Here is a 144,179-nt window from a genome sequence, read left to right on the forward strand (position 1 = left end):
TCAAAATCATCTAGTTTACGCAAATCTCGGGAATTCATGGATTTTTTTGGCATAAAAAGTAGCCTATATGTTAATCCAGAGAAAAATCTATTTACATTCCAAATTTCAGCCAAATCGCTTCAGCAGTAGCGGCGTTAAAGAGTAACAAACATCCAAACATACATCCATACAACCTTTCCTGTTTATAATATTAATAGGATACTTAAATAACCAATTAAAACAACAATGAAGCAGTTAACATTAAAGTGCAAATTAATACGAACGAATACAAGCAGTTATGTTACACATTAATTATTTTATTAAATTCATTAAGGAAGATATTTTTAACTAAGTACGAGTAATTACAAAAAATATATAAGTAAACTTAACAAAATATTTAAAACTAAACGTATAACTATTTCGGCTTATTCAAGTGGTGCAAATTCCAAAAATCTGGTTCCAAAAATTGTATGGTGTTCCAGCACACAATCCACTCATCCAGTTAGGTAGGTCCAATTTTGAGAAGGAGGTAAACCGCCGATTCTAATCGGTTGGGCAGCGTTCGGGAAACTCCGCGACATTTTTTCGTCCCAAATTCTTCAATGCCTGAAGACGAAAGTCTTCAGTGCATGTTGCCACTGATAAAAAGTCTCAAAGTCACTCAGCGAGCGATGGAGCGAGCTATGCTTGGGGTTTCTCTGCGTGATCGAATCCGATCCGATCCGATATGTGGATAATAAAAACTTAATGTTATAAAGAAGTAATTTTTGTGAGATTATCAGTTGTAGGTAATCTCTGGATCTACTAAGCCAATTTAAATAATGCTTTTATCTATATAAAACTATGTTATTTGTGAATTTCATATTTATTATCCGCAGACAAATTTGGCTCAGCGAGTCGTGAAGCTGAAGTGGCAATGGGCAGGCTACATAGTTCGAAGAGCCGATGGACGTTGGGGTCCCAAGGTGCTGACATGGCGACTCCACAACGGAAAGCGCAGAGTTGGTCGACCCCTCACTAGGTGGACCAAGGATATCAAGTGGGTTGCAGCTGGATGTTGGCGGCTCGAGATCGTTGTGCTTGGATGTCCATGCAAGAGGCCTATGTCCAGCAGTGGACGTCTATCGGCTGATAAGGATGCACTATTAACATGTACTGTACTGTTAATATGCACATTGAATTTGCTAGTTTAATATATAAATATTGTTAAATTCTACATGTATGGTATAGATTTATTATTCATACAAGTATAATCCATACAAGGTTAAAAATTTTATTTAGTTTTTTTTTTAATCTCCGTAGCTCGGATATTATGGTACGTTACCTGTTTTTTTGCTGCTATAAAATAGTTTTTACTGATTTATATTATGTACTACTGTAAAGATGAAGTTTTTTTTGGTAAAATTAGCATTTTAGGTAAGTACCTAAAGTGCTTCAAAATTATCATTTTAATTTTCTTAACATCAATGCATCATGTATTATGTATAATTATATCAATTATAACTTACTAGCGAACAAACGACTTAGTCCGCGTAGAATTCAGTTTTTCATAAATCCCGCGGGAAACATAAATATTTCCAGGATAAAAGTAACTTATGTGTTAAACCAGGGTATTATAATTTGTTTTAAATTTCAGCAAAAATCGGTTCAGTAGTTAAAGAGTAACAAACATTTATACAAACTTTCGCGTATATAATATTCGTAGTATGAATAGGTATTTGAAGTAACTTATGGCAATCAAGACACTCATAACATATCTATGCGGATGCCTGCGACTTTATCCGAAAGAAAAATCAGTGAAAGTATTTTAAATTTCCGTTTAAATATTACAAACACGACTCATAAAAGCTGAAACCAATAATATTTTAATAATATGAAACATACCAAGGTGTTAAAGTTGTACATTATATGGTTTTATGGTATGTAACAAAATAAATTAGCAAATATCCGCGTAGTATTTTTTTTCTTTTATTCTTTATAAGTTAGCCCTTGATTAAAATCTCACCTGATGGTAAGTGATAATGCAATCTAAGATGTAAGCGGGCTAACTTATTAGGAGTAGGATGAAATCCACACTCCTTTCGGTTTCTACACGACATCGTACTGGAACGCTAAATCGCTTGGCGGTACGTCTTTGGCGGTAGGGTAGTAACTAGCCAACCAACCATTTCTTACACGAGACAGTTGTGAGACCTTTCTTTTACAGTACCTACATAGTACTTGCATCTTTATATATAGTTTTTAGTTATTTATACCCAGCGATACGAGTAGGTGGACAATTTTGAAGTTCTATGAGTATTTGACCCATTCCTTTCCCGTTGACTAGGCAAACGAAATGTCAAGCATTGCTTGAATACAAGCTTCAGATGTATGTATATTAGAAGCGGACCTGTTGGACTCAGAGCCTGCCATAGTCAGACTTACTTCATTTAATGAAGGCTTCCATCTTAAATTGCATCATCACTTACCACCAGGTGCGATCAAGTGCTAACTTCTTTAGAATAAAAAAGCAAACGTTTCCGCTTAATAGATGCAAAAAATCCACTGCATACCCTGAGGGCTAAACAAACCTGCATTAGAGCAGAAATTCACTATGAATAATTTGCACATTTAGTACCTACCCTTATTAAAAACATTTTGCACGCCACTGGTACTTGTAAATGCTATAGTCATTACTATGGCTCTGAAAAGTAGCAAGTTTTTAGGGTCCTGACCATCAAGAATCCAGGTTTAGACCGCATATTTAAAAATATTTTCGCATAATATCAGAAATTTTGACCTTAGTCAGTGGCAACCCTTCGAAAAATACTTTTAGAGCCTTTGTTAGAGAATTTATAAATCTTTAGCGAAGTCGTGATATGAAGCTAAATGCCTTGTAAGTTACTTATGATATTCCATAAAAATATAACGTATCGTATATACATATCACTATGTCGTATCACAAAAATTTACGCTTTCAATTCATTTATTTGCAGATTGTATTATATACAAATTCCGTTTTATACTTGTACAAATGAGGATCTGGACCTTTGAAACATGCCATATTTCAAATTGGTGGCTTTGACTTCATAGTCACCTTACGTACCTATTGGTAAGAGTATGAGTTGACAAACACTAATTAAATATTTTATTATTTTTAATTTTCATTACTTTAGAATCTCAGTATTGATATAGGCATGGTAATTTTATTTTTAATCAGATTAACATGCAATATATATTATTAATTTGTGCATTTATATTTTATTATTTTTTAACTTTAAAAATATTTGCACGTCTAATTCGTTATTATAATTGTAATAATGTATTTGTTTGTTACCCATGTTTTAGCAAATAAATTATTATTATAATAAACTTTCCAAAATGAGGTACATCTGGTTATTGCAGGCGCTCATTTTACAATAGACGATGTCCTGTCTGGAATGTTCATTTGATGCTACCTACCTACGCAGCGAAAGTTCTCGAGATGATATCGCTAACAAATGCGTTCCAAGCAAAACATAAGAGAAAATTATTGTTCTTTATAATTTATTTTCTTCTAGAATTTTTGTACGCTTCAATAGTTGTACTGCTGTATACGAATATATTTCTGTTTTTATACAAATCGAGAAAATCAAAGATCATAAAAAGATCGATCCAAATGTAACTAATCCTTTGATTTTATATAGGTACCGGCTATAAGCTATCACGTATCTATACTAATATAATAAAGCTGAGGAGTTTGTTTGTTTGTTTGTTTGTTTGATTGAACGCGCTAATCTCAGGAACTACTGATCCGATTTGAAAAATTCTTTCAGTGTTAGACAGTCCATTTATCGAGGAAGGCTATAGGCTAGATATTATCCACGTATTCCTACGGAAACGGGAACCACGCGGGTGAAACCGCGCTGCGTCAGCTAGCTATGTATGAAATACTTTATTCTCGTAGATACCTCAACTTCTCAGATTTACTTTGTACGGCTTATCCGTGGTTTCTAAAAAAATACCTCGAGTAGGAAATGGTTTGCAATCAAGCTAGTCAGTTGATAAGGCAAGTATATTTAGGTGAGTATTAGAAAACTTTGGCTGGTGGCAGGCTTCGGCCGTGGCTAGTTACCACCCTACTGACAAAGACGTACCGCCAATCGATTTAGGATATCGTGTGTGTTCCGGTACGATTTCGTGTAGAAACCGAAAGAGGTGTGGATTTTCATCCTCCTCCTAACAAGTTAGTCCACTTCCATCTTAGATTGCATCATCACTTCATCAGGTGAGATTGTAGTCAAGAGCTAACTTTTAAAAATAAAAAAAACCTTTTTTCAATACTGGTTACTTAAAAAAGTCTTCCAGGTAAGCAGTACTTTTATGCTTCTATAAAGAGCCACTGTGAATACAAAGGAAAATAAAATGTTGCAACAATAGGTAAATTAATTATTATTATTGACCTACAAGATTATTGTTACTCGTAGATAGCATGATGAAAAAACCACGTCATCTATCATTAATCTAATTGACCTATTACTATACAAAGTAGCTTATAATCCAGTGTTCTTAGAAATAAAGTCACGTATCGTCGGCGAAGCGATGTTCGCAAAGACACTAGGCGCGAAGGCACTACCACATCCTCTTCCGTATGAAACTATACCGACTGCTAAATTATCTTGAACTGCAGTACCGCCGGAATCACCCTGAAAAAACAATAACGATACATATTTTAAGTACTAGTAGACTAGATAATAGTAATATAGCCTATAGCCTTCCTCGATAAATGGGCTATCTAACACTGAAAGAATTTTTGAAATCGGACCAGTAGTTCCTGAGATTAGCGCGTTCAATCAAACAAACAAACAAACTCTTCAGCTTTATAATATTAGTATATAGTTTCGTTATTATCAACCCATATTCGGCTCACTGCTGAGCTCGAATCTCCTCTTAGAATTAGAGGGGACTCTTGTGGACTCCAACTTTTCAGTTGTGTGCATTTTAAGAAATTAAATATCACGTGTCTCAAACGGTGAAGGAAAATATCGTGAGGAAACCTGCATACCAGAGATTTTTTCTAATTCTCAGCGTGTGTGAAGTCTGCCAATCCGCATTGGGCCAGCGTGGTGGACTAAATTGACCTAACCCTTCTCATTCAAAGAGGAGTCTCGAACACTGTTTACCAACAAACAATTTATTTGTCGGAGGATTAGATAGTAGCCATCTTACGTAACGTTTATCTGTCAGTTGTTTGTCTGTGGACATCTGCCAGTTGACGATTTCGGGAAAAGCTCGCGGTAGCTCTCAAGTTTATTTAGATGAACTTGGTTTAATGCTTATGCTGGATCTAGTCAGTTTAGCAGTGAGTAAGAGAATTGGGTGAGTCAGTTATCCGTATAGTGAGGCCTATAATAATAACATTGCATTGTTAGTAACTTGGCTGGGATGCAACACGAGTGGAGAAGGAGAGTATTAGTATACTGTAAAAGGACCCTTTAACCCTGCTACTAGCGGTTGCCAGTCCGTGATTTCACTCGTGGCTGCCTTACTGCCATACGCTAGTTAATTCTGGTTTACGCTTCTGGGGTCTGCCAACTCTCCTTTTACTTAGTGGACCCCGCCATTCAGTGACGGTGTCTACCTGTTTTGAGTTATATAGAGGGAAAAATAGTATTCAAGTTTCGTTGAATAGTTACATACCCTCAGTAATATCACATCTGAATAAATAGATCACCAGAAGCTATAATGCATTGTGAAGGTAGAGTCAGCAAAATACAGACCTGGCAAGTCCCTTTTCCTCCAAAGTAGAAGTTCCCCGCACACAGCTGATTCCTGGTCAGCGTAGTTGGATACACCAAGAAACACTGCCAATAGTTCACTACTGGCAAACTTACTGCCATCAGTCTATTCGGTATGGAACTGGCGCCTTGCTGCAAAAGATTCACCTCCAGTAAAGTTGGCTATCATTCAGCTACAGTTGAATACGTTCAAAGTTAAAATCTAATAACCGGCCAAGTTCGGCCACGCGCAGTGTAGGGTTAGCACTTTAAGCCCTTATAAAGCACAAGCATACCTATAGCGATATCCTACACAGTGGTATAGAAAAGAAAAAAGTCATTCTCATTTCCCAAAAAACCTACACTATAAAATAAACGAATAAGAAAAGTTCACTTTACATGTAAGGGAGGTAGGTACGCTAAAAAAAACTTTTTTCCAAGATTTTATTATACGACTTTGTCTACATTTTTTGACACCGCATTCATTTAAATTGGTTCAGTAGTTTTGTCGTTACGCTTACGGTGGAACATACATACATACATCAGATGAGATTGCAGTCAAGTCCAAGAGGACTACGTCCAGCAGTTGATGTCCATCGGCTGTTAATAATGATGATGATCTTCACCAAGTAACTTAGCCTGCATTATTATTTTATCCAGAGAACAGGACCTACACGTATGAAACCGCGAGACGTAAGCTAATAATGTACCTGTAATCTGCCCCAACCAGATACATTAATTTGGCCCGATACTGGTCTATTTCTGGGCGCTATAGCAACAGGCTGCATCGTCTCACTGAACTGGATGGGTTCTGCGGTCTTGATGTAAGCGACGTCCTTGTCAAAGGGTGGGTCGTCATATTCAGGATGTGGTACTATTTCTATGATCGGAATCACTGTGCCGTTCTTGCGGAATGAACTACCAGCTCTCAGGACCACGGTTGAAGGGTCTACACTGGAAATAAGTAGATAAAAATCAATTATTATTGCATTGTAATAGAGGCAGGTTTCCTTTCTCATGGAATTATGACGATTTCGAGCATACTCGTGCCTAATGCTCCGATGTAATTTGGCAAGCGGTGGTAATGTTAAATTCTTTGACGATCACTATGACCAAGGCCTATAGCCATGTAGCACGTCGATTCTCTTTCTACAAACACTAACGTTTCGAAAATTAAAAAATGTGTGGGAATGACATTCACTATCTACAGGTCACTCGATCAACTTGTACATCGGATATGTCATTCCCATGCATTTTGTTACTTTTCGAAGCGTTAGTGTTCGTAGAAAAGAATAGACATGCCACGTGGCTACAGGTCCTGGACCGACGCGACGGCTTGATGTGTAGTCAGAGAGCGGTGTAACACCACTAAAATTCTTAATTCTGAGCTGAGAAATTCAACTGATTTTTCCGGGATGAAAAGTAGCCTATGTGTTAATCCAGGCTATAATCTATCTCTATTTCAAAATTCAGGTGATTCAGTTCAGTAGCCGAGGGTTGAAAGAGTAACAAACATTCACACAATCAAAATTATCAGGTTTTCGCAAATCTCGAAAAACCATGGATTTTTTCGAGATAAAAAGTAGCCTATGTGTCAACCCAGAGTAAAATCTATTTTCATTCCAAATTTCAGCCAAATCGCTTCATTAGTAGCGGCGTTAAAGAGTAACAAACATCCAAATATCCATACAAACTTTCGCGTTTATAATATTAGTAGGACAGTTGGAAGTAGGATATTAAAAAAAAATTACGTCAGTGAAATAAACATGCTACAACTACAGTGCTTAAACTGCAGCTACTTTGTAGTAGAGAAAAATAAAGTGGAATTTAGTTCCCTAGTGTACAAACAAGCATTTTATCTAAGAAGCCCACTTACTTCTGCGCGCAGTGTGCCGCCGTCAATATATACCGCTCACTAACAATGAACCCCCCACAGAAGTACGAATTGTTCACAATGAAGGAAACTTGGTGGGGGTAGTCCTCTATGTTCGCCTCCTCACCTCCCACGATCCTCTCGTCGACTCTCGTAACTACTCGATTAGTTTCGAACAATGGATACTTTTCTGATAGAATTATTTCTGTAATACAAAATAATTTTGATAAATTAATGTCGTTATCCAAAGGTTGTCTAGAACAAAGAGAGTAAATAAATATCGAGTATCTGTAACATTGTATTGTGTGAATAGACTAATAAAATAGGCAGACGATATCTCGTCATCAAACAATAATTAAAAGAGTTTAAAGATTGGTGGTTCGATCCCCGCCCCGTTGGTCTATTATCGGACCTACACCTAATACAGTCTGGGGCATGGGAATATTGGTAATATTAAAAAAAATTAGCAATTATTCTTTAAAAAAAATGAAGCACTATAATAGCACCGAGTATCTATGTGTGAGTGTAAAGTGTATTTACGATTAGTGGCGGTATGTCTTCATAATATGTGCATCTGTGTGCGTGTCGGCGTATACGTATTTATGCGAACTGGCAGAATTGTGATGCGTCAATTTTTAGTTCAGGAGACGGTATCTGGACTTTAATTACGTGTATGGTTGGGACGATCAGACTCATAACAGACAGATAAGGAACTCAACATACAAAAATATCTTTTTGATTTTTTTTTCTGTCTGTATGTTCATACTGTTATAGACTAATGATGTGAAAGTGTTATAAATGTTCAAGTGTACCACATAGGTGTGATAACAGACATAACAACTACGCTTCAGGTTGGAGAATACACTTGCACTTTGCAAGCACTTTGTAAATCACTTTGCAGGACGAATGTTACCGTATGTTGCTCTATTTGTAGGCGACTTTTGTACATAGTATTGTTATGGTACCTATTAAGTATATAGAGGGTCAACCGAACGTCAAAAAGGGATACTACTTAACATGGGCCTAAAGCCAAGTTACAGATTAATAGGCTAGACTATGACAATAAATTGAAAAAATATCATATTTTTGAGACGTAAAAAGGTACTAAAAATTTAAATATTTAAATTTTTTTTCGACAATACGAGAAAATGCTGTCGGTGTCGGTCATAATGGTCTATATTTTATCGTTTCTATGACGTCACGTAAACAGTAAAAGTTATTAATTAGTTTGACGTTTATTCCTTTAGTACATCAATATGGAAATAACATATCAGATTGATAGGTTAAACACGTAGCCTATGAATAACAAAAGTCCATCCTAACAGGGCAAGTTAAATACAGGACTAGGAAAAGCAATATACACTTCAGACTAGGGGTTCAATAAATTCAGATTCAAAATTCATTTATTTCAATTAGGTGTACAAGTACTATTGAAACGTCATGACATGTCATGGTGATAATTACAGTTTAAAACTTAAAATTGAAGTTACGAGGGTTCCAAACGCGTTATGGTCCGAGAAGTGGAAATAGAACACAAGTGACAAATTTATTTTATCTAGATACATTAAAGCTAAGTCAAATGCAATTTGCAAACTGATTTAATCAGCTTTACTATCTGAAAAGAATCTCTGAGATAAATACACAGATCTCTTTACGATAAATCACTACTAACGAGCTTCTCGATTTGTTTGAATACATAAAGCTTCAGGATAATTTGAAAGCTTACAGCCTACTTCTCTATGGTCTATGGAACATAAAGCACTTAAGCTACGCTTAAGCGAGTCCAGATGGTTTAGATCTACGTTAGCTTGCGAACTCTCTTAACAATGGAAGCAGTTAGTCTCAAAATAACGAAGCCATTGTTATTCATAAACTACAGACACGAGGAAAGGCAGGCTTTGGAATGAAAATCTGAATATACAATTAACAACAAGCTTTATTCTGGTATTCTGATATAAGTAGTTGTGATTTTGATATTATGAACGCTTAGTTGTAGTGGATTGTTACCCGTCTAAGCTAAACCAAAAGGAAGGGTAATTATGTTGGCACTCTATGTATGTATGTATGTTCTACCGCAGCGCCTAAGCCACTGAACTCCACGGCTCTACCGTGACAATTTTTATTCTTATGCATTTCTCTATTTCGATCTGAAATATTTTCTTGTTTCGTTCTTTTTAGACTCATTTTTACATAGTTTTTTTTATAATTTATATGTATAATTGTTTTAATGCTTTATCGCTCAAAGAAAGTAGTATGATGGCGAAAACAATGTCTTCAATGTCGTCGTCTTGAGGTATTTTCTACTATCTTTAAAAGGTTAACTTTAGAGTTTTCTTTGTTCTGTGTTACTTGCCACAAGCTCGCGTTTTCTATGTTCTGTTATCTTTAGAATATCTGCCTTTAGGTACAGCGCCGCAAAAAATTATTTAATTCTAGACCAAAAAAGAATGCTCTATTTGATCCCATAACAAATAGAGCATTTTATTGGTCTTGTTCCGTCTTGCGTCTTGGTCTTTGAAGAGCATGGGCTCTTCTCGGACCAAGACGCATTTGGCACCGCTAAAGCTAAAGCTTTAAATTTAAGTTCAAAGTGAACTTCATAAATGAATTTGGAGTTACGACTTTTAGCCCAGTCAATTAAGCAAAATAAATAGGTCAACCTCGGAATAATAAACTACACACTCTTAACATCCTTACTAACAACCCCAATTTGGCTCACTATTGAGCACGACTCTCCTCTCAGAATGAGGGATATGAAGCAAATAATTCTCCACGCTGGATCAATACGGCTTGACAAACATCATACAAGTAGGGAATTTGGAAAATTCTCAGATATGCAGGTTTCTTCACGATGTTTTTCCTTCACCGTTTTGAGACACGTGATATTTAATTTCTTGCTCAATGTTACCATCATTGGAGTTAGAAAAACTGAGGTAATCGAGATAAAATGTTTAACGTGACAGTATAGTCTTTAACAATTTATGATGCAGAGCTGAGATTTTATGAAACTTATGAAATAACTTTCAAAACACCAAAATGAAGGTGCATACGAGTTTTCAGCCTATTTATCTATCACTAGCCGAATCACCGTGGTTCCCGTTCCCGTAAGAATACGGGGATAATATAAAGCCTGTGACACTTATAAATAACGTAGCTTTCTAATGGTAAAAAAAAATAAAACCAGCTTGGTAAATTCAAATATTACCCCCTACAATACTGTAAACCTTACCTCTTTATAATATTAGTAATTATATTGTTTTAATAGTATTTATATTATTTAATTTAGTAACTATATTATTAGTTATATTAGTATTTATAATATATATTTCGAGGTGTAATCCTTACTTGACTGGCATATTATTTCTTCACTCTGACTAGACAATATTCAATTTCAAAGTATAATGCAAAGTTATTACTACATTAAGAACTTTCACAAAGTTGCGATTCTTATTAAAATAAGCGCCGAAGCGGATTATAGGATAAAAGCGCAGAAACTTAACTAATAACCTTAGGACATATTTTTAAAAGTCTTACCTGTAGACTTTTTGAAAAGTCTTTTGGTAGAATAATTAGATAAAAAAGAGATGGTCCATTACAGGTCCACTTTTGTACCCCGTTTCATATAAATTTTAAAAATACAAGGATTTTATTAAAATCTAAATAAGTGAATAAATCTAACTAAATAATCTTTTTATTTAGTTAAAATTATAGAATAAATAAAATGAAAACCCAAGTTTTATAATAATAACATGGCGCCCATAAAGCAACTATGACATGACAATTGACAGCAAACGTCAAATCGACTACTGCGTTGAAAACGTCATTATTACGTGTTGCATTTTTTGGAAGCAAATGAATAATATTTCGAAAGACTTAAAATACATTGGTAGAATTGTATAATCAAAAATAGTTAAAAAAATATATTTTCTTTTATTTCCGCCAGGGTACAATGACTGATCCTGGGCTCCATACAATTTTGGACCATCTTCTTTGTTTTGATCTTATATTATTTCTATGAAAGTCTAATACAATTTAAGCTTCGCTAGTGTTCGGACTCAAACTGAGAGGTCATGTGTTCTAACCCCGCCCGGTATACTGTTTTTGTAACGACTACTACCTAATCATTCATGGAATATTGGTCATATTAAAAATAAAAAAATTATTTTATGAAAGCTAAACCTATATCGGACGTCTGTCGTCCGGGCAAAACTCTGTTTATTTTTTAATATTTCATTCCTTATCAAACAAAGTAGGTACCAGAATCTATACTAATATTATAAAGCTGAAGAGTTTGTTTGTTTGATTGAACGCGCTAATCTCAGGAACTACTGGGCCGATATGAAAAATTCTTTCAGTGTTAGATAGCCCATTTATCGAGGAAGGTTATATATTAGTCCCATATTCCTACGGGAACGGGAACCATGCGGGTGAAACCGCGCGGCGTCAGATATTTGTTTATATTGGGAGATACGGCATGAAAGTCTATTGAATGGTTTTGAATAGTGCAAACACAGACAGATACGAATTTCGAGAATATATATTTTTTTTTTATTTTGTTACTCTTCTTGTATAGCTTTAGATATTTTTTTTATAATTTTATTTAACGTTCCGAAACTTCATTTCTGTTTTCTTACTATAATTTTTAATAGTCGACGCCTCGCAGTTTCACTCTCGTAGTTCCCGTTTCAGTGAGAATATGCGGATATCTTTGATCGGTTCAGCCCCTGTAGCAAAGTGGCACATCCATTCTCTTTCTACGATCGCAAACGCTTTGAAACTAGAAAAATGTATAGGAATGATTTGCTATCATTTGCTATGGACAGGTCACGTGATCAAGATCTGTCATTCCCATACATTTTTCTAGTTTTTGATCGAGCGTTTGCGATCGTAGAAAGAGAATCGACGTGCCACTTGGCTACAGGGGCAGTAGATCCAGCGATTGCTATAATACCACAAACTTTACCTCTTCACAATATTACTATTGAATATGTTAAAATAACCGTCATCCTAATATTCATTCCACGCACGGTCAAAGGAAAGTTGTTACACGTTCCGAGACATTAGTCATTACTTGGTACAATCAGCAAAACAAATCAAGTCGAAAGTTTAACTCTTTAATGATTTATGTATGACCGGATAACAGTTCACTCTTACCAAATGATCCGTGATTAAATTGGCTAGTAAAATGAGTTAACCTATTTACTAACTTGACCACTTACTGATATGAGAGCCATAGAACCCATTTGATATTTCGTTATAAAGGGGAATGTCCACCAGCCCATACAACTTTGGCCCAAGAAACCCAGTTACGCCCCCCCATAAAAGTATATGGAGATGATAATATGATGTATAAATAAGAATTTGGTTAAATAATTTTTTTAATAAAAGTTTGCTAGACATAAAAAAAAAATATTTTATTTTATCACTCTCACTGCTCAAAAAGTACACCGGAGATGAAGTAACATTAAAGCTGTACATGAATAGATTTATTGTTTTATGTAACCAACAAGCTTAACAAATAAATCAATAAATGAAACAACCAACCAACCAGGCAGTGGCGTGCATATGGTTGTCGGTCAGGGTATGCACTAGTAATAAAATTAAGCTAAGTGGAAAAATCTGTATTTACTAATGAAGACAACTCTTAGGATATGCAGTACTTTAATGCATGTATGAAGTGCACACCACTACTTGGAGGCCATTAGATCAGCTTCTACTAGAAGAAATTATTGTAATGATGTTAACAATTGTAAATTATAATATTGTATTACTTTTCTAAAAAAGAGTGACTGTTGAGTTTCTTGCTGACACTCCTCAGCAGAACTTGTCTTCCTATCTGGTGATGAGGTCTGTCTGTCTGTCTGGAGATGGACAAATAGTCAACCTTATTATTTCAAAAGTGCTTGTTTGCAAAACCAAGGCTTAGTTTACAAGCACTGTAAATAAATGAATTTACAAATGTATTACAGCGAGGAAAACAACATTGATTTGGAGTGTTTGTCGCTATTACATAATTATTTTCCGTTCTTCAGTTGAGCAAGATGCTGCTTTATCAGTCGTTTTCCAGCAATTTTGACAAACTTGGGATGACTCTGGATAACTGAAATAGTAATAAAATATGAAAATCCAGCAAATAATTTAATCAGAGTTTTAAAATTGGTTTACTTAGTGGATTTAATAATGTTATGTTATTCCACAATTTATTCGTCGTCATCATCAACCTATATTCGGCTCACTACTGAGCTCGAGTCTCCTCTCAGAATGATAGGGGTTAGGCCAATAGTCCACCACACTGGCCCAATGCGGATTGGCAGACTTCACACACACTGAGAATTAAGATAATTCTCTAGTATGCACAATTTATTACTGTTTTAAAATTGGTTTAGGGTGTGAAAATGTAGCAAACTGACATACAAACTCACAGTTCACATTTAATATTAATCAGGAAAGTAGGATAAATATACTATAATACTTCTATGCACTAAATATTGCTTGAACAAACCATCAACAATGCAAGAAAACCTATGTGCTGTCCTACATCTGACTAGATGTTATGCCTTCTACGCCAGTAATTACACAGTAAATGTACTTTTTAATACAGCAATATTGGTTAGTCATAAAAATACACTGAGCGACACTTCAACACTTATATGGGAAACTACACTCTGTTGTGACTTGACACAATAACATGACAAAAATTATTAAAGTTATACATATTATTTCTTATGAATAATAATCGTTTTTCACATTAAAAATGGATCAAACATTATTTATGCTGCCTGCACCTGCTGTGTACTTGTTTACGAGCATGTTTCAAACAGAATGTATTCGTATTTTCCTGACATTTTATTGACAATTGATGCCAACTATAATAATTTTAATATTGATATTAACATTGATTAATGCAGCGTAAATGTCCTCTTGTATTTACATCTGAGAGCTGAAATAAACTTGTAATTTTTCCGGTTCAGGGTCAACATTATTCGAATTTCGAATTTAACTTCGTGCAAGTTTTATTTATATTATAGCTGTGGTTTGAAAAATTATAATTCGGTTCAAAAAATACTGAAGGTAAACAGAAAACAGACAAAATCAGTAAATCAATTCAATGACATTATCTAATTAATAAAATGAGAATGACATTGACAATTATTGACATCAACAGATTATCTGTCCAAAAGTCAAATCGATGTTGCCATACGAAACACGAAAAATCGAATAACTTCGTATCGATTTCTAATTGAATAATTTTATTACTAGAATAACACGTCATTGTTTTCACCATCTTTTACACGACGCAATGGTTTTTATTGGTTTTCAATAATAAATAAAGTGATTCAAGAAGAAGGTTTATACAAGTAGTTTGTCATGATATTGCGTTTTCACCCGGACAAAATTGCGGACGCCTGCAATTTTATGTCAATGTATTATGTAAACATAATATATTATCTACAATATGTATACTATTTATACATACATAGAAATATATAGAATTTGATTTAGTTAGATCGGATGAAAGGAAAAAGTTATCGGAAGAAAGGGATTGAATATCAACTATTAAGACCACTTTGACCACTTATTTATATCAGCTTAGTATAGCTGTAGCTTGCGCGTTGGCCGATCGTGTAGCTAGCTTATATAGAGTATGGAAAAATTGTATAAAAAAACCGCATTGCACGCGCCGAAGTTACGGGCTTGCGCTACTACTCATATTATATATTAGCTACTTATTATTACTAGCTGACGCCGTGCGGTTTACCCGCGTGGTTCCCGTTCCCGTATGAATGCGGATATAATATATAGCTAATAGCCTTCCTCGATTAATGAGTTATCTAACACTGAAAGAATTTTTCAAATCGGACCAGTAGTGCCTGAGATTAAAAAACAAACAAACAAACTCTCCAGCTTTATAATATTAGTATAGATAGTATTTAAATGGCGTAGTTGGTAATGTTTCTACGCAGTGATCCTATGTTCTTAATGTTATGGCCGATTATTATTATTATCCATTTAAATATCGATTAAACTAAAAAAATCAGTTGAGTTCTTAGTGGTTGGTTATAGCGAAAAATATAATAGGTACTTTGATATCAAGAAACGTTTTATAATGTCGACTATGCAATGGTTTTTAAAGAGTGAGGCAGATATTATAATCAAAAACATTATAATCTATTACAACTTTTGCTTTTCCAGGTGATTTTGTTGTAGAAAAAGATCGATTATTATTATTCGGTTAAAATATTGATTAAACCAAATAAATCACTTAGCTGGCAACACTGTTCATGTTCGTGTCTTCAAAAATGTCATACAACAACTATAATATTGTCAAATATCGTTGTGAAACTTATTTTTTGGGGAAAGTTATAGCAAACCGCTATGGATAAAGTAATTTATTCATTATTAAACAAAAATTATCAAGTATTTTTTAGTTTTATGTAAAGTGGGGGGCGGGGACGAAAGGTCTGGGCCGGGAATGGACATTCCCCTTTCCACAGTATACACAATATAATTGTAATATATATTATAATTTATTTTCAGTTCATATTTCATAATATGTGCTCTGATTATATCATTAAATGTGATAGTTTTCTATTTACCAAGAGATGGGTTATCTGCTTGGTCTGTCAACTACCTACTATTAGAAAAATTAAAAAAAAGGTATGGCACTGAAACAACTACCCTAATAAAGCTAGTAGGCCTTAAAAAAAAAGTGACTAAATATAAATAGGTTAGTCGATATTTATTTTTTAAATGTTTCGAAAACCCGTTTTAAAAAAATATCTCACCAGAAGCACACAACCCGACCACAAACACAGAACACCATATATAACACCACATGACTGTAGCAGGAAAGTAACTGACCAAATTAAACGTCGATGCATACCAACATGAAAGTTATATACTCCTACCTGAGCGGCTCATTAGAATACCGTATATAAAGCACCCACATCACGTAGCTACGTCTGTCATATCACATTATTAATAGGTTAGTAAAGTGACTTTGCTGGTACATCAGCTATCATCACTTGTTACATGATAAGTCCTGCCGGTTCTGAGGGCTGGTTTACATTGTTCCAGTCACTGCTAATACGACTTTTTTCTATATAAGTATGACAATGTATAGCAAAAGCTTAAATCTCTTTTCCTAAAAGTAACGGCTTCTTAGAATAATACTATTTTCTAATATTCATTTATATACGTATAAAGCACCCACATCACGTAGCTACGTGTAATGTGATATGACGCATTTTTCATAGTTTAGTGAAGCTGGTGTACCAGTAAAGTGCTGGTACACCAGCATACCAATAACCACATAACATGAGCGTAAAATTCTTTTTAAAATAAAGATAAATCCACACCCAGAAGCTGCTTCTAAATTACTTACATAGTTATTCTTCAAAGATATCACTGTCGGTCGATTGACGCTGCTTGTAACTTAGCGACATACGATTCAATCACGTAGATCTTATAATTACATATATCACATGATCAAGATAAATATCTCGCTGAAATGGTTTAGTTTAGTAGGCTATACTATTTCAGTCAGTTTACTTTTTTCAGTTATTTTACACAGTTTATTTTAGTATGTTTTTAAAGCAAGCTTAACTCTCACAAAAGAGAGACAGTTCCTGCAATGAACTGTTTTCTATCGATCTTTTATGTATATAATGTACAAAACAATTTGCAACAATTGTATCAATATCACATTTCAAAGTATTCTCTACTATAAACTACTAAACAAAAGCTGGTTAAACAACAAGTTTAGGGTTTCAAAACAAAGCTTTAACGTGAATACAGCAATCGAGCCACACACTTTAAAGTATGTCTAGATTTCAGTGGCACTAGATTATACCGTAAACACTAGATACTTTAGCTCAGTACATCTATTGAACACAGCAGCTTTAGTTCACGCCACTTAGAGTCAGAAATGCTATTGTGTAGCTGCAATAGAGTGAATTAGATCGCTAGACTGGAATGGCATGAGAGCAATGTGAATTGGCCGTAAACCGATTTTACGAGTGTAAAGGCGAACACAAATTAGTACAGCTTTTAGCTAACAAACATTGCAAACATTTTGACATTTATTTGCAGACTTGACTTTTTTTTATAATTATATACTCGTACATCCGTAATATATATTTTTTTCTGATTGTGTAAGTGCCGTTTTAAATTGGAATCGGCCGAAAGAAGCCGTGATAGCCCAGTGGATATGACCTCGGCCTCCGTTTCTGAAGGGTGTGGGTTCGAATCTGGTTCGGAGCATGCAGGCGTTTCAGTTATGTGCATTTTAAGAATTGAAGTAACCCCTCTCATTCTGAGAGAAGACTCGTGCTCAGCAGTGATCTGAATGTTGGTTGATAATGATGAAGTGCCATAGCTTCTAAATTGTACCTCAGTGACGTCACTGTACTATATTAATATTACGTGTATGTACATAATATGTATGTCTGTGATTTTCTCAAAAACTATTTACCAGAGCGGGATAGGGTGTTTTTTTTAAATCGCCTATATACAGCGATACTTCGCAGGATAAACAAGGGACACATCCAACAGAGTGCCGTTGTGTGTGCATTAACCCGAGGCGTGGATGTTATACAGGTTGTAGCAATCCCAAATGCACACAGGACAGTGATAAAAATAATTTGATTACGAAATTCAGAAAAGACAGCCTGATATGTGATCAGCTTTATTTATTGTCCGTACCGCGGTTCACTTATTATCTCTTATGCTAAATTTGAAGTAGCACTAATGCTATGTACAATAGAGCTACCTACATCTAAATGTAGCTGTACAATAGAGCTACATCTAAATGTAACTCTATACAATAGAGCTACATCTAAATGTAACTCTATACAATAGAGCTACATCTAAATGTAACTCTATACAATAGAGCTACATCTAAATGTAACTCTATACAACAGAGCTACATCTAAATGTAACTCTATACAATAGAGCTACATCTAAATGTAACTCTATACAATAGAGCTACATCTAAATGTAACTCTATACAACAGAGCTACATCTAAATGTAGCTCTATACAATAGAGCTACATATAAATGTAGCTCTATACAACAGAGCTACATCTAAATGTAGCTCTATACAATAGAGCTACATCTAAATGTAGCTCTATACAATAGAGCTACATCTAAATGTAACTCTATACAATAGAGCTACATCTAAATGTAACTCTATACAATAGAGCTACATCTAAATGTAACTCTATACAACAGAGCTACATCTAAATGTAGCTCTATACAATAGAGCTACATCTAAATGTAGCTCTATACAATAGAGCTACATCTAAATGTAGCTCTATACAATAGAGCTACATCTAAATGTAGCTCTATTGTGAATGAGTGTTTGCAATCACATAAGAGTAATATTTAGATAAATCTATCTATAGCTAATAAAAAATAATGGTATAAATCGCTAGTCATTTATCACCTAATAATTATTAATTAACTTCTTCTTAGATTAATGTAAATAATTTGGATCAATAAGTATAGAACAATTAGGCAAAGTTAATATGTTTTGAATAACATTTGAATAAAAACAATACATAATTATAAATTAAATTATTTTTCTATCTTTGTATTTCAAGTATTTTTGTATCTTTGCATATTTGAATGTAACGAATAAACTCATAATTTACTGGAATTATTTGAAAAATTCTTTCAGCAATAAAAAGTTACGTTATCAGGGAGTAACATAGGCTATATTTTATCCCGATATTCCTACCGGAACAAATACTGCTCGGGTGAAACCGATGAGCGTCTGCTAGTTAGTGTATGTCAGGAAAATAATAACTATCGAACTGACTGAATTAATATCAAAGTACAACCACTACTCAATGAGTTAGCTAGCTATCTACTATTTCGACAACATTTCCTTTTGTGACATGCACTGTTAAACTTGAGCATTCACTTGTAAAAGACATCGAACTATCGCCGTTTTTATATTTGTCGAACTAAATGAGCCGAGCCAAGCATAGAGCCAATCATTGCTACGAACATCGTAAGAATTCTAGCGAACACTGGATTCGATCAAGCAAATCTGCTCGCTAGACTGCTCGCTAAAATGTTCTCGTATATTTCTGTGATGTAACATTCGCACGAATGCTCATTACAAGTGAATGATCAAGTCTATCAGCACTTTTAAGAAACGATTTTGGGAAAATATAATCTCAAGAAGAGAAAATAGAAGGGAGTAGTCGCAGGCTACTGATAATATGAAATGATACAACAAGCTACCGGTATGTATTCATTTTAATACACTTAATACATGCATATTCAAGAGTACATTTATACATATATATTTACTAACATATAATATCATATTTGAAGTACATTTATTTTATTTAAGAACACAAAAAAAATGTTAGAATAAGAAATAGTAAGGTACAAATGAAATACTATAATTCAAAAGTCTGTTTACGAAATTATTCTTTGTGAAAATGCGAATTAAGAGGCTAAACACCGTCATATTTGGCATAAATCCATAAACGGTATAAAATGCTCTAGCTTGAATAACTATAATCAGTTAACTAATAACTATAATAGTTATTAAAAACTAACAACTATAATAGTTATTCAATTATACATACGTCATTCAAACGAAAAATTAAATATCGATTCGTTGTGGTTGTCAGTTGATGGTTAACTGACAACCACAACGTTTGAACGTTTGAAATTCTACCAACAGATATAGATTTTACACATTTTACATTGAAAATAACAATTACAATTTAGACATGTTATAATATTTAGTTATGTTATTATTAACCGATTACACACCAAGGTTATCGTGTAAAAAGTCACGTATTTCTGGCGCGGCGAGATCTGCGAAGAGACTTGGTGACGATTCGTGCCCACAAACCCCTGTGAATGTTACTAGAGCCACCACCATGCCGTCTTGGATGGCTGCTCCATCAGTTTCACGCTGTAATTGAAATATAGTAATCAAAACTTGAAACAAAAAACTCGTGATAGCCCAATGGATATGACCTCTGCCGCCGATTCCGGAGGGTGTAATCAAAAAAAAAAACAAAATTCCTTTATTTCTAGTAGGCTCAGTATACAAGCACTTTTGATACGTCAGTTAACTATTTGTAAAGATTCTACCACCGGTTCGGAAGGCAGATTCTGCTGAGAAGAAACTGGCAAGAAACTCAACAGTTGCTCTTTTTTAAAAAAAAAAAAATCATACAATAATATAATATTGTATGTGTTTTCAAATCCGCTCCGGGGCATGCACCTTCAGCTTTCCAGTTGTGTGTATTTTAAGAAATTAAATATATCGTGTCTCAAACGGTGAAGGAAAACATCGTGAGGAAACCTGCATACCAGAGAATTGTCTTGATTCTCTGCGTGTGTGAAGTCTGCCAATCCGCATTGTGCCAGCGTGGTGGACTATTGGCCTAACTCCTCTCATTCACAGAGGAGACTCGAGCTCAGTAGTGAGCCGAATATGGATTGATGACGAGTAATCAAAACATAAAGAAGAATGACACTGGTCATGGAAACAGTAGGCTCGATTCGTGGGTCCAATTACTACAAGTGGAAAATATTAATTCGGTGAGCATGGGTGATTTATATTATAACTAGCGGACGCCCGCAACTTCGTCCGACCTTACACCTCCTTAATCCGGCACTGTCGCAAACTCCATTCTTAGCAAACCTCTACTTACTATAAGCTACTCCGCCAAATTTCATCTTTGTAAGACAAGCGGTTTGGAGACTTCGTGATGAATGACCTCTCGCATTTATATATTAAGATTCTCTCCCCGGAAATTTGGTGGTGCTACATCCCTGTGCCTCAGAGAGAATATGACATTCATAAATAACATGGCTTTCTAGTGGTAAAAGAACTTTTAAAATTGGTTCAGTAGATACAATGTTTACCCTCATACAACATCACAAACTTGACATCTTTATAATATTAGTATAAATAGGTACTCGTGAAATTCGGCGTAAAACGAATTTTAATAAAAATATTTTCACTCTTGTTTTCCATTAAGAGAAGAAAAGGAAAATGTCCAAATATTGCGTAACAGTCTGCGTCACGATAAATTGATAGCTTCGGACAAAAATTTAACACCGAAATAAAAGTTGTAAATGAAAATAAATGGGCCATACCTCAGGCTTGGTTTGTTTCACAACACGTTTCTACACTTTTTTGTGTGAAAAAACCTTTTAATTGTATTAATTTTACACTTGAATGTGGTATAATCTGCCTTGTTAGCCTAGTGGTCGGAAAAATCATAATCACATTATAAATGTCAATGTCATAGCTTTAATGCCAATAGATTATGCGGGTCTAGGTGATGGGTACATAATAATTACATGTTGATACATTATAACTAGTAAAGTCGATTGTAGACGGCCTTAATGTACTAGTAGTATCTATAATAAATATCATTATGAGATGATTATAATTTTTTTCTTATTTTAAATCTTTGTTATAGGATTAATTGTTTAATAATGAATCATCATCATTCATCATTATCAAACCATATTCTTCTCACTGCAGAATGAGAGGTTTGAGACTTACAGACATATATTTAATTTCTACGCACACAACTGAAAAGTTAAGGACCGGATTCTAATTCACACCCTCTGGAATTGGAGGCAGAGTATACATGTAATTTTTAATATATATTTTTGGAAATATTTATAAACTATTTTATAACTTAAATAATAATTTTTTTTTTTCATATGCAGAAGTAGAAATCCTCGAATACCTAGCTTAGTTGGTTGCCGAACTTTGACCGTGTCACCATGAGTATTTCAGAAGGTTCTTTACATTTTTACTTCTAATAAGTAATAAATAGTAAGTAAATCAAACCTGACAATCTTCGAGCTCCTCTCCTCCTAAGTGGAAATTGGACGAGCACGCCTTATTCCTCGTCATTAGCGTGGGGTACGCGATTTGGCACTTCATAGAGTCGTACATGTGGGCCAATGTCTTCATCACTCTACTAGGAGCATCGACCGCCTCTCCCTGGAAATAAAAAATCAAAGAACTGAAACTATCGGATAGACAACTAGCGGAAGCCCGCAACTTTGTTCACCCTTAGACCTCCTTAATTCGGCCTTGTCGCAAAATCCGTTCTTTTAGTGAACGTGTACAAACTGTAAACTACATCCCTGTGTAATTTATTAATTGTGGTTTTCGATTTTTAGTAATGAGTGATCTTTCGCGTTAATGATATTATGCGAGCCGATGTCTAGCGGTTTCCCTTGAGAACATAAGGATAAATTATAGCATAAGACACTCACAAAGAACGTGGCTTTCTAATGGTAAAAGAATTTTTTAAATCGGTTCAGTAGATCCAAAGACTACCTCTTAGAACACCACAAACTTTACCTCTTTACAATATTAGTATAGATTTAAATATCCGCCGTCCCTGCCAAATTTCATCCTTATATGCAATAAAAAAATAGTTTGAAATATATTTACCCGTCTGCCCCATCCAACTATAACCACATCACCAGCCAAGGCTCTAGATCTCGGGGGCAGAGCTATCGGCTGTATAGTCTTGGTGAACACGATGGGCTCAGCGGTGATCATGTACCCAACATCTTTGTCGAAGGCGGGCTCGTTGTAGTCCGGATGGGTCACCACTTCAGCGATGGGTATGATGAGACCGTTGTGACGGAAAGTGCTACCAGCTCGGAGGACAACTTGTTCCGGACTGACACTGAAAGAAAAACAACCTTTGTCATCTCTCCAAAGTGCTTTATGAAGGCTCCTATAAGCGGAATCGTCAACACCTTGAAGTTATGGGAAATACTTCCGAGCATCCTGTATTTTAACTGTATCACATGAAGCATTTGAGCTGCCTCGTTAGCCCAGTGCTAAGCCTATGGGGTTTCGATTCACAATCCTGAATAAGATAGGCCAGATACGAGTAAAGATAGTTAGGATAATGATTATTTGAACTCACTTCATTTTTTGGGTTCCGAACGTACATAGTCCAAAAACGGAACCCTTATAATCCGCCTCGCGCACAATTTAAGGTCTGTCTGTTTTTAAAACTACATCCAAAACGTTTTCGCAACTTTTACTCACTCAATCACACTCAGACGTACAGACATTTACACATCAAAAAATCTATAAACTTGGTAATAACATTTAAAATATACATGGTGTTACATATTCTCGGGTAACAAAAGCCCAAATGTAACAATCAATATCGTTAATTTATGAAATGTCGGAATGTCATCTCTATTTCACGCTCTTCAATTTTTTTCTGTCTGCAGTAATAAATCTTATCTCTGTACCAAAAATCAGCACCATTCCCCATAGATAGAATGACAGAAAATAGATTAAGCGCTAGGTAGAATAACTCTAGCGGGGATAGAATCCTTGCATGCTCTGTGAGGTGTTACTCTGTTTAAAGACAATGGTTTTCCTCTTACCATGAGGTTGGACCATCTGAATGGACCGTCAATTAATACTATAAAATACTCGTATCGCGGTGTTTGTTAATACATTTTCTTTTATTTATAAGCCAAAACAACGTTTGCCAGGTCAGCTAGTAGCAGTAGCGTGCATATGGTTTTTAACTAGGGTATGCACTATAAGTAAAAATTGGAAAATTCCTTGTCCAAATATGTATTCTGTGGTCCAACTTAGCTTTGTATTGTGACTGTTGAGTCCTTAGGGTAGGCAGTGCTTTTTTCATCTATGAAGTGCACGCCACTGGCTAGTAGATACTATAAAGAAACTAACCCATAGGTACAGTGCGCGGGAGCGACGATGTCTTTCTCGCCAATAATAATACCGCCGCAGTAATACGTGTTGTCAATTTTGAAGGACACTTGGTAGGGTTGATCCTCTATGGTACCCTCCACTCCAGTTGATGATCTCGAGTCTATCAACTTCACTCCCTTTCGACCTTCTGCGGCTGAATGCTGGGAGGATATAGCCTCTGAAATCAAATAAGAATAATATAAACTCGCAAATTTTTACGCGGCGTAAATCACTTGGTGATCAAGTTTCATCACAAAATGACTTTGCTACTCATATCCTCAAAAGGTTGTTTGGCAGTCAGTATTCGATTTTTTGTTTCTTCCGCATGGTATATTAGGCCTAATCTCGTCAGCTCTATTGTGTCATCTAACAATTTACAATATGGAGGATTTAATTGTACTATTGTATTTTCTTCTGAGAAGGTGCATGGTACCAGATTAATGTATTCCCATCTTAGCAGATGTACTTTGGTACAGATTAAATAATATACGTAAATTATAATACGTCTAAACGAACGTCAGGAAGTCCATCGATGTACTCAACACACTTAATTATAACTTAACTATCAAATTTTATCACACACATAAAATTAACTGGGCAAACCACGTAAAAACTTGTAAATGAGTTACATAAAAACTCGTAAATAGGTTACATAAAAAGTTGTAATTACTTACCCGAATCAGCCCACCCCACCGCACTCAGCACACAAACAGAAAGCCAAAACCACATGTTTACAGAAAGTACTTCACAAAATTAAATGACATCTGCCCAGATGAAAGTTACCAGATATATACTCTCACCATGGTGACCAATTAGCATACTGCTTACAAATCACCCACATAATTAGCGTGATCGGTGATTGATATGTTTCTAAATTACCCTCAGATCAATAATCGTTTGTAATTACAATTGATATTGTTACACATCTCATTCAAGTATGGACGAGATTCTAAATTTAGATGTCCGATTTTTTGCTCGTTATGTGGGTAGTTTTGCAAAGTTATGCAAACTTGCTGTCAACAGATGTTTTCAATAGTTAGCGGTGTAGCATATTGTTTCGTAGTTTAGCGTGCGGTGCAGAACTTAATTGAGCTTCCCGTATTTTACTTGGGAAAAGTTTTCTCATAAAGTACAATGCAATTTTCATTAAAAAAATTCTGTAGGAAGTTGTAAAGTTGGTGGAGCTACACCCTCGTGCTTTGGATAGCCGTCGGTCCGACGATTAAATTTTGAATAACATCTGATAGTATTAAATAATTTAGCTTTTTTAGCATAATCACTAAGCCCGCATTTGAGCTTCGTGGTGGTTCTAACCCTGATTCTGTGACGGGGAGGTTCCTATGATGACCATAGTTCAAACAACTGGGTCGAAATATCGACATAGCCTCGCCGTTTCGAGGTACTTACCGTTATAGTATGCGCATTATCATCTGAGTCGTCCGGTCATAAAAGTCAAAAAAGATAGGAATGTGCAGCGCGCCTACCTGCGCACCCTAATTATCGATAAACGGCTACCTGCGCACGTGCTAATGATGAGTCAATAATGATTTGGACGATTCTGATTGGTCGGTTTCTAATGTAATTGCATTGCGTATTTTTTTTGCTATAAATGTGTTTACTGCAATTAAATAAATACATTCATGTGTTACTCGTTGCGCACTATGGATACTAATATATAATAAATTTGGCAGAAGACGAAGATTCTGATGATGAAGACTCAGATGAAGATTAATTTTATTTAGTTAATAATTATATAATATGAAATATGTATTATATTAAATCAAATATTGTTAATTTTTTTAATTTTGTGAACAAGATACGATAATAAACTTTACTTATCGATAATATGTCTTTCATTGTTACACCCTTCACTAGACGGCTCCATAAGACCCATAAGTGCAAGCGAGATAGATATAGAGAAATGATTTATGGCCCTAAGACTCAGTTGTTAATGCTATTAGTATAGTTTAATTATATGTACTAACAGATGCCTGCCTGCCACTGCCAGCGCGGAAATGCAGCCAGTATTCTTGCCACCATTCCACGTGGGCATGATTTGTATAGTTATTAGGATAAGTTAGCTTAAGTTCCTTCCTGCCACTTGAAATTCAGTGATATTTCGGCAACCATTGATATTTATATGCTGCTCAATAGCTTCTTCCAGTGACAGTGACAAGACTAGCACGGAGAAACAGGAAGACATAAGTACAGACAGTAAAAAAAAGAACTTCTTTGTGTTTTGGTATCATGATTATCTTGAAATCTCACACACACAATTATATTTAATTTATATGTATTGATTAGTAGCGGCCGCGTGAAATTCTGTTTTATACAAATCCTCAGAAACCATGAATTATCCGGAATTTTCTGCTCCTATTTATCTCTATCACCACTATCATCATTATCAACCGATGGACATCCACTGTTGGACATAGGTCTCTTGCATGGATTTACGCAATGGTTAAATACACACGGTCTCAAGCCGCCAGCATCCAGCAGGTCGACCTTCGATCACAACATCCAACGGCTCTTCGAACTTTGGCTGCTGGGAGGCTTCGGCCGTGGCTAGTTACCACCCTACCGGCAAAGACGTATCGCCAAGCGATTAAGCGTTCCGGTACGATGCCGTGTAGAAACCGAAAGGGGTGTGGATTTTCATCCTCCTCCTAACAAGTTAGCCCGCTTCCATCTGCATCATCACTTAGGTGAGATTGTAGTCAAGGGCTAACTTGTAAAGAATAAAAAAAAAAAAGAACTATGTGACATTGTCACTTCAGTTTCGCGATTCGTTCAGCTATGTCTATGAGCCAATTCATCTATATACCAAATTTTATTAAGACAGACAGACATATCGTACTTATTTTCGCATTTAAGATAAAACTTGTACTATTATTTATTTTGTGAAATTAGTATGGATCAACATAATAAGCCGATTTTCACCCTCATTCATCCCATAGCAACGAAAAAGAAAACGATATTATCGAGATCGACTATTGATCGACAATATGTCATTCTCTCTTCAATACTACGAGTAGATATAGGCGTGATGTTATGTACTGTCAAACGCCATGGTCTAGACCCACATTTTTTTTTATTCTTTACAAGTTAGCCCTTGACTACAATCTCACCTGATGGTAAGTGATGAGATGTAGGCCAAGATGGAAGAGGGCTAACTCGTTAGGAGGAGGATGAAAATCCACACCCCATTCGGTTTCTACACGCCATCGTACCGGAACTCTAAATCGCTTGGCGGTACGTCTTTGCCGGTAGGGTGGTAACTAGCCACGGTCGAAGCGTCCCACCAGCCAAACCAACAGCGTCCTGCAATTTTGTCCCCGTTCCACATAGTGCGGCTTTTTTTGCAAAACCATCATGGTAAATTATGTCTACTGAGGTAACATTACTTACACCCTTAAATTAGATTGAGATGTAAGAGCTTGTGGTATGGCATCTGGCTAAACCTCGAGCTTACAGCTGATTGGATCATCAGTAGCTGACGTCAAGTGAAGACTGAACCTAAATGACGTCACATTTGACACGTACATGATGTCAGTGACCATTGAAACTATTTGGTAAGGAAAGAATTAAATGTAAGAACTTTTATGAGGGTAAGAAAAGTATGGAACGGACTTCAATTACCTTTATTTTATGACTAAAGGTTTATGTCAGCTATTCTAAGGATCTAACTAAAAGTAAACTTAACCAGAATTATATCTACTATATACTGTGTTTTTGCCGACCAAGATTCGCACCAAGTTATCACTCGGTTTATCTAAAGAAGATAATGATCGTATGATAAATAGACAAAACTATCTTGTAATCTCTTAGCGTGTTCCTTAGGCTTACAACAGAAGATTTTGGTGCTTCTTTCTTTATCCAATTGAACTTCTTTTTACCCCAAATGAGTATGGGTGCTGAAGAAAATACTTAAGATTTACAACTGCCTCCTATCTCCAGTGGTTAGCCAATATAGCTTCTGAGCCTACGGCCTTAGATCACGAGGTACTGGGTACAAATCCTTATAGTAAAATGTAAAATTGAGCTTTTATTTTATTTAATATCTTCTCAGAAATAGAAAGTTGGCGGGGTTACCTGAGCCTCAGAGAGCGCGTAAATCTTTGGACCGCTATCTATCATCATCATCCCTAATAAACCGATGGACGTCCATTGCATAGGCCTAACATAGGCCTCCCATAAGGACTTCCAAACAATGTTCTGGACCGCCAACATTCAGCGGCTACCTGCAACCCGTTTGATATCTTCCGTCGACCTAGTGAGCGATCGACCAACACTGCGCTTCCCAGTATACCGGCCCGGTATACCTACTCCTTCGACTCCAACCATACTACATTATCCTATTGGCACAATAGTTAGCCTTAATGATGAGGTCCTTAGTGGAGTTATGAAATAATTTCAGAATCAGAATCATTTGTTTGCAAGAAACAATAAGTTTTAGATATTTGTTCTTATGTAATAATTTTTTCTTCGTCCAAAAAATTCTCGGTAAAAATTTATAGTATGGAAAATTAGTGATGTTACATCCCTGCGCCTCGGAGAAACAACTTAAACCATCAGTCCCGGCCATTATCATTTATATTATCACTATCATAACCATCGTTAAGAAATCATAGATTATCAAACTCACAGTGAAACGTCGGCCTTGTGGGTCCACCTCTACGTATTCCTTTAAGCAGGGCATGCCCTGTAGTAGGTTAAACGATGTTGATAGTGATGAGATGCCGTTCCCATTAAATATTTTCATCTCGACTTGGATGACAAACTTGTCGTGAACAGTAATAGACAAATTTGCAACCGGAAATACCGCTGTGCATTGGGATGAAAGATATAGGACTGGGACAAATCCGTCAATATTGAACGACATTTTGTCTATTTCTCTTTATTGTAGTCGCATATTAACACTACAGATTGTCAAAAAAGGAACTCTATTAAATAATACACTGGTACAATGCCAACTTAATTTATTTGTTTATTATCAATTTATTGAGTCTTTTTGTATATGAAGTAGCTTGAATAGCTATTTCATATACAAAAAGCCTATAAGAATTGCTCTTGTATTCCGGTAAAGATTTTCAGGCGAATGAAGGCGCAGAATAATATTCCTATAATTCCTGTTGTATTAATGAATAAGTTAGGTAATTTAGGTGTCACGATTATATTAATTAAATTGATGATGGTAAAATGATTTTCATCTTCTTCATTCAAGCGTAGATTCTCGGATCGACCCCAGTCCCATTAGAGATGAACTCGCGTATCTCCCGCGCCCGCAGGTTGGTGAAGACACTGGGCCCCATGCTGGCCCCACATCCGCGGGTAAAGGAACTGATTCCAACAAGAACGTCCAAACCACGTCGATTTTTCCTTGTCGCCGGGCCACCTCCATCACCCTAAAAAGTGTTATCATTAGATATAAAAATTATCAATTGAGGTGAACTATCTCTGACTCCGAAAAAAAGTGAAAATACGACACTAAAACACAATCAAACTATTTTTGAGTTTTGTCTCTCTGTCTGTTTGTCTGGGTTGATCTTTCCGTTTCCGTTTGTATAATTTACAAGCTTCTTTATATAATAAAAATATTCAACATCCCTCCTCGTAAAAACAATCTTTTTGCGCGTGTTTAAAAAAAACATAATAATAATCCAGTTCCACACAAATACACGGATAGACAATAAATCCTAATAAATCCAAAGTTAGGTATACGGTATACACTTTATAAACAAGATTTTGAAAGTAATCTATACTAATATTATAAAGCTGAAGAGTTTGTTTGTTTGATTGAACGCGCTAATCTCAGGAACTACTGGTCCGATTTAAAAAATTCTTTCAGTGTTAGATAGCCCATTTATCAAGGAAGGCTATAGGCTATATTATCCCCGTATCCTACGGGAACGGGAACCACGCGGGTGAAACCGCGTGGCGTCAGCTAGTGTATACCATAAGTTTAAACGTGTAACAGCAAACATACTACAAGTTGCTTGCAAACTATCAGCGACTCTGTTATAAACGAAAAATGAATTCAAACGTTTTCCAAAATAGAATCCCTACAAAGTAAAAACTTGACTTTTCAATCTAAGTTTAGTTTAACATTTCACCCGCATAGTTCTCTGTTCCCGTGGGAATACAGTAATATATCTATTATTAGCTATGAATGGAGATTTCCATTGAAATATCTTCTAAAAACAATCCGATTTCAGAGAATACAAACCTAATAACATAAAATTCATTCTTTTCTAAGATAATATTTAATGTGATATGCGATAAATAGACGACAAAATTTAGTAACGAACGATGGAAAAGAGTTTAAAAATATAAAAGTTATTAATACGAGTCAAGTAAGTAATAGTTTCAAATATCTATACCTTGCAAGCCCCCTGCCCACCGTCCCGAGTGTTTTCTGCACAAAACATATTTTTGGTGATGCCCACCTCGGGGTATATCACTTGACACCGCATGTTATGAATCACTGTCAAGTTAACCGACCTTAGTTCTTCACTGAAGGCCTCGCCGTTCTGAAATAATAGTATAAAAATATAATTTACAAGTATCTGTATTGTGTATTGATTGCTATTTAGGAATTGTTTAAGAGCCCATAAATTTTATAATTACAATTTTAGGTATTTAATATCATTTGGAACCCTCTTCACGCGAATTGGTAGGTTATTCCTACAAAATTGATCCGAATTTAGCGACGCTACTGAGCGCACACTTGCACAATTTTGTCTTTAATTCCATTATATATTTATGTAAGTATATATAGTTTTTACAGTTTCTGAACACACAACTCGACATTGTAGACGATTATTAGGTATTATTTGTTTTTTAAATAATGTTCGTTGTTTAATAAGCGACTAAATGAAATTAAGTCAATTTTCCACATTTGTCAGACTCAGTTTTGTAGCGCCATGTTTTGTATAAAATATAATTGGGTTTTTCTATTAACTTAGGCTAAAAATAGGAAGAAAGCATTTGGAAAATTTTTTAATTTTATTTATTACCTCTTGTCTTCCATAACCAAATACAGTAATAACATCCGGAAATTCAGTGTCAGGGGTATCAAATCGAGCCGGAACAAATAGTAAATCAAACCGTATAGGTTCAGCAGTTTTCATGTACGCGATATCATTGTTGTTCTGAGGGTAGTCGTATTCTGGATGAATCACTATTTCATCAATTTCTATAATGAATCCTCCTTCGTTGAGTCTGCGAGTTTTAGCTCTGACGAAGACGTCATCTGGCTTAGTGCTGGAATATAAACATTTATTGAAAACTAGCGGGTGCTCGCGACTTCGTCCGCGTGGAAATCAATATAAACCTTCAACCCCTACTTCACCACTTTAAAGGGTGGGTTTTCAAATATTCTTGAATCACATTATATTTCGTATTTTTTTCATGATTTATAAACAAATTTTTAAAACTGTTACTCTAGAAGGACTATCCATACAAACGTTCAACCCCTATTTCTTACCCTTTTATTTTTATTTTAGGGCCCTATGTTTTGCTCCAAACAGCCGTTTAGCCGTGAAAAGGTAAGACGGACAGAAATACTTTCTTTTGCATCTATAATATTAGTATAGAAGTAATGATGTATAAATGAGCCCGAACTAAAAGCTATCAGCATTTTTGTCTCTTTTTCACACATTTATATACTTATCAGTGAAACACAGGCGGTGAAGGCGCCGCCTGTGTTTCACTGATAAGTATAATTATTCTTATCCTTTAAAATATACCTAGATAGGTGTAGTTCGTTTTTAAAAAGCCATATTCGGCTCACTGTTGATCACGAGTCTCCTCTCAGAATGAGAGGGGTAAGGCTAATAGTCACTTCTTCTAGAGAATAAAGAAAATTCTCAGGTATGCAGGTTTCCTCACGATGTTTTTCCTTCACCGTTTGAAACACGTGATATTTAGTTCCTGAAAATGCACACAACTGAAAAGTTGAGCAAACCCCGGACCGGATTCGAACCTACGCTCACTGAATCGAAGGCAGAGGTCATATCCACTGAGGTATGACGGCTCTTAGGTATAGTTACTTATAGTAGATTCCATCAGGTCTAATACTTGGGCGCTGATAGAAGAGTTCTAATTCCCTAATTCTAATAAAATATTCTAGTTTCTCTCTTGCGTGGAACTTACTTTTCGACACAATGCGCTGCCGTCAGTATGTAGTCTTGGCTTATAATGGCACCAGAACAGAATTGATCGCCGTTCGATACAATTTGTACTTGGAACATATTGGAAAAATCATTAGTTATCTTGCCTCCGGAAATTCTTTCCTCCTGTTTTTCATTTGCAACATAATTATCGGCGTTGTGTAAATTTTCTAAAAGAAAAATATAAACGGTTAGTGTATGGATACCAAGAGTGTATGGCAGACAATTAATTTACGAGATAGTACCTCAATAACAATGTAAGAGATTATAATACGGCGTCAAAATGGATGCAACTTGTTAAATGTTTCTTTATATTATGAAGAAACTAGCGGATGCCCGTAACTTCTTTCACGTAAAATATGTTTTTTTAGTCTGTGGATTATTCTGCGAAAAAGTAGCCTATGAGTTTCGTTGAAATTTCGTTCAAATCGGTTCAGCGGTTTACCCATGTAAAGGTAAGAGACAGACAGGCAGATAGACTTACTTTCGCATTTAGAATATATATAGTATAGATAACATTTCTTTATAAGCTAAAATGCCACAGACAGACACAAACATACACACGCACACGTCAAAATTACAACACTTTTCAAAAAAGAAGTGTGTGAATGAAAGAATGAACTTTGAGTCCAACTTTTGTCGTTTTACGTCCAAGTCGGCTTTTATCCAAATCTTTTAAGGGAATATTTCTTTAAACTAATTTAACGATTCGAATCAAACTTTGTATTTAAAAAATGTTTTGTCTTTCAAATAAAATTGCGACAAATAACAAAAGCAATTTTTCAAACAAGATAATTTAATAAATTGTCGTGAAACAAAGAAAAACCACATACAGGTAAATACTCTACTACGATTTAGTAACCATATTTTCATAACTCGACAGTGTAGTAACATCTTTACAAATATTAATTTCATAAGCCTCAAACAGTCAACAGTTTTACAGAAAAGGGGCCGGACTAAACGTCTGTTTGACGTCGGTGGACTATTTGAAAATTACAGCCGAGGCGATATTGATAGCCTGAACCGTAGACGAGGGTTACAAGTAAGCAAAGGCTGTAATTATCAAAGCGCAACGTCAAACGACGTTGTATGACATATTTGCGAGGAAACACACTTTGAACACACTTTTTGAAAATGTATTTGTATATTTGTTTGTTTTCCATATGATAAAATTTTGATACGCTTGTAAAGTATCTATCGGTAAATTTTTCGGGCACGACGCTTATAGAGTAGCCTTTTTACGCTGCCTTTGGCATAAGTGCGTGAAGAAATACATTACGATAATTATAGAAATTGGTGAAATAAGATACACTTTACGAGCAATTGTGTTATAAAATAAAATACGTTTAGATATTTACCGACAGATGTCGCCACTATCACGCACACCAAGCAAAGAAGGTAGAAAATCATTGCTTCAGAAGTATCCAACCCAAACAAATGACATCCCCTCAACACAAGAACATAATTATATACTTCCAATAGGACGTCTCATTTGCATTATGTTAATGAATCACCCACATCAGACAATTATTTCACTAATTAAATTATCAACCCATTATTGATGATTTGCCCTGAGATTATTAATCAATATACAAAAAAGTGCAGTAATGGAATTGCGACCCCGTACTAGTAAGCGCAGTGTTGGTCGACCCCCCCAGTCGCAGAGATTCGCTGGATGCAGGTGACTCAGTATCGTGATGTTTGGAAGTCCTTACAAAAGGCTTATGTCCGGCAGTGGACGTCCATCGGCTGATATGATGATGATGATGATACAAAAAAATTAGACTGAAGCGTGATAGCCTTGTGGATATAACCTCTGCCTTCGATTCGGAGGGCGTAGGTTCGAATATGGTCCGGGGCATGCTCCTCCGACTTTTCAGTTACGAGTATATGTGCATTTTAAGAAATTAAATATCACTTTTATTTTTCTTTTTTTTTATATTGCTCTTTTTTTATTGAGAAAGAATACAATAAGGGACTTAATATCACTTGGATATTCAATTTCTTAAAATGCACATAACATCGAAACCTGCATACCTACTTGAAAATTTTCTTAATACTCTACGTGTGTGAAGTCTGCCAATTCGCATTGGGCCAGTGTGGTGGTGGTGTGGACTTAAGGCCTAACTCCTATTGAGCACGAGTCTCCCCTTAGTCTGAAAGGAGACTCAAGATGTTAGATGTATTGAGATACAAAAAAAAATATATAACTCGGTAGTCCAGTGATTATCCAATGTGGCTTTTGATCGTGAGGTCTTGGATTCGACTCCTGAGTTGAGCTTTGAAATGCTAAGCTTTTTTTTTCTTCTATACTGTACAATGTGCATGCTCATCACACGAATATTTTCCAGTTGTGGGAATCGAACCCACGGTCGTATATGCAAAAAGCAGGGTCACTACCCTCTGAGCCACACATTACATTGCTCGGCATTAAAAATATTAGTAAGGATGTATGTAGGTAGGTACGTATGTATGTATGTAAATAAGGAAAACTGGTTTCTAAACGTGCCCAGATTATAAGCAAACCATCGGCAAACCCAAAAATAAAACAAAAATAATTGATTCGATCCATTGACTCCTATATTTTTTTATTAATTGCTGTGAAAATTTATTAGCAATAACATACACAATTTATTAACTGGTACAAAATGGAAAATTCATTCTCCAGTACATGTTTGTAATTGGTCGTCAGAGAAGTATGTAAAATACACCCCTGATGAACATTAGTTTATTAGAATATTAATCGTTTAATAATAGCGAAAGGGCATTTCAAAATTTCGAAAACCGCTTAAGGTAGAAAAACGAAATTAGGCAGAGAGGTAGTTTATGATAATTAGTAGACATCCGCTAAGAAGGGACTGCTACAGGGCTGGATCTAGGAGGTCTAAGAGCGGACGAAGTCCCAGTCGTCCGTTAGTTAAATTATAAATTTAGAAAATATATATGAATTTTGTAAATCACTAGCCTGATATTCAGTTTTTTACAAAATCCCGCGGGAACCATGGATTTTTCCGGGATAAAAGTAGCATATGTGTTAATTCAGAGTGAAAGGAAAATGAAAATGAATTGGAACAAACATACACCTCACAAACACACACACACACAAACTTGCGCCTTTATAATATTAGTGTGATCTACCGATCGAAAATTCCTTTTTAGAATTTTCCATTATTCTAATTGTCCTCTTGGGTAACATTATACTGTTACAGATAAGGTCGTGGTGTTATCTGATCATTTTTGATGACAAAACAAATTTCTGAATAATACCATTGACCAGAATTACGTTCATTTATTGTTATGAACCTATTACATTTAATAACCAATTATGGTAAATCATATCTACAATGTGTATGAATAATTAAAGATGCTTGTATGTTTTCCAAAGTGGTCTGCCTTGGTTCAGTGGTTACTGTATATGGCTTTGGATCACGAAGTCCTGGATTCGAGTCCTGGGTCGTCACTAATAATTCTCAGCCCGCATTTGGGAATTTGGTCTGTCAGCAGGCCTGTGGGTCTGGCCTGGGGGTTGCTGGGCAATTGCCGAGCAAAATTTATTTAATTGGTCTAGAAAATTTACCGTGACAGAAAGACATTCGAGAGATTTAAAAGGGTTCCGTTTTTATACTTACGTTCGGAACCCTAAAAATAAAAAAAGGATTTTTTTAGTTACCACCTGATGATAAGTGATGATGCAGTCTAAGATGGAAGCGGGCTAACTTGTTAGGAGGAGGATGATAACCCACACTCCTTTCGGTTTTTACACGACATCGTTCTGGAACGCTAAATCGCTTGGCGGTATGTCTTTACCTGTATGTAACTGGCCACGGCCGAAGCCCCCCACCAGCCAGACCTGGACCAATTAAAAAAAATCTCAATCGGCCCAGCCGGGAATCGAACCCAGGACCTCTTAAATCAACCGCACATACACCAGGCGGTCAACAGATCTGGCTCTGGATCTGGTGTTACCGTTAGAATAGGCTGATATCTAATGATGATGATGATTGAGGCTTTCGTTTGTCATTTTGTTTTCGTTCGGTTTTGTAATTCGAATTTATAAAGGAAAGAAATTAAAGGGATTATTGGAATGAACAAAAAGTTGGGAGAAGCAAATCAATGAACCATTTATCTTGATTAGGGTTGACAGTTTACGGTCGAGCCAGCCTTAAAATTACCATGGCATTGCTATGTACTTTTTATTTACTCGTAAATGAGATGTACCTACTTATCTTTAGCTTTTTTATTGTAATTACATATTTGCCCTTGATTGCAATCTCATCTAATATTAAATTGCAATCTAAGATAGAAGATTACTTACATGGTAGGTACATATTTATTCTACCCATCATCGCACTGGAACGCTAAATCGCTTGGCGGTACGTCTTTGCCGGTCGGGTGATAACTAGCCACGGCTGATGCCTACCAGAGCAGACCTGAGCCAATTTAACCGCAGCTGGGAATAGAACCTAGGGTCTCTCTCTTGAGAACCACAGCACTAGCAACTGCGCCAGAGAGGTCGTCAAATGCTTTGCTTACTGAAATGTTTAGTCGTTTTGTTTATATATACTTTTTTAACGATAAGTTATTCTTTTACTGTGTATGTTAAGTTAGAGATATTCAAGACGTCACCACCATGACGTGTAGACAGACAGAAAAGCAGAAACAAGTTTATAAATTGTCATATGCTATCAGTGAGTGTTTGATAAACAACGGTTTTTGGTAAACTGGTTTGAATGTGATCTGTTAGAATGCGGTCCAAAAATATCTAATCGATCACCTAATCGTCGTCATCAACCCATTTATACGGCTCACTGCTGAGCTCGAGTCTCCTCTCAGAATGAGCGGGGTTAGGCCAATAGTCCACCACGCTGGCCCAATGCGGATTGGCAGACTTCACACACGCAGAGAATCAAGAAAATTCTCTGGTATGCAGGTTTCCTCACGATGTTTTCCTTCACCTGAGACACGTGATATTTAATTTCTTAAAATGCACACAACTGAAAAGTTGGAGGTGCATGCCCCGGACCGGATTCGAACCCACACCGGAATTGGAAGCAGAGGTCATATCCACTGGGCTATCACGGCTCTCATCACCTAATGATTTAAAACAAACTATTCACATCATAATCGGTCCACTTGGCAGCTTCGTGGCGCAGTGGATAGTGACCTTGCTTTCTTCTTCCACTATCTTGGGCTCGATTCCCATAACTGCAAAATATTTGTGTGATAATCATGAGTGTTGCCTGTGTCTGGGTGAATTTATACATTATATACGTATGTATAGGTATTTACTTTATAAATATACATTTGATAAAATCCGCTATCTTAGTACCCTTGGGGCTAAGTAGAGATTATTGTGTATTTATTATTAATTTGTTTTAAAAGTTAGGAGATACTGATGTAAAAATTACTACACAGACATACTCATAATATTATTTTTAGATGTAAGTAAATAAAGAGACAAATACCTACGTCAAACTTATAACCTCTCCTTTTTACCTCGGAGGTTAATGATCTACATAATACATTACGACTCGTTGACCTACGGAGGCAATATTTGAGAATTTATGGAGGACAGGCAATGTCGTATGCCTCTGTTGTGATGTCGGTTTTAAAATTATTAAACCATGTATGGGGGGGGGGGCATTGGGCATCGAAGCGGTTAATTTTGCGTGCTGTCATTATATGTCATTAAATATGTGGCGTTTAATACGAGCGTGACTATCTAAATTAAGCACAGCGGAGCTTACACTAGCGTCATGTCGCTCGAAAAGTTTTGGCCCCTGATACTTTATTTTTTAATTTATTTTTCTATATTTTTGAATTGAAGAGGGGTTAGGCTAATAGTCCAGCAGGCTGGCCCAATACAGCTTAGCAGACTTTACACACGTAGAGAAATAAGAAAATTCTCAAGTATGCAAGTTTCCTCACGATATCTTACCTTCACCGTTTGAGATACGTGATTTTTAATTTGCATGTTCCGGACCGGATTCGAACCGACGCCCTCCTAATTGAAGGCAGAAGTTGTATCCAGTGGGCTATCTCGACATCAAATTAAATTCGACATGAAAAAAACTAATAAAAACTTCAGCTTTAATTTAGTTTTCCTTGCCGTTTTTCGTAATTTATTTAAATATATTTTTCTTGAATATTTGGATAGATACAAGATAAAAATAAATTTTAATGATCATATTTTATTAAATAACTAATGTTTTTTTGTAATTTACAGTTTGTAAGTACAAAATTTAAAACCGTAGCAAATGCTGCTTCTCGATAATCTGCAACATTTATCTCTCCAGATTGTCGGTCAGAATTGACGATTCTCAGTTCATAAATTTACAAATTTACTTTAATTCTTTCGAAATAATATTAATTCTCTCCCAAGAAATGCAACACTAATATGGGTAATAATGGCGGATTGATGGCGTTTTCCACGCAGTAGTCGTTTTGACGTTTGCTGTCAATTGTCATGTCATAGTTGCTATATGAGCGCCATCTAGATATAACTCAAAAACTTGGATTTAATTTTATTTATTTCTTTTTATTTAGTTAGATTTATTCACTTATTTAGATTTTAATAAAATCCTTGGATTTTTTAAATTTTAATGATATGGGGTACAAGAGTGGACCATCTCCTTTCACTTCTATTTCTTCTCTTGTCTACATGACGTAAAAGCAATAAATGCGACACGATATGAAACAAAAAGTCGTCAGTATGCTCTAATACTATTACCGTATTGAAGTCCTTGATGTTCATTACAGGGCGGTTAGTATCAAAACCATTTCCATGTTTAGTGAGTTTTTATATTTCATATCCTACACAAATACCAAAGTTATCGGCTTTGTTTCATTATTTTGTAAGAGTATTTTTAAATAATAATTAACTGATTTAAAATAAGCGCTGTTTATTTTGTTCATTGCTTATATTTTCTAGTGATTTCAAATGAAATAAAATAGGTTCGCTATTAAAAAAATAATCTGACAATTTCGTTCTCTTGATTTTCTGCCACGAATAGCCTGCGGTCGGACGGGTAGTTTTATATAAAAAGTTGTTTAAATACTATCGCTGTTTAATTTAAGTTCGTTTTGATAACGTTATATATTTTTTTCACAATTCTATTGTTCCATTTCCAAAAAACGTCAAAAGTAGTTTTACTTTTTCTGTTTTATGGTTTGTTCATTATTTTGGGAAGGAAAATATTGTGTTAAGTATCGACAGAAATGACAAATAACGGCCTCGATTAGTTGAAAAGGCCTTCGTAATATTATCAGTATTTATATGCGTGGCGCAGTGACCCTGTTTTCTGCATCCAGGGCCGATTCCCACAACTGGAAAGTATTTGTGTGATGAGCGTTGCCTTTTTCTAGTATCTGGATGTATTTATAAATATACTACGCTCGCGACTTCGGCCGCGTGAAATTTAACTCTCTCTCGCGTGAAACTCGGGAACCATGGACTCGGGATGAAAAGTAGCCTTTGTGTTAATCCAGATAAAAATCTATTTCCATTCCAAATTTCATCCAAATCGCTTTGGCGTTAAAGAGTAACAAACATTCAAAAAAACATCCATACAAGCTTTTGCGTTTATAATATTAGTAGGATTTTAAGTATTTTCAAACATATTTTTTATGCAATATAAGCTAAGGGATAATAAATTATATGTAGGTACCTAAGGAATCTGTGTGATGGTCTTTGAATTTTAACAATAATAAAATTAGATATTTTTTTTATAATTCCATAGGTTCACCGTACTTGGTCTGTGGTATGTCAAAGGTAGAGTTAAAGGGGCCATAATGAAAACACGTGTCAACACTCACCTTCGCCGCTGGTATAGTTCTCCCAACCCAGCCTTTAGTAGGATTCTACTAGAGCAAATTTGGATACCTGTTCTAATAAAGAACTTGAGTTCTATAACTAGAACTGCAGTTCTAATCTTAAAGCAGGTTAAAGAGATTTTGCTGGTTTGCCTCTCTCATCCATACTGCATATAGACTAACTACATAACTGTACTATACTTTTCCATGTTATTATTTGTTTTTTCATATGTTGTGGTGTACAAATAAAGTTTAAATAATAACTACATAGCCATTTTAGTCAGTTAATTCTTAGGTCGTAATGTTTATTCACTTTTAATTTGTGTATTTTCCTTCCCACGGCACAGTAAACTCTTTAAATACTAATTAAATGAGAAAAAACACATTAACACAAGAATTTATATATACGAAAATGGCCAACTTATAACAGTTTGATGAATATTTAATTTTATATTTAAAAACTTACTTAACAATGCAAACCGTTGTTAACAAATTAAAAATTCAACTTATTTATTTACTTGATGAGTAAGTCACATAGCGAAGTGCCAGTCTTGATACATCTATCAAGCATGTAACAGGTTTACAAGACCGTTATTCGTTCTGTGAATATTTAAATAGTTGTCATTCATTGGGATACTTCGTGATAACATACATTTTTTACAAATGTAACCGATATGTTATATTACAATATTATATGTTGCAATTATTATTTACAACAAGACTGAGCCGAGTCGAGTTAAGTCGGCCATTTTAATTTGATTTAAATATTTAAAAAAGGAACGAAGGATCAAACGCTCGCAAAGAATCTCTGCAGATTACATTTACGATACGACACAGGCCAAGCCAGACGCAGTTTAACCTTTTTCAAATAAAGAATACAGTAACCGCGAATATTATTTCTTAATTTTTTCACTCAGTATTATTTGGACATTATTTATATTCGTGATTATTCTCACATTTTTATATTGTTTAATAAAAGTGTTGATTGAGTCGTAAATATCTATAGAACATTGGTTATTTGGTAGATTTTGGTTTTGTGGTGTATAAAGTGAATTGAAAACATGCTGGGGAAAAACGCGAAACTATTTTTCTGTGGGTCCATGGGTGTGCTGGTTGCGGCTATAGCGATGGCGGCATGGGGATTTCCGAAAATTGTCCAGAGTCAAATTAACAAGGTAATATTTTTTTTTAAGTTAATTATAATTTATATTTATTTTTATTTTCATTATTATTGTAATAACAATTTGTTTGTTTGTTTGTTGCATTTGCATCAAACGTTGAACCAATTTTTATTGATACATTTGAAGAAAACAGATCATCACACTAATACAAAGGCCCAAGTTTGTGTGTAAGTGTGTGTGTATATTTGTTCCTCCTTTGCGCTGCGGCTACTGAAGCGATTTGGCTGGGAATGACAGGTGATCAAAGATCAAAAGATGATGATCAAAGATGTTTTTTAATTTTTTCGCGAAGAATAACTAAAAAACCAAGACGAGAATATTTTTATCAATTAAAATTTTGATAAAAATAAATAGACAAATTATCAAAATTTTCAGAATCTCTTTTAATTATCCATAAAATGAAATTTGTTCGTTCGCAGACTGTCTTTACAGTAATAACTCGTGTATATACTTTACCGCAGTACACGTTAATAGTTAGTTACACGAGTAGGTATATAATGTTGAGAAAACGGTTCACTATTTCAAACAACATGTGAATTTTTTACAGGAAAATATTCTCATGTGTAATTTCACATGAGATAAGACGATATGAGATAATTGCAATTTTACATTTAAAAAACAATAGTGAACGAAAAAAATTTAAAATGCTAAGATGTCAATTAGTAAATACAAGTTCAAATTCGCATCCTATTTTTTCACAATTAATGGACTATCCAACTGAAGAATTATTCAGTTCGAACCAATAATTCCTGAAATTATCGCGTTCAACCAAACAAACTAAACTCTCTACCGTTAAAATATTACTCGTAGTATAGATGATAAAAACCTATACTATTTACTACATCACAATCACGCACAATCAAGATATTATAATTATAAAATCGTGCCAATATGGAATGAGGCCAAAATATCGGTTCAACAACCGGGATATTAGATATTTTGTGCAAAAAGTGCCTTAATATCTTGTTTCACAAGATGTCGTTGTATTACTACGAGCTAGTCACTATTTTGGTTTTCTTTATCAACCAATTAAAATAAACATCAAATTAATAAACAAAATGTCATTTACCTACTGTGTAATATCCACCAGTAAGCACCAGATGATATATTTACACATATAAGCTCAATTTTGTATATGTCAACTAAAAACTAAAAACTATGTAAAAGATAGTGAATAGGCCTGCTGAGACTTGGTGGCATTGGGCTATGTAGCTATGGTCCTCATAATGTCAGCCACTGACGATCAAGTAATCTCACATGCTTGCAGTGCTAACGGTCTTGATGTGACATCATGCCGATCGTGACCAACACACGATCAGTTTTATCGGTAATCAAGCCGTTAGCGCTACAGGCATGTGAGATTATTTGATCGTCAGTGGCAGCCATAAGAAGGATCAGTGTCACTCAACAGGCAATGGCGCGAACTACGCCGACTGTTTAATACACTCATCATTTTCCATTGTTATATTTTGAGCAAAATATTCTGACACACATTAATTGTTACATACAGTAATCGTGCCATGTCAACACAAGTGTTTCAGCTTATCGTGTTTACATAGCGATCATAAAAGAGAGTTATTGTATCATGTTACGCCTACATCTAGCTATCCATTGTTTTCTATGATCTTCACCATCATCATCATTGATGGTGCAGTGATATGCGCGGTGGAGGTCCTGGGTTCGATCCCCGGCTGGGCCAATTGTGATATTCTTAGTTACCATACCGCATACCTTCTACCGGCAAAGACGTACCGCCAAGCGATTTAGCGTCCCGTTACGGTTCGTGTAGGTATTGAAAGGGATCTGGATTTTCATCCTCCTAACAAGTTAGCCCGCTTTTTATCTTAGATTGCATCATCACTTACCATCAGGTAAGATTGTAGTCAAGGGCTAACTTGTAAAGAATAAAAAAAACATCATGATCAGCCTCCTTTAACTACTACCTACTACACATTCGGAAGATGTAGTTTTGAATGCGCTCAGGGGTATGTGCCTCAAACTTTTCAGCTATGTGCATTTTAAGATGCTTCAAACGGTGAAGGAAAAACATCGTGAAAAAACCTACTACCTGAAAATTTCCCTAATTCTCTACATGTGTGAGGTCTGCCAATCCACATTGGTCCAGCGTGGTGGACTTTTAGCCTAACCAGCCTTACTCCCATCTGATTCTGAGAGGAGATTCGTGCTCAACACTGAGCCTAGAGAGAACTAGTGTATCAGATTAGATTGGCAACATATAAAATTAAATAAAAAGGAAAAACCTGAACAATTGCATCGATTCAACAATTGTTTTACCATTTAAAGATACATTATGGTTTTACGTATACGGTATAATAATCTAAACATATACCATGTATTTCAAACTGGGCATATAAATAGCTCATATGATGCGCTCAAAGTATATACTTTTCCACAGTGATTATAGAAAATTTCCATATTATTCAACTAGAAACCAAAGGCTATTTCCATTACTACGAGTTAACATTGTAAGTACAGTTTTTCCATCTATAAGGTGCTTCCTCTGAACAAAAATTGTCAGCTTAGGCATGAATACTAATTACCTAACTTCATTTAATACGTAACTTCATTTATCAATACATAAAACTTACCACGTAGCAGCGGCGAAGAGCCCATTCAGGCCGATTTCAGCCGGGTTAAGAATCCATACATTTTATATATTAATTATTATAATTAATATGTGTGGATGTATGCGAAACCGGAGTTTGTATTATACAGTATGAATTTCCTTTTCTTTGGGCTTACCTTCGTCAAAATGTCATCCTTCGCCACTGCCAAATAAGTAATACAAACTATTTCACCATCATCATTTTCAGCCTATTTTAACAGCTCACTACAGGGCCAGGGCCTCTTTTCAAGAGAAGGGGAATTCTATTTCAAGTAGGCTTAGTTTTCAAACTAAACCAGGTTCGTCTGTTTGTAGAGATTCTACTACCTGTTCGGAGGGCTGTATCTGCCGGCAAAAATCTTTTTTTTTTATTCTCTACAAGTTAGCCCTTGACTACAATCTCACCTGATGGTAAGTGATAATGCAGTCTAAGATGGAAGCGGGCTAACTTGTCGGTAGGGTGGTAACTAGCCACGGCCGAAGCCTCCCACCAGCCAGACCTGGACCAATTAAGAAAACCTCAATCGGCCCAGCCGGGGATCGAACCCAGGACCACCGTCTTGTAAATCCACACAAGACTAAACAAACATCCATACAAATTAATAGGATTTATAGACATCTATTGTTAAATTTTAATTAAATAACAAAATTAAATATAACTATTCTTTTGTCAACAGAATTTACAACTGGAGAATTCGTCAACCATGTTTGAAAAATGGCGTGTGGTACCAGTCCCACTCACGTTCAAAATATATGTCTTCAATGTCACCAACACAGACGAGGTCAACGAGGGGGCTAAACCCGCCCTGGACGAAATAGGACCTTTTGTTTATAAGTAAGAATTCAATAGTTCAGCTCGGATGAAGGCGGCTCAAAACAGTGTTCTTTGTGAGGAGTGATGTTGGAGGTGCATGCCCCGGACCGGATTCGAACCCACACCCTCCGGAATCGGAGGCAAGGGTCATATAAAGTGGGTTATCATGGCTCTCAATACGGAATATTAGTCATATTGAAAACAAAAAGCCAAAAAAAATTAAAAAAAGAAAGAGAAAAAGACTTTTACATTACAACTTTTAATTATGAGTAGTGTTAGTCTATTTTGTTTGACCCAAGGCCTCTGCCCTCTTTAGAAAGGGTTTAGGGCTTTAGACTCACCACACTGCTTCATTACGGATTGGGCTTAAGATTTAGAGACTATACTAACTCTCAGATGTAAATGAACTGAGTTTCACATTCCAGCTTGCTTAATAAGCTGATGGCTAAGAGCCCCGTATGTTTTCAAATCTATTCGGTATACTCGACATAGGCTTAGCTGTTTTTCTTTTTTATAGAGAATACAGAGAGAAAAGGATCTTGGGCTACGGAGAGAACGACACCATCAGATACATGCTGAAGAAGACGTTCTACTTCGACGAGGAAGCATCGGCACCGCTCACGCAAGATGACGAAGTTACTGTTATTAACTACTCCTACATGGTGAGTCTTTACACTTTGTAAAAATTTTAGAGATTGTACCAAAGTCACCGACATAGATCACTCAGCTAGTAACTAAACAGGGCACACAGTTCGAATAACCCATGGACTTTGGGGTCGCGAGCCCGACCCCGTACTGAATAACGCAATGTTAGTTGACTCCCTATTAAAGAGACAAATGACATCATACTGATATTAGGCTAGTTGACACTTTTTTGCAACTAGACTGAAAAAATGTTTTCATACTTTTTTGAGACGTGATTACATGAAAACTTTAGTTTTTAAATATGTTTTTGACAATACGAGACAAAACGCCTGTCGGCCATGGCAGTCTATAATTCAACTGTTTCATGACGTCACTATAATAAATCCTATACATATGGAGCGTTTGACAAAATATTAGTTACAATTAGTTCGACGTTTAGTACATCAAGGGTGTTAATGACGTCACAAAATGGACGACAGCGTTTTTGACGTTTAAAAAATTTGAAAAAATACGTGGTATTTAAATTAAATTTTAAAAGAAATATTATTAACAATTGGACAACTTTACATATTTATAATTATCATTGGTATTGTGTGTTTGTTCACTTAATTTGTTTGGTACGAAATCCACACTGCAGTATAATTGTAAACTGTCCAGTTTATAAAATTCTACTTGCTAAAAGATATGTTGTTTTAAAAATGCGTCAACTATTGTGGATTAGATATTTTTGGCTTTAATCAAAACCAATAATAGTGTTTACGTACGTTATTCATAGTACGTGCCGGGAATCAATTTTAAAATATATCAACTGAATGCTAACAACATAATTATGAATGCCCATGTTCACGGCGTCTCGTTGTTCTGTGGTAGATGGATGAACTAAATTGTAAAGTTCCAGAACATTCGCTAAATTATATCCGGTAAAAAACACAAAAGAAATATGACATTAGTGGTATCATACGAAATTACCTTTCCCATTTATCTTAAAAGAAAATAACATTTTCAGTAACACCTGCCTGTATGACAAAACGGAAAGCTACTGACTAAATTTCAAATTGAAAGCTTGATATCTATACTAATATTATAAAGAGCATAACTTGATTGTTTGTTTGTTTGTAAATAATAGGCTCTGGAACAACTTTGTAAAATTCTCTCTATCTGTTATAAAGCTACCATTATCCTTGAGTCCTATAGGAGAATACATAATATTCTATATCCCCTTATTCCTACGGGAACGGAAACTACACGGGTGAAACCTCTAAGTTCTGCTAGTTTTTACAGATATTTAATAGAACTTGTCATAACTAGATCGATGCAGCAGGCAACTTTGGTGTTTGCACCATGGCAGTTTTGGGAGGTACTCGTAGCAAAATAATTGTCCGGACTTTTGAATACTGTTATCTCCAGCCACCATGATTCAAAGTCTATAATTGCTCTATACCTTAGATAGCCATTGTAGCAGAGTAGGTTGGCTAACTTTCAGATTTTAGAATATCATGGAGCTCTGATCATGGCATAACAAAGAAAGTGTGGTCACAGCAATTACTTAGACGCTGTTAGGGAGCATAGAATTTGCAATAGCCGTGGGAATTGATGTCGGCAATAAATAGCTAATAAAACTAACAAATGGCGTGACGATGCTTCGACATAAAAACCACCAGACACACGACACTGCTATTATTTTACTAATGATTTGATTAGACGGTGCAAGTTGACGTTTGTAGAGTCGTTAACTTAGAATTTTTAAAAAATAAGTCCTTTGCAAGTAGTAAAGCTAATTGTATTACAATCTTGTGTGGCTAAATTGGCCATCTGGTTTTACGGTCACGAGGTGTCAGAAACTTGATAGCCCAGTGGGCATGTCCTCTGCCTCCAATTCCGGAGGGTGTGGGTCCGGAGCGTGCACTTCCACACAGTTGTGTGCATTTGAAATTAAATATCACGTGTCTCAAACGGTGAAGGAAAAACATCGTGAGGAAACCTGCATACCAATACCAGAGAATTTTCTGAATTCTCTGCGTATATGAAATCTGCCAATCCGCATTGGGCCAGCGTGGTGGATTATTCACATAACCCCTCTCATTCTGAGAGGAGACTGGAGCTCAGCAATGAGCCAAATATGTGATAATAATAATGGTATCAGAACTGATCATCTCAGCTCAAACATCCCTTTGAGCTGAGGACCGAATCTCACCGGAGACGATTTTACAAAATAGTTCAATCTTCTCCTGTGTTCTTCAAACATCGTATTCGACTCTACCGAGCTGCTTCAACTCCGCAAAAAAAAAATACGTATATAACATTTAGTCAAGACTTACTTTAATGTGAACATACTGAGTAACTCATGACTTATTTCATGCCAATTAGAATGTAGTGCGTAAATCAAGTTGAAGCAAGTCAAGCTACTGGTATGCAAGTTAAAAACTTCCGTTTGCAACTCGAATCGTGTAGTCACCACATTAGTGTATCATCTAATAATAGAGTTAAAAATGTGTCATATTTTTTGTTCGTGCATCCAGGTAGGTAATATATGTAGGTTAAATGTAGATTAGTATCTAGTATGCTTGAATGTAAGATTAGCTAGGAAATTAAACAATTTTTAGAGTCGGTAATTACCGGTCATAAATGTAACGAAAAAATATATAAAACTAGCTGACGCCGCGCGGTTTCACCTGCGTGGTTCCCGTTTCCGTAGTAATACGGGGATGAAATATAGCCTATAGCCTTCCTCGATAAATGGGCTATCTTACACTGAAAGAATTTTTCAAATCCAATCAGTAGTTCCTCAGATTAGCGCGTTCAAGCAAACAAACAAACTCTTTAGCTTTATAATATTAGTATAGATACTGGGTGCTTTTATATCATACTAGTGGACGCCCGCGACTTCGTCCGCGTGGAATTCAGTTTTTCACAAATCCCGCGGGAACCATGGATTTTTCCGGGATGAAAAGCCTATGTGTTAATCCAGAGTAAAATCTATTTCCATTCCAAACTTCAGCCAAATCGCTTCAGTAGTCGCAGCGCAAAGGAGGAACAAACATATACACTTACACACACACTTACACACTGACTTACACACAAACTTTCGCCTTTAAAATATTAGTGTGATTCACAAGGCTTTACACTTAGCTTGTGTGTCAAGTGCGAATAGAAAAAGAGCATATCAGACCTAGACCTTCCTCATTTTATAAAAACTAAAAACTTGTGAACTCATGTTCTACAACATAAACATCATTATCTTCATCATTAACAACCCATATTCAGCGCACCGTTGAGCACGAGTCTCCACTCAGAATAAGAAGGGTTAGGTCTTAGCCCACCACGCTGGCCCACTGCGATAAAACGGTTGCAGTCGACAACATAAACACATCAGTGTAAACAGTTGTTTACAATCTGCTAACTACCAAAAAAATCAAATATCACGTGTCTCAAACGGTGAAGGAAAAACATCGTGAGGAAACCTGCATACCAGAGAATTTTCTTAATTCTCTGCGTGTGTGAAATCTCCCAATCCGCATTGGGCCAGCGTGGTGGACTATTGGCCTAACCCACTCACTCTGAGAGGAGACTCGAGCTCTGCAGAGCAGAATATGGGTTGATACCGGACGTCGCAAAGCAGATTTCAGGGGCTCAGACCCTCAGTTTATATTTTCCTCCACTAATATAGTTCCGAGTAATATCTATGATATAAATCCAGATACTAAAGGAAAGTAAATATGCAATAGAAGCCTAGGTCACCGTGTTCCGTCGAGGTCGGCGAGTCGTTACAGAATCTATTGATGACGCACAATTGATTACGCCGAGCTACACAATACACAGTAAAAACCATCGCTGATACCTGTATATAGTATAAGAGCTAGTTGAATTAATTTACGTTAGGACGATATTGTACAAAGTATATATTTTTAAACTTTCAGATAATCTTCATTGAATATATATTAACTACTACTTAGTTAATAAAAGTACTAAGTTTCGTTCTACAAACGATTCGAAGCCTGATTCGGTAATCATAAAAAGGCTAGAACTAACACAGTATCAAAACAGCACTTTACTTGTATTTCTCTATACATCCATCCATTAGTTTATCTATGTATCTGTCTTTCTGTATGTTTGTCTGCCTGTTTGTCTATTTATATTTGTAAACTTTAACAGCATCTTTGGTCGCGATTTTCAGCTACTTTTTCACAGACTTTAAAATAATTACAGTGTATAAACAATTAATTTTATTGCAAAAAGATTAAGTGCCAATTTAAACTTAATAAAAAAATGATTAAGCGTTAACGTTATTTCTCATCAACACAGAGTTTAAAACAATATAACAGTTAACGTATTTCCTTATATAATTAATTATTTCCAACGTATATTGGCATACCAGTTTGCCACAATTGTACCTGCAACAAATAATTCATCATTATAAATTTCTAAGGGCAGACAAAGATGCCTGCATCTGGGATATACAATTTCGTTCGCCAATACACTTTTAAGCGACTTGGTGGGCTTATGGAGATAACATTTGATACTGTAACTTTATGATATGTTTGTACAATGACATAAAATACTCCAAAGATTTGATTGATGGGAAACTCCAATAATGTTTATTCAAAATGTCCCGCATCCAGAAAATCAATGGCTCATGGATTCGTAGCCAAATAAACGATTAGTTATTATTGACGATTAATTTCTTTAAACTTTAGTAAAAAATGAAACTATTTGTTTTAACTTTTTTTTAACTCACGATATACAGACAGACAAGACTATTTAAACTAGACAGCTTGAGATCATAAAATTTACCACAGACTCTTAAACTATGTGTCTACCACACATTTAATCTGAAGGTAAAAAAGAATACAATAGGTTACACGTGATACTACAATATTCAATGGAAATAACTTGTGCCTATTTGTGGCTAATAAACCCCCTTCCACGTCAATGTAAAAAAAGTGTAAATCTATAATAATTCTATATCGAAAATCACTTGAAAAAGTAGATTATTATGTAAGGTATTGTTTGATTTACCTTTCACATATATTCATCGTCAATAAGCAGCCTTTTTAATAACCCAATGTATGACCATTGTACACCCTTATTCTGTAATGTTACAGCGAAGTGACATCGCTCATTTCCATGGCAATATCGTTGTTAGTGGAATTTTATGTTTGACATTCCATAGAAATAAGGTTCAAATTCTAATAAAACGTTATAGTCGTTAATCTATGAGTATGAAGTAGCGGAATCCTCCATAAAGGAGTAGGGATATATAGAATTTAGATCCACCACACTTGTCCGTTGCAGGTTGACAAGCCACACACATTTTATAATAAGCAACCATTATAGCCTACGAATAACAAGTACAAAAAAGTGATCCGAATTTTAGCAACTCCACTAAGTTTACATTATATATTTATGTATAGATATATAGTTTTTAAGCTTCCTAAGCATACAACTCAACATTGTATACAATAATTAGGTATAATTTATGTTTAAATAATTTTTCATTGTTTAATAAGCGATAATGAAATTAAGACAATTATGCACATTTGTCCACCTCAGTTTTGATGCACTAGAGCACTATCTCTATATATCGTGGAAAAGAAGTATAAAACAGACGTTAACCAAACTCTACTTACCCCGTGTAGTACCCGTTCCCCTGGGATATTATATCTTCGATAGAATATTAAGTATAGTCTATGTTACTCACTATATAATATAGCTTTTCATTGGTGTCAATTTTCTAAAATTGGCTTAGTTAAAAATTTTGTTATATAAGGAGCAGCTTTTAGCTTGGAATTCGTCGTATATCAAATACATAATTGCTATAACATATGCCTTTTAATGGTTTTCCATGTAGCGTCGTAAATTGTAACGAGAAACCGCCCGAGGGTATGGAAAAATAGACGATTATTTACCTGCCAAAGCTGTGACGACGAATAAGGTAATAAAAATAAAGTATCTTTTTTGTACCCACTCAAAATATACTCGTAATTAGGTTTCTTATTAAAATCAAAAGCATATGCAAAGTGCTATAATAAACCATAATAAACGAACGATAATTATTAATAGAATGAAGTATAAAAACATTTATATTTTAATAAAATAATTATATCAAGTAAAAACAAGAAAATTATAACTAAAAAATTTTTTTTTTCTGGAACTTCTTTACGTATTTGTGTATTTAAAGTATTTATGTGTAGCCGAATTTCTTTTGCGTATCTTTCTTTAGCCTGCAAATCTAACCGTAGGTACTATGTGAAATGTTCTTTATTGGCTCCTTGTCTGTCTATATACTAAAGCCAGACAAGATATGCAATGTTTGAAAAAAAACAATTTAAAAATGAAGGTAGCTATAAATCGATAGTCATTTCACACCTAATACTAGGTAGAGCCGTGATAGCCCAGTGGATATGACCTCTACCTCCGATTCCGGAGGGTGTGGGTTCGAATCCGGTCCGGGGCATGCACCTCCAATTTTACAGTTGTGTGCATTTTAACAAATTAAATATCACGTGTCTCAATCGGTGAAGTAAAACATCGTGAGGAAACCTGCATACCAGAGAATTATCTTAATTCTCTGCGTCTGTCAAGTCTGCCAATCCGCATTGGGCCAGCGTGGTGGACTATTGGCCTAACCCCTCTCATTCTGAGAGGAGGCTCGAGCTCAGCAGTGAGCCGAATATGGGTTGATGACGACGACTAGGTATAATTAACTTGTCTTTAAATTATTGAAAATAACATTTTATAGAAAAACATAAATAAATACATAAAAATAAATAAGTAATGAAATGGCATTGTTTAATGATGAACAGTGTAAGTACTTCGAGTATGGCTTTAATATAGTTTTGGTCAGTTTTTCAGCTGAAACCATAAAAGAATTTCGACTCTCTTTCTTTATATTTTTATTCGGTTAGTTTTAGAAACATTATACACGCAAAACTATGATTGAATGCTTATTTTGTCTAAACATAGATACTTTTATTTTATTTTTCCTATAATAGAAAGGAAATAAATAAATAATAAATGGAAATCTAGATACTTTTAAAACTTAATTTAACGCAAACAAAGCAGACACATCAACTATTTGTAAATATCACGAAAAATATTTAATACTTTTCAATGGTGCGTTAACCCGTCGCTCGTCAAATTGCTTTTGCTTAAAATAAATCTAATGAAGTTTAGGTACAATGGATTTTTTCTTAACCACATCCTTCTTCCATCTGTCTTGTCAATTTATAATAACTTTGGCTCGTTTCGACCTTAAAGGTCGTATGAGTTCGAATATTGGACATCTTAATAAATAAAAATAGATGATTAATTGAGGTAATTTAATTGTAATTAACACTTAAATGATTGATTTGCAAACATAATTGGGATCCTGTTTCAGAGTTGATAGGTATTGGTCAAGCTATCATTAACAATCCATATTCGGCTCACTATTGAGCACGAATGTCCTCTCAGAAAGAGAGGGGCTCTTTCTGAGCCTTGAAGAAATGCTAAGCGATTTCGTACTGACCAAGATGTAAAGGGGATGTTATGATTTGTCTGTGAAAGTCGGACATGCTCTGCCGAGGCCGGCAGAAGTCCGGAGGGAGGGGGGGGATTTTTCCTCCCCAACAACAAAGAAAAGCTTGAATTCAAAGGAAGTAAAAACTTATTTACATCAAACCAAATAACATCGTATCAATTTAAATTTTTTAGTCCAAAGAGCGAAAATCGAACTCATGATCTCTCTAAAGCTTTTAATTAAAGCTTACACTTAAAAATGGGCACCCTACCAAGGGCGGCAAATTTCGATAATTATTTCTAGGTATTAGTTTTAATTTTAATTTATTTTAATTTTGTAGTTGTAGTTATATTTCCTTATATTTTATTTTTATAATAAGTTTAGCTAATTTAAGTATTATCTTCATTAATAAATACTGTTACTTAAAAATACTATTAATAAAAATCATTCTTCAACATATGTGTAATAGTCATAAACTATGTTATACAAATATCCTAAATCTAACTCGATTAACATTTTAAAAACCTTGTCATAAAGAATTTTACAGCTTTTCAGTAAAACTTTCCAAAAATACGTTATTATTTTAAGCCCGAACGATTTAACTACGAACATACTCGAAATAACAAAAAACAAACATCTGTATTTTATGAAAATTTACGTTCATTTATTTTTTGATTTAATTTGTGGTTTTTAGAAGGTTATTTTTTACTCTTTATAATTGATGTATTGATACCTAGCAAATGCTGGAAACTTTATAGGTACGAGATTTTATTTAAAAATTAAACATTTTGTAGCTTATCTAAGTAATTTTTTTCTGATAATAATAAATTGGTTTTTATTAAAAGCAAAAAATACCCAGTATGCTCGTACGTATCTAATAATACCTAATGATTAAATTACATGATTAATTCACAAACTATACTTAATAAAAAATAATTATTATTAAACAAAAATAAAGATAACAAAATAATTGTTAGATTGACGTCAATGTTGACGTCACATGTTGACGTACATTTGTAAGTCAGTAGACACCCAATACCACCACGGTTAGATACTGGGCAGGACTTAGGTACGGTAAGGGCCGGACTTAAGTCCGAAGGATTGGACTTTGATTCCCACCAATATCATTAATGTATACCTACTTACCTATGTAGCTAGTAGGTACCTAAAAATAAAAACCTTTGAGAAGAAATTCATGTGTATAAATATCAACCTTTGCTAATCGATCATTATCTGCGCTGTAAGGATTTTTCATAATTCCCCCTAAAGAGAACTTCCCTCTATATATTAGAAATCACAAATGAATGGGGGCTAAGTCGCGGGCATCATTAAGTCCTTAATAAAGTAAGCTAGGTAGGAACAAAGATAGAATACCGACATCTACTCGTACTAACTACCAAGTAGATACATAGATGGGTTATTGAAGGCAATTAATAATTGTAAGATTATTAGAATTGGAAGGCAATTACTCGTATGGCGAGATATACCCGCGATGTGCGAGATATTCTGTTTTTTAGAGTTCCGTGCCTCCAAATAAAAAACGGCACTCTGATAAGATCACTTTGTTGTCCGTCTGTCTGTAAAGACCCTTTCGGGAATGTGTGGAGGTGTGAAGTTGAAATTTTAACCGTATACAGGTTATAATTTCTCATGAAGTTATTAAAAAATCAAACATTACGTAAAAATAAAGATATGGCCGTTAATTTAGCACAAACGCATATTCGACATTCTTATGGAAGTAAAAATAAAACTCATAAAGTACTTCCCGTTGAATTACGAGTAGAACTACTAGCCAATTCAGTAACTATGACTTAACGAAATTCACCAACTAGCTATTGTTAGTGATTCTTGAGTCACGTGATTTCGTATTCACTATTTGCTACCGATCAAAATTGAGATTATAGGTAGAAAATGTCATCAGGTGCCTAGTGACAACCCTTCGATATTTTTTTTTCGTTTCGTTCGTTTATTCCTTTTATAGATTCGTTCGGATATCGTAAAATAGGTAGATCTCAGTTGATTTTGTGATTTATGTTAAAAATGGGCTTTGCGGAATAAGAAAAATGAAAATCATGAAATTAAGGGGTGCAGGTATATTATTTAAAATTTGCAATTCGATTTCCGAATTTATTTATAATGATCCGACGTATAGAACCATCCAACCATTAAAAAAAATATATATCACGTGTCTCAAATGGTGAAGGAAAACATCGTGAGAAAACCTGCATAACAGAGAATTTTCTTAATCCTCTGCGTGTGTGAAGTCTGCCAATACGCATTGGGCCAGCGAGGTGAACTATGGCCTAACCCCTCTCATTCTGAGAGGAGACTCGAGCTCAGCAGTGAGCCGAATATGGGTTGATATCGACGATAGAACCATCGGTGGGCGAGTCCAACTCGCACTTGTCCGGTTTTTTCTACCTGATTTAATAACGTACTGTGGAGTTTTTGCACGGTTGCAAGTCCAAGGCTTCTTAATCTGATAATTATTTTCCGTTTGCGCATATTTTACATTCATGTTACCTAACCATCTTGTGATTTATCTATTTATTTATGGAGCTATTATTTTTTTGTAAAAAAAAAAACTACAATGTATTATGCAAGCGGAAATTATTTAGCTAAAAGTTACATAGTACCTACATAGTTAAGTTGTTCCTAAGTGCACTTCTAGTCGAAAATTTTATCATCATAATTATTTGAATGGTCAACCATGTACTAGTGCCGTTGTTTTTAACTATTGAGAAGTAAAATATTCTCTACGAACTTCCCTACGTTTGGACGAGCATGACCTTTAACAATAATGGTATCCTATGAGCATGACTGTTTATATGCATTAAATACCTCCTTCCTTGACATACAACCAACATGGAACCTTTAGATGATCTAGAAAAGAAAGAAACAAAAGGTTTATTCTAAAACTGTGCCACACACCACAATGTCTAAGAATTATTGTAGCGTCCTATGCTTCAACCACCAAGCAAGGCAAGACTCAAACCCAAACTCAAGTAGCAGAAGCATCAAACACAATCATGTTTGGCACAATCTTGAAAAAGTTACAAGCTCAGCAATTTGCTGCATAAACCAAGCAAAAAGAAGCGTTGATTTTCAGCTGTTATTCTTATCTAGGTGACACCACGGATAATCATATCTCTTTTGCTTTTCCCTTCTCATTACTATTTCAAAGCATTTGTCATATATCTCCTCTTCACTGGAGACCATAATCGCAATCAGGTTTCCGAAGTCTACGTTACTTCTTGCTGTCGGATCTGACCTGTACGAACCTGGTTTTCGTACTAGTAACAAATAGTCAAATGTTTTATCATTATAAACATATTTTAACGGTCGACGACAGGGCTCAGCCTCCTTCCTTGTAGGTAAGGTCAGCTTGCTTATGCTTCTGCTTCTTGGGTCGGACCATGACGATATCTTTTACACGTGGTAGAATTTTTACAAATACTCAACTGACGTATCAAAAGTGCTTGTAAACTGAGCCTTCTTGTAGTAAATGAATTTTGAATTTTGTTTAAATAACTTTCGTTGTTTAGAATGCGACTAAATAAAATTAAGAGAATTAGCCACTTCTGTTCGTCTCAATTTCTAGGCGCTAGTGACATATTTAATAAAAAAAAATCGTTGTGGACAAACGAAATCTAAGCCAGACTGAGCCTACTTTTTTTTTTTTACGAGTATATACTTATTGCTGCTATGTTGCTATTGGTGTTAACCTGTGTTTGTTCCAGGCTGCTCTACTGACAGTAAACGACCTGATGCCAGCAGCAGTAGGGCTAGTCAACACGGCCCTCGGGAGCTTCTTCACCAACCTCACCGACCCCTTCATGAGGGTCAAAGTGAGGGACCTCTTCTTTGACGGCATCTTTCTCAACTGCATTGGGGAAAACTCCGCTTTGAGTGAGTAATAAAAATGATCATTCAAATGCTGTTAGGATTATGTACAACAGTGGCGTGCTCTTCATATATGCATAAACACAGTGCATACCATGAGGATTCTCGGATCAAGGCGCTTTTGGAATGCTCGTAACTTTAATTTTTAGTTTTAGCGAGGTTTCACCCGCGTGATTCCCGTTCCCGTAAGAATACGGGGATGAAATATATCCTGTAGCCTTCCTCGATAAATGGGCTATCTAATACTGAAAGAATTTTTCAAATAGGACCAGTATTTCCTGAGATTAGCGCGTTCAAACAAACAAACAAACTCTTCAGCTTTTTAATATTAGTATAGATATTATTACCTTACGTTTCGAAAATGCTTGTAAAATAAGCCTAATTGATATAAATGAATTTTCACTATTTTGATTCTTTACGAACCTGTATTGAAGGTTGAATTTTCCATTTTGTACACTTTGCCTAACCTAGTTAAAACCCTTATGCACGCCACTGATACAGCCATCACTTCAAGAGCGCTAGTTAGTAGAAGTTAATTCCTACTAGAAGTTAATTCCGCTAGTTAGTAGAAGTTAATTCCTACTAATATTATAAACGCGAAAGCTTGTGTTTGTTGTTTGAATGTTTGTTACTCTTTTAAGCCCGCAACTACTAAACCGATTTGGCTGAAATTTAAAACGAAGACAAGATAATTCCCTGGATTAACACTGCACACACTTACACTTGCTTTTTATCTCGAAAAAAACCATGGTTTTTGCGAGATTTGCGAAAAACTGAACTCCACGCGGACGTAGTCACGGGCGTCCGCTAGTTACTAATGAAATAGAGCTAGAGCCTCAATAGCTCAACGGTAAGAGCGGTCAGACTCATCACCAAGGTGTGGTGGTTCGATCCCCGCCCCGTTGGTCTATTGTCTGTACTCACTCCTAACACAGTCTCTTACGACTATTTGGAGGGGTATGGAAATATTGGTCATATTTAAAAGATATGGCAAAATATTCTTTAAAAAAAATTAACCGATATCGATATACCTACAACGTATGGAATCAGTCGTTGCGATCTACTTCTAGAATAAATACAACCCCAGAATTTCACTTCTCCAAAACAACGCAATATTATTAAAATAATAAAACTCATAATTTCATAATTAATTATAAACCGATGCTTCACATAGGATAATTGGCGGGTCAGCAGGTAGCGAAATTCGAATTTTTTGTGAAATAAAAAAAATAGTTCTCGCAAATTCAGCTGAATTCTACCGCCACGAAAAATGAACACAAGTTTAGTTTGCATTTTTCAACAAACCAACGAAACCAACAATACCCTTCAAGTTTCACTCCGACACAGCATCCTCAAGAGAAGTATCCTGTAATGAAACGCCACTTGCTAGTTCAATACTGATTATTTATTGTCATACCCTCACATACATAAATGTTTAATATTTTATGTTAACAATACACTACATCTTTCCCCTTTTCAATAAAAGACAAACATTTATTCATTTACAACAATTACAATATCATATTAATTATTTTCCTTCCTTCTTATAATGTTTACTAGAAAAGGAATCATAATACATCTAAACATTATTAAATCAATACTTATTATAATCATAATCCAGGATTAGGAATATAAGTATAGGTACAGTGATAAAAAAAAAATACAATATTTATATTTTTACCCCATACACAACAATACAATTTCATTTTAATAATTCTTTACATGCATATAATATAATAATTCAGATTACAATTTTCTATAATTCTCTTTTACATTCACATTTTTAATTTTTATTTTTATTTTATTTATTTATTTTTTTTTTTTTTTAATATTTTTCAGACCGAAATTCTAGTACTTACTATAAATAAACCATGCAACTAAACATAAAATACCTACATGATGCGTAAACTCAACTGAAATAAATACCTATTCAGGCTGTATTTTTATTTTGCGCATTCAACCGAGCCTGTCTCCTTGTACGAGTTATCGGACGCGTATGTATTGAAGCATCTTTCGAGTCCCCGAAGTGTTCCGCAGACCTAGTATCCACATCACGAGTTTGAATATTTGTCGGAGCCGTTTCAGATTTAACCGCCCCGGTACCGCTTGTACTCGCTCCAGTTTTATCGCCCTCAGCGAATCTCCCGTCTGTCGCCCGCTCGTACTGTTCTTGGCCCTCTTTTATATTTTGCCTACACACTAAATGTCGCCGATTACGTCGATATCTACGTCTGACTTGATCCTCTACGATATACGACCTGGGTTCCGCGGCCGGCTGAATAATTTTTGCGCTCTTTCGGTTCTTACCGTCTATGATCACCACTTTATCGTCAACACGCAGAGGTCGAAGATGTTTCGCGGCACGACTATCATAATAAATTTTTTGTTTATGTTGTTGGTCCAACACGGCATCGTGATTCTTTTTGCGATCGACAATATCATTAAACAATTTATGATGTGTTGGCAACCGCGTATTTAACCTCCTACCCATAAGGATCTGCGCTGGGGAGTCTATGTTTTCCCGCGGTGCAGTCCTAAGGTTTAATAATCCTATGTAATAATCTTTTCCCGAATCGAAACTTTTCTTTATTAAATTTTTTACCGTACGGACGCTGCGCTCACTTTTACCATTACTCTGGGCATACAAAGGTGAAGACGTCACGTGTTTAACATCCCATGTACTAAGAAAGGTTTGAAATTCCTTCGAGCAGTAAACTGTTGCATTATCTGTGATCAATTCATTGGGAATTCCGTATCTCGCAAATTGCTCCTTCATAGCCCTTATCACAGAATTACTATTTACCGACGTCAATTCATTAACTTCAACGAAGTTCGAAAAATAATCTACTAGGATAAGGAAATTCTTTTTTCTATATTCAAATATATCTGAGCCTACCTTGAGCCACGGCACGTCGGGAATGGCGTGCGGCAACATCGGCTCCCGGCGCGGCGCGGGCGCGTACCGCTCGCACGTGGCGCACGCGCGCACGGCGTGCTCGATGTCGCGGGACATGCCTACCCAGAACATCACCTGGCGCGCGCGCCGCTTGCAGCGGTCGATGCCTAGGTGACCCTCGTGAATCCTTTCTAGCATCTCGGGCCGTAGTGCTGCCGGTATATATAATAAATAATCCTTAATTATCAATCCATCTACATACTGTAGACTTTCACGATACGACCAAAATATCCTAAGATTAACTTTCACTTCGTATTTATTTTTAGGCCAACCGTTTACTATATATTTCACTAAGTCTCGACATTCGTCATCATTAGCTACGTTTTCTTTAACTAAACTCAATTTTTTATCACTAAACTGCAGATTACTAATCATAAAACAAGTTTGTGCTTCAATGTTTTCATTTAACTTTTCGTACATGCATTCCGGTAACGGGGCCCTAGATAAAGTATCTGCAATATACATATATTTTCCAGGAGTATATACGACCTTAAAATCATACCTCTGCAGTCTAAGCATCATACGCTGTAATCTAGCCGGAACGGAAGATAACGATTTTTTAACTATCGATTCTAGCGGTTTATGGTCACTCTGTATGGTCACGTCGCGTCGCCCTAAAATATATTGATGAAACCGTTCACACGCAAACACAATTGCTAACATTTCTTTTTCTATTTGTGCGTACCGACGCTGCGTGTCAGTGAGCGTGAGGGACGCGAACTCGACCGGGCGCCCCGACTGCAGTAACACCGCGCCGAGGGCCTCCGAGCTGGCGTCTACCGAAAGTACAACCGGGAGCTCCGTACTATACAATGCGAGCACTGGCGCTGTTGCAATTTTTGTTTTTAATAACTTCACCGCCTCCGAATGCACCGAGTCCCACACCCATTCAGCATTTTTTTTAAGTAAACTTCTAAGCGAAGCCACCGCCTGTGAATAATTAGGTACAAATTTTGAAAGGTAATTAATCATACCTAAAAACCGCTCTAATGATTTTCTATCACTGGGCTCGGGCATTTCCAGAATAGCTTTAACTTTGTTAACATCCGGTCTCATGCCCCGTTCATCGAAAATATGTCCTAAATACGTTATCTCATTGACCCCAAATTTACATTTGTCTTTATTAAATCTCATTCCTATTTCGCGCGCCCTTTCTAATAATCGATTCAATCGTAGATCATGTTCCTCCCGAGTCTTACCCCAGACCACGATGTCGTCTATGAATGAGTCGACTCCCTCCAGATCTTCCAGGTGCTGACGCACTCTCGCGTGGAATATTTCTGGTGCACAGCTTATCCCGTAGGGTAGTCGCAAGAACTGGTACCTGCCGTGAGGGGTGCTGAACGTGCACAGGTCCGCGCTAACGTCGTCCAACTGGAGCATCCAGAAGCCGCAGCGCGCGTCGAGCACGCTGAAGCAGCTCGCCCCGCGCAGTCTCGCCGCGAGGTCGGTCACCGTGGGTAACGTGAAGTGCGCACGCCGGATCGCGCGATTTAACTGCCGCGGGTCTAAACACACGCGTATATCCCCATTTTTCTTCGCTGTTATTACTATAGCGTTTACCCATTCTGTTGGATGCTGTACCTTGCGAATTACACCCAGCTGTTCCATGCGCTGCAACTCACTGTGGAGTTTCTCTCGGAGACCTAGTGGTATTTTCCGCGACGGACATATACTGGGTTGCACCGTTTTATCTATAACTATCCTATGTATACCAGGCAATTTCCCGATACCCGAAAATAAATCTGAATAACTTTTGTCTATATCTAAGTTATCTATTCTTTGTATTAAGCCCAGTTTTACACAAGCACTCAATCCTAATATATTTTGACATTGCATGTTACATACAACAAACTTCAGATTATAAAACACTTCCTTATATTTAACAGATAGGTTACATTGTCCTATTATCGGCACAACGTTGCCGGTATAAGAGTGCACTCGCCCAGTGTAAGGGCTCAATTTTTTGTAACTAAGACCTAGATTCAAATAATCTAATTTAGACAATATATTCAACATCGAACCGGTATCTAACTTAAACTTTAACTTCTTACCATTACCAAACTCCAATAAATCTGTCCATTCCTTCGACCTTTTCCTATCACTTTCACAGTTACCTATCACATTCACAAAGATTAGTTCATCATCAGACCCTTCAGATTCAATACCCTCACTTAGGTTGTGCACCCTCTTCCCTGGCATTCTACATACCCTTGAAAAATGACCCCTGCCCCTGCAGGTGTAACAGGTCGCATGAGCCGCTGGACACCATTGCACTTCACAAAACTCACTACCACAACGCTGACACGCGCGGGCCCCTTGGCGCGCGGCCCCGCGCTCGCGGTCACGAGGCCCGGGGGCGGCGCCGCGCCACCAGCCGCGCGCGCGCCTCGCCGCCGGCACTCCGCCGCGGTCCCGACTCCGGCCGGTCTGGCCGCGCCCGGCCACTCCGTCCACACGAACGCTCGAACTCGCCTCTTCTATTTGCTTACTCTCATGCCTCGATATCTCATCGGCCTCACAGATTTGCATAGTCTTCGTGAGATTTAGATCATCAGTCCTCAGTAGACGATCCCGAACGACGTTGTTAGAAATGCCACATACTATGCGATCTTTGATTAAGTCGTCTGTGAGATGCTCAAACTTGCAATCTTGACTGAGCAATCTGAGCGCGGTAACATATTTTCCTATCGGCTCACCCTCGCATTGATTTCTCGTAAAAAATTTAAACCGTAACATTGTAACATTAGTTTTCTTTGTTCCAAAATGAGTATCAAATTTACTTTTAACACGTTGACGGACAGTACTCTCTCACATGTTATGGTTGCTGAGACAGTACTATTTTTCATACATTGCCCATAGGCGTAGCGTCACAGCGCAACTATTATAATAACACATGATATGACAGAACGGATTTGTGATGCCTGAGCTTCATCCTCGGAACTCGAAGATACTTCACCAGATGGTTGAAAATCGGCATCGGATCCGAATTCTCCATCATCTTCGAAGGGGTCATGACTCGATTCAGAAGTCAAAACAGCGTCAAATAGGTCCTGAATCCGCTTTTGTTCTTTTTCATATGAATTGCGAGAAAATGCCATCTGCAAAAATATTAGTTTACAATGTGTTACAACTAAATGGTATTGAAAACATACATTAGCAACATAAATCAGTTATTTGCATAAACAAATATACTAGTTTTAGTATTTTGTATTCATAAAACAATAAAATTACGTTGAAAACAAACAATACTTACGTTCGAAAAAATAATTGCGCGCGAAATCACGTAACGACCTGTCGGCGCACCGCCGTGGCGCAGTACTAAACAAAATGTATGAAAACACGACGGCTATGGGCGTAGTGTGTGTAAGGGTGGTGCCAATAAAATTTGGATGTGTGAGTGCAGGTACTTTCTTTGAACAGATTTTTTAACATTGTGTGGTGACAGTACAAAGTCTAAAATATATCTTCGGTGACAGTACAACATGCCCTTCCTTATGATTGCCGGTAAAATTTTACGTCGTATGGCGTACTGTGTTTAAACTAGTCAAAAGATCGACGTCGAAGGGCGTACTGTCGTATTACTTCTGACTGGCTTGACGCCTACAGGCAGTACTGTCCGTCAACGTGTTAAGACATTTCACGTCCTCTGCACTTTCCTCTTTACCATACGTGAAGGTTGAAAATATCTCATAACCCTCTGGCCCGATGAGATTCACTAACAAGCTGGCTTGTACATCTAGTGGTTCCTTAATCGTCCCCGATGCTTTTAAAAAGATCTCGAACTGCTTCCACCATTTTGTCCACGCGTCCGCTCGCGCGGCTGGACTGCCATCGATGTTTAACTCAGCCGGTGGGCGAGCGTGCTCCATTTTACCGTAATACAAACTTGCATTAACAGTCACTTACGTTAAATCTTCACTTATTTCAATAATTCACTGCCTCAAACTTCTAAAAACTAATTAAATAACTCGCACCGCTGCCACCATGTAATGAAACGCCACTTGCTAGTTCAATACTGATTATTTATTGTCATACCCTCACATACATAAATGTTTAATATTTTATGTTAACAATACACTACAATCCTCAAGAAGTTCATTACAATGCTCAACTGTAACAACTAGACAATGTTCGAAATGAATACCTATCTGCTCACGTAGAAAATAGTAAACATACAGTAATTTGATGTTGGTACGAGTACTTCACAAATTTCATTAAACTTGTTCCATTTTATTGCTTCACTAAAGTACCGAAAATACCTATTTATGTGTCAGTTAAGTACGGCTTACAAACTTTTCTCATACAAACTTGTTAATGTACGAGACAGGTGAAAAGTTGATGTTTATAAAAATCCTTATATTGGTATTACTACTGCCAAATTATCTTCTTCAATATTACAAATGCAAAATTTTGTATGCTTGTCAATAAATCACCCAAAAAACTAGAAGACCGATTTTGTTTAAATTTGGCACAGAAGTAGATTATAGTTTGTAGTACAATATTTACAATTGGGGAATATATATATGCAACTTTTTATCCCGAGAAATTAAACAACTCCTTCGGGACAGTAAAAATCTATTGGTACTGGGGTCTGTTAAAGAAATATTATGACTATTAGCAGTATCAGTACTCGGGTCAATAATAACTGTAATATTTGTACTAAAAATACAGTAGGCATATAATATAGCTGTATAAGACTTTGTTACAATACCTCCCGATCTTACACTTAGAATTCCTTATACTAGAGAAGAAATTCTGATTGTAAGCTCGGGACCCCTGCTAGCTACCTAAATTAAGATTTTACGTAAATAAAAAAGTTATAATATAATAAAATGAAAAATGGGGAATAATGTACAAAGGGAAATGTTGGGAAAACGGGAGAAGTTACTCCACTTATAGTGATACTACTGTAGGGGTTGGATTAAAGAGGTCTAAGGGCGGACGAAGTCGCGAGCGTCCACTAGCCGTAAATAAAACCTCTCATCAAGATGAAGCTACTCACGGTACTGCTGGATATTAATCGATTGTAAAAATGTTCCCCGGGTCCTGAACTAGTAATTTGTATATAATAATTAGGCTGTAGATATGGCCTTCACAAATGAAAAATTAATTGCAGTGACATGATGATCCACGTGTAATTACTATTAATGAACTATTACAACCATGTAATAAGTATAATAAGTATATACCATGTAATAAATATAATAAGTATATACGTGATAGCCCCGTGGATATGAGCTCTGCCTCCAATTCCGGAGGATGTGGGTTCGAATCTTGTCCGGGGCATGCACCTCCAACTTTTCAGTTGTATGCATTTTAAGAAATTAAATATCACGTATCTCAAACGGTGAAGGAAAACATCGTAACATCCTGCATACCAGAGAATTTTCTTAGTTCTCTACGTGTGTGAAGTCTGCCAATCCGCATTGGGCACTCTCAGTCCGAGAGGAGACTCGAGCTCAGTAGTGAGCCGAATATGGGTTGATAACGAACGATTAAATAATAACCTTTAAAATTCCCAAACCGATACAAGCGAAGTTGTTGTCCATAAAAATCTCCACCAGGCCGACGGACCCGGCTAATTGCAGAGGATTTCGCCTACTCTCTAAGACACGGGGGTGTAACACCACTGATTTCCCAACTCTAATCAGGATCTAGCTTAACGTGCTCTCCGAAGTACGAGGGTTTAACACAACAAACTCTGGGCAGAGAATTCTTACTGAAAAATAGCTCAGTATTTAGTACTTGATCCCAGAACCGCGTGATCCCAAACCACAAATGCTAACTACTGGAATAACGAGGTACATCTACAAATAGGTACCTATCACTGTCACAGCTCTCTGACACGTGAAGGTAGTGATTTAGAAAAAAAATAGATAGTTACAAGAGGAAGCGAGACATTAGCCGATGCGTTGCATGATGGCAACTCTAAAGCGTGACATTACGTTATAAGATATTTTTAATGACACTCTGCTTTCCTGAAGAGAATAACGTTCCACGTGTATATCTGAGACTAAGTAATACCTAGACATTATATACACCTAAGCATTAATTTAACCACGAGCATGATATAACACCAGCTTTAAGCACTAGTAGCATTCTTTCCTAGGATTCCTGAGCCAGAGGACCTTTTTTAAGTATATTTTTTAATTTGAATTTATAATATTTTTCCTATGTTTTTTTTATTCTCTTCAAATTAGCCCTTGACAATCTCACCTGATGAAGTGATGATGCAAACTAAGATGGCAGCGAGCTAACATGTTAGGAATAGGATGAAGATCCACACCCATTTTGGTTTCTACACGACATCGTACCGGAACGCTAAGTCGCTTGACGGTCCGTCCTTTTGTTGATAAAGTGGTAACTAGCCACGACCGAAGCCTCCTACCAGCCAGACCCGAACCAATTGATAAAACCTCAATCGGCGGGCCAGTCCCACCCTGCACATCACTGCGTCGCGGAGGGCGAAATATGTAATAAAAAAGAGTTTTTAGAAATAGAAATATTAATAGACAATTGGACATCGTCATGACTTTTTTTATTTATTCAATTACAAGTTAGCCCTTGATTGCGATTAGATATTGCGAGTCTTAGATGGAAGGGGCTTACTATTCAATTTGCATTTGGGTGCAATTTTATTCTACATTTACCTCTGATGGTTTCTAGACGGCAGCGTACCGGAACGCTACATCGCTCGGTGATACGTCTTTACCAGTAAGGTGGATAGAATCAGCGGCGAAGAGTTCATACAAGCCGATTCCCGCCGGGTTACCTTTAAAAATCCATGCATATTCATTGTTATACTGTATCTAAATAAATGATAAACTGGAGTTTGTTTCACACCGTATGAATTTTATTTTCTTTAGGACGGCTTACCTTCATCTAAATTCCATCCTTCGCCACTGCTACTGATGCCTACCACCAGACCAAATTTGGAGCCAATTTAGAAAATATAAGATCCTAAAGTGACTTGAACTAGAAATCGTACCCACACAAAACAATAGTAGGTACTCCTACGCCAAAGAGATCGTCAAAATTGGTTATTGCTATTAGGTATTATTATACTTATTTGCATGGTAAACGCAAATAAACACCTAAACACCTTACCTAAGCACAATAAACTTTTATGGTATTGTTTTTATACACACTTTGCTGCATTTAATGACCCACTGCAGGGTAATGGCCTTCTCTGTAAACGACCTCGTGGAGCGATGACTTGGAGGTTAGATCCACCACGCTCCAACCTAGGTCGGCAGGTTTGAGTTTTTAGGCTTATAAATATTTATAGCCGGTGATAGCCCAATGGATATGACCTCTGCCTCCGATTCCGGAGGGTGTGGGTTCAAATCCGGTCTGGGCCATGCACCTCCAACTTTTCAGTTGTGTGCATTTTAAGAAATTAAATATCACGTGTCTCAAACGATGGAAGGAAAACATCGTGAGGAAACCTGCATACCAGAGAATTTTCTTAATTATCGCGTGGGCCAACGTAGTAGACTGTTGGCTTAACCCCTCTCATTCTGAGCTCAGCAGTGAGCCGTATATTGGTTGAATGATAATGATGATGATTTGAATGATCTTCATAGGGATAAATAGCCTAATTAACACCCCGGAGGCCTAAAATCACCAATTTCCTAACAAATCTAAAAAAATCCCAAATTTCAAAACCCGACGCAGTACTCGAACTAGGGTTCTCAAGATCCGTTGCTTATTCTAACCATTGTATCAACGAGGGAGTTCAAATGTATTTATTTACTTAATTACAGGTTTAGTGTGTGGAAAAATAAAGGCGGATAAACAACCAAACATGCGGCCAGCAGAAGATGGCAGCGGGTTTTATTTCTCCATGTTCAACTACGTAAGTTTTAACTCATTATCAACCCATATTCAGCTCACTGCTGAGCTCGAGTCCCCTCTCAGTAAAGAGAGTTAGGCCAATAGTTCACCACGCTGGCCGAATGCGGATTGGCAGACTTCACACACGTAGAAAATAAAGAAAATTCTCTGGTATGCAGGTTTCCTCACGATGTTATCCTTCATCGTTTCAGACACGTGATATTTAATTTCATAAAAATACACACAACTGAAAAGTTGGAGGTGCATGCCACCGACCGGATTCGAATCCACACCCTCTGGAACCGGAGGCAGAGCTCATATCATATATATATGGTTCTAAGTTTTAACTACCAACCAATTAATAAATAAAGACTACAGTTACATGCTGGGATTAGAGGATTTGGAATAAGAAACCTGATTAATTTAATTGATTGCGTAAGATGGAAGCAGATAATAAGTATTTTAGCAGATAATATATGTTACTTGGAAAAGATAGGTTTAGGTTTTTCTACTCGCATACCTCTGACGGTTTCTACGAGGCACCGTACCGAAAACCTGTACTGTTTGTAGGTATTTTGCGTCGGAAATCGTCTTTGCAGGTAGAGTAATATATAGCCACGGACAATACCTACTACTTTTTAAAAAAGTTATTTTCGCTATAACTTGATAAAAAAAGTTATGCTGTAATTTCGACGCCCTGGGCAATCGCTCTACCCTAAGCTCAGGCAGTGTTATCCACTGACGGAAAACACAACACAAAATAATTATAATTCAAGCCTAGAGGAATTGGACCCATATCTCTCATATGAGACACACACACTCACATGGGCCAATGTTATGATTATTTCTAAAAATTCAAAATAATATTATAAAATTAAATAACGTAATTTTAATTCCATTTATTATTAGGCCAACTACTACCAATAGGTAACTAATAAGTAAATAACTTTATTTATTTGTTGCAATAAATAAAATATACTAAATTGTACGATAAATGTTTGAATAAAACCTAACTAGACCAAAACTAAGGAAAACTACGTGATGTGTAGTTTCCCAACTTAATCCAATCTATTAGTCCCAAAAGTTTTCTAAAGCTTATAGCATAAGCTCGCATATTAATAAAACCGTTATTTCTGACTATGAAGTTTCTGGAGTATGAATTATGTTTCATCCTTTTGCCTTACAGTTTGAGCTTAGTTGAGTATAACTTTATATATTATCATAGAACTACTGATAGATAGAGGCTACTGTAATTATAGTTATAATTAATTTACTATATCTACTTATCAAAAACTTATTTACAACTAGCGGACGCCCGCGACTTCGTCCGCGTGAAATTTAGTTTACCACAAATCCCTCGGGAACCATGAATTTTTCCAGGATGAAAAGTATATTGTAAAATCTATTTCCATTCCAAATTTCAGCCAAATCGGTTCAGTAGTTGCGGTGTGAAGCAGTAACAATCCATACAAACATTAGTAGGACTAGTCGACGCCCCGTGGTTTCCCCGCATAGTTCCCGTTTTTCGTTCCCGTGAAAGATACGGATATAAAATATAGCCTACACTCACAAATAACATGGCTGACTAGGCTGATTGTTATCTTAATTGGTCCAAATCTGGCTGATGGGAGGCTTCGGCTTTCATACCGTAAAAGTCCAGCGTTCCCACGAGGTCTGAGAAAAACAGAATGTCACGAACGAAATTGCAGGCGAACGCTAGTAAAGTTAAAATCCTGCACACATTGTTAGCTGCACGTGTAAATTTCAATTTCATAAATTGCTTTTACATCAAGAGCCTTTGATACAACGTTGTGGAAACTCTTAATCTGTTTTTATTAGCTTTTATATTAAGTTGATGGCGAATAAAGCTTTTCTAATCAAATCAGAAGCTTTCTGTATGAACACGTGTATTTCTATCATGAGTTTTCGATCATTTAAGGAAAACGTCAACGTTATATTAGAAAAAAAGTTAAGGAAAATGATCGTGATGAAACCTGCATACCTGAGAATTTTCATAATACGTGTACCTGTGTGAAGTCTGCCAATCCGCATTGGGCCAGCGTGGTGGACTAATGGCCTAATCCCTCATTCCGAGAAGTGATTCGTGCTCAGCAGTGAACCGAATACGTGTTGATAATGATGATTTTTTTTATTCTTTACAAGTCCTTTACTTCAATCTTACCTGATGGTAATTGATGATGCAATTTAAGATGGAAGCAGGCTAACTTGTTAGGAGAAGGATGAAAATCCACACTGCTTTCGGTTTCTACACGGCATCGTACCGGAACGCTAAATTGGCGGTACGTCTTTACCGGTAGGGTGGTAACTAGCCACGGCCGAAGCCTCCCACCAGCCTGACCTGGATCAATTAAGAAAATATCAATCTGCCTAGCCGGGGATCGAATCCAGGACCTCCATTTTGTAAATCCACCGCGCATACCACTGCGCCACGGAGGCCGTCTAAGTCACGTATTTAAATGATGAATCGACTTGTAAAATTGTTTTATATCTGGGTATCATAATCTATAATTATTTTAACCCCCTATTTTTAATGAAACGGGAACAACTTGGAGGAAACTGCTGTCGGCTAGTCTAACGTAAAAAATCTTTTCAGCTGAACACTACAGAATCTGGACCCTACGACATGGTCCGCGGCATCGAGAACATCCACGAGTTGGGCCACATCGTAGGCTTCGACGGTGCGCCCACCATGCGCTACTGGGGCGATCCCTACTGTGGGCAGCTCAATGGATCAGACGGCTCCATATTCCCACCGCTGAACCAAATCGTGCCTGACAGGGTTTACATTTTTGAACCGGAGATATGCAGGTTTGCATTTTATCTCTTATTAATTATTAGTTTTCTTTTTTTTTTAATTCTTTACAAGTTAGCCCTTGACTATCTCACCTGATGCATACCTGAGAATTTTCATAATACGTGTACCTGTGTGAAGTCTGCCAATCCACATTGGGCCTGCGTGATGGACTAATGGCCTAATAACTCATTCCGAGAGGAGACTCGTGCTCAGCAGTGAGCTGAATACCGGTTGATAATGATGATTTTTTTTTGCCCTTGCCTACAATCTCACCTGATGGTTAGTGATGATGCAATCTAAGATGGAAGCGGGCTAACTTTTTAGGAGGAGGATGAAAATCCACACGATATCGTACCGGAATGATAAATCGCTTGGCGGTACGTCTTTGTCGGTAGGGTGGTTACTAGCCACGGCCGAAGCCTCCCACCAGCCAAAAGCTCTAAATTCTAAACTTACTCATAATTTGTAAGCTTAGTTTACAAGCACTTATAAAACATCAGGTTATGTTATGATAATTGGTGATAAGTACTCATGAGTTGAAAATTTATATTTAAAGTTAGGAAGGTTTCAAACATGCATGCCTTTCTGCATTTATGCAAGAGTAATTTTAAATATTTGTGATATCTGGGACCTTTAATGTTTTTATATGGTAGAGCGAATGCTAAATTTTTTGTCAATACTATAATTAGCAACAGTATATTTGTAAATTTTAACTTTACTTTAAAAAAGAAAACACCGTGTGAATCGTAAGGGTATTTACGGAACAAAAACAAGCGTCACTTAAAAGTTTACTTACTCATTATTTGTTAATATATAATTATATGTACGTAAATATTCAATTGAAAAAATCAAATCGTTGGTTCAGTGGTGAGCATGTATCTACGGATCACAAGGTCCGGAGTTCAAGTCCTGGGTGGCGTTATAAAATACTTACTTCTACTACTTTAAAATATTAACATTCAACATTTCATTTGAATAACAATTTTTAGAATAAGAGTGGTTAAGCCAATAGTCCACCACGACCCAATGCGGTTAGGCAGACTTACAAGCAAGACTTACAGATTTGTTGTTTTGATCTGGTGTGGTGTTTTTCCGGTGCAGGTGTGCAGTTGTTTTTCCGATGTTTTCCTTTACTGTATGAGACGTGTGATATTTAATTTCATAAAGAGAGCTGTAATAACCGAGTGGATTTGACTTCTGCCTTCAATTTGGAGGTCGTAGGTTCGAATCCGGTCCGGGGCATGTACCTACCTACCTCCAATTTTTTAGTTATGTGCATTTGAAACATTTATAATTTAACTGTTGTGTTGTTATTATAAATGCTAGCCGTGATAGCCCTGTGGATATGACCTCTGCCTCCGATTCCGCAGGGAGTGGGTTCGAATACGTTCACGTTCGTTTCAGTTGTGTGCATTTTAAGAAATTAAATATTACGTGTCTCAAACGGTGAAGGAAAAACATCGTGAGGAAACTTGCATACCAGAGTACTTTCTTAATTCTCTGCGTGTGTGAAGTCTGCCAATCCGCATTGGGCCAGCGCGGTGTACTATTGGCCTAACCCCTCTCATTCTGAGAGGAGACTCGAGCTCAGCGGTGAGCCGAATATGGGTTGAAACATTTAACATATTGATTTATATTCACAGATCTATGTCAGTGGGTCTAGTGGGAGAGAGGAACATTTTCAACATCAGCAGCTACTTGTATGAAATCGACGAAAGCGTTCTGGCGTCGAAACTCGCGAATCGCAACAACAAATGCTTCTGTAAGAAGTAAGTGTATGAATCAAAGATATTGGAAAAGAAGAATAGATCAGGTGGTGTGAGTAGTTGAGTGTGTGTACTGTAAGGTTGCCAGGAGCTTTGTTGATCCCGTTTTTATACCGTTCTCTATAAAATGGACTAAAATTAGCTATTAACTAGTGTCTTTGATTATATTATACAATTGGGTATTCATAATAAAAAATGCAATTAAAGTACTAAGTAGTAGTAAGTATTAAAGTAGTAATTAAAGACCAGCATATTATGTTTAGTCCATATAGTCGATATTGAATGGGGTGGGTATATAAAAATATTGGACCAATAAACCTCCTGGCAACATACAGAATCATACATAGCCTGTATGCTTTTCTAAGTTTAAGACCGTGAACAGAGTGCGGTCCTCATATTGCATTGTACACTTAACTCCTCACAGCGCCTGTGCTAGAAAGTTTATATATATACAGAATCTAAGAAGTGGCATATCGAAACAGGCTGAAAAACTGTGTCGATTTTATTCACGTAGAATTCGGGGATAAAATATCAACGAGTAACATCTATGTTATCCGCTGATAATGTAGGTATCCATTGGTGAAAGAATTTTTAAAATAGTTCAAGTAGCTTCGGAGCGTATTATCAAATAATCGAATCACCAAACAAACAAAATGTAATTTTAACTCTTTAATGTACCAATTCATATAAATCTAGATTTTTGACATACTGGGTAGGTACTTATTTACGTACCTACCTCCTGTAAAGTTACAATTTTTTCCCAACAGTTTAGCTTTGGAAAAGTAGCAATGGATGTTTTAGAAAAAATTGCTACATCAATTTATGAATTGTATTAATTTAAAAAAAAATTGTCCTACTTTTCTATGAATACTTAATGAATTAATTTTAAAAATTCTAATTTGAGTTTAATAAAATGGATTACCTAAAAATGTTTGCGACCTCTCTGGCGAAGTTGATATTCCTATGTTCTTCAATAAAAAGGTCCTGGGTTCGATGATCACCTCTGTCCAAGAAAATCTAACTTTAAAATGTTTAATTGTTTAAGTACCATTGATTGAACAATGAAAATAGAGTTCAACTTCCAGCTTCTATCCATTTTTTTTTTATTCTTTACAAGTTAGTCCTTGGCTACAATTTCACCTGATGGTAAGTGATGATGCAATCTAAGATGGAATCGGGCTAACTTGTTAGGAGGAGGATGAAATCCACACCCCTTTCAGTTTCTACACAACGTCGTACTGGAGCGCTAAATCGCTTGGCGGTACGTCTTTCTCGGTAGGGTGGTAACTAGACACGGCCAAAGCCTCCCACCAGCCAGACCTGGACCAATTAAGAAACCTCACCACCTCAATCTCAGTCCACTGCGAATACCACTGCGCCATGGAGGCCGTCAAAATTACCAAATCATGATGGTTTGAAGCAAACGGTATCCTTCGTGTCACAAAATATGCCCTAGGTACGATATTTTCCGCTGCTTGATGGTCTTAACAAGCTCAGTCTTCTTCTGCATTCTGGCAAGAACCTCAGTGTTAGACACTTTCGCTGTCCAGCTTATGCGGAGCATTCTGCGGAATGTCCACATCTCAAAGGCTTCCAGCATTTTACGCAGGTCTTTCATTATTATTACCAAGTGCAAACTAAATAAATAAATGTTTTATTTAGAAACTGGAGCGCGAACCACGACGGCTGTCTCCTCATGGGGCTGATCAACCTGGCTCCATGCAGGGGCGCGCCCGCCATCGCCTCGCTGCCACACTTCTACCTCGGCTCCGAAGAGTTGCTGGAGTACTTCGAGGAAGGCGTCAAACCAGAAAAGGAGAAACATGAGAGCTTCGTCTACCTTGATGCGGTAAGTAGTTTAGTTATTAAAAAAATTTACTTCAATACTTATGGACAAAAAAATTGCTCTATGTTACAGCGTATTGAGGCACAAGTAATATAGAACAATTCAGAACAAGGAGGTAGGCGATACATTCGTACCTACATCAGAAAAGTTTAACAGTAGCAAGCACCTTGCAAAATTGCACCAAGTGTGCAAAATTGTCGAAACAATTGCCGTTTTTTAATGAAATTGCTGGTGTCAAATTGCTGGAATGGCGACACCGCACTAGAAAGCGCAGTCTTGGTCGATCTCCTACCAAGTGTCCTGACGATATCAAGCGAGTCGCAAGGATTTGCTGGATGCAGGCGGCTCAGGGATTGAGATATTTGGAAGTCCCTACAAAAGGCCTACATCCATACATAAGGCCTATATAATGAAATTGCTCTTGATTGCTCCACTAACAAGTCCAGAGAGATCCATATGTGTTTTCTAGCAATAGTTATTACAAAAAGTCTCGTGCATTTTTAATTTAGGATCTTGTACGTATGTTTCAGACAACGGGCGTCGTAATAAAAGGCCTTCAACGAATCCAGTTCAATATTGAGCTACGAAATATGAAAAGCGTCCCGCAGCTGGAGAAAGTGCCGACTGGAGTGTTTCCTTTGCTTTGGATTGAGGAGGTAAAGTAATACAATTATTCTAGCGACCTCTCTGGCACAGGTAATAATAATGTGCTTTTCAAGAAACAGATACTGAGTTAGATAAATGTTTCCGGCTAGAATCAATTTGCATTTTATTTTCTAAATTGGCTTAGGTGTGGTCTGGTGGGAGGCATCAGACTTGCGGTACGCCACGTAGAAAACGTGGAAAAATTAGACGGCATTTCTTTTAAAAAAATATTTCTAGCTTATAAATGCGGTATCTTAGTATATCTAATACACAATAAATTGTCGTCGTGTCCTTTGTCAAGATGATTTTAAATATTGTAAATTATAATGTATGATTTTTTGTAAAAGTCTTGTTGTTTCCGCCCGCGTCACCACATGGTTCCACGGAAGACCAGCGCTGCGCTGGTGCATCCATCACTAGCGTAGCACATGCTGAGTGGAGACCATTTTGGTACCACACACATCATTTTTTGGATTTAATTTAATCATTAGTTTAATATCTTTAAATTATTAGTTTACTATATTTTTAAAATTTCTTTCTTTTGTTTTAGGTATTTGTTGTCTTTTGTGTATTATGTGTGTGTGTCCAAATAAAATAATTTTCTTTCTTTCTTTCTAAAAGTGTTGAGTTTCTTGCCGGCACTTCACAGCAGAATCTGCCGAACGGGTGGCGTTTGCAGTCTTTACAAATAGACAAACTTGACGACTCAAAAGTGCTTCTAAACTGAGCTTGAAACAAATGAATTTTGATTTTGATTTTTAAGAAGTTACAAAATATTTTTGGTTATTTGTGCAGGGTGCAGAAATACCAGCAGAGCTCCGCCAAGAGTTGCACCAAGCGCACACTCTGCTGGGATACGTGGAGGCGCTGCGCTGGGCCATCCTCGGGCTCGCCATCCTGCTGAGCCTCGCCAGCGGCTGGTGCGCGTCGCGCGCCACCGGCGTGGGGCTGTGCGCGCGACAGCACAACAGTGTCAGCTTCATTGGCAACAACTTTGATCTTAATAAAGGGTGAATTGTAGCGGTGTTTTATTTATTGACCGACTTCAAAAAAGGTGAGATTCAGATCCAATTGCTTAGTATTCGTTTACGTAATTTTAGCATAAGTTGAAGGGTGAATTGCAGCGGTATTTTATTTATTGACCGACTTCAAAAAAGGTGAGATTCCAATCCATTTGCTTAGTATTCGTTTTCGTAATTTTAGCATAAGTTGATTACCAATTATAGAACTCATATCAGCATTTAATATCGTTCATTCTCTTATCGTTTACTTCATAACTGTGGTACGAAAGGAGCCTCGCAGAAATGTCACCAACGTCCAAGTGTTCAGGTAACTTTGGCACAAGTCGATGAGCAGTAAACACACACATCTGTCTGCAAAGTTTCTCATTCGTTTTATCGTTTACCTCACGACTGAGAAAATACAGGGCCGTCGCAAAGATACTCTTATCGCCAACATGTTTGATCTATAAAGGGTGAATTCTAGCGGTGTTTTATTTATTAACCGACTTAAAAAAGAGGAGATTCACCTTTCATTTATTTAGTTTTAACATAAGTTGATCAACATTAGCTCATATATCAGCGTTCAATATCGATAATTCTCTTTATCGTTTACTTCATAACTGGGATACGAAAGGAGCCTCGCAAAAATGTCATGTAAATCCACCGCGCATACTACCGCGCCACGGAGGCCGTCAAAAATCTACTGGGGAACCATTTAAACATGTGTATTTAGATACAAATCTTTATTTTTCTAATCGGAGTCGGAGTCCGAGAAGGTGCCCCGGCCACTGGAGTGGTCCGAGTCCATGTGCTCGTCTTCTTGCTTCGGCGTCAGCTCGCCTACTGACTTGATACAGCGGATCGTGTACTTGTTGAAGTCGCATCTGAAAATTATAAAACTAGATAAATATGTCATCATAATCATTATACAGGATTCGTGGAACTTTACAAATGATTACTATCAAGTTCATTTTTCGTCATTCATCATCTTGATGAGACGCTCAACTTTATATTTACAAAAAATTCTTGATTCTGGTAGCTAACTGAGTTACCAGGTAATAAAAAAATCTGAGCGTCGGAACGAGACATTGTACCACGCAATTTGTAAGACATTGTGGCTGTTAAGTTGTATCAAGGGGTCGGAAAAATATGTAAATTTTTACCATTCGTCTCTATTACTCGTGAACTCATCATCCACTCCTTTTGCACACATGGCTGTTAAGTTGTATAACTATTAATTAAGCAATAGTTCAAGCATTACTACATTTTTATTAAATTAATACTCTGGTAAACTACCCTCCTCCCAACTTGTATCAATAATGAGGTTATTAAAAGTTGTTACTAAACAGCTGTTTTTTTTCCAAAATCAAGAATTTTCGTAACTAAAAAAGTCGAGCGTCTCATCAAGATGAAGCTACTCACGGAAAATTAACTTGATAGTAATCAATTGTAAATTTGTTCCACGGATCCCAGCTAGCAGTCAAAAAATCATTTTAAAAAATCCAACCGACTTCACAAAAAAGAATTAACTACAATAATGCGGGCTACAGACCTTCAGTTTTAACTGAACAGTCGAACCGTTCATTTAAAATGTCCGTGATTAGGCAAAATTGAAAAATGCACAGTGCAATTTAACTGACAATATAATCGAAAAGTCGCTAGATAAAACCGTGCATGTAAAACTGATCTACTACTCGTATATCTATGATGATTACACTATGTACCTATTCAGTCACCCATGAACAGTGTATGTAATTTCAAAGTTACCCACTAATACCCGTGAAGGACGACAATCAATCATACGTCATCAAGTGACAAGCAATAGTCGGTCAGGGTCGCACATTTTTGTATCCAATTCGTTTTAGCGAATTTACGCCAGAAACATGTGTACTATACAATTATCGTCATTTGCGATAGCTCTGACGGATTGATGTTATGTAATAACTTAGACTTAGCCTATAAAAGCCAGACCTTCGGCGTTTAACAAAATCTGAAAGTTTATCATGCTCCTACCATAGGTAAATATGGTACGACTCGACTCTGGTAGTATTATTTTGGTGGCCAGACTTTTATAATTTATAAAAGTTAAGTTTAGTAGGTAGTTATTTTTGTACCAGGGTGGCTTTGGGAGTTTTAAAGGTCCAAGGGAGCAGGTTTAAAGGGTCCAAGTAAAAACACGTATTTTTAATATTTTCATCAGAACATCACAACAAATCACGTCCTCTGTCGTCACACACATTGCTTCGTGGCAACCCCTTGCAAGAAACCTATAAAATTTGATTTTTAACAATGTTAAGGGAAAAATATGAATACTTGGACGATTGAAGGTGTGGACACTTGAAACCTTAACCAAACCAGTGGCACTTACATACGACTAACGAAGCAATCTCGTAAAGAGAAATAAATGTGAATTTTACCAATTGCGATGCAACCGGAAATACCGCCATAATATCTTTTTCATTGCGTTGGTACGAAAGAGTTAGGATAGGGATAACTCCGACGCCATTGGACGAAATGTTATCTATATTTCTCTTCATTGGCCGCAACGTTAGCTCCTCTGTTCTCTCTCCAGTCCATAATCCACAATTGTCTACCGTACGTACCTATGGTAGGAGCATGAACTAACCAACTTTTAGCTGTTATAAAATCACGAAGGTCTGGCTATCGTAGACTCTCAATCTATAAGGAGTTGTGCCTAACAATTTACTCGCCCGCCTAGGAGATTAGTGCCAGTAGATAAGACACTGTAGTTGAAATGATTTATGAATTTGTCTGTGACAGTCACCTGGGTCTGGGGCTGTGTTATTCAGAGAAACATATTGCAAATGAAACATAATAATATCTTCTATAGGTACTATAACAAAAAAGTAGAAAGTACTCTGTTTTTATTTCGTACTTAAAATAAACTTGGTCCAGCGAAAAGCCTATGTAGCTTCGGCTCAAAAGTTCGTGTGTCCTAAGTAGGGTTATGGAATATTCTACAAAGAAATTTTCAGTAAAAATTCCCATTCCAGAGTTAAGAATTTGATAATTCTTTTTTTTAATAATATTTGCCATATCTTTTAAATATGACCAATATTTCCTTGTCTAAGACTGTGTTAGACTGTGGGTACGACAATAGTCCAGCGGGCAGGGATCGAACCACGACCTCTCGATGATGACTCAAGGCCTTTACCGTGGAGCTGTGTACGCTAGAAATGATGTTGTGGTTATGTTTATAGACCTGATATATTCTACTGGCGGACGGTCACGATTTTTCCTTCCTTAGACCTTCTTAATCCTGATTTTGTGACAGGGTCGGATCATTAAATCCGTTCTTAGCGGACGCCTACTAACTAGAAACTACTTCCCTGCCTAATTTTATCTTTGTACGCCAAGTGGTTTCGATATTTTGTGATAACCTTTCGCTTTTATATGTATTTATTGTAGTGCATTATAGATCATAAATATATAATAAAAAATTGTTCGTTGTTTGTCTATTAACTGAAAATATTTATGATTTATGAGTCGGTCATATATTGATTATCACTATCTGTGGTATTTTCATCTGGAGGCGTTATCAAGTTTATCACACACTTGACCTTACACGAAAACAGTACGAACGATATCGCGCGCGTGACGTGTTACGTAATATTAATATAAAATATTTCGGAAGTTGATTCAATTTTCTGTTTTTTTTTATTCAAAACTTTGCCCTAGACTGCGACCTCACCTGATGTTAAGTGAAGATGCAGTCTTAGATGGAGGTGGGCTTATTATGAAGAAAAATTGATTCTACCCGTACATATTCTATCTACATATGTTTGCCGTAATTGTCAATAAAGAATTCAAAACATGTCAGCTGTTTAAGGGTCTTTTTTTATTTATTTTTTATTTATTTATACTTTATTGCACAAAACAAAAACAATAACAAAGAAAACATAGAAAACAAGTATGTGCAAAGGCGTTCTTATTGCTCATAGCATAGCAATGTCTACCAGACAACCTTTGGATAAAGGAATTAATGTAATTAAATCTTCCCAGGAAAAAGTCTAATCCCATACTAACTAATGTCGCTTGCGCTAACAAATGTACAATCCTTTTATTTTTACACTTACAATGAAGATGTCACTTACATTATCGGTTAATTATCGTTAGTAAAACTAATTTTAAATTGTATCCATTGAAAATGTTACTTCTAATAAAATTGACACTTACGAGAAAAGTGTCGCTTACTATAATATGAAGTTCTACCCAGTGAAGTAGTGCCGTGATAGCCTAGTAGGTCTGACCTCTGCCTTCGATTCGGAGGGCGTAGGTACGAATAATTTCCATAATATTAATATATAAATGCGAAAGGTCATTCATTCATCACGAAATCTCTAAAATCACTTGACGTACATAGATGAAATTTGGAAGGGAGGTAGTTTACAACGTCCTCTAAGAACGGATTTTGCAAGAGGGCTGAACTAAGAAGATTTGAGGACCGATGAAATCGCGGGCGTCCGCTAGTATTACATATTTGCCAGTTTGATTGGTTGGTTAGGCTTCCATCACTTCCACTGATTAGGACCTCAGCTTCGGATCACTATTAACAACTCATATTCAGTTAGAGAAATAGTCAACCACGCTGGCCCAAAGCGGATTGGCAGACTTCACACACGTAGAGCATTTTGAAAATTCTCAGGAATGCAGGATTTCTCACGATGTTTTCCCTTCACCATTTGATATCCGGGTTTTAGCAGACTCAGAAGTGGATTACAAGAATAAGAAAACCAATGTCGAACAAAATGATTCACAACATTTGTCATTACAACTTAACAAATCAAACTGTAACCAAAATAAGACTCTAGAATGGCAGACAATGACCTTGAGTGAGTGAAAATTTGGAGGGACTAGATTCGAAACTACGCCATCCAAATCAAAAGAAGAGGTCATATCCACTGTGCTATCACAACTCTAAATCATTAAATTAATGAACAACAAGTATTATACTCGACCAGAACAACTTAAAACAACACTTACATTTTGCTCAACTGCGAATACTTGACGGTGAGAACTTTCTCCAAAGCCAACAGCACAGGTTGTGGGAACTTCTTCTTCGCCGTCACAATACTCTTGACCCACAGCAGAAGATGTTCCAAATGTCTGCTGTCTTCTAGAAGACGCGCTATTGTGTTCAGAAGACGGTGCGTGTAATCCTCTTCAAGGCTTGCCACTGTTAATTCAACTAGGAAGAAATAAAAAGTTATTAATTTAATGTAATAATGAATAGTATTAAATAAACTGTTTGGGTAATTTGACCTTGCACTCTAAAAATATTCTGTAAGGGTGAAATGAGTCAACGTAATTAACTTATTACCTCATTAGAACCTTCTTTCGTTGCGATGATATAAAAAATGAGCGATATTTGCGATTCGCCGCAATTAATCAACAATATATCTTTAGAGATTTCTCGTAGCACGCATCTAAGGCTTATTGGATTTTCCAGATCGGTACAATTTAGGATATTCTATTTCCTAAATTAGGTTAGACCTAGTCAAAACCATTGTCGATCTGTGTGTTTCCCTCTGTGTGTGATCTAGGAACAGCTCCACATAATAACAGTAACACGTTACTATTACTGTTACTGTAACTCACTGTCTGTCGGCGGCACGGCCTCCACGCACTGCTGTATGACGTCATGCTCGTTCAGTTGCAGCGCGCCCACCAGCGCGGCGCCCCACGACCTCTGCTCTAGCAGTTGTTTCACCGCTAGCGGTGTCGACCCGCTCTCCAAACGGTACGGCCTGTACATTGAATATTTATCATCATTATTCACACATACATAACGTAATACGGTACATTTAAGCTCACCTAAAAACTCAAAACGAACAATCAGTTAACCATGTGTTTTTCTACAGAATGCAGTTTCTACAGAAATCTAATTTTAGGGAAAGATTCTTAGCCTTGTACTATGAGGATAGAAGAGCCCAAAGTAAAGATTTTCTAGTGATTTGCATATTTTGGAAATTTCTGTCATAAAACTTTCTGTCCATCTAGATTCTAGATTTATAGAAAAAAATATAGATTAAAAAACAAATAAGATTTATTAATCACGTCTAAAAGGACATGGTTAATATTCAAAGAACAATTCTTTAAGCTTAAATGGTTCAACGGTAAAGGTATCGGACTCATCAGTGAGAGGTGGTTCAAGTGGTGGTCCACTTTGAGTAGAATATTGGTCAAATTTAAAAGATATGAAAAAAATAGAAACCTGAATGTGCCATCCAAGCCAGCGTTCTGGCTGTAGAGCATCAGTCCTTCCGTCGCAGCCACCGCGAAGCTCTCCCCCGTCGGTGAAAACCTGACACAATGCACGCGGACCTGGGAAACCAGACACAATTTAAGACTGATGACAAAGATGCTTTGAAGCAATTCGAGCCTCATGAGAAACCAGACACAGATTAAGACTAATGCTTTAAGAATGCTGGTTAAGGCAATTTGAGCCTCATGAGAAACCAGACACAATTTAGAACTGATGACAAAGATGCTTTGAGGCAATTTGAGCTTCATGAGAAACCAGACATGGTTTAAATTGAATGACAAAGATGCTTTGATACTGTTAAAAGTTCGATCCCCGCCCATTGGACTACTGTCGTACTAACTGTTTATTAAGGTTTTCTGCCTATTTGGAGGAGAAATAACATTGGTATTTTTTTTTAATATAGCTAATGGAGAATAGTGTCGAAATAAGGAAGTTGTTAAGTTAAACCAGTTAAGCCTCCCACCAGCCTTGGACCAATTACGAAAACCTCAAGTGGATCGGAAACTGTGACCCCGCCTCCACTCCCGGTAGTCTGATGTTGACGACTCCTCCTTCCAGCGCGTCTCTCTTCTTCTCTAGCACCTGTCCTCTGTAAGGTACCTATAGTTTAGGAAATTTTGAAGAAACAGGAAGTCTGGCACTTACCTCAGGCTTGACCTTCCTGTCGGCCATGTCACCAGCCTTCACCCCCGGCAGTCTGATGTTGACGTCCCCTCCTTCTAACGCGTCTCTGTTCTCCACCAGCGCCATGTTGCCGAACTCTGTGAGGAAGCGGCGGTTTATGAAGTCCTGAGGAAGAAAGACATTGCCAAAGTTAAATACAAATATTTATTAGCTCTTACCCGTGACCAGAACTTTTTTAACCTAATTTAAAAAGTAGGGACTTCTAACATGATTCCTATAGGGGGATATCATGTATCCGGAAAATATTTAAAAAATTACGTCCCGGGTTAATCTTTGGAACTATTGAACCGATTTGAAAGCGAAGATGAGGGAGGTTATTGAGCAACCTAAAGACTACTCTTATCTCCGAATAAAAAAAATTAGTAAAAAAATTCAACCGATTTCCAACTCAAAAATTAACCTAAACTAAAAAGCAAAAAATAACATCTTACCTATGATCAAACCTTCAAACTGATCAGAAGGTACCACCCTTCTGATCAGTTTGAAGGCGGTGCCAAGTATTTTGCTATTCTTGGCGGAGACAAATCCAACGAATCAAAAACCATGAAAATTGGTCCAGCAGATCTCGAGTTATAAGTGTTGTAACTAACATTTCTATTTTATATATATATAGATAACAACTTACGTTCACAGCATCCAGAGAGCGGTTCTGCGTGATGACAAACTTCTTGACGAGCACCGACTCCCTGATGCTGTACAGACAGACGTGCTTCGAGTTGCCCGCGCCCAGTATGGACGACCCGTCCGACGAGTAGCATATCGTCGTAAACGCTCTGTCAATTATATTGTTTCACTTGAAATATTGTCATTTTGGTTTCAAAATGTTATAACGTAGATACGGATAAAATGGGCATGATGACTATGTTTGAATCCATCGATTTTCATTCTATATATTCTATGTATAAAATCGATAAGGTCAATGTTAACTAATTAATACAAAGAAGCAAAGTATGTCTAGATATTTGCAAATTAAATAAGATTATAAAATTTCAAAATCTATTAAAAATCTTTTATCGTAATTATATGAAAATTCATACAGTTTTCCCTTCCTTACATTAAATGTGTCATTTTTCAATAAATGAACTATAAACATAAACAATTAAAATAAATTTTACAAATAATAATTTTGTTGGACCGTCCATACAAATCTAACAATCATGTACCTACGACGTCATTAATTCGTACCATTTTGTATGGGGCGTTTTTCAGGGACCCGTGGCAGCGCCACAAATCTGACCCTTTAAATCCCTGTAGCTCCGAAAGTAATGATCGCAGATACCTTGTTACTTTAACCAAATTGCTTTACTATTAGCGTACTCCTAATTTATATACAATTAAAAAAACTGCCATCATCCCTATTGTTTCCATAGTGGGGTGTCATTTCAAAATAACCATTTTAACAATATCTGGGGCAGTTACGTAAATATCACCTCCATCAAAAACTTAATTACACCATTCGATAGATGAAGGAGCAAAGAATTTACTTCGATAAGTTAGTTCAACAAGTTCTTTAAGTGTACAAAAAAGGGTTGTTTCAAAGTTTTCTTAAAACGCCATCTACCGGTAATTTAAATAACAAACACTCATTCACTATGCTTGTAGATGGCAGCACGCGTCGCCCGATTTATCACCAGTTTACTCCACAAGCCAAGCGTGCATAAAGAAGGTTTACTTCATAAATATTTTCAAAACGGTTTCACATTACTTTATCACAGTGACTCACTTGGTTTTGAGCATTTTCTGAGGCGTGATCAAGTCAGTGTCAGCTCTGCCTGAGCCCAAGTCACTCCTGCCTTCGATGCTGCCCGTCTGGTCCGATGTTGTTACATTAAAAAATGATATGTTACCATCCAGAGTAGACACTGCGATCTGAGAGCAAACAATTTACTTGCTTTATAAATTAATTGAAAATTAATAAAAATACCTGACTTCTGTTCAGCTACATAAGAAAAAAAAAGCAAATGAGCGCTTCAAACACATTTTACGATCATGATTAGTTAGGAAAATTTTCGGTATTTACTCATAATTTTCGGTATATACGGCCAGTATATTCTTAGATTTTACATAATTTAAGAAATACCGGCAGAGATTGCTTTAGTCATAAAGCCGCTTTTGTACTCTTGTATATTGTTCATTACTTTTAATAAATTCGTGACCAAATAAATAAATTATTATTTATTTACTACATTGTTGCGTTTGCACACAAATGCACATTATTACCATCATTATCAGCCTATTTTAACTACAGGGCCAGGCCTCTATCCATATAGGGGAGGGGATGTTTATACATTGTGCAACATACCTCTTCGCCATCAGGTCTGAAGGCGACCTGCAGCGCGTCGGCCGTCAGCTGTATGGTCTCGCAGTCGGAGCTGGTCTCCACACAGTTCCACAGCTTCACTGTCTTGTCCCAGGAGGCCGAGGCGAGCCGCGAGCTGGACAGGGTCGGGCTGAACGCCAGACTAGCTACCGGGGCTTCATGGCCCCCTAGTACCTAGGGATAAACACATACAGATATATTAGAAAATTAATAATAATATTATAAACGTGCAAGTTTGTAGGGGTGTTTGTTTGGAACAAACAAACTACTGCAGCGATTTGGCTGAACTTTGGAATAAAAATAGATTTTACTCTAGATTACTTTTGATTCCGAAAAAATCCATGGTTTCCGTGGGATTTTAGAAACTGAAGTCCTCGCGGACAAAGTCGCGGGCGTTTGGTAGTCTATACCATATCAACAAACAAATCACTTAATTTTATGACCTAATCAATGTTCTTCTTAGAATCGCGTTTACGGCCGGCGCACGCAAACTTTACCAGGTGTAGTGAGGCTCTATATGCGACCAGTTTTGTTATGATTTATTATTATTTTTCAACTCGCGCTGTGAAATCGCCAATTTGCATTGTGATGAATTTAATTGTAAAATTGCAAATTTCTAGTAATCAAATTTCTTGACGACGACTTACGAGTTAAGAGAATATCAGAATCCATCATTAGACAGCATCAAATGACCGTGTGCCCATGGACGGCTTCGGTTGCGTCGGACAAAATCGTCATCATTGCCAACAAGAAGAATTTTGGTCTTGTGAGCTGTTAGTCGAATTTACCTGCGATCTCGATTCTCGGTCTGCCACGATTGGTGTCACCACACGATGTCCGCCACACGATGGCAGCCTAGATTGGTAGGTGAAGTCTGTGTTGTGTATCGTATAGGTAGGAGAAGTGTAAATAGTGTTTCACCAAACGTCGGTACTGCACTTTCAAGAACAAAGTTTGTGGCACCTCCGGATAAACACCTATAATCCACTCGTCCACACTTCAGTTGCAAGGGTCAAAACAATTTACGTCGGGCACTATAAATCCGTAAAACACACGTAACAACAAAAAACCATCCGAATTCGCTAATAAGCGTCGGTTTGCGAGCAAAAGCGACGTCGATACGCTTCTAATACAGTTTTCCGGCTGCAAACGCCGCAAAATCGCCCGCGTATTTCTCAACGGCCAGCGTCCAAACAATACGATCAAGTCATGTAGTTTCGCGTTGAGCGCAGAAATGTTAGTAGTTAGCAACAATTGCTAATTCCACGAAGGCTCCATCATCTCACAGGCTTGCACATGTGCAAGTTGCAGTAGCTGCACGAGCACAGCACCACATCTCACAACTCACCTCCAGCAGCTTGCCGAATTTGATGGACCACACGAATATCTCGAAGACATCGTGTCCGCCCGCGGCGCACAGCTCGCCGCTGGAGTCCACGGCCGCGCACGCAAACTGCACCAGGCTCGGCGACGTCAGCGTGCGGAAGTTGCGGTACCTGCACCAGACATTTATAAGCTCGAGTCTCCTCTAAAAATGAGGCCAATAGTCCACCGCATTGGACCAATGTGGATTGCCAGACTTCACACACGCAGAGAATTAAGAAAATTCTCTGGTATGCAGGTTTCCTCACGATGTTTTTCCTGATGGTGAATGATGATTTCTTAAAATGCACGCAACTGAAAAGTTGGAGTTGCATGCCCCGGACCGAATTCAAACCCATACCCTGCGGAATCGGAGGCAGTCATATCCACTAGGCCATCACGACTCTATTTATTCTTAATCACACTAATATTATAAAGACAAAAGTTGTGTGTATGTTTGTTACTCCTTTACGTCACAGCTGAACTAATTTGGCTGAAATTTAGAACGGAGATAGAATATACTGTGGATTAACTCATGTTACTTTTTAACCCGAAAAATTCCATAGCTCCCGGGGGATTTGTGAAAAACAATTTCACGCGAACGGGATCGCGGGCGTCCGCGTTCCAGTACTATGTCCTGTAGAAGCCGAAATGGGTGTGGATTGTCATCCTACACCTATAACAAGTTAGCCCGCTTCTATATTAGATTGCATCTTCACTTACCATCAGATGAGATTGTAGTCAAGGGCTAGCTAGTAAAGATTAAAAAAAAACTGTAGTTTCACAGGCAATTATACCATTCATACTAAAGTACAGCGTATCTGTGTGTGATTGTGTTTTTGCCTTCCCACGTATGTTGCCCGTTTATTTGATCCTACTTCCTAATTCCTACTAATCTATATCTATACTAATATTATAAAGAGGTAAAGTTTGTAAGTTTGTCACATTTTTTAAATGGAGTAATCTTTGGAACTACTGGTCCGATTTTAAAAATTCTTTCACCAGTAGAATGCTACATTATCGGGGAGTGCTATAGGCTATATTTTATATTGGTATCATATATATTAGCCGAGTTATCACAGTTTTTGTCATACAGGTCGGACTGAAAATCTTCTTAAACAGACTTATTCGCATGCGCTGCCTTAACTACTGTGTAAAATTGAAATTAATGTATGGAGACTTCATGTATCTTTAAAAGTTCTACAAAAAAGTCCGCGACACCATATATCTATCTTCTATATATTAGCAGATATAGTACCTTTTGTGTTTTAAAAATTATTAATTTTATATACTTAGGTTTACGTCATTATTTATACAACTAAACTTTAATCCTTATTAAAATTAATTATTTAATAATCACAAGGATATTATGGAGATAAGATTTGCCCTTTACAGTATGTTAATTACTTTAATAGTTTCTGAGATAATACAAAATTTCTAAAAGACGCAGAAATTCCGCTATATGACGCCCGGCGCTTTCATTTACGTAGTTCCCGTTCCCGTGTGAATATGAGGATCAAACATAGCCTATGACACTCGCAAATAACGTAGCTTTCTATTGGTAAAACAATTTTCCAAATCGGTCCAGTAGATCCAGAGATTACCTCCTACAACCACACAAACTTTACCTCTTTATATTATTAGCATAGAAGTCTCTATTTCTCTTGGTCATACCACCACTCTCGAAGGACTGGACCGATTTTGCTAGGGGTAGGAGTAAGATAGAGAAGTTACAGGGTAGGGTAGGGTACGGGTAGGGAAGCGTAGGGGTAGGGTAGGTTTAGGGCCGGGTTTAGGGTAGTAGTAGGGTAGAGGTAGAGGTAGGGTAGTGGTAGGGTAGAGTTACGGGTAGGACAGGGAAGTGGTAGGGTAAGGGTAGGATAGGCGTGAGATAGGGGTACGGGTGGGATAGGGGTAGGAAAGGGATAGGGTACGGGGAGGGTAGGGGTAGGATGGGTGTAGGTAAGGTAGGGGTAGGTTTGGGGTAGGGGTAGGGTAGATGTAGGGGTTGGGTAGGGTGGGTTGGGGTAGTGGTAGGGTAGGGGTAGGATAGGGTAGGGGTAGTAGTAAAGTTGACATCGCAATTTACGCGGACGAAGTCGCGGGCGTCCGCTAGTAATTATTATAAACGCGAAAGTTTGCATGGATGTTTGGATGTTTGTTACTCTTTAACGCCGCTACTACTGAAGCGATTTGGCTAAAATTTGGATTGGAAATGGATTTTACTCTGGATTAACACATAAGCTACTTTTTATCTCGAAAAAAACCATGGTTTCCCGAGATTTGCGAAAACTGATGATTTTAATGATATGAATGTTTGTTACTCTTTCACGCCTCGACTACTTAACCGAATTAGCTGAAATTTGGTATTTAGATATATTATAGCATGGATTAACACATAGGCTACTTTTTATCCCGGAAAAATTCATGGTTCCCGAGGGATTTGTGAAAAACTAAATTCCACGCGGACGAAGTTGCGGGCGTCCGCTAGTATATGTATAAATGCATGTTTGTAACGTGTATGCGTATGTGTGTGTGTGTCTGCATTAATGTGCGGAAGCCTTACCTCGTAAGATCATAGCATCTAACTGTCCCGTCCAGCGACGAGGACACGAAGAACTTCTTGTTCGCGCTGAAGACAATACTGGTGACGGTAGACTTGTGCTCGTTGAAAGTCACAAAGCAGAACCCTGAGGTGGTGTTCCAGACCTTCACTTTACCGTCGTACCCGCCCGTCACTATGTAGAGGCCGTCGGGCGAGTACGCGAGGCAGGTCATGTCTAACGAGTGGCCTTGTTGCTTCATTACGTATTGTTCACCTGGGTAAGGTACATTGATTTAAAAATTTAATGCCAACAATGTTTTTAAATAAATTAAATGTGAAAATATACTACTCAGTGAATCAGTGGGCGATGGTGCGAGCTATGCTCAGAGTATCTTTGCCTGAATTAATCAGAAATGATCTGTAGAAACTAAGTCACTGACATAGCTGAAAGAGTCTCAAAGCAACATTAGCAATAGGTGTGCAACAATTTCAAGAGCTGATAAATGTTGGAGTCTTAAGGAATGGCAACCCCACACTGCAAGGCGCTTTTCAACCCTTACTGAAGGAAGGTTTAGGTGGATTGATGACATTGGGCTGAAGGGAGCCGCTAGATGGCAGCAAAACTATGACTATGTCTAGTATTGGACCTCCATCGGCTAGTAATGATGATGATGCTCAAATATGCTGATCGTGTGGACCAGGTTCACTCGATACTCACTCTGCCACTCCCACACCAGCAGCTGGCCGATGTTGGGGCACCCGAAGGCGATCCAGTCGCCCTGCGCCGACAGCGCGATGCTGCTGATGCGGTGCTCCGATATGCTGAGCGTATGGACCAGGTTCACATCGGGCATCTCATGCAGGAAGAATATGCCGGTGGTAAAACCTGCCGATTGCCACAAAGTCAATATGAACATTATTAAGTTATGACAACACTTGACCATGAATTTACATTAATCAGCCATATTATGAGAGCCAACAATTTTATCTGTATGCGTCAATGAAATATCTCTTGAAAATTATATATGTCGACAAATAACAGCGACATTTCAAAAGAGAAGAATATTTTTAATGCCACCACAATGTCTATTTCTCCTCTTGTTGTTTTGTGGCTTCCTAGGCAAGTGGAAATAAAACGAAAGTAGATAAAGGCATTATTAAATGAAAAGATCATGCACTTATATAATATACCATGTATGATACTGAATTAAAACTGACCAGTGACCAATATCTTGGTGCCTTTGTGGTAGGCCGCCGCAGACACGCGACACTTGTGGCTGGCGTTGCGTATCGCATCGCCGATGTAATGCCGGCCCAGCTTCTTGTAGCGCAGTCTCTTGTCGTCTTCCACTTTCACTTGCTTCTTCTCAATCTCACTCTCCATGTTCACGTCTTGGTCACTTTCCTGTGAGTAAAATGGAAACTTCTGAAGTATTTTAAAAATTTGTTTATCATTAGAATGCTACTTCACGGCATAACATAGGCTGTATGTTATACCCATACTCCCACAAGATCGGGAATTACACGTCTGTAAGTACATCGATAAAAAAAAAAACCCACGACTGATGCACGTCACTTCCCCGCACATTTCCACCCGCGCAGACTTTCCCCTTGCCGCCCGCATATCATGGGAGTGTTATCAACAAACTTGCCAGACTATACATATGGTTGCTACTGAATATATTTTTTTTTACACTAGGAACTCAAACATTCTTGAACAATAGACACTGCTAAACCACATGACCACCAAATATATTAAAAAATACAGTTAGACTCACATATTCTTTATCTTTCTCAACAATATTCTCCTCGTCCACTTCATCATCTTCCAATTCTGCCTCCTTTTGCAGTTTCCTTCTTTTTTTGTGGGATATCTGAACCTCTGACTTCACCAAATCATCTGCATCTATGCTAGCTTCCCACAAGCAAACTTGACCGTTACGACTAACAGTAATAAGGTCCAAACTCTTCTTTTCAAAGAAAACCCCAACAATTTTGTCTGTATGTCCACTCAAAGAGCACATATTCAAGTTGTCCATATATTCAGATGTGTATATTTTGGTTGTGGTGTCTTTAGATCCGGCGGCAAGTAACTTGCCACAACTTGACCAGTCCAAGCATGTGACTTGGTCATGTGCCTTTTTGAAAACTCGCTTCATTATAAAGGATCTGAACTCTCCAGTGAAAGTACATGGCGCGGTCATTATGAATACTGAAATAAATCAAGTTATACATAAATATAATTACACTTACTAAGTACGTATAGATAGCAGAGGTCCGCTAAGAACGGATTTTACAGCAGGGCCAGATTAAGGAGTTCTAAGGGCACATGAAGTCGAGGGTGTCTGCTAGTAGCTTATATTTAAGAGTACCTTCTAGGTAATTATGTATCGCCAAAGGGAGACGACAGTTATCAAAATACATCTATACTAATATTATAAAGAGGTAAAGTTTGTAAGTTTGTAACATTCTTTAAATGGGGTAATCTTCGGAACTACTGGTCCGATTTCAAAAATTCTTTCACCAGTAGAATGCTACATTATCGGGGAGTGCTATAGGCTATATAGCATATATTTATATAGGTATCATATATATTAGCCGAGTTATCACCGTTTTTGTCATACAGGTCGGACCGAGAATCCTCTTAAACAGACTTATTCGCATGCGCTGCCTTAACTATTGTGTAAAATTTAAATTAATGTATAGAGTCTTTATGTATCTTTAAAAGTTCTACAAAAAAGTCCGCAACATCATATATCTATCTTTTTTTTTTATATGTAATTTCTGCGACATGGCGATCTGCTCATAGGCAATAAGCCATTCATTTATCTGATATCATCATATCATTTAATGTTTTCTTTGAGAGCCATTTTGCTGCAGATTCCCTGTCAGCAGCTCTCCCTTTGGCTTGTTATGGAAATCTGTTCCACAGGTCGGGAATGCTGTGTCTTTGTAGCCGAGTAAAACGGAGTCCACCCTCGCGACTCAGAGCCCGTGCAAGCTCATTTGTGTGAATTGTCAGTCTCTCCTGATACCTCAGGCTGCACTGGGATATTTGTTCACCTACAGTTTTTATGTCAATGTCGTGGTACATGTATTTATTGCTGATACATCGCGGGATGCCAAACATTGTTCTTAGTGCTTTATTTTGGAATCTTTCCAGTATTTCAATACCGTATAATAACAAAATCCGTAGTTTCGGAGATAATACAAAATTTCTAAACGACGCAGAAATTCCGCTATATGTCGCCCCGCGCTTTCATTTACGTTGTTCCCGTTCCCGTGTGAATATGGGGATCAAACATTACAATAATGCATGCTGTCTGCAAAAATGACGATATGTTAACTCTAAGTTAAGTGAACAGTACGTTCTTTTTTGGAGAAATAAATATCTTTAAACCGAACATAGCCTATGACACTTGCAAATAACGTAGCTTTCTATTGGTAAAACAATTTTCCAAATCGGTCCAGTAGATCCAGAGATTTCCTCCTACAACCACAAAAACTTTACCTCTTAAATTATTAGCATAGAAGTCTCTATTTCCCTTGGTCATAGCACCACTCTTGAAGGGCTAGAGAATTTATAGAGTAGGGTAGTGTACGGGTAGGGAAGCGTAGTAGTAGGGTAGTGTAGGGGTAGGGCAGGGGTGGAGCCGGGGTAGAGGTAGGATAGGGGTAGTGTAGAGGTAAGGGTAGGATAAGGAAATGGTAGGGTAGGGGTAAGATAGGCGTGAGATAAGGGTACGGGTGGGATAGGGGTAGGAAAGGGATAGGGTACGGGGAGGGTAGGGGTAGGGTAGGGGTAGGGTAGAGGTAGGGTAGGGTAGGGGTAGGGTTGGGGTAGTGGTAGGGTAGGGGTAGGGTAGGATAGAGGTAGTAGTAAAGTTGACAACGAACTTTACGCGGCCAAAGTCGCGGGCGTCCGCTAGTTTTCAATAACTGTCACACTCACATTTGGATCTCTACAACCATTGGATCAATTTCTACTTGGTAACATGAGATAAGATAGAAAGTAAAATTAAAAGAAATTATAATGTTGTTAACAATTGTAAATTATTATAATATTGTACGATTTTTTTAATAGAACAACTGTTTAGTTTCTTATTGGTTCTTCTCAGCAGAACCTTAATAAGAGTCTTTACAAATAGTTCAAATTTGATATATCAGAAGTGCTTGTAAAATAAGCCTACTTGAAATAAATGAATTTTGATTTTTTTTAAATATACAAAATATACAAACCTGTATCATCACAGCAGGCAGCAAACAGTTTACCATCAGGACTGAACTTCACTGCATTGACTTGTTCCTTAAACTTATACCTGTGTATAACTGTGCATGTCAAAAGACTAATCATCTGGGCTTCTCCCTCTGTAAATTAAATTTTACCATCATCATCTTGGCCCTAACATAATTTAAAACTAAGTAGCTTCCTGCCCTTTGTATATTTAAATCTTTTAAAATACTCAACTGATTTTAAAGCAGTTTACAAGAATAGATAGAGTTATTTAAGGTATAGTCTGGCAAGTTTATTGATGACACTTCCATGATATGCGGGCAACGGGGGGAAAGACTGCGCTGGTGTGAAATCGTGCGTGAAGGAAAGTGAGGTGCATCGTGGGTTTTTCATTCATTCATCGCTACACGCCCCTCGGCCCGCGCGGACCATCAAGAGAGTTACGAACAAAGTTGCCAAGCTATAGTATAACATTTTTGTGGTTCGGGATTTTAATTACAGACACAAAGTCACAGGCATCCACTAGTCATTATGTGTACCTATTTTTAATGACAATTCAAGGCTCGTTTATTGTGTAAAAGATGAGTATATATACAACATTATATTGTATAGACTGCATTTACATTTCATGAATGCAGGGAGCAACTATTTGACAGGTTTTCATATAATCATCAGTTAGATCTGTAAGCCGTGCAAATGAGTGATCATCTAGTCTATGTACCGTAGGTACAATGTTAGAGGTACCGTAGGTACATTGGACTTAATAAAAGTAATATTCACAATCTATCAATGATAATTAGGTAATATGTTCTCTAAGGCACAAGGGTGTAAAAACACCAACTTTCCAGTTCCATATCAAATGTATCAATTGATCTGACTATGTTCCACATGAAAAGATACAAGAATAATTAAAAAACTAAGTTGTGTAATAAAAATATGTATATTGGTGGAGCTGTACTTCTGATAACGGAGAAGCCATCATCTAAGAGCAGGTTCTAAGCTTTATGTGTCAAGGATGGCAGATACACTAAGTAACACTATCAATCATCACCAATCGATCATTTAACTTACTACAACAGTTCTACCCTCTAACTACAATATTGATCAAGTACAGCGCTGATACTATCACATGTAAACCAACTCACTTGCCTTACACACACTTGCTTGTATTTAGAAATGAAAAATTTCTTACTTTCATTAATTGCAAGGAGTACAGATCCATTTGGTGACACATCAATTGCTGTATAGTTGAAATGACTCTCCACAGGCAAAGTGTTGCTTTTATTTCTGAAAACATTTTATTTAAGGATTACAGTGGATGTTGTTCATAGTGCAAAGGGGAACACCCATCCCTAGCCCAAGCCTATCCTAACCACCCGGCAATTTACTTATAACTAAAAAAATTTTGATAATTCTGCTTTAATAATGAAACTATTACTTTATCAAAAAAAGTTTGCTAAAACATTTCATGACATTCTTACACGTTATCAACCCATATATGGCTCACTGCTGAGCTCGAGTCTCCTCTCAGAATGAGAGGGGTTAGGCCAATAGTCCACCACGCTGGCCCAATGCGGATTGGCAGACTTCACACACGCAGAGAATTAAGAAATTCTCTGGTATGTAGGTTTCCTCACGATGTTTTCCTTCACTGTTTGAGACACGTGAAATTTAATTTCTTAAAATGCACACAACTGAAAAGTTGGAGGTGCATGCCCCGTACCGGATTCGAACCCACACCCTCCGGAATCGGAGGCAGAGGCCATATCCACTAGGCTATCACGACTCTCATGACATTTTTAATTCTTCTTTAATTTGTCCACAATGGGTACAAGCTAAGATTGTTGACCATACACTTTAAGTTTCACTACATTTTTTAAATAATTTTCTAACAAATGTGTAGTAAAAAAAAGGAACTCACTGTTTCAGATTGTATAATGTAATTTTATTTCCAACAGGGCTAAATACACAATTCCCATCGTTTGTAAATAATATATCTCCTCTCCGGTATACTGTACCCAGTAAATTTTGAAACTGAAATTAATTTAACAAAAAAATTTAACATAGTTATAACCTAATTACATAAATGTAGGTGTACCTGTAATATTTTATGATATGTTTAGCATGTAGGATACAGAACAGAACTTAGCCAATTAAAAAAAACCCAAAATAATAATATTTCGCTGTAACAGGGGCAATGAAAAAGAAAATAATAGATTATTTATGTGTTAGTTGAAGAAATAAATATATTGAATAAAACAAATATACCTTATAATTATACTTCATGGTAAACTTAATTTGTACAATTCGTGTCACTAAAATGCAAGCATTTCTTTTTTAATTACAATTATTTAGTAATCTGCAACCTAAAACTAATCTATAAACACGCCAGCTGCATTACACACAATTTGTTTTGAGAGGTTTTGATTTTGACATTTGAGAGACAACACGTGAATATGACATTGACAGAAACGATTAACAAATTCATTTGTCTTTATTTCCGAACGCAATTAATTGGAGTTTACGATCTTTTTTTTATTATTAACGGTATTATCTTTTTAACGATTACTATTTGCTAAATAAAATAATAGCAAACTATTTTTTTCAATTTAAAAGTAATTTTTCAATACTGAAAGAAAATTTGCTTATAAGAAAATATAACTTGAAGCATAACCCACGAAACTGCTCCAATGCGGGTTAGCAGGCTTAGAATGATAATGTTTGACTCTAACGCGCTGTAACGATTACTATTATATCTTTATAGACTAATAATTAGATAAGTATTTACTATTTAGTAATTAATCGCGGATGCCGATTAACCAATTATTTTCCATCTTGGAACTGGTATTCCAAGACATTATCTGGACTTGAATTTCAGTTGGCTAATGAAGATCTTCTTAGTGATTAGTCTACTGTAATCCAATGTCGAATAATTATTATCAGAGGCGTAAAAAATTAATTATGGATAAAATCGGAAATCATGATTAATTTAAATTTCGCGCATTTTAAACTGGTAACATTAAATCCTAAAAAATCGATAACATTTTTGTGTATGTTTTATAAAACTTTGATATTATCACTGTAATATAAATTAATAAATAGTTTTATAAATAAATATGACTATCCTTGTATGAACTTTTCATTGATTTGACAAAATTAACAGTTGATTTGTAAAAAAGTAATAAAATGATCAATCAGAACATGCGCAGATTGAATTAGCTGGCCAGCGATCCACATCAATGTTATACGTCATACTTCTGCGAATTTTGAAGCTCAGGATTGGTCGCGCATTTCGGAAATAACGTATCCACACCAATCAGAAGTTAGGGCATATCGAGTACTGCCTTGAACATCAATCGTCATATGACCCATTCTATCGAGTCTGCAAAGCTTGGGCCATATTTGTCTGTGCTAAAATAGTTTCGTGGAGTGAGTGTGTGCAGATAGTCGTCACAGTTTTGGGACCTGTAAATACTCCCACACTTCACAATCAAAATGACTGACCCAAACCCCATCTATGGACCCTTCTTTGGAGTTATGGGGGCGGCGTCTGCTATTATATTCAGCGGTATGTACTTTGTGTGAATTCATTGAACTGTCCCGATTACCAAGTCTATGTCAATATCATCAAAATTGCCGCAGATCCGCATAAAATCGTTCGCTAAGTTGTTTTCCTCCTGACGGATTACCTATATATAATTAACTAATTGCTATTATGTTTATTTTAAGAGTCCTAAATATAGGAATAGCCGCACCTTGAAAATATGCTACGCTATGTATCTATAGCAATATCTGAATCGATAATAGTATCGATTGTGTATGTAGCATCGATGTTTTCTTTACAACCATTAATTTTGTGAGTTGTGGGCGTAGTTTTTCCAATAAAAACCTTCAATTTCAATCATGTGATTTGATAGGGTTGGTGGAAAAGGCTATGTTGGCAGCACTGCCGATGTTGTAGAATTCCTTTGAGTGACACATTACAAGATTTTTGCTTAATCTCTGTATGTAATTCGGGTTGCTGAAAACAGAGCCCTATGTCGAAGGTTTTAAAACTCATTATTGCACTGGTATTAAGCACGAAATGGCTTTGAAAGCGTGTCGAACTTTTCGTGTGACAATGAAATTGAACTATTACACCATTTTAATCAGTCAGGTTTATACAGTTATCAGTAAAATCTTGTTTGATGCAGTTTTTTCTGTAACTATCAAGGTTTTAATCAATTTGTTAGTCTAATTTTGACATCACATGACTTGAAGCCATGAGATAGTTGTCACTTGTTGGTACTTCAAAACTTGTAATGTTATTCTCAACATTATTGTCACAAAGCATTTATAAACCACAAAATACGGTTTTGTAGGAGAATTTATTAGTTAACAGGCGAATGTTGAGTTTAATTTATCATCACATGACTAGATAACTTGATCATGTGACATAGTCAGCTGTTTCATAGTTAACTTAACTATAAAGCACATTTTGCCACTTCTATACCTTCTGTATGCTCTCATTAAAGTAATGTAACTGCTTTATAGCAGTAGTTTTTAGTAATTACTTTTATAAAACTGTGTCCCAAGTTAGGTTAAAATGAAAATGTTCCTATATGTTCAATTGAGCCTTGGTTCACTTCAAAGTTTTTTAGATGACTTCTAAAGAGCTCCAATGTCTTAATTAATGCATTTAGCCCATTGTTGGGTAAAAGTTTTCCACTCTCAATAGAGATAAGATAAACTAAGACTAACTCTTGGGTAACATATCAAGTACTGGAAGTTCCCAGAATGTTACATTTATGCAAAAATGGTTCTTGTGCCATAGATTATAAAATGCTACACTGATTTCAATAATTGTCCACTATGTGTGACAGTCATTTCATATTGAGGACATACATAATCATAATTTCACTCAATATAGAAGGGGAAGTGGAGCTCAAACCCACCATGTTGCTCCAACGTGCTACATATTTTTATATCTTTCAACTGTCTACCATGGGTTAACAACAATATCCCATGAAGAAAAAAGATATCTTGTCAACCAATAGCAACAGAATTAAAATCTCTTTTCATTCATAATTCATAATAATTCATAATTCTTTATTTGCAAATTGTTAAATACAGATCTTGATATAATAAATGTTGGCATACAATTTGCTACAAAATAGCATGCAAATTTTAAAAATAATCTTATAACTAAATTCATTGTGGTGGGATGAGAGAGAGTCTTTAAAAGATATGTCATGAGACCCATCAAGATGTGTCAAGAGCCTACAAATGATGCCACCTGCTTGTTCGCATTAATTGACCTCTTAAGACTAGATTTTAAAATTGAACTGCATCATTGTATTGAAGCACCATCCTACTGAAGACAAACAGCATTTCAATGATTGTTACAACTGTTTTGGGATAATACATAATGTAAAATTCCCTCTTATTCCTAAGTGAAAATTGCTAACTGAATTGTTTTCCACAAGTCTGCCTTGCTTGTATTACTGATATAATGGGTGTATTCAATATGATATGATCATATTATGTTAATTACATAATTATAGCTGCAAACTGAAATAACATGCTGGTGCAACTGTGATACAATCATGACACTGTAGCATTGTTTTATTTTTTATAGTAATAATGAGAAATAGCAGCAGATCACAGAACATGCTTTCTGCAAAACACTGCTCTGTGTCTATCAACCAGAAGCATATGTGTTGAGCCTAATTGTAATTACTCTAGTAACCCTTCCCTTCAGACCAGAAAATAATTGTTTATACTCTTTGCTAGGTTTTCAAATTAATTTAAAGAAAATGTTTAGTACATTAATACAACAGCTGAATGGATGCAGAATGGTGGGTCTAACTAAGCTACAAATACCCTCTTAAAGAAGAGAGATAGTCTGTGCTGTGTCTGTCATGTTGCTGGTCATGAAAAATTATGATAAATAATAAATAGTATATTTAAATTATGGTTTCTGCTTTCCAGCCCTGGGAGCTGCCTATGGAACTGCCAAGTCAGGCACCGGTATCGCCGCCATGTCGGTGATGCGGCCTGAGCTCATCATGAAGTCCATCATCCCTGTCGTCATGGCGGGTATCATTGCCATCTACGGGCTGGTCGTAGCTGTACTGATTGCTGGATCCCTGGAAGCGCCTGCCACATATCCCCTGTTCAGGTATGATTATTTATTTTAAAGAAATTCCTTAACCCTACACCTGTTGGTCCCTGGTCGACCTGTTCACAGTTCTCTGCCACACAATGAACCCAGCACCGGCACAGTTATTGCATGGAATACTAATATATTAGTCTCATTAAGCTCAACAATGAACAGGCTGGATTCATCACTGAAAGATTGTGGTTCCATCCCCTCCAGCTGGACTATTATGTTACCCACTTGTAATACAAGGAGAATGGGCATATTATAGCTTGGCAAGTATGTTGATGTCTCTCCCATGATATGTGGACTAAGCAGGTATGAAGTCGTGCGAGCAGGGCATTGCTAGGATAATGACAAAATATTTCATATCTACTAAAAGATGACAATTTTGAATGAAGTTTTCAGTCTTGACTAGATCATTTTCCTATAAGTAGACTGAAACAGTTTCATGGTTGACTGGGTTTCCTGCTGAATAACCTTCAGACAATTGATTGCAATATACTTAACTGTAACAGAGAGTTCCAGCACAACTCAATTTTGCAATAGAAGCTTAGAACTAATATTTTAACTTTGCAATAATTAAAGTAAGATTTAACATGTTTGAGTTTATTCCCTCAGCTCTCTTTAAGCTTAACTATATGATGTAAGTTGTCAACATAAGTGAAACCATTTTATTGCAGATCTTACACCCATATGATCAAGTGTTATATAAGTAGATGTTTTCCCAAGATCTGAAATTAATGAATACCTAATATTTTATGAACCTAAGTATTGAACTCTTTAAGAAATTGTAGCAAATAACTGATATCTGAATCTATATCTAATAAATTTTCCTGTTATTTTTGTCAGATAACTAAACCTTAGTTTGAGTAACTTAACATTGTTGTAGCAATTGTTGTTCATATAAAATAAGTTCCATGAGGATAAATGCTGTCCGGTCAATGTACTAATGTAATACATTATCTTTTTTCAGAGGGTTCATCCACTTGGGCGCTGGACTGGCGGTAGGATTCTCCGGCCTGGCGGCCGGGTTCGCCATAGGCATCGTGGGCGATGCCGGCGTGCGCGGTACGGCCCAACAGCCGAGGTTATTCGTCGGAATGATTCTTATCCTCATTTTCGCTGAAGTGTTGGGTCTATACGGTCTCATTGTAGCCATCTACCTCTACACGAAACAACAGTAAACACTTACTCGCACACTCCATTCACCCGTGCCCCGGAGCTCTATGCCTCTATGTGATCTATGCTCATTACAAATATCTCGCGCACAGGGGACGTCGTCGCCGGTAGCGGCCCCGCATAGCGCCCCGTGGCACACCAATTCTGTATAGTAACCTGTTGAACCTCCTCGCTTAGCTAAACTCCATATAAAACTGCAGGATGAAAACTGCAGTTGTATAGTTCATACGAGAGTACAACCACCGTCGTGGTTGTGCTGTGGTACGAGTTTTGCTTGGAACAATCGCTCGCCATCTCCGGCCCGATGCGGACTTGATGCTGCGTTCGTATCTAGCCCCGAGACGCGATCTGTGTAAAATAAGTTCTTTTTTAATCATAAATTTTATAACGAACACGAAGTTTGTTCTCGAACGTATCATAATCATGGTTGACGCTACCGCGCGATGACGGAGTTATTTATTATTTAATTTAGTTCCCGCTATCTCTTGTGTTACGGTGACTGGAGTAACTTCACCTACATATCGATATTTGTTGCGCGTGCTGCCATCCCCCGCGATCGAACCGTTACATCTGACGATATCAATTTTAGATTATTTTAGCGTTAAGGCGAAACTAATGTACAGTTAGAGTAGAAGGTTAAGTCCAAACGATTTATCTTAAATATAATTTATGATCCGTTGAAGCCTGCAGGGTACTGTGTACCGACGACTATCTATTTGCTGAGAGTTTGTTTGAACCTGGCTTAGCGTATACAGCTTTCAGTGTTGTTGGGTGTACTTATCCAGAACTACTTGTACTGTTTTACCTGTATTTTGTACCTATGCTGTTTGTCGTGACTTACTAAATTATTCCAATGCGAGTCGCGAAAAAAATGTATTTGCCAGGGATCAGTTAATAAACATGATTTGTACATTCCATATTATTTTGTTTCTACTTGTTTGTGTGTTTTATTTTCCTTGTGGATCTACATAATATGAGCGAACAAGATACTTTATATATTTATTAGGAAAGGGGCGTATGCTGCATGACATTGCGCAAGTCTTGTATTAAATTTAATCTATTGAGATATAAATATAATATTGAAATGCGTTTCTGACGACTTACTATGTGAAAATATATTTCAAAATATTTTTATTATGTATACCTTGTAGTCAAAAATAATATGATGTTTGAATGAATATAAATTGGTAAGTAAAATAAATACAAATAGGTGAAATTGTATTATTTTAGGTTCCATGTTAGAGAATGTTATAATCTTCGGTGTTATTGAATGAATTGTGTTAATAAAATATTTTGAAAAGTACTGTAAATTATGAATCGAGTGTTTTAGTTCAATGCCAATCGTTTTGTTTGCTCATTCATTCCTTTCCCAATATCCTTGAAATTAATAAAAATTAACTGAAAATTTTAAAAGGATTCTAGTAGGATGTAGGTAGGTGGTAAACCTTTTTCATCTTGTAGGGAAGGTTTATAGCATACATCGGCAAATTGCAAAGTGATCGTAATCGTACTTTACTGTCGACCATGCGTCGACTACTACCTATGACGTAATTATGTGTGCGTCGCGCTTACGGCTTTATGACCGCAGATTTACTGCGAGGCGATACGTGGGAAGAGGAAGAGTTCATTGAACCCCCATGGTGTGAATTTAACTCTTCCTCTCGTCCCACGTATCCTAGTAGTGAATGTAGTAATCGTGAGTGTTATTCATATTAATTGATTATGAAACACGGCTAAAACTCACGTGATATTACGTCGGAGTATGCCCGACTAGTTTCGAACCCATACGGGGCCCTTAGTCATGAGCTGGTTCTTGCATCGCGGCACGATCCAAACTGCGAAGCGGCTGCGCGACGCGCTGCTGCACGCATTGCGCGCGCGGAGAGGGGTTGAGTGGTGGGGAGTGAAGGTTCCGTTACACTCTCCGACGGTTCATTAATGTCATCTTCATTAGACTCGTCTTCTTGTAAGCAAACCGAACTAATGCTATCTTGTTCCAAGTTTGTTGTATGTGACAATGAAAGAAATAGCGGTTTCCACGCTGTGGGCAGCAACCATCCATGATCTCGATTAAAATTCGGGTGACGACTAATTTCTATCGCTTCACGTATCTTACGAGGTACTAGAAACTTTTCCCTTGACAATACAGAAGCCTTATCAAAACGGATATAATCTCCGCGCGCGCAATGCGTGCAGCAGCGCGTCGCGCAGCCGCTTCGCAGTTTGGATCGTGCCGCGATGCAAGAACCAGCTCATGACTAAGGGCCCCGTATGGGTTCGAAACTAGTCGGGCATACTCCGACGTAATATCACGTGAGTTTTAGCCGTGTTTCATAATCAATGTAGTAATCAATTTCACATCACTACTTGGCCCCCAAAGTAAGCGTACCTACCCTTAGGCTGCCAGTCCACCAAAGCGGAGCGATACAGCAGAGCCGAGTAACAGAAATATTGACCAATAGGATTGCAGAAAATCTCTGCTCCTCTTAAGTGGACAGGGACTTGCGAGCAAGTGTAAAAATTAAAATAAAGATTTTAACTCATTGGACCCACCCGGACACCCGCACTGCCTCGTCGCTAGGCGCCTACTTGTCGACAGGGTGACCACGGATGGACGCCGCGTTGTCCACCAGTGCGAGTGATTAATTAATTTTGCGAGAGTCGACGCGGGTGAACACCACACGCCACGTCAACTCGGGGTTCACGCAAGACGAGCATGATGTCAACAGCGAGCTATCATCGAGTGGTCCACTCGCGGCTGGCGCGTGGATACCTCTCGATCGAGGCGATCCGGTGATGGTACGGAGTCGATTTAGTGAGCACATGCCCATACAAATCCATACAAAGAATAACCACTCGAGGCGAGGCGGTGCGGGTGGGTCTAATGAGCTACGACCCCTAAACCGGAAAGCGGAGAAGATGGTCACTCCGCTTCACATTACTTTCTGACTTCGTTTCGCTCCGGTGGACAGAGAGTGCGCAACTCCGTACCTACCCCTACCCTAACCTACCCTGGAAATGGTTGAACGATAATAATTAGTGATCTTTTGAATATGTGGAAGTAACATATCCACAAGCATTAGATTTTTTTTTAAATTAATTTTAAAGTAACGTCGTAAGTAGGTACACAGTATTAAATTCACCAAATCTACAACTTTCTTGCCAACATTCCTCGACCTATACGACGACGTCTGACTTTCTGACTCCTTATTCTTTTAACATGTCATTTCTTCTTCCACCAAAAGCACAATAATTATAATCTTCGACAAACTTCTGCGACAAACTGGCATGTTTATTGTAAATGTAAAGTGGTAACCCAAAACGGTTAACTCGCGCAGGCTCCGGAGGTCGCGCACAAATTTGAGCATATACGCGATCCGTAAAGAAAATGACCGAGAACGCGCTAGAATACTCCTCTGTCTACGCTGACCCTTAGCCTGTGATAAGAATTTTTTTCAATTACTAGTCGACGCCGCGCGGTTTCTGTTTCCGTAGGAATATGAGTATAGTATAATATATAGCCTTTCTCGATAAACAGGCTATCTAACACTGAAATAATTTTTCAAATCGGACCAGTAGTTGCTGAGATAAGCGCATTCAAACAAACAAACTCTTCAGCTTTATAATATTAGTTAGTAGGTACATACACCTAGCAACTGGAAAACGCCCTTTGTTCATCACACACAATATTTACATTGTGGGAATTAAACCTACTGCCGTGAATGCAGAAAGCAGGGTCCCTAGTCCCTACACTTCGCTACGCGGCTTCAATAATCGGCCGAGAGCCTGTGATAGACATTTGAAATTTTATGATGACCGAATGGCGAAAGTTTGTCAGCTTTGAGCCCATGCTCGTGCATAGGTAAGTAGACGTTAGTCAAAAAAAGTAAGGATCCTTGAAACTTGCTATCCAAACTCCCATAAACCTACCTACTTATGGTAGGAGCACAGGGTATTAGTTAGGACTGACTTTCTGCCTTCCTAAAATGAGGTAAGTAGAAGTACATAGGATTAGACAATTTGCTCTAGGATTAGCTACGCAGTTCTCTGTCCAATAATAACATTATGCTGCCGACCGAATTGTTTTCTTTTTTCTCACTGCGGGTAATCTCATGGTGATATTAACCATGTACGCAGGACTCACGAGATATTATAGTAGGTACGCAAGCACAGAAATGAGCACTCTCATTCTCATAGTCCGACGCATAGAGTACATTGGTCCGACTGGGACGACTGACCGTTACGACCGGTGAAAGATTAGGCACAGGATCGACGACTTTACGTGCTCTCCGAGGCACGGTCTCAATGTATAATGTATCATCTATGGTACTAACACCGCCAAGTCAATTTCTATTAAAAATTTTCTTGTAAGAAAAACCTGAATTTTCTTTGTTGACGTGAGTGATGCGTTTATAATAGAGTTTGACTTATTAAACTAAATTGAAATTGCCCGCTAAATTTAAAAAAAACATGCGTTTTCATAATTTGTTTAAATTATTTTTTTTAACCTACACTTTATGTATTAAACCTTTAAACTCAGTTATTCCAATATTTGCTCTATAATTTTGAGAATTTTCTCTGATTTTTTTTAAATTTAGCGGGCGATTTTAGTCCTTCATTAGCCTTTGTGATCGGTGATCGGGCGATGCTACGTGCTGCCATCTACATGCGGCATATTGAAACCGTGATTGTTATTTTACACTACCAGTAGATGGCACTCATAGAAAACTTTAAAACGATCCCTTTTGTACACTTCCAGAACCTTTTCTCTGCAGGTCATCTCCTCCCGGACAAAAATCCAGGTGGGGGTACGGGCCTCGAGGCTACGCCTCCTTGCCCGGGTAAGGCGCGGGGGATCTTGTTCCCCCGGTCATGTTCTTCCAGCCCCTTTCGGGGCTGAGACCTTTCGGCCTAAGGGTAGTAGACGATGTTAGTCAAAGTGCCCCGCGCGGACTGCAATTACTCGCTATCCTGCGCTGGGGCGGTGTCAAGTCCGGTATGTGCGTCATCCATCTCGTCGCCATCTTCGTCGCCGTAGGCGTCTGCGCCTGCAGGTTCGGCCACTAGAAGGAGCTCGCGAGGTAGGGGACGCCCGTTCGGCGGTCTCTCGCGGTGGGGTGCGATGCCATGGAGGTGTTGGTATGGTCCGTTATCTGCGCGCACGAACATACGGTGCGCTAGATTCCGGACGAATTCTTCCACGGCGGGCGTCCTAGTGTCTCGGTGTATGACGTCATTCCTGACGTACCTTGGAGCTCCGGTGGCAAGGCGCAAGCACTTGTTCTGCTGGACCTGAAGCCGGTTCTTCTGGTACGCGGAGCACAGGGCGTACCAGGCTGGCGCCGCGTACGTGAGACGGGAGCGGACATAGGTGCTGATGATCTTCAGCTTGGTCCTCAGTGGGAGTCGGGATGTTAGTACCTGGTGCAACATCGACCTGGCCGCCGCAGCCTGACACACAGTGTGGTCCACCATGCGGATCATATTCAGGCTGGCGTCGATGTAGCATCCCAGGTAACGGACTGAGGTCTGCCATGCTATGCCCTGCCCTCGGAGCTGGAGATTACGTAGCGGCCTCCGAATGTTGAATGCTATGGCGGCCGTCTTTCCCACATTGACTGCCATTCTCCACTTGTCCAACCATTCGGGTAATAAGTCCAGCAGACGCTGCATTTTGTTGATGGCGACGATTTGGTGAAAGGATGATGCAAAGTACGCACTGTCGTCAGCGAACAGCGACAATAGTACGTCTTCCTCTCCCTCGCGCAGGTGGTCGGCGAGCGTAGGGATGTCATCGGTGTAGACGGCGTATAAACACGGTGATAAGCAGCTGCCTTGCGGTACTCCTGCTCGTATAGGGCGCGACTGGGATTCCGCTCCCTCTACGGAGACGTGGAAGGTCCGACCTTCTAGGTACGACCCTACTAGTCGTACCATCGCCGGTGGTATGGTGGTATTGGTCAGAAGTTTTGCCAGGAGACCGGTGTGCCACACACGATCGAAGGCCTTCTCAATGTCGAGAAAGACTCCGATGGTGAAGTTTCCTTTATGTCTCTCACTGGCGATGTGGTGCAGTCCTCGTGCCAGCTGGAGCGTCGTGGAGTGGTTGCTGCGAAAACCGAACTGCTCATCGCGCAGTTTTATGTGGGGCAACAGTCTTCGCAGCAACAGGCGCTCAAACAGCTTGGCGATATGCGGCAGTAGGGTGATGGGACGGTGGTTCTCTGGTCGTCGGCGGTCTTTTCCGGGTTTGGGGATCGTAATTATTTTCCCCATCTTCCACGTCTTTGGGAAATGTGCAGTACGGAGTATACCGTTGAAGATCCTCGTAAGGGCTACAAGGCCTCTTCTAGGCAGCTGCTGGATGGCGGCGATCGGTATCCCGTCGTAGCCAGCCGCCTTCTTCTTGGGTAGTTGAAGGACGGCTTTCCTTAGCTCTGACGGGGAGATGAAGTGCTCTCCCCGGAGCTGGGGGGGTTGTGCCGACAGGAACTCTTCGACTTTCTTGTTGGTCTCCGCGATGTGGTTGGTCACCATTGTGTCTGTAGCCGGTTCATTGGGGGTGAATTGTCGTTCCATATACTCCGCCAAGATTTCAGCTCTATCTTTGGCGGAGTACCTTCGTTTACCCTGGCTGTCTAAAAGAGGGTAGACGGGAGTGGTCGTACCAGTGAGTGTCTTGCAGAGTTTGTGGAGAGATGTTTCTGACTCCGTTGCCGCGTCGATTTCCTTGTCCCAGTCGTCGGCGGCGTGGGTCTCGAGAGCTCGTTCAATCTTCTCTGCAAGACGGTTTAGATCACGTTTTACTCTCGGGCAGCGAGAACGCGACCATAGTTTCCTTAGCTCGCGCTTTTTCTCCAGCATGCCCCGGAGCGAGTTCGGTAGAAGATCCCGACGGCCGATGTAGCGGCTGACCGAGGTAGCTTCGTCCTTGGCGGTTTGTATTGCCACCGTCAGGGTTTCCGTGGCATGGTCGATCTCCTCCGGGGTCGAGAGGGGACCCCCAATCTCAAGCTCCGATAGCACGGCGGCGTACCTCTCCCAGTCGGTTATTGTCCTGAGAGGTTTCGGTATAGTGCAGTCGCGCCGGAGGTTCAGTGTGACTAGTATGGGTTGGTGTTCAGTGTTCAGGTCGTGGAGAGTCTCGACACTGATAGGGTGGTCTGTCCGGTAGTGCAGAACGATGTCCAGAACGTCCGGTTGCTTGCTTGGGTCCGATGGTATGTTAGTCGGCGACGATGGGCCTAACACTCCATAGTGGCAACGTTCGCTGTCGTCTAGCAGCGCCTTTCCAGCCGTGTTGGTGACTCGCGAGTTCCAAGCTGGGTGTTTTGCGTTTAGGTCACCCACGACCAGAGTTGGGCGCTGCGGTTCGAAAAGCTTCTGGACGTCAGTGCTACGAAAGTCTTGTCCTGGTGGTTTGTAGGCGGCGTAGATGTGCAGCTCTTCTTCTCCAACCTGGATACGTACTCCCTGGGTACGCAGGGAAAAGAAGGGAGTATGTTCCAGCTCTTCGTGTACTAGATCTCTCCGCACCAGGGCTGCCGTGCCTCGGTAGGCATAGCCTCTGGGGGAGACCTCGTCGTGCCGGTAGGCAAAGAAGTTGGGGATACGAAGCTCATAGTTATCCCTGAGCTTCGTCTCGCCCAGGAGGATGATGTGGGCATCCTGCGACTGGGCGAGTAGTGTGAGATCCCGGATGTGTCCTTTTACGCCGCCTGGATTCCAGTATATTATTTTTAATGAGTGGCATGTCTCAGTAGTGCTGCCATTCCTGCCTGTATGGCTGCTATTGGCCCGTGGCCCTGAAGGTAGGTTGCCAGCCCGGCCATTAGCGCCTCCACCACCACCCGGACTATGGCTGAAAGGTCCAGGGTGGTCTGTGCTTCCCCCTGGTTGGGGGCATGGGTTGGGGCGGGCTGAGATGCGGCTGTGCGGTCATGCGGTTGATATGCTGGTTCGGTTCTAACTCTTCTCTGTGTAGGGCGCTGTGATTGAGAAGCGGTTGTTACTGTGGTGGACGCCGCTTGTGGCGCTGTATCGTACGGAGGCTGTGTCGTCGTCGGTCGGGGATTGAATGTATCTGTCGCTGCCTCTGTCGCCGTGGGCACTTCACATCTTCGTCCTTCAGGGACAGTTGTCGATATTGGAGCCGGTTGTAGAGGATTGGTAGGTATTGTCGGCTGTTCATCCAACTGACCCGCTACTGTTTGGGGGTGCGGAGTGGATGCGGCCGCGGGTTCGGGCTGTGCGCGGCGAGCGCGTCTGCGCCCGCGTTTGTTTTGCGGCGCTCTTCCTCTCTCCGTCGGTGGGTTTGCTGGTGGAGCGAGTGTGGTTGGGGCACTCTGTGCGTCGGGTTGACGATTTGGTGTCGCTTCGGCGTTGTGTTGTGGTGCTCGTGGCGAACCTTTTGAACGAACAGTTGAACAGTAATGCCTAGAACTCATAGATGGCGCTTTATTTTTTTAGCCGACTCAAAAAAGGAAGGAGGTTTCAAGTCTTATTATTCAAATAAGTTTTTCTTTGGTCGTGTAGTTTTTAATTTCACCCTAACAATAGAAACATTTAAATGGATCTAAATCTTACACTTCTTTCCCTTTTTGGTTTCGTGATGTTCTAGTACAAACTACACACTTCTCTATGGTTATTGTTTACTTTAGGATCGCATCTCTATCGATGACGTACTAAAAGATTGTCATCGAGCTGTCAGGTGTCAAATTATGTGTCAATTTGTACTTGGCGAATTTCTATTGGCTTTTGAATCTGAAAATCAAAATCCAAATTGAATTTGTTATATTGAATATAAATAGGTACTTAATTTTAAAAGAAAAATCGACAAAATGAAGTATAAATCCTTGTTAATTTTCTCAATAGTTCTTATATGCTACAATAGCGATGCACAAACGAGAGCAAAAGGGGTAAGTTTTATAGAAATTACAAGCCGGTCCTATTTGGAAGTTTAAAGTCTATAATTCTAATTATTTTCTATCCAAAACTGAAAACTTGACACACTTTAAAACTGGAGCTCATTCTTAGTAAAAAAATATTCAAGATTCGGGCGATACTACAAGATGTAACCTCTTTACTTCTCTTTGGATGTTAGGAAATGCTACGGATAAACTAGTAGGATTCGAATTTCTTTTATCACTAAAAAAATGTGTTTTAAATGTATTCTATAAAAAGCCTATATATTTTTTCAGCTTGAGGAGAAAGTCCAGCAACTCACAGATATGACAGCGAAACAGTCAATAATACCTCTGAATCTGAACAAGTTCAAGGAGTTTGTCCGGTCTCCGCCCAGGGACTACTCCTTTGTGGTCATGTTCACCGCAATGGCCCCGGCGCGGCGCTGCGCTATATGCCAGCATGTCTATGACGAGTATTTGATTGTGGCCAACTCCTTCCGATACTCTCCATCTTATAGTAATAAAATGTTCTTTGGTATAGTTGACTTTGATGAAGGATCTGATATCTTCCAAATGGTAATTACTAATTAGTTAAATTTGATAAATATATCCATTAATAATCTTTTTAACATAAAAATGGAACCAATCTGGAAGAATACTCTTTTAAACAAAAAAGAATACTCTTACAAATTGGTTAATAAATGACAAAGTTGAGGTAACAAACATTTAAAAAAAAATGTGTCAAATTGGGAACCTCCTCCTTTTTTCAAGTTGGTTAAAAAATACTACATGTTGCACATGGTTATAATATGCCTCATATTCAGAGCAGACTAAAATTATCTATACTATCTATATTAATGTTATAAAGAGGAAAGATTTGTTTGTTTGTTTGCATTGAATAGGCTCTGAAACTACTGAACCAATTTGAAAAATTCTTTTACTATTGGCAATCTTCACTATCCCCGAGAGCTATATATGTTATCTGTGTATTCTTACTGGAATGGGAATGGGGATACCGCAAGTGAAACTGCAGTATCTGCTAGTAGAATTATAAACATATCTCTACTGCATTTACAACAAAGATCTGCATTTATAGTACCTCCTATTTATGTTAAAAAAGTTCCAACTTAAATGGATTACTAAATGAAGTCAAAAAAAAAAATTTGTAACCTCTGATTCCAGCTGCGTCTCACTACAGCACCAGTGATCATGCACTTCCCTGCCAAGGGCAAACCCAAACCAGCTGACTCTATGGACTTTGAGAGGGCCGGTATACATGCAGAGGCCATTATTAAGTGGATACAGGATAGAACAGACATACAGGTAAATTACACTAATTTTACAAACACATAAGTCCAGCTGTACATCTATTGTACAGATGGACATTGATAACAGACTTCATTTGAACACATAGGCAACTTTTTACCCCAGAAAAATCCATGGTAACATGGATATGAACATAATATGGATATATGGTAAAAAAACTGAGTTTCACATGACAGAAGTTGCAAGCAAGCATCCTAGTGTATCATATAAAATGAACATTGTATATTTATGTTAATTGTTAATCCTCTATTACATTAAAAACGAAAGTTTGTACATTTGTTAATCCTTTATGCTATTGCTGAACCGATTATGCTGATCATTATTTGATAGTGATATAAGTTAGATGTGTCTGTCTGTCTGTGACACCATAGCTCCTGAATGGATGAAGCAATTGCAATTTAGTTTTTTTAGTATTAGAGGTGACTTATGTGTGAGTTCTAAGACATGTTTGATGAAAATCAGTTGTGGGGTTGAAAGTGTCACTGAAAGAGAATATTGGTGACATGATTGAGAGTGTAATTAATAATTTCATGATATTCGGGGGTTTCAAAATTGCCAATTTTATGTTATTCTGCCTAATATGCACATAGGTTAGCATTAAAAAATTTTTTTTTTGTTTAAGTTTTAATTTTAACCAGAGTAAAAATTGTGTCACATTGAAACTGTAAAAATAAATTACTCATACTCACTGATTGTGGCAAGGTGTATCACTGCTGTATAATAAAACAAGTTATAATATGACTATGAAAATATGAAATTAGGTATTATGATAAAATACAAACTGATACAAAGCTATGAGCATGTAATTACAGCATTTATTACCACAAAAGAAAATTACTGTTCAGTTTATCACAGATTTTAGTGAAAACTACAATATATAGTTCAAAATTGTTCATTATTTCAACTGGACCTTATTTTTATCATGGGCCTTGGTAACATTTTAGTAAGGGGTAACATTGATTTTTTTCATTATTTACATTATTGTTTTATGCACTCCCAACTTAGGGAACAGTTTCATTAAATCAATCAATTGTACAAAGAACATGATTTAAATTAAAAAAAATAAAATTAATTTAATTTTATTAAAATTAGCTCAGAAGTTTTTTTTAAGATTAAGGTTAAGGCTTTTATCTTTTCAATAAACACTTGCTTTTTTTTCATGTCATGTATTTCATCTATTAATGACATATGGAGCCTTATCAGCATTTTTTTATTGTAAATAACTAAATATACATCCTTTAATTTACTTCCACAGATAAGAGTGTTCCGCCCTCCAAACTACTCTGGTGCAGTAGCGTTTTCCATGCTCTTCATCTTAGTGGCTGGTTTCTTGTACCTCCGCCGTAACAACCTCGAATTTTTGTACAACAAACAAATGTGGGCCGTCGCCGCCTTGTTCTTCTGCTTCGCCATGGTGTCAGGACAGATGTGGAACCAGATAAGGGGCCCACCATTCTTCCATAGGACCAAGAATGGCCCGGTGTATATAAACGGAGGCTCGCACGGACAGTTTGTGTTGGAGAGCTACATTGTGGCTATATTGAGTATCCTTTTATAATGCTTTTTTAGCACTTATTATATACAGGATGGCCCATATTAATGGATTTAATTTGAGTGGAAAACACATTACCTAACTGTTAATCTAAAACTAATGATTACTTTAATTTTTTCTATATGAATTAGAATTTTTTTTTTTTTTTAATATTAAGAACTCTTCTGGGGTTTTATTCAGACCAATTATTGTATAGGACCTGCCTGCCTCGTATAACTTTTCTTTTAAAGTATATTATGAACAATGATCTAATGAGATTAAAAAAAATGTCTCCATTGTATTGATGTTTCATAGTATGTATCAAAAATACTTTTTTGTGTAGTTGAATACCAAATGTAAGCAAAGACGTACCGCCAAGCGATTTAGCATCCCGGTACGATGCCTTGTAGAAACCGTAAGGGGTGTGGATTTTCATCCTCCTCCTAACAAGTTAGCCCGCTTCCATCATTTGCATCATCATCCATCAGATTGCATCATCATCCATCAGATTGCATCATCATCCATCAGATTGCATCATCACTTACCATCAGGTGAAATTGTAGTCAAGGGCTAATTTGTAAAGAAAAAAAATGTAAGCTTGTTTTCCTCAGAAAATTATGAACAATTTGTTCATGAATATGGGTGCTGGTCTTTCTACTATTAGTCTGAAGGTTTTTAGCATGAGATCTATTGTGTTATAAAAATACCCTTAAATATCCTTAACAAATCGTGATCAGACGGCGCAGTAGTGGTGGGCATGATCATGATGATCGAAGCGGCGGGCGGAGTGAGCGGGACGGACGCGCAGCGCGCACAGGAGGGAAAGAGACGCCGCTTCCAGACCGTTTTCGGGTTGGTGTTGGTGTGTGTGTTCTTCTCGCTGCTGCTGTCTGTGTTCAGGGCCAAAACACAGGGGTACCCTTACAGGTGATGTATTTTATTTTGATACTTTTGCAACCCTTTAAATTCAAATTTAAATGATGGTGGTAAGTAAGTAAAATTAAAGTTACGAGGGTAGGAGGAAGAATCCAAGGGAGGGAGGAAGAGCCCACAACAAACACAGCAAGGTTTACTTTTTTGTTTATTGAAGTTAACCCACAATATTATCCCGTGACAAATCTACCAATAGCGGGAACCGGGAATATAGCTCTCTCTTTCTTTGCGTTGGGGCGAAAGAGAAAGAGATAGTTTTTTATAGCTTGGCAAATTCGTTCGTAACACTCCCGATGGTCTGGACGGACCGGGAGGGGCGATGCCCCGCGCGCACAACTTCATACCCGCGCAGTCCTTCCCCTCCCGTCGCCCGCATATCATGAGTGTGTGAATCCGTTCAGATGAAGTGACGCATTACAAACTTTCTACCGTGTATTTTGGAATGTACTGATATGTTTTCTTTTTGTTTTCAGTTTCCTGTTCAAATAAGGACACATTTAAGTATTAAGGTGGTTGTTATGTGTGCAATTATAGTGAGTGATGTATTTTGTTAATAAAAATCCACTATTTAGTTTAATATTAATTTATTTCTCATTGATCTGTAAATAAATGTATTAAAATAAATATAAAAATATATTTTATTTCACATTTATGCATACACTTAGCCTCAATAAATAGTAATTCTAAAAATATACCTCGCATCAAAAAATCAAAAGGGTCTGCCTGAACAGTACTTGCGGACAGTTACGATTTTTTTGACGAGAAGTATATTTTAAAGGTGCAGTCAATGTATTCTTACATATTGACTGTAGGTATATTTAGTAGTACACTATAAATAAATAAAGTCATTCCATTGATGCTTTGAAAATTCAAGTAGATATGTACTTTCGACTTTCGAGGTGTCTTCTACTGCGCGCGATGTAGTTACGCAGACGCTTGGCTCGGAGCAGGGGCGTGCATAGGTGTTCAGGATACGCACTAGTAAGACAATGTAACCAAACTGGGAAAATGCGCACTGGATAAACATTACCACAACATTTGTTAGGATATGCATTGCTTTAATGCATGTATGAAGTGCACGCCACTAGCTCGGAGTATCTCTGCATGATAGAATCGGAAATGACGAGATACGCAGAAAAACCAAAGTTACAGCTCAAAGAGCCGCCGAGCTGATCTAGCAATGGGCTGGGAGCATATTTAAAAAAAGCAAAATCTCTGTAACTTACTTAAAAAAATAAAAATCCAATCTCAATTCTGTCAATGAATAAAAGACGTGTTATTGATATATTATTTCATCAAAAAGATGATTAAATACTATATTAGTTTTCATAATGCTTTATACAAGAAAAGCGGACGCCCGCGACTTCGTCCGCGTGAAACTCGATGTAAACTTTCAACTACCCCTACCCTACCCTCCCCCTACGCTACCCCTACTCTACCCCACCCGTACCGTACTCTACCCTATACCTTCCCTACCTTACCCCTACCCTTAGCAAAATCGATCAAGCCCTTTGAGCGTCGTGGGATGACCAAGGGAAATGGAGACTTCTATGCCAATATTATAAAGAGGTAGATTTATTATTTTTTTCGAAGATTACCCCATTTAAAGAATGTTACAAACTTACAAACTTTACCTCTTTATAATATTAGTATAGATATAAATTATCAAGGTCTTTAGTAACAAACATCCTTATTGACTGTCATAGAATAAAGTTTGTTTATGCTAATCTACTGCACATTGTGAGATTTGACAAGTACTCATTAATTAAATTTGGACTTTGAATTAAAAATAATTTATCGTAATTTCAAATTTGCTTGTAAGAAAAGAATCAGTTGATTTTAATGATTATAAAAACATATTAATCTATATTGTCTATAGTACTAACGAGGCGAGACAATACACAGACAACCTTTGTATTATAATACTAATTTCATATTTCTGTCTCATGCAATTATGTACAGTCAATTTGTTTACATTTTTTATTTTCCCTCTTTAAAAGTATCTACTATATTAAGTTTCAAATCAATTTTGATCCCTGTAAATAGCAAATTAAACCTTACTATAATTACTAAATCTAATAAATATTAGGAATAAATGCAGTTCTATTAGATGGGTAGTCTTTAAATGTCTTCTTGTACCATTCGTGAGCGTGTATAGCAGTTTGTACCTGAAATTTAAATGTAAAATAAGACTTTGGGCCAATATCACTAATATTACCTGTTCACCACCGTCTGATAAGTATCTGAGAGTCTAAATGAAAGTTTTCTCTCTTTCTTACTTAATTCAAATGATAAAGACAAAATTAAGTGAATAAGCTATCTGAAAGTGAGAATGGTAAAAATTATTTTAAACAACAAGTTCCCTAATTGATAGAAACTTTGACAGATATCATTTCAAATAATATGTTATGATAAAATTTGCTAATTTTCACACAAAACAGTGAGATTAATTTTTATTAGTTTTGTATGGGATATTATATTAGAAAATAGTATGTACTTACTAGCATTACATAGGTACCTATTTTTTCGATCATTTGTCATTCATCACTTACATAGACTATGTACCAAATAACTCAATTAAAATAAGTATCACATTCAAATCAATGATGCAAGTTAACAGTAAATTAAACAAATCTACACCTTATTCCTTTCATTTAAGTTTTGATTTTCAATAAAAGTGCGTAAACAGTGCATGTAAATACAACCACTCACCTGATTACAAATCACCCATAAGAATATACAAAAGAATGTCCTTGTAGGTATTAGAATGAGCAACACCACATACATAACAACTTCGTACAGTCTGTGAGGACTTGATACATAATTGAATAATCTCCCATGAGGCACACTATGCCTCTCTGTGACAACTTTGCCTGACTTCTTGTCTTTGCGCAAATTGGCAAATATCACATTGCTTTTGTATTGTTCGTACCATGCCAACAGGAATATTATGGTTATTGGTACAGACAGAGTGAGAGTTTTTGAGTCATTCCATAGTATTCTTTCACGATTTTGGTTGCCTGTAAACAAATTGCTTATGTATTAATATTTACTCTTAACATGTTATCCTAATATGGCTTCACATCATAATTATTCAACCAATAATTATAAAATTTCCCCTTCACGAAAAATGTGCTAAAGGACATGACTATAATAATAAATTAATGTTACTAAAGTATTGAAATCAATTTTTAATCATCATCAAGTTAATAGGAGTATTATTTTCTGCATATTTCATAACATTATACTAGAATGTTACATACAAAAATAGAAATCTTTCCTCTTTATAATATTAGTATAGATTTTTGCAGTATATCTTTGCTGGTAGAGCAGTGACTGGCCAAAACTTAAGCTTACCACTTTAGCACATTTCAATTAATTAAGACAATATAAAATTAGTGATGCGCCGACTAGTTGCCGATTAGTAGGTAAAGCCGATTACTCGGCAAAAAGCGCCGACTAGTCGGCTTATTATTTTGTATGTATTGAGGAAGAAAAAAACATCTTTACTAAAGATTTTCTTTTTGTCATGATTAAATTTTAAATCTAATAAAAAATTGTTTGTATTTTTGTGATAAAATAACAACTATAAAACATGAGTGGTGAATATAATAATAATTTTACATCTACAGAGTTATTGATTGGTATTGCCTAATTAAGATTTCTTTTACTTAGCATTTTCTACGCTGTAGTGTGATGACAAATTTTGTTGAGCACTGCAGCAAATTTATTACCTCTTGTACACTCAAGGGGAAACATAACACTCAGGATTCTTTTTTTTTAATATTATAATCCTTCGTTAGCTCGCCATTACGCGCAAATGAAAATTAAGAAAAACACATCGACACACTCGCAAGCGACTTGCGCTTAAATCAGCTGTATCTAAACATAGCTTAACGGAAATCCCCGACCCGTGATCAGCATTGCTGACTAATCGGCCGACTAGTCGACATTTTTGCAACCGACTAATCGGCTAGTCGGCTAATCGGCAAAAGTCATAGTCGGCGCATTTCTATATAAAATCCTTAATTGAACTGAGTTAGGAAAAAGGCCAGTAGCCATGTGGCACATTGTTTCTCTTTCTATAATCACAAACATTTCGCAAATTAAAAAGTGTATGGGAATGACATTTGTCATTGACTTTTGTGATAGCTCACGATCAAGTTAATGATCTGATCTGTCATTCCCTTATTTTTTTTTAGTTTTCAATGAGTTAGTGTTTGTAAAAAGAGAATGGACCTGTAGAGTTCCAGGACTATATTGCAGTAAGCTGTTATCGCCTTCGCCTGAGAGATCACTAAAACGTTCTTACCACAAAATAGTGGTGCTTGTCCTATAGCCGCAACAACCACAGCAAAATAATGCACCAGGCCTGCGACATAGTGGCTGAGGTTCATCTTGCTGGACTGTGCAAACACTTGCAGACAGTATGTCTCGTAGCATCGTCTTGTACACTGGATGGTGAGTAGTGCAAGAGCTAGTAGGGCTGCAGTTGCTGACACTGGAATGAAAAAAAAAAAATAGTTTTTATTTAACTGATTTTGTCTTTGGTCCAGTGGTCTATGGCTTCAGATCACAAGTTCCTGGGTCAGGCTATGAGACACAGCCAGTGGGGTGTACAATGTGTTTGACTAAAGTATGCACTATTTGTACAGTTTACACAAAATGCAAAATACCTCTTCCAATTCTGGTTTGTAATGGACACCATTACAAACCAGAGGCAGTGCATTAAACATCTATGAAGTGCACAACGCTGGACAGTTTTCTTTTAAGAAAGTCTCAGTAAATTTGTAGCCCAAAGTAGGGAAGTTGGTAGTATTGTACTCAAATGTTAAGCCATTTGTCCCATTCATTATCATTATCATCTGATGGTGATTTTTTTTTATTTTTTATTCTTTATAAGTTAGCCCTTGACTACACATCTCACCTGATGGTAAGTGATGATGTAGTCTAAGATGGAAGCAGGCTTTTTAAGTTTTGCCTGCTTATTTACATTTATTCATGGAACATCAACAGATTATGATGGAATTTTCACAAGTACCTAGAATAGGCAAAGTGTACAACTGCATCCTACTAGTTTGTTTTATTAAAACTTCATTTACATACACACACAACCAAGAAAGTAATTCAAAATACTTGAATGTTACCCAGACAAAATTGTTACAATAGTTTCAATTATAAAATTAATCACAAAATGTTTACCTGAGGGCTCGTCCTGCTCCAATAATAATTTTACAAATAGGATGATATATCTATGCACAGTAAATTCAAAATAATACACTAATATAGCGTATAATAAAGTCACTGCACTAAAAATAGATGAAAATGCATAGAAATGTCTGTATAAAGCTTTTGGCACTTCTATAATTTGTAAATAATTGGCACCTGAACCTTGGTATGCAAATGAACCGTATTTAAACCCTTTTATAATGAAAGCCGGTACGTGTTTTTCATAATTCTTTATCACAAAACCTGTAAATGCAACAGTAAGAGCTAAACTTAGGAAACCTAGGTCCAATATATTCAACATTTTTCAACGCCAACCTTTTGCCGAGTACACCGCAAATGTGTAAATTTAATGATCTAAGCTACACGTCGTCTTAAAGTGGGACGTAACTGTATACTAATAATTTATTCTCTAACTTTCGTTTTGTTCCCATTTCAAGAGTTAACGTTAAACGCACCGCACCGCAGCCTGCAATTTTTACAATCACAATCACATTCACAATTTTCACAAGACAAAGTTGATTATTATTTTTTAAACTAGTCTTTATCAAATAGGTCTTAAAGTTCATAATCGTACGCAGGCAAGAGAGCATTTGACAGGTATCTTAACGCCATGTATGTCAATGTCAAAATGTTGTCAACTCAAGTGATTCTGTTCAGAAATTAAAGAATTATCTTAGAAATGAGATAAAATATTTAATATAAACTAATGGAAAATGGTGTTAAAAATGTTGTTTTCAAGAAGAAACTAATTTATTATCATTTATTATTCTATTTTCTTCCATAATTTACGTATCTGTAACGAAGAATAATTTTTCTCTTGGGCTTTTACTGGTCAAACAATTTGAAAATGTTGAGAGAGTTGTTATATAAAGCTTTATTTTGTTTTTTTAGATACACTTTTGTAGCTACCTACATAATAATAATCAATTTTGTGGGTGGATTACGTAAGTTGGTAGGTAGGTAATTTCCTGCTCATCTCATACAAACCTCAAGTGACAAGGCAGGTTCGCTTCATTTGAATATTTTCCTTCCACCGCAACAAACACGTCACGGGCACTGTACTCAGAATGTTCAGCGATCTGGAACCGGCTTATAAATGAAGTGTAACTATGTTTCTGGCTACACCACAGACTAAAGGAAAAAGACCCGTAGGGTTTACTTAGTTTTTGCCCCATTTTTAGAGACCTCTCTGCCTTAGCTTACTAAAAGCAGATCATAGGTTCGATTATAAGCTCGGGCTAAGTGTATAATTATACTTCCTAAATTGGCTCTGGTTTGGAAGTGTGGTTGTGACCGTGGCTACTATTTTTCAGGCAATGACGTATCTTCGAGCGATTTAGCATTGCGATACGATGTCGTGAAAAAATTCAAACAGTAGGTTAATAGGCACTTAAACTTCCCTTCAAGAAACATCACGTCCTATCATCATTAGCTATCAGCCTACTACAAGTTATTTTTCACAAGTTAGCCCTAGACTACAATCTCACCTGATGGTAAGTAATCATGCAATCTAAGATGGAAGCGGGCTAACTTGATAGGTGTAGGATGAAAATCCAAATTTCTATACGACATCGTACCGGAACCACAGTAAACATATGTACCGGAACGCTTGGCGGTACGTCTTTGTCAGTAGGGTGAAAACTAGCCACGACCGAAGCCTTCCACCAGCCAGACTGTACAATTTAAGAAAACCTCAATATCTCAACGTCAGTTTTAGCGTTTTATATTATAGACCAGGTGCTGTGAGCTATTGAGTGTGTATAATTCGAAGACCCCATACAGTTCTGAACTCAGAAAAGCCAGGAGGTTTGTCGGCCCATTCTTTTTTTCACCCTACCCCCTTTGGTGTCGAGGATATTATTTGGTTTGTATCCGTTTTAGTGCTTGTTGTATTAAGAATATCCAAGTTTAGATCATAACACTATCACACTTATAACTAATATATTAAAAACACAAGAAAGTTACAAACAAGCATTTTTAAAAATGTATCACTCAAAAACTACTAAATGAATTCAAATGAAATTCATGAATTGGCACAGTTTGAGCAAATACTACGAAGAAGGTTATATTATGATACTGCATGTCGCGAATATAAAAATAGTCCTCGAATTATGCACATTCAATACCTCACAGCGCCTGGTCTATTATGTTCTGTTTGTTTTATGGTAGGCAGGCGTGGTAAAAGCTATATATATAATATTTTCAAATATTTTTTATATAATACCTTTGGTGGTGGTCCATTTGCCGCATGTTTCTTTAGTCTGCGAACGCCGTAGTGTCACCGTGTCAGTTCCAATGTTCCGATCGGCTTCACACTGTTTGACGGCTTAAGTGCGCCCGTGATTGGAACGTGGAACGATGGAACTGATGGAATACGATGGAGCCCGCGCCTCTCTGACGCTTGGAAATGGGGGCTGTTAAAACGAGCGGGACACTTCACAATGACGGGTATCTTAACATTACTTTTTAATTTTATGGAAAAGGGTTATTACCAGGTTACCAGGTGTCCACTGATCTGCATAGTACGTATTGGACGCATCGCATCAAACGGATTTTAGTATTATTTGTACAAGTTCACTGATTTGCATTGTTAGGATCGCATCGAACGGATTTTATCTACTTGTATGTACTCGTAAATTTGAAGCTGTGAACACACGTCTCTCACTAATACTGCGCTTTTTTTTCTAATATAATTTCAGTAAAAAATCTCAACCCGGAGGTCCGAAGTTGGTGGTGTTGTGTTATAAGACGTACCTTGGAGACCACGTTAAGTCATCCGATTTGAAGTCGATTTCGAAGTCAGTAACGATCAGAAACCGTGTCTTCAGTTTGATGGAAACATTTCTCCGGACAAGTTTTCTAAAATTGCGAAGGTCTGGTCATGACACGCTCTCTAGTAGGTACCTAATACTGTCCAAAACCCCGACGTGCCGATTTTTTTATCAAACTTTCCCTACTGATCGAACAATTAACTTGCCAAAAAAATACAGAACTTATTTTCTCAGTTTCTTAAACTCACTAACTCATTTATCTCGGTAACGTCCGTATTCCCAACATGGATAACTTGCCACTAATTATGATGCGGCGTATGTCCCAATGTTTGGCAAAGTCCCTTGATCAAAAGGGATTCAAACATGGAACTTTGTGTTTTCCTCCACGGAAGGCCGGGCCACTTACATTGCTAGTTACATTTGTTTACGTTTGTCCAAGTTTGTCTTCACAACTTGAGATGGCTTAATTTTGTACAAGTTTTGTCTTTGTCCAACTCGCCTGGCCTCCTCAACTTTTGTCTTAAACCGAGTTTACATTGTTCAGGTACTTAAGATTTTATTATTTAATGTCTAATTGATGTAATTATGAGAATAACATAATTATAGATTATGTGAATTAGTAGGTACATGAGTTGATGTTGAAACATAATAGATGTTGGGCAGTGGCGTGCTCAAGGTTTTTAATAAGGGTAATTGTAATAAATTAATTTGGGCATTATCAATAACAGGTTGTAATGTCCTAAGGTAGTGCATTTTTGTATCTATGAAGTGCACAAAACTGACGCTGGAGTTCTGAGATACTGGTATAAGATAAACTGGTAAATGCTGTGTTTAGTATGTAGATATACCTAACATCATTCACATAAATAAAGACTTAAATTACTTTGGTGTTGAATTTTCATCTGTCCCTAAAAGATAACATTTTTACGCCCTTTAAAATTTTGCGATTCTGTTGAAACATTAATTAGGTAATTAATTCATAGTTATAAGATTAAAATCTAATACTAATTATTTTATTAGAGTACAATATAACATCCCAATTTACAAGCGTTTATTAAATCTTTTCATATGAAAGTAGACATGTACTACCTACTGACTGAATTCTCAGGCCAGTGCACTAATGTCATGTCAACCAGGCTTAACTACAGAACAATAACTTTCCAGTTTGCTACAATTTTAAGTTAGTGGAAGAAAGAACTGGAAGGTGCCGAGCGGTCTAGAAAAATATTTATGCTAACTTAGTTAGAGACTTTTCTTATTCAGAAGTAAGTAAGTAAGTACTAATGGATTTTTTGAGTGGAAAGTATTGTTTTGGTCGGGTTGGCCGAGTCAGGAAAGCTACTCACTTTACGCGACTTCAAACAAAATAAAGTTCATAAACTAAAATAACATCGACTTACAAACTTATAGTAATTCAATTTGATATTTTTTTTATTTTTATACAATGAGAGAACAGTGTTAGGTACCTATATTTTCTATACTGTTTATACTTCATATTAAAAACAGTGCCAGATTAAGGTACCTTGAAGCCCTAAGTAATGTTCACCTGTGGGCCCCACTATCCTTAAGTAAAGTGCAAAGAAAATGTTAATACGAGTAGGAACCGTGGGCAGAATGTGTACAGCTCGTGCGCATTAACTTGACACCTGGCACGAATGATGTTTGTATGGATGTGTTTGGCAGCCGGGTGTCAAGTTAATGCGTAAGGATTATATAAGCTAAAGTCAATTTTGAAATTGCTTTAACTTTCGTGTGCTCGTTTTTTTTCTCCGTCATCTCTAGTGCACACCTACACAGGATGCTCTAAGCAATTGCATAAATAGCTTATAGGCTAATCCTGAGAGATTGATCACAAAGACATAATTTATTTTTATTCTTTCGAGTTAGCCCTTGACTACAGTCTACGTTCAATCAATCAAAACTGCGTTATTTGTGAGTGCTATTCGGCTACATTTTATACCTTTTTTCCCATGGGAACTACACTAGTAGTTCTAGTAGTTCCCTATCTAGTGATTTTCCGTTTGGCTCAAATACTTATTTATTTGCAATAATTTACTGAGTTGTCCTTATATGACATCGCCATTAAAATATTGCACTGTCGTATAGAACGCTTCAGACTAGGCATATGCATCTGAATTTTATAACTTGGTCTTATAAACGAGTGAATAGGCACCTTACAGGCAAGCGTGTTCCATTTAAATCTTAGACTACATCTATACTCACCATCAGATGAAATCGTAGGCAAACGCGAGCCTATATCCCGATTCCCCGTATTATTGTATGTTTGTCTGCGATATTCTCAAATACTGAACTGACTGAGAGTTTCACATTAGTTCCTTTTGCCGTGGATACCCTTGGCCTTGAGCCATGGAGTCGCAGTGTCAAAAAAAATCACCGAATCATTTAGATTATTACCGTGGCTACTTGCCTCGACTGGCTTATTTATTGCACAAAGAACCTGGCTGTCCAGCGCGTAAAGCAGCCAGTTCCTATTCTTGTCACCATTCCACGTGGGCATGATTTGTGTAGTTGTTAATATAAGGATAAGTTAGCTTAAGTTCCTTATTGTATTCTTCACTGCATATTATAAAACAAAGTCGCTTTCTCTGTCTCTATATCTTTATGTACCTATGTATGCTTAAATCTTTAAAACTATACGCAACGGATTTTGATGCGGTTTTTTTTTAAATAAATAGAGTGATTGAAGAGGAAGGTTATATGTATAACTAGCGACCCGTCCCGGCTTTGCACGGGTATCACACTAATATTATAACGGCGAAAGTTTGTGTGTAAGTGTGTGTATGTTTGTTCGTTCCTCCTTTACGCTGCGGCTACTGAAGCGATTTGGCTGAAATTTGGAATGGAAATAGATTTCACTCTGGATTAACACACTACTTTTCATCCCAGAAAAAACCAAGGTTCCCGTGGGATTTGTGAAAAACTGAATTCCACGCGGACGAAATCGAAAGCCATGCTGATCTGATTTGAATGGGATTTTCGTAAAATAATCTATAATTTTCAGGTTAAGTTAAACTTGACGTTTCAAAAGTGTTTCTAAAGTAGCCGAATTTTGAATAAGTTGAAGGTAGTTTGTTTTTGCCTGACTAACAAAATACAAGTTAGGTAAACAGAAGAAATACATACTAATATCATTGGAAAATTTTCAAGATGTTGGTAATAATATAAATTCACCATAAGATTTTCCACTAAACAACTCCCACACACTTGCTTACCCGTTTATAATATTTGCATATATTACTGAAAGACAGTGCCGTAGCTAGATATAATTTTTAAAGGGGGTTGTGAAATTTGTTTAACTTTATAGAATGGTTATCTACTTGCACTGCTTACACTTGGTCTTTGAATAATGCTACTAGTCAGCAATGAGTTGACTCATTGATCTGAAACTATGGCCCTCAACAAACATTTAGGTTAGCGGGAGATGAAGAGAGATGTTCGTTGTATTATTTTATTGTTATTTTGGGATGATATTTTTTCATGAGGAGATCCGGAGAAGAAAAGTTTAGTTTTGTTTAGTACACTCCCTTAGTGGCAACTGATGAGATGCATTTTTTTTTAAATTGTGTCATTGATGACTGTTTTCTAAGTTTCAGGTACTTTACAATGTATATTTGACCACCGATAGGAGGCAACCCCCCCTATGACTTCAGGCTACCTACCTGGCTGCGTGAAATTTTCCATCACCTTTGTTGAAGCTTTCAATTCTGATAACGCAATGATATGGAATAATGACATGTTTGTGAATATTAATTAAGGACCATCTTCGGGATGGGTATAAAAGGGGGGATTTTTCAGGAACATCTTCATATTCACTCGTCGACTCAACAGAGGAGCTACTAAGAGAAGAAAGGTAAGTTATTGTCATTATTGTAATTATTTTGCAATAAATTATGGTTTTATTTTGTCATTTTCTGCGATTTGATAAATGTGTCGCAAATTTTGTGTACTTTTATAGACAGCGCAATTGTGCGCTGCGACATGCAACATAGATATTATATTCATCATCATTACTATCAGCCGATGGACGTCTACTGCTGGACATAGGCCTCTTGCATGGACTTCCAAATACAACGGTCTCGAGCTGCCAGCATCCAGCGGCTCTCTGCAACTCGCTTGATGTCCTCAGTCCACTTAGTACACACTTGGGTCGCCATTCCAGTACCTAGGGACCCCAACGTCCATCGGCTTTTCGCACTATGCGGCCTGCCCATTGCCATTTTAGTTTTGCGGCTCGCGGAGCTATGTCAGTGACTTAGGTTCGTCTGCGGTGATATTAAATTAGGCGTTTTGCTTATGGATTCTCAATTTATTCCTTGACTGCGATGCACGATGATGTTAAGTGCTGATGCACATTCAATCTAAGATTGGAAGTATCAAGGAGTATATACGACCGTAGTACGAGTATTACTTACTCTTAATTGATTTGATTGAAGCTAATTTCTTCGGTGGTGCGTTATTTTCAAAGAGTGTAATCGCCATAGGAAATGAAATAAAAAATAAAGAAATGATATAAAATCATAAATTAGTTTAGCGGGATCTAAACATTAATAACTGCGCCAGTCTTCATCCACCGATCTGAGAAATAATTTTTCTGTTTTCCTTAAAAAAATATAATTTCATAAAAAACAGAATCCTATCCCAAATAACAGATGAGGGTATATATTATCTCTTATGCAGTTATGCCGGATACCGTATTATAATATAATAGTATTTTACTGAATTTCATTATTTTTAGATGGCTTTAAAACTGATATTGACGCTGGGTTGTCTGTCGATGTTGCTTGCGTTAAGCCGCGGGCACATCGGAGGGAACGCCGCCGCGTTCCAGAACGTTCGCCCGCAGTACTACTGCGGCAGGACCCTGGCGCGAGCCATCGCGCTCATCTGCTACGATGTCCTCCCCGGCGAAAAAAGGTCTTCAACTGGGACTATGTATAGTGAGTATCTGTTTTTTTTTTAAATTCTTTTGATAGATCATTGTGATCTACATCACTCATTGACTTTATTTTTCTACACTTACGACCTGTGACTGTCCAGTGGATTTGGCCTCTGCCTTCGATTCGAAGGACGAATCCGGTCCTTAGCATGCCCTTCCAACTTTTCAGATATGTGTATTTTAAAAAAATAAATATAACGTGTCTCAAACGGTAAAGTAATTTCGCATAGAACATGGAAGAAGGGTCCGAAATAAATCGATATCAATTAATAAAAGCTTAGGATTTCATAGAAAAATATGTATTCAATCAACTTTTCCAAATGGTAAAAACTTAGCGTCACGGAGTTGAGGGCCCGTGGTATTTTATAAGCCTTGCCACCCCATAGTTATGTCACTGCTAATAGAGTGTGATCTTTGTTGTAGGATATTTGTCTCATGATGGTTCTACTTCCTACTATAATATTATAAACGCGAAAGTTTGTATGGATGTTTGGATGTATGTTTGAATGTTTGTTACTCTTTAGCGCCGCTACTACTGAAACGATTTGGCTGAAATTTGGAATGGAAATGGATTTTACTCTAGACTACTATACATAGTAACATATATAACACATAGGCTACTTTTAATCCCGAAAATAATCCATGGTTCCCCGAGATTTGCGAAAACTGATGATTTTGATGATATGAATGTTTGTTACTCTTTCACGCCTCGACTACTTAACCGAATTAGCTGAAATTTGGTATTGAGATATATTATAGCCTGGATTAACACAAAGGCTACTTTTTATCCCGGAAAAATTCATGGTTCCCGAGGGATTTGTGAAAAACTAAATTACGCGCGTTACGTTATCACTGATAACTTTGTCTCTCCAGATGCACTCCTCCCCGCAAACTATAAAGAGCAAGAGATGCGCAGCGAATGGCCGCGCATCGCGCAGCAAGAAGCCCACCGTCTGGGACTTCCATCTCGTGGCAAGCGCTACATCGTCAACGAGTGTTGCGATAAAGCTTGCAGCGTCGAAGAGCTGCTATCCTACTGCGCCTAACTGCACACGCAGCAATGGAACCAAAACACGGCTTAAAATACGACTAACGCTTGCTTACTTGTAATCGAACTATATACTCTCTATATGATAATCCTTATATTAATCTTTTAATACCCTCAGTATAATATTTGTGAACTTAAAAAAACATTTGTACCGAAAAAGTAAAATAGATTCAATGCTTCTAGTTTTAAAACTCAAATTCCTCTACATCATCAATAGCATCTAGCTAAACACTACTGTAAATAAAAATCTGCAGGGGAATTAACTATAGGTACCGTTTTGAATTTAGAACTATTGAGTTTATTTTAGTTTTACGAAAACGATTGATTTTTGTAGCTTTCAAGTATTGTACTGGGCATTATAGACGTTTTAATAGATACATTTTTAAACTGACAAATAGACAGACAGCGCAGGTCTTTATTTTAGAATACGTATAGATGATACATAATTTCTAATAGTAGCAATTATTGACAATAAGCTAAAAGTATTTAATTTTCAAGAGATAAACCTGAATTAAAAGTTGACTATTAAAATGGCTATAAGATATTTTAGCAAACTGTATTGCTATATTATTATGCTTAATAATTAATATAATTTTAATTTGTAGAATTAAAATGAAAAAGAGAATGTCGATTCTACTCTGGTTGTGTGACAAATTTACTCTATAAATTAAAATTGTTTTAAAGCAAATATATAATCATGAATGCATTACCTATGATTTTTATTAAGTACTTACGCACTTAAAAAAATTGGATGAATTCTCCAAAAACAACCCAATCTTTTCTACTATGTATTTATACAAATATATTCAGTAAAGTTTGTCTAATTGTGCTAATTTTGTACAACCTTGTTAAACCTTTAATTTCACTTGAACATTGGCGCAATTAAAATAATTATGATCATATACTATGACGGCCAGCATTCTTTGAACGTAGTTAAAAGAAAACCCGCAAGGCGATTTGGCCATATGTGCGACCGTGTGCGTAGCGTAGGCCAACTTCGGCCACTCCTGGCTACGCCACTGGCAATTGGCTTGGTATTGCAAGAGCTGACAAACTTACAATTTTTAGAATAGCTAGCTCTATTCTCTCTACCATATTCAATGGTTTTCTATTGAGGATTAGGTGAGCTTTTTTCGTCAACCATTGTTATTATCCAAAATAGAAATCGGAGTATTTTCATAAGTAGGTATAAGTAGGAGGAGGGTGTAGGTTCGAATCCAGTCCGGGGCATGCACCAATTCTTCAATTAGGTACTTATACGTGCATTTTAATTTTAAGAAATTAAATATCACGTGTACCAAACGGCGAACGGTTTTTTAAACTATTTAAAGTTATTATAACGAAATGATGTTAATGACGTCATTCTACATTAAGTGACGTTGTTATAGTGGCGGCTGGTAACGCTTTTGTTAGGGTGATTCCTCATTAGTGCGTTGTATTGCGGTGCGTCGAATTCCATATACTGTAATGTCTTATTACATTAAAACGATACGTCTTCGCACGCAACGTTTCAACGTAGCTGCGAGGCGATGATGAACAGTGTTCATACTTGACATACTTAGTTGTTTCGATCCATTGTTGAAACTCAGAGCGAGGGCACATAATGCGTTGCGTCAGCGGTGCGGCGTAGGAGCGGTATCGCTGCGTCGTCTTACATAGAAATACCTGTGGCATGTCACACCTGATACGATTAGCAACAAAGCTTTAAAGCTTCTCCCGGTCCAGATAATCAACCTCCTGGTGAACATCTTCAATGTTCTCCTAGCTCACTGCGCCTTCCCAGACGCATGGAAAGAAGCTACGGTCATTGGCATCCACAAGCCGGGTAAACCCCGCGACCTCCCGACTAGCTACCGCCCAATTAGTCTTCTCAACACCATTGGCAAGGTGTATGAGATAATCATTTTGAATCGTCTCAAAGCCATTTGCGATGAAAAGCAACTTCTCATCAAACAACAGTTTGGATTTCGATGTAAACACTCATGTGTTCATCAAGTGCACCGCCTCACGGAGCACATTCTAACCGGTTTTAATACATTTCATAACCCCATCGCCACCGGGGCGCTCTTCTTTGACGTAGCTAAAGCGTTTGGCCGCGTCTGGCACGAAGGCTTGATATTCAAACTAAACCGTTTCGGCGTACCAAACAAAATGGTACGCTTGCTACACAGCTTTCTGTCCAACCGCACCTTCAGGTACCGTATAGACGGCACTCTCTCTTCACCCAGACAGATTCGCGCAGGAGTCCCTCAGGGCTCCGTGCTCTCCCCGCTTTTATACTCGCTCTTCACAAGCGACATTCCCACCGACCACCCGGGCGTACATGTCGCCCAGTTTGCGGACGACACCGCACTGTACGCGACGGCAGTAAACCGGGTCCACATTAGAGCCCGCCTCCAGAAGGCGGTAAACATTATAGGTAAATGGTTCCGCCTTTGGCGTATAGAAGTCAACCCAGAGAAAAGCGCAGCCGTGCTTTTCACCGGCAAAGCGGTCTCCCGTCTCAAGTCCGGACTCAAAGAAGTCTCCCTTTACGGAGCACCCATCCCCTGGCAACGTACTGCCAAGTACCTAGGCGTTACCTTCGATAACCGCATGAGCTTCTCCATGCACGTTAACAAAGCGAGAAAAAAGGCCGCATACGTAATGCACCGCCTTTACGCTATGATAAATAAGAAAAGTAAATTGTCCCTCCGCTCAAAGCTAACGCTTTATAAAACTACGATCCGTCCGATCTTAACCTACGCTAGTGTAGTGTTTGCCCACCGTCCCAAAGCGACCCTTAGGCCGCTTCAAACCCTACAGAATCGTTTTCTGCGTCAAATCACGGGCGCGCCGTGGTTTTTACGCAATAATGACCTCCATAGAGATCTAGAATTACCGACAATAGCTAAGTACATGAAACAGATCTCTCAAAACTATTTTGACAGAGCTGCCATCCATCCCAACCAACTAGTGGTTGAGGCTTGCAATTACACTCCCAACCTAAACGCTAACTGCAAGCAGAGGCGTCCAAAGAACGTCCTTTACGATCCAGACGATGACATAACAACCGACAATGCTTCCCAGGTAACACAATCACAAGCTACACAGCGTCTTCGCCGGCGAAGACGAGGTCCCCGATATCTAACGTCACCCGGACGTGGGTTTTCTAACTCACGATCTTGGGGGCGTCCGGACTGATTCACTCAGGTCACGGTTACCTCCTCCAGAATGGCCTTCTAAGCCGAGGTCCGAGTCTCATAGGAGACGCCCTTAGAGAGCCGTTCCGTCCTCTATCTTTCTTTCAGCCTTCGGGTCACATCAGGCGATGCTTCTGCGCTCGCCCAACCCCCCCGGTGACGCCGTAGTGGTTCCGCAGGGAGCTATCGGCACCTACTCAGACAGAAAAAAAAAAAAAAAAAAAGGCATGTCACACGATGCGCTCCGGCACCGCACCGTTCTTGGTAATCACCGAGACAAGACGGGGAGGGGTGAATGCATTGCGACGTCAGAGCGGCACCGCTCAGTTTACTATGCGTGACAACATTACTACTGTAATCACAATACAATAGACTGTCCAACGCTGCTACGGCATAACAACGTTGCGAAGCTGCACCGCTCGTGTGCCCGCTGATACGGTGAAACTTTAGTGATGCGGCGCCGCAACGCATCTTGTGGCCCCGCTCTCACTACATGCGTGTATTGTCTCAGACTCACTGTGACGTCGTGCATCGTCGCAACGCAGGTGTGGCAAACAATGCGTGGATTGCGAGGACGCGTAACGCACTAATGGGGCATCTCCTTTATGATGATCGCAACTATGAAATGCACTTGATGTAGTGACTGATGTTTTGAATTGCAAAAAGCTTGTAAAAAGTTGTTAAAAACGCCCGCGTGTTGTACAAAACAATAATAAACATCGCAACTTTTACCGTATCACTTGAAGCGAGAATGTCGCAGTGAGTACACAAATAACTTGGTCGCGTCGAGTTCGCTTGAGCACCTATCATTGACGTTCGACTTGAGGTAACTTACAAGTGCAGTAGGAATGTGCTAGATTTATTTTTAACTGTTGACATTGATCAAACACTTACGAGTGTGTCTGTTGTGTTATTGGTAGCTTTCTTTTGGTTAACTCCTCATTGGCCTCGTGGTTAGGGTACGGATACCTAGACATCGTCCAAGGTTGCCAAAAAACAGTAGTGGCCACTTCATTATATCTCCATTTAAATATTGGCAGACCTCCGCGGTTTCATTTAACTTAATTTAGTAATTGTGACTTGTATTTATCTTTTTCTTAATTTCATTTTATTTATTTTGGTAATTGTGACTGTTTGTATTTTTTTTTCACTACGTATAATATTTGCACACTATTAATTTAGTTGAATGTGGTAAAAAACAATAATTCTTGCAAATAAACAATTATTATTTGTATTATTATTCACTTACGTTGACTTTATTTTCGTGGGAATACGAAGATGTGTTACTCGCTAATAATGTAGCATTCCATTGGTGAAAGAATTTTTTAAATCGATTAACTATTCTTCTTTTACTAGTCTTTATAATATAAGTGTAGATTCAAATTAGATTTTGCAACTCAGCTGGAATGAAGACTTTGTTTATGCATTATTAAGGTCCTCAAAGACGGCACTTCGGCCATTTTAATTGCATCGTAATTGAGTGCTGAAAGTGTTTAAAGGCTATTCCGCTGTATGGAGGAAATGGATAGCGTTTATTAACAAGTCGCTAGGTCAATTTTACGAGGCGTCATAGAAGAGATTTGTCGCGTAACAAGATATTTATTGACAAAATACCTACCGACAGTACTTTGTAGGACGTGCATTGCTAACATGCTCTCTGAGGTCATTCATTTGTAGACGATGGACTTTCAATATCCATCTGATTGGTCCGTCAATTATTATTATTACTCGTATCTACGTAATATTATTCTGAGTGGAAATAGGATTCCTCTAGCTTGCTTTCTGCTGTAAGACATAAAATATTGGATGTTTGTGATTATGATTAATATTATACCCAAACACAGTTTTTAATAACACTCACGAAAGCACGTGTCGAAGTTTGACACGTGCTTTAGTGAGTGTTATTCGTGACCTATCAGGTCTAAAAACTCCCAATAAGGATGTTATTAATAAGCCCTCGAATGGCAGAGAATAACCTTGAGCGAACTCCCGGGCTTGTTACCGAAGGATGTAGGGTTAAAGACTTCTTTTAAAACACTCCCCTTTTCCACTCAAGTCATTCTCCCCGCCTATATCAAAATAATCTATGAAGGATTATCCAACAAAAGGTGACGGACGGACGTCATAGCAAGAATGAGCAATGCCGCCCGAGCGGAGCGGTCTACCACTACTCCCCACCTAACTCATTGAAAACGTCACAGAACAGACAACGCTAAAAGCTAACGCTTTTAGCAATAGAAGTAGCAAGGGGGCGTGGCCCGCGTACACCCGGGTGTGCGGAACAACGCAAGCGTGTCCGCACATATACTAGCAGTCTTGTTTTGTTCTGTGTCAGAAGGAATAAATAATATTCAACCCTAAAGTAAGGGTGACATATTTCATTTTTCACTAAATATTAAACAGCCATTTAAGCCACGCCCCTGGGTACGCTGGTTTCAATACAAAGAATTGACACATTATAAATCTAGTTACTTCTTATATCTGTGGAAAACGTCGTACGTTTTTTTTTTTTTTTTTTTCTTTTTTCTTTTTTTTTTGAACACGTCGTACTATCTTAGGTCGTGTCGAATGACTCACTCGCGCCGACATATGCATTTACACAATCGCATTTTTCATTTACTAACCCATTAAATGAAAGCGAAAGTCGATATGATATAAACCGAATGTCTTATGCACTGTTATTAGTCTGAGCTAGTCTATTTAGCTCGAAGGTAGTCTGCGAGTAGGTATTGTATTCTCGTAACCAATCTAGATCTCAGATTAAGGGTACTTCGTACTCAATACGGCGCTCCATGGAAATATCATCTTGGGAGTGGAGTGCATTTAGATCGAATTCTAGATGTCTGGATGTAAATGTATTTTTATATCGAGATCGAATGGATTTGAATCTATGAATTTGTGATTTTTTATTTTATATCAAACGACTTCAAAAAAAAGGATGTGGTTCGCAAACGACGCGTTGGTTTTTTTTTAATGTTTGTTACCTTATAACTTCGTCATGTCTTAACCAATTTTGATAATTTTTTTCTTTATTTGTTTGAAAGAGATTCCAGATTAGTTTAATTTATTTTTCAGGAAAATCTATCCTCTGATCACTTTGAAGGCGGTGTCAACACAGTGATGAATTAACTCAAGCCGTTTAAATCATGATGTTGTAGGATTTTCAGACAGTTATTTCACGTGGTTCTGTCAGAAACGGCTTTAATGAATACGCCACCAGCTTGGCACCACCTTCCAAGTCATCAGAAGGTAGCACATACGATGTTATTTTTCACTTTTTAGTTTATTTTTAGTGATTTTGAAGTCTGTTAAATTTTTTTCTTAAAAAGATTTTATTACAACACAATTATTGAACATCATTTTAGCGACTAGGCCACAATAACCCTTATAATCTAGACTTATCTATATCTAATCTAGCCACAAGGGGCCAGGTAAGCTTAACAAGATAGGTCACGAATCGCTTGAGGCTCTAGTAGACACAACTCAGGGCCTTGCTTAGATCACAAAAAGATTACGTCCTACATCTCTTTGGTTTCTTAATGTTGTGTATTATAGCCTGTAGTAGGGCCAATATGGCCAATATGGCCAATATGGCTCTCTCCCTATCAACACTTTATCGAACTTTATATTTATTATTTGTAATAAAGTAAACAGTTGGTACATTTATTTGATTACTAGCGGACGCACGAGACTTTCACGTATTCGATGTAAAATTTCTAGAAGATCAAATGGATACCTAGATAAAGATGTTGTGTCATCACTGACTTTATTTTTTATTGAAAGGTATTCCACTATGTATTTTCTTACTTATCTATGGGATTAGGTACTGAGTTTCCAAGATAGATCCAGCTTCATTATCGTCATATACCTAAATTTACAGAAAATCTTGACAAACTATATACCAAAACGTTCTTCACAAATCACTCTATACATTCGTGAAAACCGTATGAAAGTCTGTTCAGTAGTTTTACAGTCTAATGCGTACAGACAGACACGGCATAGGAGTTTTTTTTAAATAAAATGGTATACATTATTTTCCTTTCCACAAAAATGAAAACACTAGGAAATAAACAAATGTTGTCTAATATAATAGGTCAAGACTTTAAATTTTATTTTGACCATTTAAATAAGTTTAGATATAATTAAATTTTTATACAAACAACTTTATCATTAATTGTTATTAATAACCTATTACGAGTATTTTATCTTTATATAAACCACGACGACAGGGCCTCTTTTTGTTAAAATTGGTATGCTTCTGTAATTTATATATTTTTGCAATGTTGTGTACCAGGCCCTGTGGCGCAACGGATAACGCGTCTGACTACGGATCAGAAGATTCCAGGTTCGAATCCTGGCAGGGTCGGCGACATTTTATGCTAAAAATAAACTTCATAGTTCGCATTTTTTTCTGGATATTTTTATATTTACGATCTTTGTAGTAGACCTATTTAATTATGCTCCACGCGAACATAATATTTTTTATCAATAATAAATATAAAATTACATACAGCGAATCAAAGACTTTTTCTTAAAAAAAAGCGATGTTTGCAAGGTGGCGTGGTGTATTTAGCTTACTTTTTGTATGTACCAAATCAATCAGAGAAAGTTATAAATTGGTCTCGTCGCCCCTCAACTTTGTTCATAACACGAATGTAACTCGTCCCGCGCGCCCTCGAATCTGCTCCACTGTTTTATTGGCACTAGCGCGTCTTATTGGATTGTTTTATTTACAACTCTTCGACGGTTCTTTACTCCTAGTGTATATGACCACAGCTTAGGGATCTGACAGGTGGTTAGGTCGTGGTACTTTGTGGTTAGATAATGTAGACATTTTATACATATCTATAACAATCAGAAGAGATCGTAGTTAAGCGTGAGCTCATTTCATGACACAATATTAGATAAATAAATACAAAGTATTAGTCATATTTTTTAGATAGCTTAGATAATAACGAAAAGCCCAAAGGAACATCTAAACAAATGGAAATAGTCGAAATAAGTATTTACTTATAAAAGTGCAATGGATCAGCAGCTAGTATTAAAAAATATCTATATAATAAAAGCATTTTGTATTGAACTGTGGCGTGTGTAATTTGTCAAGGTTTTGTATAAAGTGGTTGAAATATGATGATATTTGTTAAAGATGTTACATCGAAAACGAATGGACATCAGTGTAGATTTCATCCTCCTCCTAACAAGTCACCCTGCTTCCATCATAGATTGCATCATCAGTTACCATCAGGTGCGATTTTAATCAAGAGTAACTTGTAAAGAATATAAAATAAAAAAAAAATCGCTGCGTATTAACTCCAGTTTACTAAACTATTCCTATCTTAAACAAAATGGATACGTACTATGTGAGTTATCTGTTTTCATAACTGTACAACCCGGTAAACTGTGACACAACACTCTTTTGTGCAAACCAATCGCAGTAAGGAAAAAATGCTTTCAAGAACAGAAGCTCGCTCTTTTTGTTCAGACGAATATTTTATACTTTTAAAGAAGATATTGGCACGGAATAGATTTAGCACAAAAATAGATCGGAACGGTACCGACAGTGTATAGCTTGTACCGCGAAATATGTAGTAAAACAAGTAACATGGGAACGCCATCAAAAAGACGGTATGCGGTAACGTTTGAATAAAATATAAGCATACTTTTGCTACAATATAGACACTGTCTTATTGGTTAAATGGGTACTGTGTGGCTGATCATGAGGTCTTGGGTTCGAGTCTGGGATCGAAAAAAACAACGAGGTTTTGATTCTTCTAAAAATTTTCAGTACAAAGCTGAAGTTGTGAATATGTGCATGTATACACCATCGTGCTCGAAGAGTATATCTAGCTGTCGGTCAAACATTATCAAGCCAGCACTGCAGCGTTGTGGGTTTAAGCTCCATATCCCACTGTAATCAAGGAGGTCCTGCCCCTGCCAAGTGGCACGTCGATTCTCATTCTACTATCGCTAACGCTTTGAAAACTAGAAAGATGTATGGGAATGACATTTGCTATCGACAGGTCACGTGATCAAGATCTGTCATCTCCATACATTTTTCTAGTTTTCGAAGCGTTAGCGATGGTAGAAAGAGAATCGACGTGCCACTTGGCTAGTGGACCCTTAAATTATTTATTTATTTATTTTATTTATTAAGTTTGCTAGCGACTTTTACATATTTTTACACATACAAAAAAATCAACTTATGAACTAACATGCTTAGCGTATGCAAAGTCGTATTAAAGCAAACATTGCTTGCAAAACTACTTTCATCTAATAATGTTACAAAACAAAATACTTATATTTTACAACTTAATTATAAATCTAATGTATCCTAATTAAAAGCAAAAAAAAAATGAATATGTAATATGTATTTCTGTATCTAAAACTATATAATCAAAAATTAATAGAAAAAACTAAACAATAAATAGTAAAGGGTGGACCATCCCCACCAAAACAATTCAATTTAGTTGACGTTGCAGCTTGGACTCTTCGGTTTTTCGCATAGAATAACAAAATAAATGCTGTTGTTTATAGTTATAAAAGAGTAAAAGTAAACTAATTGTAATTTAGTAAAATAATCACAAAGATCGCAGTCCCTGTAAGCGTTTAATCTAAGTGTATTATGTTTCGTATAACGCGATTACGAGTCGGGCGGAGCTCAAACGCAATTAAACTTATTTACAAACTGTGCCAATAAAAAGCTTGCCTTCATAAAGCTGTGTGCACATTACTCGTAGGCGAATTAAATTTTAAAGCTCTTTGAACTATTAGTCCGAGATCCCAGGAGCATTTTTAACACGCTTTCTTGAAAATCTTGGAATCTCAATTAGATCCACTTCCCGGTATTCGATTAGAATGAAATTTTGCACACGCTCTGAATTCTGATGACAATACATGACTAGCTATAATATAAGTCATTACAAATTCAATATGGCCGCTTCCCCATGTTGGCGGACTGGCTGTTTAAAATCCACCCCCATGATATGGGTATCTAATGAAAGGGTTTGCTGTCACAAACACGAAAAAATAGTCAAGTGACTTAAATCCAAGATGGGGACATCCAAGATGTTATTTTTGGACACAACGCTCCATTTGTAATTTTTATTGCGTGCTAGAGCGTGTTTTTTAGTTTTTTTAACTAAAGTAAATTTAAATTATTACAACTGATTACTATCAACTTAATTTTCATGAAACTTCATCTTGATGAGACGCTCAACATTTTTATCTACGAAAATTCTTGATTCTGGTAGCTAACAGGGTTACTAGGTAAAAAAACATCTGAGCGTAGAAACGAGCTAACAGACCACGCAATTTGTAGAACAGTGTGATTTTTAAGTTGTATAACTCTTAAGCATATGTAAATAACAGCTGGTTAGTAATAACTTATGAACAACTCCTCTCCTCGTATCAATAACGAGGTCATCAAAAATTATTACTAACTCACGAATTGCAGATTTTTAAATTACCGGGACCGAAACCTTAACAAGCGCTACGAGGCACAGGTCTGTATCACCACCATCAATTTTTAATTCTTACGGAACCCTCGGTGGGCGAGTCCGACTCGCACTTGTCCGGTTTATCAACTCTAAGGGTGCGCTATGTTGCTATGGATGCGTTTGATAACCACCAATCATATTCTTTAGTGCACATAGAGCACTGGTAGAAACGGATTAAACTAAGATTTATGTTTTGTATATGGAAGGATGCGTGCTTAACATAGCTGAATATGACATCGTTGGTGGAAAAGCATCCTAAAACCGTAAGTAAAAATAAAGGGTTCGATATATATTGTATTCAGTGCATTGTGGAACCGGCTTTAGTTATCAATTAAGGATTGTTTGTAGGTTTGCTTAAAGGGCCTCAGCCTCATTGAGGACATTAATTGATGCCCTGAGGACGTCGCGTCCTTGATGGTGTAAGGTTATTATTATGACTAGCAAATGCCTGCGATTTCGTTCGGCTATAATTGCTTTCTTCTTTGACAATGTTTGTCGGTCTACGTCTTGTAATGTACGTTTAAATTTGACGTTATACTACTGAACCTAGTTAAAAATTCTTCCACCAATAAAAAACTACATTATCAGGCAGTGACATAGGCTATATTTTATCCCAATATTGTGAAACGCGAGTGAAACCACAAGGTTATGCTAGTGTTACCATAAAAGTGGTAGGTACGGATACCTAAGAAAACATTAAAGTAAAAATGTTTTTTTAATCCCGCTAATTCTCCGTAGGCCTCACGTACTGCCTTAATGTGTCCAAAGTGTCGAGCTGGATTTTTTAAGTCTAATATCTACTTAGAATTCTAGACAGAGCTCATTTTAGCATCGCTAGGGTTTGTTAAGATCAATATTGCCTATCTTTTTACTTTCTTTTTATTTTTTGTAGTTTTAAAATAATGTCAGTTCTAGAGTTCGTTGCATTAACATATTCTAGAAGTAGTACCATAACTTATTACAGGATTAAAAAGTGATTACAAATACAAGAAAACTAAAGTCGAACAAAGGTTATGATTCACAACACTTGTCAGGACAACTTAATTAAAAAATCAAACTGTAACCAAAATAAGACCCTAGAATGACAGAGAATGACCTTGAGTGAAGTCACGTACTCGTGAACGATGTGAGTAGGGTTAAAGGCGCCTTTGACAGATATCTAACACTCCCTTTTTCCACTCAAGTCACTCTTCCCGCCTATCAATCAAGTAACCCATAAAGAATTACACAACAAGAGATGTGGACGGCTCGAACGCCACGAGCACACTGAAGCCGTCCGTACCGCAAGTCGTTGTAACACGGCCATAACAAACTTAAATGTGACCCTCTCAGAATGAGAGGGTTATGGCCAATAGTCTAACACGGTGGTCCAATGTTGATTGGCAGACTTCACACACGCAGAGAATTAAGACAATTTTCAGGTATGCAGGTTTCCTCACAATGTTTTTCCTTCACCGTTTGAGACACGTGATATTTAATTTCTTAAAATGCATATAACTGAAAATAATAAATAAAATATCCTAAACTGCTCTGAGCTGGGAATCCAACTCAGGACCTCTCTATTGGGAACAGCACCTCTACCAACTGTGCCAGAGAGGTGTTATATGATTTTTCTATATACTTACGTCAGATAAAAACCTTGAACTTGTGAGCAGAAGCTGTAACAAGACATGTTCTCAAGAACATGCCCGGTCGTGTCTGCGGCTGGTAATTGGCAAGCGCGAGCGGTAGCTACATCACCTGGGGCCACGCCCCTTCCGTGTCGACCCCGCAAATGTGCCCGAAGGCTGTATCCAATTTCACGCCCGAACATACTCCACCGAAGTTTGGGTATTTAAAAAAAAATGGCAAATTGTGTTTTAAAAAGTAAAAATAGGATTTACATTTGTAACACTTTTATTGACGACTGATTGTAATTTGTAACCTGCTCGAAATTCATCCGACATCAGCCCATTTTAAAAAACCTCTACGCTGTGACGTTACGTGATAGCCCAGTGGATATAACCTCTGCCTCCGATTCCAGAGGGAGTGGATTCGAAACCGTCCGGGGCTTGCACTTCCAACTTTTTAGTCATGTGCATTTTTAAGAAATAAAATATCACGTGTCTCAAACGGTGAAGGAAAACATCGTGAGGAAACTTGCATACCAGAGAATTCTTTGCGTGTGTGAAGTCTGCCAATCCGCATTGGGCCAGCGTAGTGGACTATTGGCCTAACCCCTCTCATTCTGAGAGGACACTCGAGCTCAGCAGTGAGCCGAATATGGGTTGATAACGACGTAGTGGCGTAGAGTTTTCGCCGGGATCAACTGGAAATTTGCCGCCGAATTTATTTTAATTATTAATTTAGAATTAATTGTGAGCTCATAGTAACAGAACATCAAATATTCACCAATAACTAAATGGCAAAGACATTCAGTATTTTTTACACTGTAGTGTTTTTTTGGATTTAAGTTTTATAGTAATTTCATTGAATGCCAATTTTAATTAACGGCCTATAGTCTACACGTCTTTTCAGCAAATTCAAAACGATGTCTGCGACATGTCGATAGCTTATTCGCTTAGTATCGCTCGTTTTGTTCGTACACGTAGATGTAGATTGTAACAGTGGATAGCTGTACATATACTAGACAATGATCTATGTCAGCTTAGAGCCAATTAACCCAGATAATCAAGGAGCTCGTGACATATCTCAGCGCGGCATCTACAGCCCACAGATCTCTGGGGAACTTGAAATATTGATAGAACCATTTGTGACACTGATTCATGTCTTTAGATTTGATTGTATTGTGGCGTAGTCTGAAGCAAGCAAAACAAAAAAAAACTGGAAGCATACACACATGAAAAATTATGTCGTCTGTAAGTATATCATCATCATTCCCATATTCGGGTTACTGCTGAGCTCGAGTCTCCTCTCAGAATGAGAGGGGTTAGGCCAATAGTCCACTACGCTGGCCTAATGCGGATTGGCAGACTTTACACACGCAGATAAGTGAGAAAATTCTTTGATATGCAGATTTCCTCACGATGTTTTTCCTTCACCGTTAGAGTATATGCTTTATTAAAAATAATTACACTTATAAATAGCATGTACCTAAGCCTATAACATGCGACCCACGACATAAATCTCGCAACGACACGAAATAATAAAAATGCAGTCGACCAATGGCGGCGCTATTCGTCGACAATAATACGTCATTTTGCTGTGTCATGGATGCATGTTAGGGGGTGACCTAAACACTTTTTGTACACATTATCACCATAAGTCCGCATATGAACAATTGACTCTAAATCGCTTTTCTTTAAGTAGAATTAGCCATTAGAACGATTGGAGAAGCAAGAAATACAGCTTCAAATGTTACTTCGCCGCTTTGGTGGACCGGCGAACTTTTTGAGTAATAAAAAAATGTTCTTTTTTTTAATTCTTCAAAGTTAGCCCTTGACTACAGTCTCACCTGATGGTAAGTGATGATGCAATCTAAGATGTAAGCGGGCTAACTAGTTAGGAGGAGGTTGAGAAATCCGCACCCCTTTTCGGTTTCTACACGACATCGTACTGGAATTCTAAATCGCTTGGCGGTACGTCTTTGTCGGTAGGGTGGAAACTAGCCACGGCCGAAGCCTCCCACCAGCCAGACCTGGACCAATTAAGAAAATCTCAATCGGCCCAGCCGGGGATCGAACCCATGACCTCCGTTTTGTAAATCCACCGCACATACCACTGCGCCACGGAGGCCGTTCATTTCTTTAAGAAACGAACTTGAAGTATTAACAAAATTATTTAACCAGATCCTTGTTTATACATCACACTATCATACTTTTATACAGAGGTATACCTGGGTTCCCGGGACCAATGTATTACCGGTGGGCATTCTTTTTTAATAAACGTAACTGCCATTGATATACATAATATATAGATAGATATATCGCAGCGCTCCGAGATGCAGTGGAGACACATAAATAATTCTCGAGGTCCCGCGCTTCGCTTCCACGGAAACTATATTTCTCGGATCCCGCTGATAGCCGATACTCTAGAGCACTAATGCATAGTTTACACGACTAGTTTATACCTCACTTATGTATTTAAAATAGATGTCTGCGTTTGGATTTGATGATGTGCATCTGCAAGTGTAACATATCTGTATTAATAACATCTTTGGCCACAGAACAAGATAATTTTTTTTTCTATACTGTTTATTTTTTTATTTCTATACTGTGCATTATTCCTTGTATTTATTTTCTCTTTTTCGATTGGTTGTCTGGAAGAGGTCGCTCATTAGCGATAAGGCCGCCAATTGTACATTAGTTTTTAAGTTAATTTCTTGTCTGTTATTATTATTTTTGGCGTACAATAAAGTATATTTCATTCATTCATTCATTAATTCATTTCATTCATTCATTCATTCTGATCAATGTGTATGTGAAATTCATGGCAAAGTCGGACAAAATTATGGCCTCAGCGAACCATGGTGATGGATCCTTTAGAACTATAAAAACCGCGATGGATATGTTTATTTTACAGGATAGATTATACATTTTTAACCGACTTCGAAAAAGGAGGAGGTTCTACGTTCGGCTGTATGTTTTTTTTTTTTTTTTTTTTTTTATGTATGTTCAGCGATAATTCCGTCATTTGTGGACCGATTTTGAAAATTCTTTTTTTGTTTCAAAGGGTTTGATTCCAGGGTGTTCCCATTTTTTTTATGTCAGGATCTGATGATGGCATCCTGGAGAAATTGAGGGGAACTTTCGAAAATCGTAGGGACGGCTAGTGCGTTTGTTAGTGTTTCCATAATGTATTTTAAACCACTACAATTTTATGAAGGTCTGGAGTTAGTCTGATGATGGAGCCGAAACACAGACGATGGAACTCGTCAACGATTTACAGCAGGTACTTCTTGTTTGGGCTTGATTTATTTGTATTGATGAGAACTTTCCACCTAGTTGGGTTGTGACTGTATTAAGGGTCTGATGATGAAGACGAAGGACAGTTAAGAGAACTCCTCAACGGTTCACAGTAGCTACCTTGTGTTTGGACTTGATAAATTTGTATTGATGAGAACTTTCCACCTAGATGGGTTGTGACTGTATTAGGGGTCTGGTGATGAAGACGAAGGATAGTTAAGGGAACTCCTCGACGGTTCACAGTAGCTACCTTGTGTTTTGACTTGATAATTTTGCATTGATAAGAACTTTCCACCTGGATAGGTTGTGACTGTATTAGGGGTCTGGTGACGAAGATGAAGGAGAGTTAAGGGAACTCCTCGACGGCACACAGTAGCTACCTAGTGTTTGGACTTGATAAATTTTATATTGATTAGAACTTTTCACCTAGATGGGTTGTGACTGTATTAAGGGTCTGATGATGAAGACGAAGGACAGTTAAGAGAACTCCTCAACGGTTCACAGTAGCTACCTTGTGTTTGGACTTGATAAATTTGTATTGATGAGAACTTTCCACCTAGATGGGTTGTGACTGTATTAGGGGTCTGGTGATGAAGACGAAGGATAGATAAGGGAACTCCTCGACGGTTCACAGTAGCTACCTTGTGTTTGGACTTGATTTAATTTTATATTGATGAGAACTTTCCAACCATATGGATTGTGACTGCATAGGGGGTCTGGTGATGAAGACGGAGGACAGTCACCTTTCACGTTTTTCTAAATATTTATATTACGTGTGGATAAAGGGGGAGTGAAATTTTGTATATGAGTTAAGGTAGTATTTTTAAAATTGGGATTGTAGGACTTAGATACTTATCATAAGAAAATAGCGTTTCAAATATTTGCTTATTAATTTTTGTTCACACTCAGTAGGTGTGCTAACACTAAAAATTAAAAAATAAAAATTTTAATAAAAAAATTCAACCGACTTCCAACTCAAAAATTAAACTAAACTAAAAAGCAAAAAATAACATCTTACCTATGTGCTACCTTCTAATCAGTTTGAAGGCGGTGCCAAGCCAGTGATGTTTTAATTTAAGCCGTTTAAATTACAAAATTTCTGTGGTTCTTTCAGAAACGGCTTTTATTAAAACATGACACTGGATTGGCACCGCCTTCAAACTGATCAGAAGGTAGCACATAGGTAAGATGTTATTTTTTGCTTTTTAGTTTAGTTTAATTTTTGAGTTGGAAGTCGGTTGAATTTTTTTATTAAAATTTTTATTTTTTCATTTTTTATCTTC

The 144,179-nt window shown here is 37.5% G+C and overlaps 9 protein-coding genes and 1 non-coding gene across 12 annotated transcripts; 5 read left to right on the forward strand and 5 right to left on the reverse strand.

Moving 5' to 3' along the window:
• Window positions 1-4,372: 4,372 nt before the first annotated feature.
• LOC112050563 (trypsin-3) lies at window positions 4,373-16,504 on the reverse strand. The gene is made up of 5 exons (XM_024088854.2): window positions 16,374-16,504; window positions 7,591-7,792; window positions 6,425-6,668; window positions 5,718-5,867; window positions 4,373-4,643 (listed from the first exon to the last, which is right to left on the reverse strand). The coding sequence occupies exons 1-5, from the start codon at window positions 16,423-16,425 to the stop codon at window positions 4,491-4,493; spliced, it is 801 nt and encodes a 266-aa protein (XP_023944622.1). The 5' UTR covers window positions 16,426-16,504; the 3' UTR covers window positions 4,373-4,490.
• Window positions 16,505-19,842: 3,338 nt separating this feature from the next.
• LOC112050565 (trypsin-7-like) lies at window positions 19,843-25,237 on the reverse strand. Its single transcript, XM_024088857.2, has 5 exons — window positions 25,018-25,237; window positions 24,323-24,521; window positions 23,048-23,288; window positions 22,433-22,588; window positions 19,843-20,527 (listed from the first exon to the last, which is right to left on the reverse strand). Exons 1-5 carry the CDS (start codon window positions 25,070-25,072, stop codon window positions 20,375-20,377), a joined length of 804 nt encoding a protein of 267 aa, XP_023944625.1. The 5' UTR covers window positions 25,073-25,237; the 3' UTR covers window positions 19,843-20,374.
• Window positions 25,238-29,307: 4,070 nt separating this feature from the next.
• Window positions 29,308-40,672, reverse strand: LOC112050567 (vitellin-degrading protease-like). Of its 3 annotated transcripts, none has more exons than XM_052881929.1 (5): window positions 40,330-40,672; window positions 32,498-32,684; window positions 31,360-31,606; window positions 30,724-30,873; window positions 29,308-29,748 (listed from the first exon to the last, which is right to left on the reverse strand). In XM_052881929.1, exons 2-5 carry the CDS (start codon window positions 32,593-32,595, stop codon window positions 29,563-29,565), a joined length of 681 nt encoding a protein of 226 aa, XP_052737889.1. In that variant the 5' UTR covers window positions 32,596-32,684; window positions 40,330-40,672; the 3' UTR covers window positions 29,308-29,562. The 3 variants fall into 3 exon arrangements, with proteins under 3 accessions (XP_052737889.1, XP_052737888.1, XP_023944626.1); XM_052881928.1 differs by lacking the exon at window positions 40,330-40,672 and adding an exon at window positions 34,556-34,647; XM_024088858.2 differs by lacking the exon at window positions 40,330-40,672 and adding an exon at window positions 33,873-33,950.
• A 231-nt stretch (window positions 40,673-40,903) lies between these two features.
• On the forward strand, window positions 40,904-75,880 carry LOC112050555 (sensory neuron membrane protein 2). Its single transcript, XM_024088846.2, has 10 exons — window positions 40,904-41,501; window positions 44,811-44,968; window positions 45,465-45,609; window positions 56,831-56,999; window positions 67,719-67,810; window positions 70,403-70,617; window positions 72,247-72,372; window positions 74,032-74,218; window positions 74,746-74,871; window positions 75,656-75,880. The coding sequence occupies exons 1-10, from the start codon at window positions 41,388-41,390 to the stop codon at window positions 75,872-75,874; spliced, it is 1,551 nt and encodes a 516-aa protein (XP_023944614.1). The 5' UTR covers window positions 40,904-41,387; the 3' UTR covers window positions 75,875-75,880.
• Window positions 75,881-76,589: 709 nt separating this feature from the next.
• On the reverse strand, window positions 76,590-95,720 carry LOC112050554 (periodic tryptophan protein 2 homolog). The gene is made up of 17 exons (XM_024088845.2): window positions 95,561-95,720; window positions 95,214-95,326; window positions 94,485-94,579; window positions 93,298-93,426; window positions 90,837-91,270; window positions 90,277-90,463; window positions 89,777-89,944; window positions 89,080-89,332; window positions 86,500-86,647; window positions 85,134-85,325; window positions 84,555-84,700; window positions 83,457-83,604; window positions 82,793-82,936; window positions 82,097-82,206; window positions 81,481-81,629; window positions 80,866-81,070; window positions 76,590-76,745 (listed from the first exon to the last, which is right to left on the reverse strand). The coding sequence occupies exons 1-17, from the start codon at window positions 95,576-95,578 to the stop codon at window positions 76,613-76,615; spliced, it is 2,772 nt and encodes a 923-aa protein (XP_023944613.2). The 5' UTR covers window positions 95,579-95,720; the 3' UTR covers window positions 76,590-76,612.
• Window positions 95,721-96,606: 886 nt separating this feature from the next.
• LOC112050558 (V-type proton ATPase 16 kDa proteolipid subunit c) lies at window positions 96,607-101,930 on the forward strand. The gene is made up of 3 exons (XM_024088848.2): window positions 96,607-96,860; window positions 99,263-99,452; window positions 100,408-101,930. Exons 1-3 carry the CDS (start codon window positions 96,788-96,790, stop codon window positions 100,616-100,618), a joined length of 474 nt encoding a protein of 157 aa, XP_023944616.1. The 5' UTR covers window positions 96,607-96,787; the 3' UTR covers window positions 100,619-101,930.
• Window positions 101,931-109,346: 7,416 nt separating this feature from the next.
• Window positions 109,347-113,941, forward strand: LOC112050559 (tumor suppressor candidate 3). Its single transcript, XM_024088849.2, has 6 exons — window positions 109,347-109,531; window positions 109,814-110,095; window positions 110,702-110,842; window positions 112,101-112,389; window positions 113,114-113,303; window positions 113,783-113,941. Exons 1-6 carry the CDS (start codon window positions 109,454-109,456, stop codon window positions 113,796-113,798), a joined length of 996 nt encoding a protein of 331 aa, XP_023944617.2. The 5' UTR covers window positions 109,347-109,453; the 3' UTR covers window positions 113,799-113,941.
• Window positions 113,877-119,027, reverse strand: LOC112050560 (polyprenol reductase). Its single transcript, XM_024088851.2, has 4 exons — window positions 118,512-119,027; window positions 117,622-117,810; window positions 116,022-116,329; window positions 113,877-115,477 (listed from the first exon to the last, which is right to left on the reverse strand). Exons 1-4 carry the CDS (start codon window positions 118,837-118,839, stop codon window positions 115,385-115,387), a joined length of 918 nt encoding a protein of 305 aa, XP_023944619.2. The 5' UTR covers window positions 118,840-119,027; the 3' UTR covers window positions 113,877-115,384.
• A 6,004-nt stretch (window positions 119,028-125,031) lies between these two features.
• Window positions 125,032-128,023, forward strand: LOC112050564 (insulin-related peptide 1-like). Its single transcript, XM_024088856.2, has 3 exons — window positions 125,032-125,180; window positions 126,066-126,267; window positions 127,140-128,023. Exons 2-3 carry the CDS (start codon window positions 126,066-126,068, stop codon window positions 127,310-127,312), a joined length of 375 nt encoding a protein of 124 aa, XP_023944624.2. The 5' UTR covers window positions 125,032-125,180; the 3' UTR covers window positions 127,313-128,023.
• Window positions 128,024-134,789: 6,766 nt separating this feature from the next.
• On the forward strand, window positions 134,790-134,862 carry Trnar-acg (transfer RNA arginine (anticodon ACG)). The gene has a single exon. It is a non-coding gene; the product is annotated as a tRNA-Arg (tRNA).
• The last annotated feature ends 9,317 nt before the right edge of the window (window positions 134,863-144,179 follow it).

Source organism: Bicyclus anynana, chromosome 6, assembly GCF_947172395.1.
Source record: "Bicyclus anynana chromosome 6, ilBicAnyn1.1, whole genome shotgun sequence".
NCBI lineage: Eukaryota > Metazoa > Arthropoda > Insecta > Lepidoptera > Nymphalidae > Bicyclus > Bicyclus anynana.

Coding starts and splice junctions, on each gene's coding strand:
- LOC112050558 (XM_024088848.2), top strand. CDS start 96,788: ATGACTGACCCAAACCCCATCTATGGACCCTTCTTTGGAGTTATGGGG. Junction 96,861..99,262: donor GTCTGCTATTATATTCAGCG/GTATGTACTTTG, acceptor TCTGCTTTCCAG/CCCTGGGAGCTGCCTATGGA. Junction 99,453..100,407: donor GCCACATATCCCCTGTTCAG/GTATGATTATTT, acceptor ATCTTTTTTCAG/AGGGTTCATCCACTTGGGCG.
- LOC112050567 (XM_024088858.2), bottom strand. CDS start 33,924: ATGATTTTCTACCTTCTTTGCTTGGTGTGCGTGATAGTGGCGACATCT. Junction 32,685..33,872: donor GATAGTGGCGACATCTGTCG/GTAAATATCTAA, acceptor TTTTTCTTTTAG/AAAATTTACACAACGCCGAT. Junction 29,749..30,723: donor GTGGGCAGGGGGCTTGCAAG/GTATAGATATTT, acceptor AACACTTTTTAG/GGTGATGGAGGTGGCCCGGC.
- LOC112050563 (XM_024088854.2), bottom strand. CDS start 16,425: ATGTGGTGTTATATATGGTGTTCTGTGTTTGTGGTCGGGTTGTGTGCT. Junction 5,868..6,424: donor CTGGTTGGGGCAGATTACAG/GTACATTATTAG, acceptor AATCTTTTGCAG/CAAGGCGCCAGTTCCATACC. Junction 4,644..5,717: donor GAGGAAAAGGGACTTGCCAG/GTCTGTATTTTG, acceptor TTGTTTTTTCAG/GGTGATTCCGGCGGTACTGC.
- LOC112050564 (XM_024088856.2), top strand. CDS start 126,066: ATGGCTTTAAAACTGATATTGACGCTGGGTTGTCTGTCGATGTTGCTT. Junction 126,268..127,139: donor TTCAACTGGGACTATGTATA/GTGAGTATCTGT, acceptor TTGTCTCTCCAG/ATGCACTCCTCCCCGCAAAC.
- LOC112050559 (XM_024088849.2), top strand. CDS start 109,454: ATGAAGTATAAATCCTTGTTAATTTTCTCAATAGTTCTTATATGCTAC. Junction 110,843..112,100: donor AGGATAGAACAGACATACAG/GTAAATTACACT, acceptor TTACTTCCACAG/ATAAGAGTGTTCCGCCCTCC. Junction 112,390..113,113: donor CTACATTGTGGCTATATTGA/GTATCCTTTTAT, acceptor AATCGTGATCAG/ACGGCGCAGTAGTGGTGGGC.
- LOC112050555 (XM_024088846.2), top strand. CDS start 41,388: ATGCTGGGGAAAAACGCGAAACTATTTTTCTGTGGGTCCATGGGTGTG. Junction 70,618..72,246: donor TTTGAACCGGAGATATGCAG/GTTTGCATTTTA, acceptor TTATATTCACAG/ATCTATGTCAGTGGGTCTAG. Junction 74,219..74,745: donor GCTTCGTCTACCTTGATGCG/GTAAGTAGTTTA, acceptor CGTATGTTTCAG/ACAACGGGCGTCGTAATAAA.
- LOC112050554 (XM_024088845.2), bottom strand. Junction 91,271..93,297: donor TGCCTGCTGTGATGATACAG/GTTTGTATATTT, acceptor GATTTATTTCAG/TATTCATAATGACCGCGCCA. Junction 85,326..86,499: donor AATTCGGCAAGCTGCTGGAG/GTGAGTTGTGAG, acceptor GTTTATCCCTAG/GTACTAGGGGGCCATGAAGC.
- LOC112050560 (XM_024088851.2), bottom strand. CDS start 118,839: ATGTTGAATATATTGGACCTAGGTTTCCTAAGTTTAGCTCTTACTGTT. Junction 116,330..117,621: donor ACAAGCACCACTATTTTGTG/GTAAGAACGTTT, acceptor ATTTGTTTACAG/GCAACCAAAATCGTGAAAGA. Junction 115,478..116,021: donor TATGGGTGATTTGTAATCAG/GTGAGTGGTTGT, acceptor TTTAAATTTCAG/GTACAAACTGCTATACACGC.
- LOC112050565 (XM_024088857.2), bottom strand. CDS start 25,072: ATGTGGTTTTGGCTTTCTGTTTGTGTGCTGAGTGCGGTGGGGTGGGCT. Junction 24,522..25,017: donor GGTGGGGTGGGCTGATTCGG/GTAAGTAATTAC, acceptor ATTTGATTTCAG/AGGCTATATCCTCCCAGCAT. Junction 23,289..24,322: donor CCCGCGCACTGTACCTATGG/GTTAGTTTCTTT, acceptor TTTTTCTTTCAG/TGTCAGTCCGGAACAAGTTG.